We start from the raw sequence: 144,179 nt of genomic DNA on the forward strand, positions 1-144,179 counted from the left end.
TCAGCCCAAATTTAAACTAACAGTCTAAAAATTCATAGACAGAAAATAGCACTTTAACATGAATAGTCCCAAATAAATAGTCCCAAATGAAAATGACACTTATCATTAGTAGTCCCATCGACATATGAAATCTTGCGGAATGATCCCACTAAGGAATACACTGTAGGATTATATGAAGGGACTGCCTACTGTTGCAGGGATTGATGCCCTATGTCAAAACTCTAGTGTATACTTGGACAAGATTTTGAGACCATTTGTCTTGGCCCTTCCGTCATATTTGAGGGATACGATGGATCTCCTAAATAAGCTGGAGAGTGTGTCCTTTGACTCTAATACTATCTTGGCCTCAATTGACGTTGAGGCCCTGTATAGTAGTATCCAACACAAGGTGGGTCTAGCGGCCGTTGAATACTACTTGAGGAGCAGAGGGACTCATTTGGGGCAACACAATAAGTTCCTTTTGGAATTATTAGATTTTTTCCTGTGACAAAAATTGTTTCTGTTCAGCAGGAGGTACTACCACCAACTCAGGGACACAGCGATGGGGAGCCCTTGTGCTCCCACCTATGCTAATTTGCTCCTGGATTGGTGGGAAGGTACCATTGAGTTCAGGAACGAGGATGTCGTCTGGGCCCCACGAATATTTTTCTGGGGTAGATATATCGACGACATCCTCGTCCTGTGGTCAGGGGACTAGTCATCTTTTCGGTCATTTGTGGCATACCTGAATACCAATACTATTGGATTATCCTTTACATGTGAGGTAGGAGTGGAGGAGATCTCGTTCCTTGATGTGAAGATCTCGAGAAATGGAGATGGCTCTTTGAAAAACTCACTGTACCGCAAACCATCTGCAACTAACAGTCTCTTTGAGTGGGGAAGCTTTCATCCTCCCCCTTTGAAGAGAGGTATCCCTAAGGGACAGTTCCTCCGGATACAGAGGAAGTGTTCCTCGTGGAATGATTTCCAGTTTGAATCATACAATCTGGCTAATAGGTTTCGTGTGAGGGGATACCCTGAAGGAGTAATAGATAAGGCCTATCAACAAGCAAGGGCAGTAGATAGATCATCCCTCCTTACCCCAAGGGACAGGCCTGACTCAGAGTCCATCACATGGCTGATAGGTACTTACGATGATCAGTCAAGAAGAGTCATGGAAAACCTTAAAAGACGTTGGGATATCCTAAAGGCATATCCGGATGTGGCGCGTCTGGTTTCAAAGAGGGGGAAGTCTGTGAAGAACACTGTTGTGCAAAGCCATTTCGCTCCCCAGAGGACGGTGGGTACATGGCAGCAGAACAGGTCCAAGGGTACATTCAGGTGTGGCCACTGGTCTTTTTGTAAATTCATCACACCGTCGAAAAGTTTTACGAGTGCAGTGACTAAACGTGTGTATGACATGAGAGATTTTGCCAACTGCAGGACATCGGGGGTGCAGTATCTCTGCACGTGCACGTGTCCAATGGACTATATTGAGAAAACAAAACGCGAATTGCGTGTTCGGATTGGCAAGCACCTTGGAGACGTGAGACATAGCAGAGATACACCACTCGCCAGACATGTAATCTCTAAACATGGGGGTGATGTTGGATGTATTTCATTTAGGGTCCTCGAGGTTGTGGAACAATCCACCAGAATGGGAGATTGGAATAAAAAAATACTCCAAAGGGAAGCCTGTTGGATCTTTTGGATGGAGTCAATGGACCCCGGGGGGCCTTAATGAGCAGTTGAGTTTTTCAAGATTCATCCGATTCCAGAATGTGCTATTAAGGGCCAAATAGAACCAACTTTAATGTGATACTGGCGTTCGGCCATCACTCATATATAATTGTTAGGGTTATCTCTACATTTATATTTCGGGACTATCCTACATATCCCTACTCTAACAACCTTGAATTTTTTGAAGGGCAAATGAGATTAAAAATGTGGACAACACTTACATTTTAATATAGGGAGATATCTGCATCCCTTTTCTTATTTATTATCAATAGTGATATGTTGATTCTTCTATTCCCCCTGATGTATATTACCCTCCTCCTCTGGGGAGAAATGTGAACACACTACTTGAGTTGACTCTGAAATTGTGCCATTTGATGTTTGCCTCTAATACACGGATGTTTAGGACTGCCTATTGTATAGTATTGGCTTCCTGGGTGGCTATTGGCATCTTTTTGTCATCATGGCAGCTAACACTAGATGTCAGCATTGTGTGTCCGTCTGGTTCGCCTGTTATGATGTGCAACATGAACTAGGGAAAGATAGGGGAAAGCTGTCCCTACAGTAAGACTAAGCTGAATCCCTGCGATGTAGCGGGCTGCCTGTTCCTTGTGAACAGACCCGCCTTAGTCCTCGGCTAGTCTGAACGAAGACCTATAGAAATAAGGGAGGGTTCCCTAAATGAACTAAGGACTGGGACAAAAAATGGGACACCTCCTAAACAGAAGTTGTTGCAGAGCACAAAAGACAAACTGACAACAAGTACTAGAGGTCCCAGAGGACCAAGCGAACTTGACAGAGAAAGGCACCGAAGCACCTGGCTAGAGAGACAGTCAAACACTGAAGTCCAGCACAGCCAGAAGGGTGGAGCTGGAATATAGAGGCAGATGGTCACGTGACCGCAAAACACAAGATTGAAAAACAAACAGGAGGGTTCTAACAGTACCCCCTCTTTTATGAGGATCCTCCGTATCCTCCAGGCCCAGGCCTATCCGGAAACCTCCTGTGGAAAGCTTTAACAAGCCTATGAGCAGAGACATCATCCGTCCTTACCCAGGAGTTGTCTTCGGGACCGAAACCCTTCCAGGAGACAAGATACTGTAATCTCCCTCTATGCCATCTAGAATTCAAGATACGAGAAATTTCATATTCGCCGTCTTCCACAACAGGAGGAACTGTGACAGTGGCGTCCCTATCAGATACATCAGCCTTTTTCAACAAGGAAACATGAAACACAGGATTAATCTTCCAGGAAGTAGGGACATCCAACCTGACAGCAGACGGGTTAACAACCTGAAGCACTTTAAATGGACCCACAAACTTAGGACCCAGTTTTTTAGAGGGAATCCTCAACCGCAGGTTCTTCGAAGACAACCAAACCATGTCACCCACAGTAAACAAAACCTCTTTACGTTTCCTGTCAAAATACTTCTTGGACTTCTTGTTAGCCTCTTGAAGGTTACAACGTACATTAGTCCAAACTCTCTCCAAATCACCGGAAAAATTCTCCTCCTCCGGCACCGCCAACCCCAATTTGGAGAATGAACCAAAAGACGGATGTCTCCCAGTACAACAAAAAAAAGGAGAACACCCAGCAGAGGAGGATGTATGGTTGTTAAGAGCAAATTCTGCGAGAGGCAGAAACTCAGACCACACCTCTTGATTGTCCGCCACAAAACAACGCAAAAACTGTTCAACATCCTGGTTCTTTCTTTCAGTCTTTCCATTAGACTCAGGATGATAACCAGACGAAAATGACAAATGGACTCCCAACCTGTCACAAAAAGCACGCCAAAAGCGAGCCACAAACTGAGGTCCTCTATCAGAAACAATATCCGTGGGAACGGCATGGAGCTTGACAATCTCCTTAACAAACGCCTTAGCGAGTGTCTTGGCGCAGGGCAACTTAATGAATGGAACCAAATGACACATCTTACTAAACGGTCCACGACCACCCAGATAACAGTAAAACCCTCGGACACAGGAAGATCAGTAATAAAATCCATTGTGAGATGCGTCCAAGGCGCACTAGGAACCTCCAGAGGGCAAAGCAACCCCGCAGCTGGAGTATGTGAAGCCTTTGACCTAGCGCACACAGTACATTGACGCACCCACTTGATGACTTCTTTCTGCCATCCAGGCCACCAAAAACTGCGACTGATCAGTCTCTTAGTCTCCGAAATTCCTAGATGACCTGCCAACTGAGACTCATGACACTCCACAAACAAATCTCTCCTAAAGGCTCTAGGCACGAACAACCTCCCATGGGGTGTGTTAGATGGAGCATCATCTTGAGCTTTCAGAATCCCATTCTCCAAAACGGAGTCCAAAGCCGCCACCACAACTCCTTTCTGTAAAATGCTCTCCTCCTCCTCGGCACCGACCGTAGGAGAGAAGCTGCTAGATAAAGCATCGGCTTTAACATTCTTAGTACCAGGGATATAGGTAACAGAAAAATGAAACCGAGAAAAAAAAAGTGCCCACCTAGCTTGACGGGCATTCAAGCATTTGGCAGCATCCAGATAGATCAAATTCTTATGATCTGTGAAAACCTGAATAGGAAATCTAGCGCCTTCCAAAAAATGACGCCAATGTTCAAACGCGAGTTTAATAGCCAGCAACTCCCGATTTCCAACATCATAATTCAGTTCGGTTTCCGAAAATGTTTTCGAAAAGAAGACACAAGGATGTACTCCACCCTTGTTCTCCTGAGACAAAACTGCTCCGACCCCCACCGATGAAGCATCGACCTCGACCAAAAAAGGCTTGGTCTCATCAGCCTGCATAAGGATAGGGGCAGAACTGAACTTCTCTTTGAGATACTCAAATGCTTCAATGGCCTCAGTAGTCCACTGGACCGTATTCGCACCTTTCCTGGTGAGATTGGGTAGAGGTTTAACAATTACAGAAAAATTCCTAATGAATTTCCTGTAATAATTGGCATGAGACTCCAGATCTGGTGAATAAATCAAAATGTCATCCAAATACACCACCACATTCTTACCATTCAGAGGTCTCAGGATGTCATTAATAAGGTTCTGAAAAAATGCAGGTGCATTGGTAAAACCAAAAGGCATCACCAGATTCTCAAAATGACCTACCGGAGTGTTAAAAGCAGTTTTCCATTCATCACCCTTCTTCACACGTAACAAATTATATGCCCCCCGGAGATCAATTTTGGAGAACCACTTGGCCCCCACTAACTGGTTAAACAAGTCAGGAATTAACAGTAATGGGTAGGAATTGCGTACGGTAATCTTATTAATGTCACGAAAATCCAGACATGGACGTAAACCGCCGTCCTTTTTTTTAACAAAGAAGAATCCAACTGCCACAGGCGACTTAGAAGGTCTAATGTGACCGGCAGCCAGGCTAGTCTGTATGTATTCCTCCAAGGCCTTTCTTTCAGGCATAGTTAGATTAAACAAGCGACTTTTGGGAAGAGTAGCACCCGGAGCAAACTCAATGGGGCAATCATAATCCCTATGAGGAGGGAAAACTTGCGACTCCTCCTCCGAAAAAACCCTCCAAAAATCTTGAATAGGTACAGGTAATTCCCCTTTATCCACAGCCGCAATGCGACCATTCCAACATTTATCATAGCACTTCGGACTCCAAGACTTAATCACATTAGTAGCCCTGTCCAATAAAGGATTGTGCCGTCTTAACCAAGGCAATCCTAGAACAACTGGAGAGGGCAAATTATCCAAAACAACCAAGTCCAAAATTTCTTGGTGAACTCCATTGATAGTGAGGGGAAATGCAGCAACCTTGTGAGTAATACATTTCAAAGGAGTGTTATCAATTGCAACCACAGAAATAGGTGATGACAAAGGTTTGGATTTCAATTTAAGGTTTTCCAAAAACTCTTTATCAATCACATTAAGTGTTGAACCACAATCCACAAATACCTGAAATTCAATCAAATCTCCCTGCAGAGTAGTACTCCCAGAAAGAAATACTCCTGCAGAGCGTAAACAAGCTATATGGGCGTAACTGACCTTTTTTTTTTCTTTACTTAAACGGCGCTCACAATACTTAATCAAATGGTCAGCTTTACCACAATAAAGACACAATCCCTCGGCGAATCTCCGGTCTTTTTCCTGAGAGCGGAGTGACATCCCCCCAACCTCCATCGGTTCCCCACCTTCAGAGTAGATTTTCTGGGGACTAGGACCTGACATTACAGGAGTCTTTACCTCATTGAGCCTGCACCTCAGTCTCCTGTCTATTCCTGCAGAGTCTCAGGTGCAGGGAATGCAATTACCAAATCCTTAACCCTTTCACCCAGCAAGAAATAAACATCTCAGCGCCGAATCATTCCACTTAACTTCTGAAGCCCATCTCCTGAAGTGTGTGCAATAATTTTCAACATCATCAGACCCCTGATTCAAACGTCTAAGTTCTGATTCAGCAGATGAGATTCGATCAGGATCGTCAAATAATAGCCCCATAGCAGAAAAAATTCTTCAACAGAACTTAAACACGGATCATTAGGTTGGAGAGAAAAGGCCCACCCCTGTGGTTCTTTGCGCAAAAGTGACATAATAAAACCAATGCGCTGTGATTCATTCCCAGAGGATCTTGGTCTCAAACGAAAATATAACAAACAAGCATTTTTAAAGGAAAAAAAATCTTGCTGTTTACCATAAAAAACATTAGGTAGTCCTACCTTGGGTTCGACAAAATGCGCTCCAGGACAGCTACTCACGTGTTGCTGAAGCTCGGCCACCTCCAGAGACAATCCCTGCAGGCGTTGAGCCAACTCCTGGACGGAAACCATACTAATCCCCAAATTTCTTTCCTTTTAGTTTTTTGGGCTGGACTTACTATTATGATCTGCAACATGTACTATGGAAAGATAGGGGAAAGCTGTCCCTACAGTAAGACTAAGCTGAATCCCTACGATGTAGCGGGCTGCCTGTTCCTTGTGAACAGACCCGCCTTAGTCCTCGGCTAGTCTGAACGAAGACCTATAGAAATAAGGGAGGGGTCCCTAAATGAACTAAGGACTAGGACAAAAAATGGGACACCTCCTAACCAGAAGTTGTTGCAGAGCACAAAAGACAAACTGACTAAAAGTACTAGAGGTCCCAGAGGACCAAGCGAACTTGACAGAGAAAGGCACAGAAGCACCTGGCTAGAGAAACAGTAGAACACTGAAATCCAGCACAGCCAGGAGGGGGCGGAGCTGGAATATAAAGGCAGATGGTCACATGACCGCAAACCACAAGATAGAAAAACAAACAGGAGGGTTCTAACATCGACTTCCATCTATGCGCTCCGGTATCTCTAGATGCGTTCCAGTGACCTCACTTCCGGTCTGCGTCATCAGTGAGTCGTCATTTCCATTTGCGTGCGTTCCATATGTGCACTGTGCATTCCACAGACTTGTATCCGGCTGCAAACATGAGACATGTGCGCAATGGGAGTCATAACATGGGTTTGTTGATTAAATATTGGTGGGGGATTCTTCCACTTATATAGATACAGTTAGGTCCATATATATTTGGACAGAGACAACATTTTTCTAATTTTGGTTCAAGACATTACCACAATGAATTTTAAACAAAACAATTCAGATGCAGTTGAAGTTCAGACTTTCAGCTTTCATTTGAGGGTATCCACATTAAAATTGGATGAAGGGTTTAGGAGTTTCAGCTCCTTAACATGTGCCACCATGTTTTTAAAGGGACCAAAAGTAATTGGACAGATTAAATAATTCATTTCTAGTACTTGGTTGAAAACCCTTTGTTGGCAATGACGGCCTGAAGTCTTGAACTCATGGACATCACCAGACGCTGTGTTTCCTCCTTTTTGATGCTCTGCCAGGCCTTCATTGCGGTGGTTTTCAGTTGCTGTTTGTTTGTGGGCCTTTCTGTCTGAAGTTTAGTCTTTAACAAGTGAAATGCATGCTCAATTGGGTTGAGATCAGGTGACTGACTTGGCCATTCAAGAATATTCCACTTCTTTGCTTTAATAAACTCCTGGGTTGCCTTGCTTTATGTTTTGGGTCATTGTCCATCTGTAGTATGTGTAGCGCCGGCGTCCCTGCCCTCTGCTAGGCAGGGACGCTGTTCCCCTCACCTCTCTGCTCCGTGCCCGGCGTCCTCCTCCCGCTCTGCTGGCAGCGCGCGCTCCTTCCCGGCCACTGTGCTTAGGGCGCGCGCGCTCTCCCTCCCTCTTAAAGGGGCCGCGCGCGCCGTCCTAAGGAGTCCCCGGCCAATGGCCGGAGGACTTCACCATATATAAGGCACCTCCTCCAAAATGGAGGTGCCCGAGCAATGTTGTTGCACTGTTCACTACTCTGCTTCAGCCCTCAGGTCCCGTTGCCAGTTACCTGCCAGTTTCCTGCCAGTTACCTGCCAGATTCCTGCCTGATTATCTGCTACCTGCCTGCTAGTCTGAGGTCCGACGGTCTGCCTTACTTCTCCTGTCAGTCTGTCTAAGGACCAGCCTGCCCGCTCACCTGGGAGCGCACATCAGCCACCTGCCTGCTTGCCCGAGGTCCGACGGTCTGCCTTCCAACTCCTGTCAGTCTGTCTATGGACCAGCTTGCCCGCTCACCTGGGAGCAGACACCTGCTACCTGCCTGCTAGTCTACCTGGAGGCTCCGCCGTCACGTGCTGTGACCACCTGCCTGTCCAGTGACTCCTGCTCGCTCACCTGGGAGCGCTCATCAGTTGCCTGTCTACTAGCCTACCTGGAGGCTCTGACGTCACGTGCTGTGACCACCCGCCTGTCCAGAGACTTCTGCCCGCTCACCTGGGAGCGCTCATCTGCCGCCTGTCTGTTGGTCTTCCTGGAGGCTCCGCCGTCACATGCTGTGACCACCCGTTCATCCAGAGACTCTCGCCTGCTCACCTGGGAGTTCACGTCTATCATCAGCCGCCACAGGTCGTACCAACCCTTTACCTAGAGACTGCCCCGGTCACTTGCCGTGACCATCTGCCCGTTCATCCAGAGACTGCCCCGGTCACTTGCCGTGACCTCCAGCCCGTTCACTCAGAGACTGTCCCGGTCACCTGCTGTGACCTCCTGCCCGTCTTCCCTGGTCGCCACCCGCTCCCTTACAAGGACTGCCCCCTTGTATAGTAGCTCAGAGGTTCCGCCTCCCAGACCCGTTACAGTATGAAATGACGACCTATCAGTTTGGCTGCATTTGGCTGGATCTGAGCACACAGTATGGCTCTGAATACATCAGAATTCATTCGGCTGCTTCTGTCCTGTGTCACATCATCAATAAACACTAGTGACCCAGTGCCACTGGCAGCCATGCATGCCCAAGCCATCACACTGCCTCCGCCGTGTTTTACAGATGATGTGGTATGCTTTGGATCATGAGCTGTACCACGACTTCGCCATACTTTTCTCTTTCCATCATTCTGGTAGAGGTTGATCTTGGTTTCATCTGTCCAAAGAATGTTCTTCCAGAACTGTGCTGGCTTTTTTAGATGTTTTTTAGCATAGTCCAGTCTAGGCTTTTTCTTCTTTATTCTTATGAGTGGCTTGCACCATGCAGTGAACCCTCTGTAGTTACTTTCATGCAGTCTTCTCTTTATGGTAGATTTGGATATTGATATGCCTACCTCCTGGAGAGTGTTGTTCACTTGGTTGGCTGTTGTGAAGGGGTTTCTCTTCACCATGGAGATTATTCTGCGATCATGCACCACTGTTGTCTTCCGTGGGCGCCCAGGTCTTTTTGCATTGATGAGTTCACCAGTGCTTTCTTTCTTTCTCAGGATGTACCAAACTGTAGATTTTTCCACTCCTAATATTGTAGCAATTTCTCAGATGTTTTTTTTCTGTTTTTGCAGCTTAAGGATGGCTTGTTTCACCTGCATGGAGAGCTCCTTTGACCGCATGTTTACTTCACACCAAAACCTTCCAAATGCAAACACCACACCTCAAATCAACTCCAGGCCTTTTATCTGCTTAATTGAGAATGACATAACAAAGGGATTGCCCACACCTGTCCATGAAATAGCCTTGGAGTCAATTGTCCTATTACTTTTGGTCCCTTTTAAAACAGGGCGGCACATGTTAAGGAGCTGAAACTCCTAAACCCTTCATCCAATTTTAATGTGGATACCCTCAAATGAAAGCTGAAAGTCTGAACTTCAACTGCATCTGAATTGTTTTGTTTAAAATTCATTGTGGTAATGTCTAGACCCACAATTAGAAAAATGTTGTCTCTGTCCAAATATATATGGACCTAACTGTATATGAGCTGTGGATGTTGTTTCCCATGTACACAGCACTGACTGGCTATCTGGGGAGAGAAATTGATGTCCTCCTCAGGTCCCCTGATGAACCCTGGTGGAAACCAGGGGAAAAAGCTTTGGGACTAGGGACTACTAATGATAAGTGTCATTTTCATTTGGGTCTATTTATTTGGGACTATTGATGTTAAAGTGCTATTTTCTGTATTTTCAGACTGTTAGTTTAAATTTGGGCTGAAAACCTATAGGCATTTGTGTGAAACAGCCCTTTGTATATCATTTTTTTGCTCTGATGAAAAATATTGATCTAACATTATGCTGCATATGTAATACCTATCTGTGTGGAATCCGCACTAGAGATCTATTGGTATATAGCTAAGATAAGCAAGATTAATCAAGATAGTTGTATGCTGGATCATGATACTAGTTACTACAGTACATCTATCTATGAATTGATTTATCTATGTAATGTTGAGACAAATCTTGCTTTCAAGTCTCTAGGAGCTGACATATGCCACATTGAACAGATTTGGTCTTTTTTATAATTATATAAATATTGGCTTCTAAACCTATACGTTCACTCTTTTCTACTCTTTTTCACCATTGTGTCTTTTTAATATTAGGATAAGGGTTAGTGTTGAGCGAGCACTAAAATGCTCGGGTGCTCGAAGCTCGGGCCGAGCTCGCCGTGATACTCGGGTGCTCCACCCGAGCAACGAGCCCAATGTTAGTCTATGGGAGACTCGAGCATTTTTGCGGTGGCACCCCCGGCAGTCTTTTAAAAGCCTAACAAGTGCCCAAAACGATAGTGACAGTGCTCAAATGACATGGGGACAGCATGGGCATCGTCCCAGGAAGCATTTCTGACCCCCAGGTCACTGCTGTCAACAACGTGGTCAGAGGTATTAAGCCGCTTTTACGGGCTCACAATAAAAAGTTCAAAAACGAAAGTGAAACTTTTTTCCTGTGAAATATGTTAAGGAAGTTCCTTTCCAGGGAAAAGACTTGTGTATAAGTTAAAATAAATGACCAAAAACAAAAATACTCCTCCACACCTTCGGCTATGTTCACAAGTAGCATTTTTTATGCGTTTTTGCACTTTTGTATTGCTTTCAACTATGACAAATGCATTCACCGGGAAATGTCATTTTAACATTTTACAACCTTATCTGGCCATGTGCTGTGTGACACATGTATAAAGTGCTGAAAAGACATGGGAACAGCATGGGGAAGACCCCTGGAAGCATCTCTGACTCCTAGGTCACTGTCTAAAAGTGTGCCCATCATAAGTGATCCTTGCCGCATCAGAAGATGCAGACTTGCAACTATCCCCATGCAAGTTCTAGTCCCAGGGCAGTGTTCAATTGTACCTCCCCCATTCCTTGCAATACAAGCGCAAGTATGCAGCCTGCCACCCACCCACCCCCAGGCTGCAATACCATACTGCTTGCTTGCTTGAACTTGAAATTGGGCCTTTTAGGCATGTGGAGGCGGAATCTGGCCACCACGTCATGGCTGTGTACTCAGTCCCCAGCCGCCCGGCGGCCGGGTGTCCATACTCGGTCCCCAGCCGCCCCGCGGCCAGGTGTCCACACACGGTCCCCATCCGCCTGGGGGCAGCCGGGTGTCCATAAACGGTCCCCAGCCGCCCCTATTTCTCCTTGGAACATCCCCACACACACTTTTCTTAGCCCGGCCTGCTTTAGGCAGCATTGGACGAGCCCACCAGAGAACCAGACTCCTCCGGTGGGCCCTGACTTCTCCATCGGTGGAGTTGAGAGTGCCAAGGTGAGGAGCATGATGATGATGACAGAAGTTAGCATCTGCTATGTTTTCTTTTAATGCAAGTGTAAGTGTGCAGCCTGCCACCCACCCACCCCCAGACTGCAATTTCATACTGCTAGCTTGCACTTGAAATGGGGCCTTTTAGTTTGGAGGAGGCCGAAGCTGGCCACTACCTCATGGCTGCTTTGGCAGCGAGGTATCCATACTCAGTCCCCAGCCGCCCCTATTTGTCCTTGTGTGCCTTATGCATAAGATTAAGCGCGTATACCAAAACATTACCTGTGCCCTCCTCAGTGCATTTAATGGGAAGGAGAGCCTATTCCGCTGTAGTGTGTGCATGCCAAACCCCTGTTCATGGTACATGCGAAGATGCCTCCCACCTTGCACCTGTCGTTGCAGACTTGCAACTTTCCCCATTCAAGTCCTTGTCCCAGGGCAGTGTTCAATTGTACCTCTCCCATTCCTTGCAATGCAAGCGCAAGTATGCAGCCTGCCACCCACCCACCCCCAGGCTGCAATACCATACTGCTTGCTTGTTTGCACTTTAAATTGGGCCTTTTAGGCATGTGGAGGCGGAATCTGGCCACCACGCCATGGCTGTGTCGGCGGCCTGGTATCCATACTCAGTCCCCAGCCGCCTGGTGGCCGGGTGTCCCCGCTTGCTCCCCAGCCTCCAGGGGGTGGCCGGGTGTCCATACTCGGTCCCTAGCCACCCCTATTTGTCCCGGTAACCTTTCCCACACTTTTCTTAGCCTGGCCTGCTTTAGGGCAGCATTGGCCGAGCCCACCGGACTATCAGACTCCTCCGGTGGGCCCTGGCTTCTCCATCAGGGGAGCTGAGAGTGCCAAGGTGAGGAGCATGATGAGGATGATAGAAGTTAGCATCTGCTTTGTTTTGTTGTAATGCAAGCGCATGTATGTAGTAGCGGCTAGGCCTGAGGTGGTCAGCGTTTTGGCGCATATCCTACCTCCTCCGAGGATTGCTGGATGTTTTCCTGCTCCTATCCAAGTTCCATGACTCCCGTTAAAACAAAGCTTCAGGTGATAAATGATGGATGAGGTAGTGGCAAAGGAGAAAGAGCAGGAGGAACAGGGACCATTCACATCAATATCAGGCCAGTCAACCAGATATGTCTTGTAGGATATGTTTCTGTAACAAAAGGAGCGGTTCAGCTACACAGTTATAGGGCATACAGTGAGTGCAATGCCTACCAAAAATTTCGAGGCACTCCAATGCCCCTTGGAAATGACATGGAGGTCATAGGGCGTTAACTAAACCTTTTTTTCCATTTATAGCAACTGGGTCTCCTGTGCACTGTTGGCCTAAGCACTGAATGGAAGACTTTCCAAAAATTATGAGGAACTGCAATGCCCCTTACAAGAGCCATGTGTGGCACCCCAGGGGTCTGGTCACCACAGTAATAGAGATATTACATCGGAGAGCAAGTGGGAGGTTTCCTGGTCAGGATCCCTTAAACATGCAACATCCTCCTGCCCCAGTCCTGGGAGGGGAGAATTCTGCCCTTATAAACTGGATCTGGGGCGGGGTTGAGTGAGTCAGAGAACAGAGAACAGTCAGAGTCAGAGTGAGAGCAAGGAAAAGTAACAGCTAGGAGCTCTGTAGGAGCTAGGAGCTAAAGACCAGGGGCTGGAAACTGAGCAGAGCTCGCCCTGGCAGAAGACAACAGGAACCGGACACAGGAGTCCGAGGCTGTGAGGACTTATATATCCAGCAGCAGAAACCAGCCGGCAGGGGATTTCAGGTCCTCTGGCCATAGAAGCCCGGAGGCTCAGTCACAAGCAAGGGACCAGCACCGCCGTCGTGGAGCGGAGGCTAACAGAAGGCCCCAAGTCACCAGCCATACGGGTGAGCACTACACGGTACACTCAGGGACGTGGGCTACTTCTACCCGCTTACAGCAAGGTAGCCTGGAAGAGTGCAGACAGACGGGGAGGCCTACAACTCCACCTGGCCAGGGGAACTCCTGCTTGCTCACAGACTGACCAGGCCTCTTATGCTAGCCAATACTCCCGGGAGGGTCTACCTTACAATCATCAGTAAAGACCCTGAACTGCACTGCAAAGACTCTGAGTCGTTCCTGCTGCGCTCGTACACCATCACCCCCATCATCCACACTCACTGCCCTGAGGCTATACTCCTCCTGTGGGGAGTTATCCCATTCTCTGCTGCGCACACAACACCAGCCTCAGCGGTCTGCCTCGCAGCGGTGGTACTCCCTGACCGCAATCCACGGGTGGCGCAGTCGGACAATTAACCTCAAAACCTAAGAAAGACTGCCACTGGTTTGACCAGCCTGAGCCACGGGACCGGGTCACCGCCACGGAGACTACAGACCCCAGAGACCTGGCACCGGGTATCCCACACACGTGTACACACGGCCCAGGGGGCGCGTCACATGCAGTACAGCATATTACAAACATAAGTCCCATTATTGGGGAGTGGGTGTCCCATAGTATTTGCTTATGCCTTGCAAGCAAAAGCTGCCAAAAATTAGGACGGAGCAACTTGCAATGCCCCTTACAAGAGCCATGCAGTACAGCATATTACAAACATAAGTCCCATTATTGGGGAGTGGGTCTCCCATAGTATTTGCTTATGCCTTGCAAGCAAAAGCTGCCAAAAATTAGGACGGAGCAACTTGCAATGCCCCTTACAAGAGCCATGCAGTACAGCATATTACAAACATAAGTCCCATTATTGGGGAGTGGGTGTCCCATAGTATTTGCTTATGCCTTGCAATCAAAAGCTGCCAAAAATAAGGACGGAGGAACTTGCAATGCTGGCACCCTGGTGGTATAGTGGTGGTGGAGGCTGAGGATAAGGAGAAGAAGATAAAACAGCCGAAACGAGGAAGCGTATACCCATGTGTGGGTGTGAAGCGGTGCATGTGAATACACCTCCCGAAATAACACAGTGGATTTGACTTTATGTTATTCTGCTGTCATTTGGTGGTGATGAGAAGTCTGGCCCAATCCAGCCCTTGTTCATTTTGATAAGGGTCAGCTTGTCAGCATTGCTGACAGGCGAGTGCGCTTATCAGTTATAATTCCCCCAGCGGCACTAAAAACACGCTCCGATAACACGCTAGCGGCAGGGCAGGCCAGGACCTCCAAGGCGTACAGAGCGAGTTCATTCCAAGTGTCCAGCTTGGATACCCAATAATTAAAAGGCAAGAGGAATCACGGAGGACGCTGGTACGGTCGGCAAGGTACTCCCTCACCATCTTTTGAAACTTTCCACTCCTTGTGAGAGTACCCCGAGCCTCAGGGCCTGTAAGCTGGGCGGGTGTCAGAAAACTGTCCCAGAACTTTGACAGTGTTCCCCTGCCTCTGCTGGATTGGAGTTGCATCTCTCTCACCTGTACACCTTGGTTGGGCAACGAACTGGGACCTCTGCCGCTAGCGTGTTCAGATGGGAATTTTTTTAAGAGTTCTGCAGCAAGGGCCTTGTGGTACTGCTCCATTTTTGTAGACCTCTCCACCTCAGGAATAAGAGAGTGAAAGTTCTCCTTGTAGCGGGGGTCTACAAGTGTCACCAACCAGTAATGACTGTCACCCAACATTTTGACAACGCGAGGGTCACGGTTAAGGCAGCGTAACATAAAGTCAGCCATGCGTGCCAGACTGGTAATGGGCAAGATTTCCGTGTCCTCACCAAGATGACGACTGACCATGCTCTCCTCCTCCTCTTCCTCCTCCCCCCTGTCCTCAGGCCACCCACGCTGAACCGACGGTATGACACTTGTACAGGTACTACCGTCTACAACGCATGATAACAGCTCCTGTTCTTCCTCCTCCTCCTCCTCCTCTCCCTCATTGTCCCCCAATGCACGTTGGGATGAGATGAGGCTGGGCTGTGTGTAATCGCCCGCTACGGCTTCTTGATCCATCTCATCATACTCTGGCTGCAATGCCTCCTCTTTAATTCTTTGCAGAGAGCGTTGCAAAAGACAGACAAGTGGGATGCTGAAGCTAATGATGGCGTCATCGCCACTCACCATCTTGGTGGCCTCCTCAAAGTTTGTCAGGATGGTACATATGTCAGACATCCAGGTCCACTTCTGAGATCTTATGTGTGGAGTCTGACCTGAATATCGACGGCCTTGTTGCAGCTGGTACTCCACAACTGCTCTCTTCTGCTCACAAATCCTTTGCAACATGTGGAGGGTAGAGTTCCAACGTGTGGGGACATCACACACCAGTCGGTGTGCCGGAAGCTGAAAACGCTGCTGCAACACAGCAAGGGCGGCGGAAGCTGAAGCCGACTTGCGAAAATGAGCTGACAGGCTTTCACGAGCAGATCTGGCAACTCGGGGTACGATTTAAGAAACCGCTGAACCACGAGGTTAAGCACATGAGCCAGGCATGGTACGTGTGTGATCTCACCTCGCCTCAGAGCCGCCACCAGGTTACGGCCATTGTCACACACGACCATGCCGGGATGTAGGTTCAGCGGTCTCAGCCACAGATCTGCCTGCTCTTTCACAGCTGTCCACAACTCACAAGCAGTGTGAGGTTTATCACCTAAGCTTATGAGCTTCAGCACAGCCTGCTGCCGCTTGGCGGAGGCAGTACTGCAATGCTTCCAGCTTGTAACTGATGTGGTCATATCTGAGATGGAGGCTGAACATGAGGAGGAGGAGGAGGATGCGCAGGAGCTGTACACTGTGGGGGCAACTCTGACTGACATAGGGCCCGCAATCCTCGGTGTGGGGAGGATGTGTTCCGTCCCAAGGTCCGACTGGGTCCCGGCTTCCACTATGTTTACCCAGTGTGCCGTCAGAGAGATGTACCGTCCCTGGTCACAAGCACTTGTCCACGTGTCCGTTGTCAGGTGGACTCTCCCAGTAACTGCGTTGTTGAGGGCACGGCAGATGCTTTGGGACACATGCTTGTGTAGTGCGGGGATGGCACACCGGGCAAAATAGTGTCGGCTGGGGACCGAGTACCGAGGGACGGCCACCGCCATAAGATTGCGGAAGGATTCCGTCTCCAGCAGCCTAAAAGGCAGCATTTCCAACGCAAGCAGTCGTGAAATGTGCGAATTTAGGACTGTGGCCTGTGGGGCGTTAGCTGCGAATTTCCGCTTTCGTTCAAAGGTCTGGGATATGGACAATTGAACGCTGCGGTGGGACGTGGACGTGGACGTTGATGCTGTTTCTTGAGAAACTGCCATAACAAGTGAAGACTGAGAGGAGGGGGCATCTTTACATGCAGTATGGACAGGGGATCGCCTTGCACACACAACAGGGGGTTCTATTGCACGCACAACAGTGGAAGATGCAGTGGTGACACCCGCTGACACTGGTCGTGGACCCTGGGTTTCGCCCCACAAAGTCGGGTGCTTTGCTGACATGTGCCTGATCATGCTGGTGGTGGTCAGGCTGGTAGTTTTGTCACCCCTGCTGATGCTGGCATGGCAGGTGGAACATATGGTCTTTTTGGGGTTATCAGCAGAGTCTTTAAAAAAATTCCAGACTCTGGAAGACCTACCGCTTGTACTGGCAACGTCCCTCGTGTTGGGGTTACGGGGAACGGTTGCCTGCCTTCTGTCTGCGGCCACCACACTGCTTCTTCCTGCCTGTTGGGGTACTCTGCCTCCCTCCCCCTGTGTGCTGCTGGCCTCACTCTGCATGTCCTCCTTCCACGTTGGGTCAGTTACTAGATCATCCACCACCTCCTCCTCTTCCACTTGTGCACCACGATCCTCCTCCTCACTTCCTGGCAATTGTGTCTCGTCATCGTCCACCTCTTGTGACAGATTGCCAACGTCGACTTCCTGTGGCCGTGGCTGTTCAAATATTTGGGCATCGCAACATGGGATCTCCTCTTCCACCACTTCAAGCGTATCAGGCGAGGAGCTCAAATATGGAAATGGACCAGTGAACAGCTCTTCAGAGTGTCCAAGTGTGGGATCACTTGCTGTCTGACGACACTCGGCATGGTGGGAGGAAGGAGCATCAGGGTGAGGAGGAGTATGCGGTCGAGACTCACGGCTACTAAGAGTTGACCGTGTGGAAAACAGACCGGAGGTGGTGGTGCCCAGGTAACTGGAAGTATTATCTGCTATCCAATTAATAATGTTCACACTGATCAGTTCTCAATACTGGTGTTGTTCTGTGCTTCCCTAGTAATTCGGTCAAGAAGTGGGAGCGAGAAGATGTGGCTGTTGGTTGTGGCACATTTTGACCTTGGCCACGGCCCCGTCCTCTGCACGAACCATCACCAGAACGTCCACTTCCACGTCCCTTGCCACGCGCCTTGCCCATTGTAAATGAAGTAAAATAGCTTACACTTGCACTATCAATGGAAAAAGGGTAATAAAGAGTAGATTAGAACCGTGGAAGAGGAAAACCACAGTTATTGTTTACTGGGGTATACCACACTTTTTTAAATAGAGATATTTGCGGCTGAACAGTGAGCGACACACTCAAACTGCTTTTTTTTAGATACCAAAGGCCCAAAACTGGATAGTACAGCGATTTGACCCGTGGAACTGCGAAACCACACTGGGATGTCGGGCCTACACAAGACTATTTTCAACAGATATATTTTTGTGTCACAACAGTCAGGAGACACTACTGTTTTTCTTTACAGAAAAAACTACCAATAGCTGAATAATAGAGATTTTTTTACCGTGGGATGGCAAAACCACAGTTATTGTTTACTGGGGTATACCAGACTTTTTTAAATAGAGATATTTGCGGCTGAACAGTGAGCGACACACTCAAACTGTATTTTTTTTTAGATACAAATGGCCCAAAATGGATAATACAGAGGTTTGAACCGTGGAACTGCAAAACAACACTTCTCTTTCTCTGGCCTACACCAGACTATTTTCAACAGTTATATTTGTGTCTGAAAAATCAGAGACACGCTTTCTTTGGGGGGGGGGGGGACACACACCAAAAGGTTAATAAGACGGGTATTTGTACAGTGTGAAGGAGGGAAAAAAAAGGAGGATTTAGATGAAAAAAAAAGAATTTTTCCTGGCCCCCGAGACCTGGAGCTAAGTCCAGCAATTTCAGCAACAGGAGCACACAGGACTGTAATGCACCGTTTGCTGGTATAACCACTGCGTCTCCTATACAGCCTGCCTGCCTGGTATCTGAGATGGATATTAGTCCTGAGAAGGACTGTTTGTTTGTTCTGGCAGCCTTTACAGACCCTACACTAACTATTTCGCAGTTTATATCTCTCCCTAAATCAGCAGCGCTGTCCCTACACTGTCTAATCCGGAGCGACTGTGTCCAAGATGGCGGTGCCCGGTTTTAAATACTCCAGGTGACGCTGTGCGGCCAGCCAATCACTGTAATGCCCACAAACAACATGGCTGCAGCATTACAGTGACTGGCTGGCAATCCCTGCATGTTCATTGGCTCTGTAAAGAGCGCCAAACATGCAGGGCGGAGACCCGAGCTCCCGCCCGAGTAACCCGGAAATGCTCGGTGCTCGCCGAACATCCCGAGTAGCGTGATGCTCGGGCGAGTACCGAACAGTGTCGAGCAAGCTCGCTCAACACTAATAAGGGTCCTTGTAGGGACATAAGGGACACCGACATGGAGCGGGGGTGCCACGAAGTACAAATGAGGGTGCCAACCTCCGCTGTCAGGAAGGGAGAGGAATCAGGGACAAAATAGGGACAGTATTAGTCTGTATTCCTTCCTGTCTGATGTTCCATTATTATGAGTGTCATTGTTGTTCGTATATGGATTTTTTCAGTCCTTTTTAGATTTAATTCATAAAAGTTATCTTTTAGGGGTCATTTTTTTCTAATATAGGATGTAACTCAGGATCAGTACACAAGTAATGTAATGTGTTTATATTGTGAGTTTAACTCTATATTAATGATATTTCTGATACAGTGTGATATCTTTGCCATATCTATGATTATCAGTTTATAAGTATGTAAAATATAGAAAAACATTATTCTACGAGCTAGATACATCTTGGTCTACTGCCTTTATTTTATGAATGATGTTTTATCCTTTTTTTTTTTTAGGGCGAGAAAGGTAAAGGTGAGTATGTGGGTATACTCTTAATAATAATAATCTTTATTTTTTTTTTTACATAGCGCTAACATATTCTGCAGCGCTTTACATACATTATTGTTGCTGTCCCCATCGGGGCTCACAATCTACATTCCCTATCAGTATGTTTTTAAAGTGTGGGAGGAAACCGGAGAACCCGGAGGAAACCCACACAAACACGGGGAGAACATACAAACTCCTTGCAGATATTGTCCTTGGTGGGATTTGAACCCAGGACCCCAGCACTGCAAGGCTGCAGTGCTAACCACTGAGTCACCATGCCGCTCTTTATTACTTTTTCATGCTCATTCAGGCACAGTTCTATCTTCTAACATTCACGCAACCAAATTGATATTGTATTTGTTTGCTTCTAAATGTTCTTGTATCGTCTACAATTTCTTGTTTGCTGACTCACCTTTATACAATTATGTTATTGTTAAAATTGATCTGAATTTAAAATATGTGGCAGTTTTAAAAATTTTCCAACCTGTTTTATTTTAAAAAATGGTCCTATGGTGGACAGAAAACAATACAAATCACTTATTGAGACCTTGGTGTTCCACTGCTCAAGTTATAACATAGATTTTATTAAGAATTTTTAGAACTATTTACATACAAAAAAAAATCAGGCTTTTATAACATTAATAATAATGAAAACGTTGTTGTACTGATAGCCTGGGAGGGAGAAAGGGAAGATAGAGTAATAAACTTACTTGGGGAGAGGGGAGGGAAAGAACATAGATTGTTCAAGTTATCCAGAGGTAACTCAAGTTATTCCCTATCGGCTAGATAGGGGATAACTTGCTGATTGCTGGTAAATTGCTCTATAGTGCCATGTACTATATGAATGTGTTTGGTTCTTCTGCTTCCAAGCATTATATTTTCCTCTGCTCTGACAATTATAGGAGGGTCCTGAATGGGAGACCCCACCGTATCCTCAGAGTTCCCTCTTAGAGATAACCTCTTTTTGTATTGATATGTGGCTTTTGGGTGGTGCTCCTAATCTGCAATCTACCTGTACAAGTTCCTGTAACATATATTGAAATACTGTAAGTAACAAATCACACAATTATCAAAATAAAAGTCTTTATTTTTTGTAGGTCGCAAGGAAAGGGTAAGTTTGTCATGAATTCTTGCTGAGTGCAATTTATTGTTCCATTTTGTTTACAAATATTGACACATTGTAGCGTCCTTCAAAAGTCTCTGCACCTTCCTCCCATGATCACTAAGCTGCCTGTGCATGTTAGACTGGCAGATATAATGTAATATATGACTGATTAGAGAATGAAATGTTTCCTACTGGAACTTTGAAAAAAGTAATAGAAAAAAATAGAAACAAAGGAAAATAAAAAATTCCCAAAAGGTCATATGTATCCCAAAAATGTTATCAATATAAACCTCAGCTCAGCACGCAGAAAACAAGCCTTCACATAGCTCCATGGACTGAAAAAAATAGAAAGTGTCAGGACTCGGAAAATGGCAATATATATATTTTTTTACAAGATTCTGAATTGTTTTAACTATTAAAATACAGTATGCATAAAAATCTTGCAGGTTTACAATTGTACTAACCTGTCAAATCATATTGCCATGTCTTTTTTACAACATGCAGTAAAAATAAAACCCATAAAACAATGGAAGAAGCACATTTTTTTCCCTAATTTCACCATGCTTGTACTTTTTTTTGTTTACCTTTTTCAGTGCATTACATGATAAAATTGAATGGTGTTATTCGAAACTACAACTTATCACACAAAAAGACAAGCTTTTATGTAGCTACCCTATGTGAATGGAAGAGTAAAAAAGTTATGGTGCTTTAAACAAAGAGAAGAAAAAATGAAAGCACAAAAATAGAAAAATGGTCTAGACCTTAAAGGGGTTTTCCCACGAACGAAGTACATTTTAATTAATAATAATAAGGTCCACATTTGGATGTGAAAAATGTTAGTCTTAAAATTTGACCTCCAATATACTGTGTTATTTTCTGTGTCTGACCATGCAGAGCTGCCTTGGTTTATGGTCGGCACAAACCACGGTTGCTGGCCAGGGGAGAAAGCTCACAGCTGCTGCTTTCTGAGGTAACACATTGACCCTGCCTGTTTTATCACAGGAGTGAGTGTTTCTGTCACGTGCCCAGCCCTCTGAGCTCATCATAAATCAAATCAGTGACATAACAGCTCCGGCGGCCACTGAGTAATTTGCTTTATGATGAGCTCAAACACTCACTCCTGTGATAAGACAGGTAGAGAAATGTGTTACCTCAGAAAGCAGCAGCTGTTGCGAGCCCCTGCTGTGTCATCTGTATACTCACTTATCATAAATGACTTATGTTTCTTCCCCTGCCCAGGAGACGTGGTATGTGCCAATCATGAACTGGAGCAGCTCTGCACGGTCAGACACAGCCATTACACAGTATACAGCAGGGGCTCACGTATAAGATTATTTGAGCAAAGGAGAAGTCGAGTCTCTTGTCAGATGACTGCCAACCTATATTTCATATTTAGTGTATTTCATTCAATTTAATTCCATCAAATGCTTTCATTGTTATTAGTGATTCATTGCTCAGATCGTAAAAAAGAAGTATTAATTTTCTTAACTGTAATCTCTTATTTTTCTCACTTAGCTCAGACTACTAGGTATGTTACCTCTACTGGAATAGATGTACAAATGAAGTCTTATTCTATCGCCATTTTTCTGTTCAAAATCATCTTTTGCTTTCTGCAGCTAAGTATAAAGAAACCTATAGAAAGACAGCGGAAAAAGCACCTAAACAGGTACAAAGATAATTCCCATTTATGCCACGAGTTTGCTTCTAGGCGGTAAAGCACACAATTTATATTCTTTATTCTTTCAGTGCAATTTCTTTGTTTTCTTGCATTAAACAAGCCTGTGTAGCATAAGGAGGCAGTGTATTGTGCAGTAGAGAGCAATCCCGTGCATGCAATGCAATTTACTGAAAAATAAATTTACTGATACACGGGCAGTTTAAAGGGGTTGTCCAGTGAAAGCAAGTTATTATACGATAGTGGATAACTTATTGATCAGTGGGGGTCCTATTGCTGGGACCCGCCAAATCTGCTTTACGGAGCACTTTATTAGAATGCACATGCTCGACCAACGCTCCATTCATTCCTTTAGTGGCTGCTGAGCACTTTGCTTGGCTTTTTCCAGCAGCCCTATAGAGAATGAATGAAGTGGTGGTCGGGCATCTAACCATTCTATAACGAGGAGAAACAAGGGATAAAAATGCCTCCTTCTGCCAATCAATGCGGGTCCTAGCAGTCAGTAAGTGGATAGGTGATCATTTGTGTTCACCGGATAACCCCTTGAAGACGCCAATTCCCAGCAAGATGCAGAGAATCCGTGATATTAGAATAGATGCACATGCTTAAACCCCTAGGGAATCCCACTAATGATGAGCGAGTGTGCTCATTTAACCCTTTCGTCAAGCACGCTCGCTCATCACTAAATCCCACCTTTTCCCACAACCAAAACTTAAAAAAATAATCAAATTATTTTGGGGGATAAACAATGTTACTAATATTATAAGAAGGAGGGATTGCACAATTGCAAAATACTGATGAAAAGTAACACAAAAGCCCAAACAAGCAGACTTCCCATCACAGGCGGTGCAAGGAAAAATGCTCCATGTCGCAGGAGAGCAGGGACATATCCAGCAGTTAAAGACTATTGTTTAGTATCACATACAAAAGGTAAAGTTAAAATCAGCGTACTTTATTTTTAGACATTTCCCACTTATTCTTCTGTAAAATAACCTGAAAAAAGAGTAAGAACAGTAAAAAGTAATGAAGATATTAAACACTTCTTTTCTTTTTCTAGTATGTAAAAACTGCTGGATTGGATGAAGTCAAAGGTAATATACAGTGACGTACATAGAAATCATGGTGCCCCATAGCAGAAGTTCTAATTGGACCCCAAGAAAATGAATATTCAGCGAAGTCAAAGTCAGAGCATATGTCACAACTTTGTAGCCCTTACAAAGTAATTCTCCTACTATTGAAGCCCCTAGATTGCCCTCTCATTAATGGCGATTAGGTATGATGTCAACAAAAGTGCCCCCCAAACACAGTATGATACCCCCATAGTGAATTCCTCCACAATACCCTTCATACGTACAGACCCTACTGTACCCCCCACCTCGGCAAAGTATGGTGACCCAGCACAGTATGATGCCCCAACTGTGACTCCAACACAGCCCTCCGTAGAGTATAATGGCCCCAATAGAAGCCTCCACACAGTATGTCGGCCTCAACACAACCCTCCACACTGTAGGATGGCCTCAACAGAACCCTCCCAACAGTATAATGCCCACCACACAGCCTTCCAAACAGCAAAATAGCCCCACCACAACCATCCAAATAGCATAAAGGCCCCCACACAACCCTCCAAACAGCATAATGGCCCCCACAAAACCCTCCAAACAGCATAATGGCCCCCACAAAACCCTCCAAACAGCATAATAGCCCCACCACAACCATCCAAATAGCATAATGGCCCCCCACAAAACCCTCCAAACAGCATAATGGCCCCCACAAAAGCCTCCAAACTGTATAATAGCCCCACCACAACCATCCAAATAGCATAATGGCTCCCTCCCATACAACCCTCCAAACATCATACTGACTCCCACACAGCCCTCCAAACAGCATAATGGCCCACACAAAATCCTCCAAACAGCATAACGCCCCCCTACAACTCTCCAAACAGCATAATGGCCCCCACAAAACCCTCCAAACAGCATAATGCCCCCCACATAGCCCTCCAAACAGCATAATGGCCCCCTCAAACCCTCCAAACAGTATAATGGCCCCCAAACAACCTTCCAAACAACATAATGGCTCCCACACAGCCATCCACACAGTATAATTGCCCCCATACAACCCTCCAAGCAGCATAATGGCCCCCACACAGTATAATGTCCCCTACACAGCCCTCCAAACAGTATAATGGCTTCCACACGCAGCTGTCCACACAGTATGATAGACCCTACACAAACCTTCACACTGTATAACTGCTCACATACAGTATAATGGCCACACTAGCCCTCTAAACAGTATAATGGCCCCCATCATAGCCCTCCAAATAGTATTGAATAATGCCCCCCCCACAAAGCCCTGCAAGCAGTATAATGGACCCCCACATAACCCTGCAAACAGTATAATAGTATAATGGGCCCTACATAGCACTCCGTATAGTATAATGGCCACCACATAGCCCTCCATAAAATATAAAGGCTTCCACATAGTATAATGGGTCCCACATAGCCCTCCAAATATTATAATTGCCCCACCATTGCCTTCCATATAGTATAATGGCCCCCACATAGCCCTCCATATAGTATAATGGCCCCCACTTTGCCTTCAATACAGTGTAATGGCCCCAGATTGCCCTCCATATAGTATAAAGAGCCCCCACTGCCTTCAATTTAGTATAATGCGCCCCCATTGTCCTCCATATAATATAAAAACAAAGACATACTGATAGGGAATGTAGATTGTGAGCCCCAATGGGAACAGTGCCAATAATGTGTGTAAAGCGCTGTGGAATTAATGGCACTATATGAGTCAGTAAAATAAGTAAAAAAATAAATACTGTGTCCCCCTTGCCCTACATATAGTATCATGGCCCCCACATTGCCCTCCATGTAGTATAATGTGCCCTTATTGCCTTCCATATAGTATAATCCTCCCCCATTGCCCTCCATATAGTATAATTCGCCCCCATTGCCCTTCATGTAGTATAATGCGCCCCCATTGCCCTACATATAGTATCATGGGCCCCACATTGCCCTCCATATAGTATAATCCTCCCCCATTACCCTAAATGTAGTATAATGCACCCGACTGCACTTCATATAGTGTAATGTGCCCCCATATAATATAATGCACCCCCATATAGTATAATACATCCCCATATAGTATAATGCTTCACCATTGCACTTCATATAGTATAATGCGCCTCCATATAGTAAAATGTGTCCCTATTGCACTTCATATAGTATAATGTGCCACGCAATGTATTCATTCATTGGCTGTCATGGTGAAGTCAGCTGCTGGCCTCTGCGCCAACAAGAGAAGATGCCAATCGTAATGGGAGCGGGGAAGGTAAGAATCTTTTTTTTTAAATGTGTTGGAGAATAATGGGGAACATAATTAAAGAAAGAAACCCAGGATGAGGGACATTTTACAAGGATAGGGGACAATATACCATGAATGGGCCTATGATTAAAGACAATATTACTGAAAGGGGCCTAGGATGTCTGACATTATTACAGGATGGGAGACATTATACCAGGAAGGCTCTCAGGATGGGAGACAATAATACTGGAAGGGGGCCAGGATGGGGGACATTCTTACAGGATGGGGATATTATACCAGGAAGCGTCTCAGGATGGGGGACATTATTACTGGAAGGGTCTCAGGACATTATTATTGGAAATGTCTCAGGATGGGGGACATTATTACTGGAAGGGGCCCAGGATGGGGGACATTCTTACAGGATGGGAGACAATATACCAGGAAGGCTCTCAGGATGGGAGACAATAATACTGGAAGGGGCCCAGGATGGGAGACATTCTTACAGGATGGGGATATTATACCAGGAAGGGTCTCAGGCTGGGGAACATTAATACTGGAAGGGGCCCAGGATGGGGACATTAATACAGGATGGGGATATTATAGCAGGAAGGGTCTCAGGATGGGGGACATTATTACTGGAAGGGTCTCAGGGTGGGGGACATTATTACTGGAAGGGGCCCAGGATGGGAGACATTTTTACAGGACGGGAGACATTATACCAGGAAGGGTCTCAGGATGGGGGACATTAATACTGGAAGGGGCCCAGGATGGGGGACATTCTTACGGGATGGAGACATTATACCAGGAAGGATCTCAGGATGGGGGACATTATTACTGGAAGGGTCTCAGGGTGGGGGACATTATTACTGGAAGGGGCCCAGGATGGGAGACATTCTTACAGGACGGGAGACATTATACCAGGAAGGGTCTCAGGATGGGGGACATTAATACTGGAAGGGGCCCAGGATGGGGGACATTCTTACGGGATGGAGACATTATACCAGGAAGGATCTCAGGATGGGGGACATTATTACTGGAAGGGTCTCAGGGTGGGGGACATTATTACTGGAAGGGGCCTAGGATGGGGGACATTCTTACAGGATGGGAGACATTATACCAGGAAGGGTCTCAGGATGTGGGACATTAATACTGAAAGGGGCCCAGGATGGGGGACATTCTTACAGGATGGGGACATTATACCAGAAAGGGTCTCAAGATGGTGGACATTATTACTGGAAGGGGCCTAGGATGGGGGCCATTATTACAGGAAGCGGGACATTTTACCAAGATGCAGCTCAGAATAGGGGACATTATTACAGGATGGATGAAATTAGACCAGGAAAGGGCCCAGGATGGGGGACATTCTTACAGGGTGGGACCAGGATGGGGACATTATTACACGATGGGGCCAGGATTCTCAGAATGGTGCTTTGTAGGTGGATTGTTGCAGGGGGTAAAGAAGGGGTACTAATATTAACGGAGTTTGGGGACGCATTGCAAGGACAGCCAGGTTTTTTTTTTCTCTATGTTTGTGCCTTGGAAAACCCCTTTTCATGCAGGTTTTTTTATGCATGATTAGATTTGTGCTGTAATAGGTTGCTGTTTTTTTTACCAGGAAAATCTTGATGAAAAATCCAGACATCTGTTTCAATGGCTTTATCTTTTTTTTCTAGATAATTATCAATCAAACAATCAAACTGAAAAACTGAAAGTAAGAATATTTTAGTTGTATTGCTATATGGTATCACTTAAATGCAAACACATGACGCTTTTCTAAAATTGTACCTGGAATGTTAGATTTGCTTTTAGGGACGGTCTCACACATCAGAGCTTCAAGGTTCTTGCTCAGACCCCAGTTTCTAAACCGGGGTGTCTTGACCCAAACTCAACAGTCTGATATATCCCTACTATATTATTGAGTTTAGGTCAAACGCAGATGTGTGAATGACTGCCAAAAGCATTTTTAAAGAGAATCTGTCACCAAGTTTTTGCTACCCATCTGACAGCAGCATAAAGTAGAGACCTTGATTCCAGCAATGTATCACTTACTTTACTGTGCTGCATTTTTTTTTTATATATAAAATCACAATTTTCTTTGCTGTAGATCTAGCAGTTCTCTGAATGCTGAGCTCTGTATAACCCCGCCCACACCACTGATTGGAAGCTTTCTATGTACACTGTGCATAGGCAGAAATCTGCCAATCAGCTATGGGAGGACGGGTTATACAGAGCTCAGGAATATGGAGGATTACATGGCAGCAGGTTTACTAGTCCTGTGGTAATAATCTGCAGGGATGTTATAAAAACTACAGTAAATGACACAGCGCTGGAGTCAGGGTCTCTGTCTGTACATAATGCTGCTCTCATATTAGGTGGCAAAAACCTGCTGACAGATTCCCTTTACATGGTAAGATTATAGGCATTTTCCACTAATAAAGAATGGGTAACTATTTTGGTTTAGCTAATACCCATTCTAATAAATAAGAATGTTTTGTTAGAAATCTTATACTTTTATGTTTTTCATTTTAGAAAAGAGTTAAAAAACTCAAGAAAGGTAATTATTTAAAGAGATATACAGATTTATCTCCGAATTCCATTCTTGAAGGGATGAAATTAATTTCCTACAGGATCAATAAAGTATCAACAAACATATGCAATAATTGTATGCAAACAAGGAACGAAAGCAGACGAGCCATTATTTAGAATGTTCAGCAAGTGAACGCCGCCATCATTTAGTTTTTCTAAATCTTTCTCCGCTGGTTATTTTTTAATATCATACTACTGTATAGTCATTATAATGATTTTTTTTCACTAGGGGGAGCTCACTGATTACTTTTTCTATTGTTCAGTTTCATTGCATCCAGTAAGGCCTCGTTAGTGGGCAAAACAATAAAAACTCATGAACTAGAGTACACAAAGGAATCAGAACTTACTAACTCCATGCCAGTGTCGATCAATCAGTACATACACTGCTCAAAAAAATAAAGGGAACACTTAAACAACAGAATATAACTCCAAGTAAATCAAACTTCTGTGAAATCAAACTGTCCACTTAGGAAGCAACACTGATTGACAATCAATTTCACATGCTGTTGTGCAAATGGAATAGACAATAGATGGAAATTATTGGCAATTATCAAGACACCCTCAATAAAAGAGTGATTCTGCAGGTGGGGACCACAGACCACATCTCAGTACCAATGCTTTCTGGCTGATGTTTTGGTCACTTTTGAATGTTGGTTGTGCTTTCACACTCACGGTAGCATGAGACGGACTCTACAACCCACAGAAGTTGCTCAGGTAGTGCAGCTCATCCAGGATGGCACATCAATGCAAGCTGTGGTAAGAAGGTTTGCTGTGTCTGTCAGCGTAGTGTCCTGAGGCTGGAGGCGCTACCAGGAGACAGGCCAGTACACTAGGAGACGTGGAGGGGGCCGTAGGAGGGCAACAACCCAGCAGCAGGACCGCTACCTCCGCCTTTGTGCAAGGAGGAACAGGAGGAGCACTGCCAGAACCCTGCAAAATGACCTCCAGGAGGCCACAAATGTGCATGTGTCTGCACAAACGGTTAGAAACCGACTCCATGCGGGTGGTATGAGGGCCCGACGTCCACAGATGGGGGTTGTGCTCACAGCCCAACACCGTGCAGGACACTTGGCATTTGCCACAGAACACCAGGATTGGCAAAGTCGCCACTGGCGCCCTGTGCTCTTCACAGATGAAAGCAGGTTCACACTGAGCACATGTGAGAGACGTGACAGAGTCTGGAGACGCCGTGGAGAGCGATCTGCTGCCTGCAACATCCTTCAGCATGACCTGTTTGGCAGTGGGTCAGTAATGGTGTGGGGTGGCATTTCTTTGGAGGGCCGCACAGCCCTCCATGTGCTCGCCAGAGGTAGCCTGACTGCCATTAGGTACGGAGATGAGATCCTCAGACCCCTTGTGAGACCATATGCTGGTGCGGTTGGCCCTGGGTTCCTCCTAATGCAGGACAATGCCAGACCTCATGTGGCTGGAGTGTGTCAGCAGTTCCTGCAAGATGAAGGCATTGAAGCTATGGACTGGCCCGCCCGTTCCCCAGACCTGAATCCGATTGAGCACATCTGGGACATCATGTCTCGCTCCATCCACCAACGTCACGTTGCACCACAGACTGTCCAGGAGCTGGCGGATGCTTTAGTCCAGGTCTGGGAGGAGATCCCACAGGAGACCATCCGCAACCTCATCAGGAGCATGCCCAGGCATTGTAGGGAGGTCATACAGGCACGTGGAGGCCACACACAATACTCAGCCTCATCAGGAGCATGCCCAGGCATTGTAGGGAGGTCATACAGGCACGTGGAGGCCACACACAATACTGAGCCTTATCAGGAGCATGTCCAGGCATTGTAGGGAGGTCATACAGGCACGTGGAGGCCACACACAATACTGAGCCTCATCAGGAGCATGCCCAGGCGTTGTAGGGAGGTCATACAGGCACGTGGAGGCCACACACAATACTCAGCCTCATCAGGAGCATGCCCAGGCGTTATAGGGAGGTCATACAGGCATGTGGAGGCCACACACAATACTCAGCCTCATCAGGAGCATGCCCAGGCGTTGTAGGGAGGTCATACAGGCACGTGGAGGCCACACACAATACTCAGCCTCATCAGGAGCATGCCCAGGCGTTGTAGGGAGGTCATACAGGCACGTGGAGGCCACACACAATACTGAGCCTCATTATGGCTTGTTTTAAGGACATTACATCAAAGTTGGATCAGCCTGTAGTGTGCTTTTCCACTGTAATTTTGGGGATGACTCCAAATCCAGGCCTCCACTGGTTAATAAATGTGATTTCCATTGATGATTTTTGTGTGATTTTGTTGTCAGCACATTCAACTTTGTACAGAACAAAGTATTCAATGAGAATATTTCATTCATTCAGATCTAGGATGTGTTATTTGAGTGTTCCCTTTATGTTTTTGAGCAGTGTACTGTATATAAGTTACTATTCCCTATTTCCCTTTGTTGGGATCTTTACCTTCTAAATCAAATCATGTTGGATCCTTTGTCCCTTCTTTCTGTATAAAATTCCGAGTACTTGTAAGGGAACAAAGGATTCAATAATGATCTTTATATTTAAGGGGGTTATTCTCATCTTCACAAACGAGTATTGTTGGATAGTACTTTTCAATTTTTCAAATTACTGCTCATTACATTTTTCAGTTGTTCTTTGGATATTAACATATTTATTTTATTTACAAGTTGTTGCTATAGAGACCGACCACCTCTGCTAGAAGGCAAAACATGCACAGTGCTTACTTGCTTTTCTATCGAGCTTTTAAGCACTGTTTTGCAGCTGTTTAGGATCATTGAAGCGCACTATTACCTCCTATTCTCAGCCAAGTTCAGCGCAAGGCTTATAGGTAAGACAGCAGCGGTGGTCGGTGTCCTATACAGCAAGCTGGAAATAAAAGTGTTAACAAGAAGTAAATTGGAAAATTGCTTTTTTTTTCAAGCTCTTTCCAACAATATCCACCTATAAAATAATCCTTAAATGTATAGCAATGGCTTGGATAATGGTTTTATTTTTTAATTTATTTTTTTTCAGATGGCGGCAGCATCTGGGTAAGTTCATTTACCAAGTATATGTAAATTCAACCAAAAAAGCGTAATTCCGGCATTTTGATTTTTTTTTCATTGCGCCGTTTGCCCATCCGATTAATTTATTTTATATTTTGATAGATCGAAAATTTTATCATTTTCATAAAGTACAATATGTCACGAAAAAACAGTCTCAGAATCAGCAGGATCCGTTGAAGAGTTCCAGAGTTATTACCTCATAAAGTGACACTGTCCAGAATTGTAAAAATTGGCCTGGACATTAACGTGCAGCCTTTGGGGGTAAAGGGGTTAGACTTGAAGCTTCCATGATCCGATCGCTTGTCCTATATATAACAATGCATCCGCGCTGCTTTGTATAGCAGAAATTACAACCTCTTCTGAACGCCAGCCACAAGCCGGCATTCACAGGAGGATTGTAATGACAAGCATGGAGGTCATCAGCAGACCCCTGGCTGTCATGACAACCCATCAGCGCCTTGCGATCACTTGACAGGGGCGCCGATTTGTGGGATTCATGGCGAGCTTCTGGCCGGTGCGTGTTAAATCCTACTCTCAGTGATTGACAGCGGGATTTAACAGATTAACAGCCGCAGGCCTTTAGATTACTTTATCACAGCATATTGAATATTTTGGAAGGGGCCAAGTTTATATTTACTGATGAATTCTTCACTTGTTACCCATGTAGGGTCAGAATCATGAAACAAGTTGCTCATAACCATCCCCTTAGTTTTTTATTCCCTGAACAGACTGTTTTCTTGATTTTGGGGGAATTCTGGCCCTGCCCATAATCCCAAATGTTTTGATCTGCGAAAAGATAAATTGTATTTCTTACATCTTGCTCTCCAGGCAATAATGGTGTCCCTACATACTAGTGATCTCTTATAGTGTGGATTATAGATCCCAAAGTCAAAGGGGGCCACAAACATTCTTGATTCCTTATGTAAGTTTATTTTGGACACCAAACATAAGATACACCTAATGTTACAGACTAAGTTTTAACTTCTTATATTTTGCCGGTTTATCCCATCATACTCCATAGCTGCCATTAGTATTTGGAATTGAATACGTGGCCTTTAAGATTTAAGAAACTCATCCTTTTTATTAGATGTTTCCTTGTAGAGAAGATCGAATTGATCCTCTGCAAATTGACTTCAAGTCAAATTTCATAAAATTTGCAAATTTTGGTGAATTCAAACAATTTTTTGCAATTTAGTTCAAGCAAATCAATAAAATAATGCCTGGCACCATTTCATACATTGCCAAATATTGCATCAGCCGGAGATCGGGCTCACATGACGTCAGGTATGGCCGCAGAGACTTCCCCATAATGCCTTGCGGCTCTCAAATCACATAGTACCCCCCCGATTGGCTGCACTAGACTATCACAGGGACTATAAGGCTATGTGCCCACAATGCGGATTTAATGCATTTCCATGGCGGTATTTCCACTGCGGAAACGCATTAAAAACGCTTGTTAAGATGTCTGCAATGTTTCTCAATGATAATCCAGGAAAAACGCATGTACAATCCTCATGTGTTTTTTCTGCCAGGGAGATGCAGAAACACTCAGAAAAAATCCGGAGCATTTCTGCATCGTGGGCACATAGCCAAAAAGATAAGGGCAGAGAAAATAGCATATCTTTTAGGGTTTTCCAGCAGGTCAGGGCACACAGCTCATCATCACAGATAGAAACAGACAGCACTAAATCTGATTGTGGTGCACTACTGCAGTGTTGCAGCATATTGAGAATTGGAGGGGTAATAAGGGGTTAAATAGCTCAGGATCAGCATTGTCTCCGATCCCAGGGATAGAGCGGGTATTGATTGTGTAACACCCTCTCTGAGCAAAATGGGGTTACTCGGTGCCGGGTCAATGTATGGTGCTGGGATGTCGTCGTGGCCGTGACCGGTCCGTGCCCAGGGCTGTCACATGAAAAAAATGATGGGCTTTTGGATGAGTGGTTGTTCGACTACGCCACCTGTGGTTTCTGGTGAGGGCCACCAGCGCTGCAACAGTCCTCTGAGGCTGATGTTCTGGCAGCTTGATTGGTACTACTCCCCACAGGCGGAGTAGGCCTCAGGGCAGTGGTTGATGAACTGTGTGGAGGAATGGTGAGTGCAGTGCCGCGCAGGAATAAACAAGCGGAGGCGGTATATGAAGTCATCCGGGTCTTTAATCACGTTAGATGCACTTTCAGCCGCAAAGCTTCTCTCTGCTACACACGGCGTACTGCGGCCACCAGGAAGGGGGTTCAGCACTTCCCAGGTAGATCAGGAGCACCTGTCGAGACTCCGTTGGTGTGTTCCTCTCCTTTTCCTATCTCCTCCCGCTTGTGTTCCTCCCTGGGATCTACTAAGCCGCCGGGCTTTTCCAAGAGTGACGTGAAGTACACAGTCAGATATCGGGGGCCGGTCACCCCTCTTGCGGCAGGAATCCCTCTGGCTAGGCCAGAGTGGAGAATACAGGTGGCGACTCCGCTCCGTCCGTATCCGCCTCGGATCCTTTTGCCTGTGGAGCCTATCTCCTCTGCTCCCCTCCAAGGCCTTCTTAGAACAGGACCCTGACCGGGCAGAGACACTGGTTAACTCTGACCCGCTCCTCGTCTCAAGGCCAGAGAACGAGGACCGTGAATCCTCAGCCAGCTACAGACTGTTGCTGGACCCCGACAGAAGACCCACATTCGAAGGACCTTGAACCAAAGATGGCCAAATAGTATATACAGTAGATTCTAGTGCTTCCTGTAAGTGTTTCCTCCACCCTCACCCACTACTTGGTTCCCCCTATCTTTGGTTCCCCCCATCTCCTTTATTCCGGACCGGAGCAGCACCCTGGTGCATTTAGGCCCCCTACAGGACAGGATTGGTATAGTGTTGAGTGTGAAGTGAGGTCTCGTGTGATGCTCCATCCTTACCCGGAAGAGGAGATACCACACCGCTATCTGAGGTGCAGTACCCCTGTGGCGACTGAACCCTCAGGGGCGCCACATTTGCATAATACACTGACACCCACAAGTAATAGCGCTCTGCATAGCTCTTGCGCCTGCACTACTCCCAGGAACTGCCTGGCTCCTGTGGCTCAATATTACAGAGCAGGATATAAGGGGTTAATGATTCCCTAATACACAGAATCGCTAATGAAGGAAACTGTGCACATTTTATGCTGTAAATGCCGTTTTGTTATTAAAAAAATACAATGAAGAAATGTTTTCTAATTTAAGATATTCTTTTTCCTTAAAGGATTCATATTTGGAAAGTCAAGGTCACGAACCTTCAGGTATTAGTTTCCAATAGTTCTTTGCCCTCCACCTTTCTATAAAATCTTCCACTACCATAAATCAGATCCCAAATCTATGGAAACTGCCTGACTGTGTGCTTGAGTTTATGCGCCTGTTGGCAATGGATGTGGCTGAAAGTCCTAAACCTAATTATTAGAAGGGGAAGGTCCCCATCATTTTGGTAGCATAGTGTATATAGTAGCAAAGGAGTCTTCCGCTGTGCAAGTTTGCGAAGAAGCAGCTATCTGGAATAAAGCCCAGTCATATTTAATAAATCTCTGCCTAATACTGGATTTTCCTTGACTTTGCCCTTTTATAGATATCAGGATTTGAAGGGGGGAATCTGTCAGCAGGAGCTCAAATCTCAAACTATTTCTATGTGCATGTAGTTCTTTCAAAGACAAGTCCCATAATACCTTTATATGGCCGGTCCGTTCTGCCATTACTGAGAAATCAGCATTTCAACTGATATGTAAATGAAAGTGTAGAAGTGAAACCTCTGTCACTCCAGCTCTATTCCCCGCCATGTGCTGCCTCCTCCTGCTCGACTAGCAGCCTCTGTGCTGTGTGACTTCAGGCAAAGGAGCTGTTAGTTACGCAGTAATGGAGGAACGGACTGGCCATGTAAAACTATTATTGAAATTGTCTTTGAAGAGCTACATGCACATATAAATAGCTGGGAGGTGGAATCCTGCTGACAGATTACCTTTAAGACTCTTATAAGTGAACACGATGTGTGGAAGATTGGCAGCTCTTAGAAGGGATTCCATGGACAAGTTTTGCATAAGCAACTCCCTCTATCAGGTCCCAGGGGAACCCTGGCCTTTATCCCATAATCTCTATGCAGAGATCTAGACTTACGCAGGGCAACCTAGGTTGGGTCCATGGAGTGGCTGCTGGCCAGTGGTGCAAACTTGCAGAGGATTGTCAGAAAGTCGGGTCAGTACCAAGAGGTCAAGATCAGGAACAAAATCGTAAGGCAGTAGGGTTGTCTAAATACAAGCCGAAGGTCAAGGGACAGAAACAGAAAACTAAGTCAGAGCAGTGCAAGAAGTGAACCAGTATCAGCTACGTCTATAACTGGCAACTGGAAGCAGAGAGCTAGAGGTTTAAATAGTGTGTATCCCCTCCAAAGGCTCAGGGCAGAGATGTAATGAGACAAAAATGTTGAGGAATTAATCCCGATGCCCCCTGCCTGGACAATACCACAAGCTCCAAAATGTTAAACAGGACTGTACCAGTGGACTGGATTTCACATATTTGGATTTGTGTAAGGCCTATTACAGATGTGCTGAAAAGGGAACTGTCATAGAATCCTAGAATCCTAGAATGTCCCCCTGCTCAATGCAGGATTCACTAAACCATGTTTTAATTCATATACCAATGAGGCTTAAGTGTTCTAAACATGTAAAAGCACTTCCAAGCCTCTGCCGTCCCGTATCTATTTCCACCAAGTTCTATGACCCACCCAGAGCACTTAAATCTCATTTGCATATACATTAAAATAGTAATTTTTCAACCAAAAGTGTAACTCTGTCACTTCCAGCACTCATTTGCCTAACCTACATCACTTTCACAAATCTTTATCATTTATTTGGTGGAGTAAAAACTCTCACTTTTGCATATACTGTGAAATTTGCAGTGAACTTTATTGAACAGATTTCTCGGGGTTCATCCCCTTTGGACTAATACCTCTGTGTGCAAATTTTCTATACTTTACTATACAGTTTTTATTATGTGACTTTTGCAGAAATTACTGATCCAAAATCAGTTAAAAAGAACTTCTGAATATGTTTCCTATAGATTCTAATGAGAAATGTGCCTAGAGCTCTTTTTTTTCAAAATGTTTTTTTTGGAAAAAGAAGCAACGTGTTATTTATTGAGGCATTTCTGCTGGACAAAATGCTCAATATTTGACTTCAAAATCAACAGAAACAAGCAATAAAATGCTGCGTGAACAAACGCGTCAAAACATTCAAAAATGCATCCAAATGCAGTTTTCCAAGTTTTTTTATGTCCATTTTTCAGCTAGAAAATGCTTGTAAATAAAATCAAAGAGTCGTTCTAAATTGTATATTCATTAAATGGGATAAAGTCAACAGTTGGGACTCCAAGGATCTGTACCAGGAGCAATTGGGACCACAAGGATCTGTACTGAGAGCAGTGGGGACCACAAGGATCTGTACCAGGAGCAATGGGGACCACAAGAATCTGTACCAGGAGCAATGGGGACCACAAGGACCTGTACCGGCAGCAATGGGGACCACAAGGTTCTGTACTGAGAGCAATGGAGACCACAAGGATCTGTACTGAGAGCAATGGAGACCACAAGGATCTGTACCAGGAGCAATGGGGACCACAAGGATCTGTACCAGGAGCAATGGGGACCACAAGGATCTGTACCAGGAGCAATGGGGACCACAAGGATCTGTACCAGGAGCAATGGGGACCACAAGGATCTGTACTGAGAGCAGTGGGGACCACAAGGATCTGTACCAGGAGCAATGGGGACCACAAGGATCTGTACCAGCAGCAATGGGGACCACAAGGATTCGTACTGAGAGCAATGGAGACCACAAGGATCTGTACCAGGAGCAGTGGGGACTATACGGATCTGCGCCAGGAGCTATGGGGATCACAAGGATCTCTACCAGGAGCAATGGGGACCACAAGGATCTGTACTGAGAGCAGTGGGGGCCACAAGGATCTGTACCAGGAGCAATGGGGACCACAAGGATCTGTACTGAAAGCAGTGGGAACCACAAGGATCTGTACTGAGAGCAGTGGGGGCCACAAGGATCCGTACCAGGAGCAATGGGGATCACAAGGATCTGTACTGAGAGCAATGGAGACCACAAGGATCTGTACCAGGAGCAATGGGGACCACAAGGATCTGTACCAGGAGCAATGGGGACCACAAGGATCTGTACCAGGAGCAATGGGGACCACAAGGATCTGTACTGAGAGCAGTGGGGACCACAAGGATCTGTACCAGGAGCAATGGGGACCACAAGGATCTGTACCAGCAGCAATGGGGACCACAAGGATTCGTACTGAGAGCAATGGAGACCACAAGGATCTGTACCAGGAGCAGTGGGGACTATACGGATCTGCGCCAGGAGCTATGGGGATCACAAGGATCTCTACCAGGAGCAATGGGGACCACAAGGATCTGTACTGAGAGCAGTGGGGGCCACAAGGATCTGTACCAGGAGCAATGGGGACCACAAGGATCTGTACTGAAAGCAGTGGGAACCACAAGGATCTGTACTGAGAGCAGTGGGGGCCACAAGGATCCGTACCAGGAGCAATGGGGATCACAAGGATCTCTACCAGGAGCAATGGTGACCACAAGGATATGTACTGAGAGCAGTGGGGACCACAAGGATCTGTACCAAGAGCAATGGGGACCACAAGGATCTGTACCAGGAGCAATGGGGACCACAAGGATCTGTACTGAAAGCAGTGGGGATCACAAGGATCTGTACTGAGAGCAGTGGGGACCACAAGGATCTGTACCAGTAGCAATGGGGACCACAAGGATCTGTACTGAGAGCAGTGGGGACCACAAGGATCTGTACCAGGAGCAATGGCGACCACAAGAATCTGTACCAGGAGCAATGGGGACCAAAAGGATCTATACCGGGAGCAATGGGGACCACAAGGATCTGTACTGAGAGCAGTGGGGACCACAAGGATCTGTACTGAGATCTGTACTGAAAGAAATTGATCCGAAGTATTTTAAGCATTTTCAAGTTCTATTCCTCTTCTTTTCTGAAGAGACAAATTGCATATTTAATTTCCCATAGGAATATGCATGGCTTTTAAGGCTTCTCACTCTGACATGCCAGGCTTGACATGTCACTCTCCAAAAGGAGAAACGTTGCCCTTTAGACCCCAGTTCAGAGCCTCTCACCTAATCAAATTTGATCTCATACTTTGCACTGATGAGGGGTAATCACCCCGAAACACCGTGTCTGCAAATTGAGATTCTGGTTTGGTTTTATCCTAAGTCATATTGCAAGGCTCGTTGAAGAGTCAATATTGATTTTTAGGATTGCTGCTTCCAATAGGTGGCGCTAGAAGACACTTCTAAAACTCCTTATGCATATAACCTTACGTTAAGTGCGCAGTCAGACGGGTGTATAAAACGGACGACAATCGTATCGCAGTGCACGGACTGCCCAGCGGCTCTCCTGATCCAAGCGTGACAGCTGTATTGAAATACATCCTTTCAGGTGAGCCGCCGGCCAGTACGTGCATTGTGATGGGATCGTCGTCCATGTTATACGGCTGTCTAACTAAAGTAGCTCCCTGCCCAGTGAGAGTAAAATACTCCACATGTTGTTCCCACAAGGAGTTGTTGATGTGTAACATGTAATTTCTCTGTTTACAAACTTCAAACTTCAATTCTTACAATTTCTATAATGTGTCCTTATATTTACTGTGAAGAATTGAAATAATGAACATATTATATCACGTCTTTTCACAGGTGGAGAAGATGGTTATGTTGTAAGTACATTCTCACCCAACTGGAATCTGTAGAGCTCGGCTTTTAATATATATAATTTTTTTTAGTTCTGTTTTTTTTTTAATTCTTGATTCAATTTTATCCAATGTAAAATACATCTTGCATTTCTACAAAATTATTCTAATGGAGTTGAATAATACTTCTATCAAAAAGAACAAACAAGCCTGAATAAAAAAAAAACCTCTATACAAATTTTTAAAAAAGTAAATCTAATAATATTAGGTTTAAAAACTGCTTTTTACTGTAATGATTTGCCAGTATAGAAGATTGTATATAGCTTTGATTGTAATTTGGTACAAAATATTCAGACAAACTTTAAGGCAATTTTTTTCTTTTAGGATTCAAGTAACAATGAAGGATATGGTCAAAATGAAGGATATGAAGGATATGGTCAAATAGAAGGATATGAAGGATATGGTCAAATAGAAGGATATGAGGGATATGATCAAAACGAAGGATATGATCAAAAAGAAGGATATGAAGGATATGATCAAAAAGAAGGATATGATCAAAAAGAAGGATATGAAGGATATGATCAAAAAGAAGGATATGATCAAAAAGAAGGATATGAAGGATATGGTCAAATAGAAGGATATGAAGGATATGATCAAAACGAAGGATATGATCAAAAAGAAGGATATGAAGGATATGATCAAAAAGAAGGATATGATCAAAAAGAAGGATATGAAGGATATGATCAAAAAGAAGGATATGATCAAAAAGAAGGATATGAAGGATATGATCAAAAAGAAGGATATGATCAAAAAGTAGGAGTTGAGGGATATGATCAAAAAGAAGGATATGATCAAAAAGAAGGATATGATCAAAAACAAGGATATGAAGGATCTGATCAGAAAGAAGGATATGATCAAAAAGAAGGATATGATCAAAAAGAAGGATATGAAGGATATGATCAAAAAGAAGGATATGATCAAAAAGTAGGAGATGAAGGATATGATCAAAAAGAAGGATATGAAGGATCAGATCAAAAAGAAGGATATGATCAAAAAGAAGGATATGATCAAAAAGTAGGATATGAAGGATCAGATCAAAAAGAAGGATATGATCAAAAAGAAGGATATGAAGGATCTGATCAAAAAGAAGGATATGATCAAAAAGAAGGATATGAAGGATCTGATCAAAAAGAAGGATATGATCAAAAAGAAGGATATGATCAAAAAGAAGGATATGAAGGATCAGATCAAAAAGAAGGATATGATCAAAAAGTAGGATATGAAGGATATGATCAAAAAGAAGGATATGATCAAAAAGAAGGATATGAAGGATATGATCACAAAGAAGGATATGAAGGATCTGATCAAAAAGAAGGATATGATCAAAAACAAGGGTATGATCAAAAAGAAGGCTATGAAGGATCTGATCAAAAAGAAGGATATGATCAAAAAGTAGGATATGAAGGATATGATCAAAAAGAAGGATATGAAGGATCAGATCAAAAAGAAGGATATGACCAAACAGAAGGATATGATCAAAAAGAAGGGTATGATCAAAAAGAAGGATATGAAGGATCTGATCAAAAAGAAGGATATGATCAAAAAGAAGGATATGAAGGATCTGATCAAAAACAAGGATATGATCAAAAAGTAGGAGATGAAGGATATGATCAAAAAGAAGAATATGATCAAAAAGAAGGATATGAAGCATATCATCAAAAAGAAGGATATGATCAAAAAGAAGGATATGAAGGATCAGATCAAAAAGAAGGATATGATCAAAAAGAAGGATATGAAGGATATGATCAAAAAGAAGGATATGATCAAAAAGTAGGATATGAAGGATATGATCAAAAAGAAGGATATGATCAAAAAGAAGGATATGAAGGATCTGATCAAAAAGAAGGATATGATCAAAAAGAAGGATATGAAGGATATGATCAAAAAGAAGGATATGATCAAAAAGTAGGATATGAAGGATATGATCAAAAAGAAGGATATGATCAAAAAGAAGGATATGAAGGATATGATCACAAAGAAGGATATGAAGGATCTGATCAAAAAGAAGGATATGATCAAAAACAAGGGTATGATCAAAAAGAAGGATATGAAGGATCTGATCAAAAAGAAGGATATGATCAAAAAGTAGGATATGAAGGATATGATCAAAAAGAAGGATATGATCAAAAAGAAGGATATGAAGGATCAGATCAAAAAGAAGGATATGACCAAACAGAAGGATATGATCAAAAAGAAGGGTATGATCAAAAAGAAGGATATGAAGGATCTGATCAAAAAGAAGGATATGATCAAAAAGAAGGATATGAAGGATCTGATCAAAAAGAAGGATATGATCAAAAAGTAGGAGATGAAGGATATGATCGAAAAGAAGAATATGATCAAAAAGAAGGATATGAAGCATATCATCAAAAAGAAGGATATGATCAAAAAGAAGGATATGAAGGATCAGATCAAAAAGAAGGATATGATCAAAAAGAAGGATATGAAGGATATGATCAAAAAGAAGGATATGATCAAAAAGTAGGATATGAAGGATATGATCAAAAAGAAGGATATGATCAAAAAGAAGGATATGAAGGATCTGATCAAAAAGAAGGATATGATCAAAAAGAAGGATATGAAGGATATGATCAAAAAGAAGGATATGATCAAAAAGTAGGATATGAAGGATATGATCAAAAAGAAGGATATGATCAAAAAGAAGGATATGATCAAAAAGAAGGATATGAAGGATATGATCACAAAGAAGGATATGATCAAAAAGTAGGATATGAAGGATATGATCAAAAAGAAGAATATGATCAAAAAGAGGGATATGAAGGATCAGATCAAAAAGAAGGATATGATCAAAAAGAAGGATATGATCAAAAAGAAGGGTATGATCAAAAAGAAGGATATGAAGCATCTGATCAAAAAGAAGGATATGATCAAAAAGAAGGATATGAAGGATATGATCAAAAAGAAGGATATGATCAAAAAGTAGGAGATGAAGGATATGATCAAAAAGAAGAATATGATCAAAAAGAAGAATATGAAGCATATCATCAAAAAGAAGGTTATGATCAAAAAGAAGGATATCAAAAAGAAGGATATGAAGGATATGATCAAAAAGAAGGATATGATCAAAAAGAAGGATATGAAGGATCTGATCAAAAAGAAGGATATGATCAAAAAGAAGGATATGAAGCATATCATCAAAAAGAAGGATATGATCAAAAAGAAGGATATGATCAAAAAGAAGGATATGAAGGATCTGATCAAAAAGAAGGATATGATCAAAAAGTAGGATATGAAGGATATGATCAAAAAGAAGAATATGATCAAAAAGAGGGATATGAAGGATCAGATCAAAAAGAAGGATATGATCAAAAAGAAGGATATGATCAAAAAGAAGGGTATGATCAAAAAGAAGGATATGAAGGATCTGATCAAAAAGAAGGATATGATCAAAAAGTAGGAGATGAAGGATATGATCAAAAAGAAGAATATGATCAAAAAGAAGGATATGAAGAATATCATCTAAAAGAAGGATATGATCAAAAAGAAGGATATGATCAAAAAGAAGGATATGAAGGATCTGATCAAAAAGAAGGATATGATCAAAAAGAAGGATATGAAGCATATCATCAAACAGAAGGATATGATCAAAAAGAAGGATATGATCAAAAAGAAGGATATGATCAAAAAGAAGGATATGAAGGATCTGATCAAAAAGAAGGATATGATCAAAAAGAAGGATATGAAGGATATGATCAAAAAGAAGGATATGGTCAAAAAGAAGGATATGATCAAAAAGAAGGATATGAAGGATATGGTCAAAAAGAAGGATATGATCAAAAAGTAGGAGATGAAGGATATGATCAAAAAGAAGGATATGATCAAAAAGAAGGATATGACGAATATGAAGGATATGACGAATATGAAGGATATGACGAATATGCAGGATATGATGAATATGAAGGATATGATGAATATGAAGGATATGACGAATATGAAGGATATGAAGAAAATGGAGGATATGAAGAAAATGAAGGATATGATCAAAAAGGTATTTTATCAACTTTACATTTTTTTCTCGTCAATGCAATCTTCAACCACAATAAGACAAATGCTTTATATACAGTTATATATGTTTTTATAAGGGACCTGTCTGCAATTTTTAAATGTACCCTCCCCCAGTTCCCTAAACAAATACTTTCTGAGGTTTGGTGTAAAAATCTGTAATAGAAAATCCAATTGACATGGCCAACCTGAGCAAGCTACAAATACATGCAATACAGCAAAGAAAATTAATGGCTAATGGTAATATGCATCTCAAAGACATTGTATATAAAATCATAGTCAAGGTAATTACAAAAATACTGCTACTATTTGCACGACTATAACTGCTATAATACTGCCACATATATAAAAGAATACAATTACTATAATACTGCTCCTATATACAAGATTATAACTACTATAATACTGCCCCCTGTGTACAAGAATATAACTACTATAATACTGCTCCTATGTACAAGAATATAACTACTTTAATACTGCCCCCTATGTGCAAGAATATAACTACTATAATACTGCTCCTATGTAAAAGAATATAACTACTATAATACTGCCCCCTATGTACAAGAATATAACAACTATAATACTGCCCCTATGTACAAGAATATAACTACTATAATACTGCCTCCAATGTACAAGAATATAACTACTATAATACTGCCTCCTATGTAAAAGAGTATAACTACTATAATATAGCTCCTATGTACAAGAATATAACTACTATAATACTGCCCCTATGTGCAAGAATATAACTACAATAATACTGCCCCCTATGTACAAGAATATAACTACTATAATACTGCCCCTATGTACAAGAATATAACTACTATAATACTGCTCCTTTGTACAAGAATATAACCACTATAATACTACCCCCTATGTACAAGAATATACCTACTATAATACTGCCCCCTATGTACAAGAATATAACTACTATAATACTGCTCCTATGTACAAGAATATAACTACTATAATACTGCCCCCAATGTACAAGAATACACCTACTATAATACTGCCCCCTATGTACAAGAATATAACTACTATAATACTGCTCCTATGTACAAGAATATAACTACTATAATACTACCCCCTATGTACAAGAATATAACTACTATAATACTGCTCCTATGTACAAGAATATAACTACTATAATACTGGTCCTATGTACAAGAATATAACTACTATAATACTGCTCCTATGTACAAGAATATAACTACTATAATACTGCCCCCTATGTACAAGAATATAACTACTATAATACTGCCCCTATGTACAAGAATATAACTACTATAATACTGCTCCTATGTACAAGAATATAACTACTATAATACTGCTCCTATATAAAAGAATATAACTACTATAATACCGCCCCTATGTACAAGAATATAACTAATATAATACTGCCCCCTATGTACAAGAATATAACTACTATAATACTGCCCCTATGTACAAGAATATAACTACTATAATACTGCTCCTATGTACAAGAATATAACTACTATAATACTGCCCCCTATGTACAAGAATATAACTACTATAATACTGCCCCTATGTACAAGAATATAACTACTATAATACTGCTCCTATGTACAAGAATATAACTACTATAATACTGCTCCTATATAAAAGAATATAACTACTATAATACCGCCCCCTATGTACAAAAATATAACTACTATAATACTGCCCCTTATGTACAAAAATATAACTACTATAATACTGCCCCCTATGTACACGAATATAACTACTATAATACTGCTCCTATGTACAAGAATATAACTACTATAATACTGATCTTATGTACTAGAATATAACTACTATAATACTGCCCCTATGTACAAGAATATAACTACTATAATACTGCTCCTATGTACAAGAATATAACTACTATAATACTGCCCCTATGTACAGGAATATAACTACTATAATACTGCCCCTTTGTACAAGAATATAACTACTATAATACTGCTCCTATGTACAAGAATATAACTACTATAATACTGCCCCTATGTACAAGAATATAGCTACTATAATACTGCTCCCGATGTACAAGAATATAACTACTATAATACTGCCCATATGTACAAGAATATAACTACTATAATACTGCTCCTATATACAGGAATATAACTACTATAATACTGCTCCTATGTACAAGAATATAACTACTATAATACTTCCCCCTATGTACAAGAATATAACTACTATAATACTGCCCCCTATGTATAAAAATATAACTACTATAATACCGGTTATGCACACGCCCGGGCTGACTGGCATGTGCGTAATTTAGTGATCCCACTGGACCATGAACCGGAGAGTGCCTGGAGGGGCGTAACTAAGTATCTACCCGATCCGACCAAGGTTGCACGACGGCTAACGACGCCAGTGCACCAGGGAGGAACCGAGCAGAGGGACCAGGTGCTACTCCAGGACAGACCCTGGACACGGCTGTTGACCCACACCGGAGAATACAGGAACAGGCAGGTTAGGCTGGCACACTGACTGGTGGGTATAGGCAGGCACGGCAGGTATGCAGGCAGGGAGTACAGGCAAGCACGGCTGGAGTGTCGACAGGGAGGCACTAGCAGGTTGGAGCACAGACTGGATAAGGTCCAGTACAGACTGGGACTCAGGAACAGAACCGCAGATGCGGTAGACAAGCAGAGCAGAGCGAGACCGCCTGGAGCGGTGAACGAGAGCAGAGCAGGGCGAGGCCGCCGGAGCGGTGAGCAAGAGCAGAGCAGGGCGGGATCGCCTGGAGCGGTAAGCAAAGGCAGGACAGAGTGAGACAGCTTCGAGCGGTGAGCAAAGGCAGAGCAGAGCGAGACCGCCTGGAGCGGTGAGCAAAGGCAGGGCAGAGCAAAACCGCAGGTGCGGTGGACAGAGCTGAGCAGAGCGAAACCGCAGATGCGGTAGACAAGGCTGAGCAGAGCGAAACCGCAGGCGCAGTGGACAAGGCTGAGCAGAGCGAAACTGCAAGTGCGGTGGACAAAGCTGAGCAGAGCGAAACCGCAGATGCGGTGGACAGGGCAGAGCAGAGCGAAACCGCAGATGCGGTGGACAAGGCAGAGCAAAGAGAATTCGCAGGTGCGGTGGACAAGGCTGAGCAGAGCGAAACCGCAGGTGCGGTGGACAAGGCTAAGCAAGTGAAACCGCAGGTGCGGTGGACAAGGCTGAGCAGAGCAAAACCGCAGGCACGGTGGACAAGGCTGAGCAGAGCAAAACTGCAAGTGCGGTGGACAAAGCAGAGCAGAGCAGGCAGAAACCGCCAGAGCAGTAAGTAAGGCAGAACAGAGATAAACCGCCAAAGCGGTGAGCAAAGACAGAGCAGAGGCGACAGGGTTCTGTTCACACGGAACAGACTGGAAAGGAAAGGCAGAACCAGATACACACAAGGTACTTGAAAAGAAGTAGCGAGTGGACTCCAAACTCACAAACGGAAGTACAGCGACAACGAGTAGGAGTTAGGTGCAGGTACAGACTCTGCAGAAAAAGAGAGGAAACGGACACAGAGACAAAACAGGCAACAGGCTAGAAGACAGCTCAGACAAGAACTGTACTGCAATGAAATACAGGAACGAGCCTAGGTAAAGCCAAGTACTGGTTCAGACACTGCAGCAAAAGGGAGGAAACGGACATAGAGACAAAACATGTAACAGGTTAGGAGACAGTTCAGACAGGAACTGTTACTACAACAAAATACAGGAACGAGCCTAGGTAAAGCCAAGTGCTGGTTCAGACCATGCTGCAAAAGGGAGGAAATGGACATAGAGACAAAACAAGTAACAGGTTAGGAGACAGTTCAGACAGGAACTGTTACTACAGCAAAATACAGGAACGAGCCTAGGTAAAGCCAAGTGCTGGTTCAGACACTGCAGAAAAAAGGAGGAAACGCACATAGAGACAAAACAGGTAAGAGGTTATGAGACAGTTCAGATAGGAACTGTTACTGCAGCGAAATACAGGAACGAGCCTGGGTATACGGCCCCCAGAGGCAGAAACGAACAGGCTAGGAGCATGTTCAGACAGGCCTGGAAATACAGCCTCCAGGAAGGCGGATAGGCAGGAGAAACTGATCAGGACCTGGCAATTCAGAGTCAAGGAGCACACAGAATGATAGAGTTGCTCAGGCATCAGTTTCCAGGTGGAGCTGGTTTAAATATCCAGTGACAGACAGCAATAGGCTGAGGACCCATTAGGGGTGTGCCCACATCAGCTACAAGAAACAGGAAGTAACCGGGCCGCCGCCCTAAGCAGTCAGAACAGAGACAAACAGACAGCATGGAAGGAAGCCAGGCTAGCAGACTGGACTGATGATCAAGTTTGCGATCTTGCATAGTGAGAGATGGTGCACCATGCAAGCCCGCCACCAGGTATGTTACAATACCATCCTCTATGTACAAGAATATAAGTACTATAATACTGCTCCCTATGTACAAGAATATATCTACTATAATACTGCCCCTTATGTACAAAAATATAACCACTATAATACTGCCCCTATGTACAAGAATATAACTAATATAATAGTGCTCCTATGTACAAGAATATAACTACTATAATACTGCTCCTATGTACAAGAATATAACTACTATAATACTGCCTCTATGCACAAGAATATAACTACTATAATACTGCCCCTATGTACAAGAATATAACTACTATAATAGTGCTCCTATATACAAGAATATAACTACTATAATATTGCCCCGTATGTACAAGAATAAAACTACTATAATACTGCCCCATGTACAAGAATATAACTACTATAATACTGCCCCTATGTACAAGAATATAACTACTATAATACTGTCCCCTATGTACAAGAATATAACTACTATAATACTGCTCCCTATGTACAAGAATATAACTACTATAATACTGCCCCCTATGTACAAGAATATAACTACTATAATACTGCCCCTATGTACAAGAACATAACTACTATAATACTGCTCCTATGTACAAGAATATAACTACTATAATACTGCTCCTATATACAAGAATATAACTGCTATAACACCGCCCCCTTTGTACAAGAATATAACTACTATAATACTGCCCCCTATGTATAAAAATACAACTACTATAATAATGCCCCCTATGTAGAAAAATATAACTACTATAATACTGCCCCTATGTACAAGAATATAATTACTATAATACTGCTATGTACAAGAATATAACTACTATAATACTGCCCCTATGTACAAGAATATAACTACTATAATACTGCTCCTATGTACAAGAATATAACTACTATAATACTGCTCCTATGTACAAGAATTTAACTACTATAATACTGCCCCTATGTACAAGAATATAACTACGATAATACTGCTCCTGTGTACAAGAACATAACTACTATAATACTGCCCCTATGTACAAGAATATAGCTACTATATTACTGCTCCTATGTACAAGAATATAACTACTATAATACTGCTCCTGTGTACAAGAATATAACTACTATAATACTGCTGCTGTGTACAAGAATATAACTACTATAATATTGCTCCTATGTACAAGAATATAACTACTATAATAATTCCCCCTATGTACAAGAATATAAATACTATAATACTGCCCCTATGTACAAGAATATAACTACTATAATACTGCTCCTATGTACAGGAATATAACTACTATAATACTGCTCCTGTGTACAAGAATATAACTACTGTAATACAGCCCCCTATGTACAAGAATATAACTACTATAATACTGCTCCTATGTACAAGAATATAACTACTATAATACTGCTCCTATGTACAAGAATATAACTACTATAATACTGCTCCTGTGTACAAGAATATAACTACTATAATACTGCTCCTATGTACAAGAATATAACTACTATAATACTGCTCCTGTGTACAAGAATATAACTACTATAATACTGCCCCCTATGTACAAGAATATAACTACTATAATACTGCCACCTATGTACAAGAATATAACTACTATAATACTGCTCCTATGTACAAGAATATAACTACTATAATACTGTTCCTATGTACAAGAACATAACTACTATAATACTGACCCCTATGTACAAGAATATAACTAATATAATAGTGCTCCTATGTACAAGAATATAACTACTATAATACTGCTCCTATGTACAAGAATATAACTACTATAATACTGCCTCTATGTACAAGAATATAACTACTATAATACTGCCCCCTATGTACAAGAATTTAACTACTATAATAGTGCTCCTATATACAAGAATATAACTACTATAATATTGCCCCGTATGTACAAGAATATAACTACTATAATACTGCCCCCATGTACAAGAATATAGCTACTATAATACTGCCCCTATGTACAAGAATATAACTACTATAATACTGTCCCCTATGTACAAGAATATAACTACTATAATACTGCTCCCTATGTACAAGAATATAACTACTATAATACTGCCCCCTATGTACAAGAATATAACTACTATAATACTGCCCCTATGTACAAGAATATAATTACTATAATACTGCTCCTATGTACAAGAATATAACCACTATAATACTGCTCCTATATACAAGAATATAACTGCTATAATACCGCCCCCTATGTACAAGAATATAACTACTATAATACTGCCCCCTATGTATAAAAATATAACTACTATAATACTGCCCCCTATGTAGAAAAATATAACTACTATAATACTGCCCCTTATGTACAAGAATATAATTACTATAATACTGCTCCTATGTACAAGAATATAACTACTATAATACTGCCCCTATGTACAAGAATATAACTACTATAATACTGCCCCCTATGTACAAGAATATAACTACTATAATACTGCCCCTATGTACAAGAATATAACTACTATAATACTGCCCCCTATGTACAAGAGTATAACTACTATAATACTGCCCCCTATGTACAAGAATATAACTACTATAATACTGTTCCTATGTACAAGAATATAACTACTATAATACTGTCCCCTATGTACAAGAATATAACTACTATAATGCTGCTCCTGTGTACAAGAACATAGCTACTATAATACTGCCCCTATGTACAAGAATATAACTACTATAGTACTGCTCCTATGTACAAGAATATAACTACTATAATACTGCTCCTGTGTACAAGAATATAACTACTATAATACTGCCCCCTATGCACAAGAATATAACTACTATAATACTGCTCCTATGTACAAGAATATAACTACTATAATACTGTTCCTATGTACAAGAATATAACTACTATAATACTTCCCCCTATGTACAAGAATATAACTACTATAATACTGCCCCCTATGTACAAAATATAACTACTATAATACCGCGCCCTATGTACAAAATATAACTACTATAATACTGCTCCTATGTACAAGAATATAACTACTATAATACTGCCCCCTATGTACAAGAATATAAATACTATAATACTGCCCCTATGTACAAGAATATAACTACTATAATATTGCCCCCTATGTACAAGAATATAACTACTATAATACTGCCCCTATGTACAAGAATATAACTACTATAATACTGCTCCTATGAACAAGAATATAACTACTATAATACTGCTCCTATATACAAGAATATATCTGCTATAATACCACCCCCTATGTACAAGAATATAACTACTGTAATACTGCCCCTATGTATAAAAATATAACTACTATAATACTGCCACCTATGTAGAAAAATATAACTACTATAATACTGCCCCCTATGTACAAGAATATAATTACTATAATACTGCTCCTATGTACAAGAATATAACTACTATAATACTGCCCCTATGTACAAGAATATAACTACTATAATACTGCTCCTGTGTACAAGAACATAACTACTATAATACTGCCCCTATGTACAAGAATATAACTACTATAATACTGCTCCTATGTACAAGAATATACTATAATACTGCCCCCTATGTACAAGAATATAACTACTATAATACTGCTCCCTATGTACAAGAATATAACTACTATAATACTGCCTCCTATGTACAAGAATATAACTACTATAATACTGCTCCTGTGTACAAGAATATAACTACTATAATACTGCTCCTGTGTACAAGATTATAACTGCTATAATACTGCCCACTATGTACAGGAATATATTTACTATAATACTGCTCCTGTGTACAAGAATATAACTACTATAATACTGCCCCCTATGTACAAGAATATAACTACTATAATACTGCCCTTATGTACAAGAATATAACTACTATAATACTGCTCCTACGTACAAGAATATAACTACTATAATACTGCCCCTATGTACAAGAATATAACTACTATAATACTGCTCCTATATACAAGAATATAACTACTATAATACTGACCCTATGTACAAGAATATAACTACTGTAATACTGCTCCCTATGTACAAGAATATAACTACTATAATACTGACCCTATGTACAAGAATATAACTACTATAATACTGCCCCTATGTACAAGAGTATAGCTACTATAATACTGCTCCTATGTACAAGAATATAACTACTATAATACTGTTCCTTTATACAAGAATATAACTACTATAATACTGCCCCTATGTACAAGAATATAACTACTATAATACTGCTCCTTTGTACAAGAATATAACTACTATAATACTGCCCCTATGTACAAGAATTTAACTACTATAATACTGCCCCCTATGTACAAGAATATAACTACTATAATACTGCTCCTATGTACAAGAATATAACTACTATAATACTGCCCCTATGTACAAGAATATAACTACTATAATACTGCCCCTATGTACAAGAATATAACTACTATAATACTGCTCCTTTGTACAAGAATATAACTACTATAATACTGCCCCTATGTACAAGAATTTAACTACTATAATACTGCCCCCTATGTACAAGAATATAACTACTATAATACTGCTCCTATGTACAAGAATATAACTACTATAATACTGCCCCTATGTACAAGAATATAACTACTATAATACTGCCCCTATGTACAAGAATATAACTACTATAATACTGCCCCTATGTACAAGAATATAACTACTATAATACTGCCCCTATGTACAAGAATATAACTACTATAATACTGCCCCTATGTACAAGAATATAACTACTATAATACTGCCCCTATGTACAAGAATATAACTACTATAATACTGCTCCTATGTACAAGAATATAACTACTATAATACTGCTCCTATGTACAAGAATATAACTACTATAATACTGCCCCTATGTACAAGAATATAACTACTATAATACTGCTCCTATGTACAAGAATATAACTACTATAATACTGCCCCTATGTACAAGAATATAACTACTATAATACTGCCCCTATGTACAAGAATATAACTACTATAATACTGCCCCTATGTACAAGAATATAACTACTATAATACTGCCCCTATGTACAAGAATATAACTACTATAATACTGCCCCTATGTACAAGAATATAACTACTATAATATTGCCCTTATGTATCAGAATATAAGCAATATATAACTGCTTTCTGTGACATAACCTATGAATTTGGACCCAACTTCTGGCAGACTGTTGGGTCCTTTAGAAAAAGTTACTTATTTAATTTTTTATATTTGTAATTTTTAGCTTGATTGTGCTGAGCTTCATGAGAGAGTGTGTGGAAATGTTTCTTTGTGTTTCTTATGAGTGATACAAATATAAAAAATATATATATTTTGTCTTCCAACAGAACACAATGATGAGGTAAGTACATTCCTCACCAATGCTGGGTAATGTCTAACATATTGGTATAGTATCTGTATCACATACAGTTGGGTCCAGAGGTATTTGGACAGTGACATCATTTAGTCTTTGTTCCCAAGTATATTGGATTTGAAGTGTAGAATTTCAGCTATGGGGTTTTACAAATATATTGCAATAGCCAGAGCCTCCCGAGAAAGTAGAGTCTCCAAATCAACAGTTTGATACATAATTAAAAAGATGGAATTCGCCGGCAGACTCCGCATCTACAAAATGCTTAGAGGAGCTCGGAAGACGACTAAAGTAAATGATCGCAACATCTAACCCCTTTATAACATCTAATCTATAGTCTACAATTCAGAGCTGCGTTCATGGGTGTAAATCCAGAGCTTTCATCTCAAGTAAAATAAAAATCACAGTTTAAGAAATGAAAGTTACTTTAAAAATTCACAAAATAATTCAATTATAAACATAGCAAAAAGACAATGGTATTTACCAGCCAAGGTCACAAAGGCAAATGTACAAACAGGATGCAGCAAACCCCCTTACTAAAAGCGGGTGGATAACACAGGTGCAAAAAGTACTGATGGACCGCTCTCTCTGTCTACCAATCCATGGAAGGGGTGATTGCCTCTTATTAGTATTGCACACAGATGGAGCTTGAAATAGGGCGCAAGTCACACACATGTATAGCTCAGTGCCCAGCCAACAGCCTATCATAAACCCCTGCTATTCGATTAAATATATATATTTTTTTGTCACACATTTTTACAGGGTGCAGCCAGGTCCATCAATAGTGACCTTGTAAACTAGGAGATTGCATCTCTGTGATGCACTGGTAGAGTGCCGGGCTGTCCGCCTAATTGAATAGTAGGGGTGTGTAACAGGCTGTTGGCTGGGCACTGTGCTATACATGAGTGTGACTTGTGGCCTATTTCAAGTGCTATCTAAAACTCGGCAATCACCCCTCCATTGCTTGGTAGGCTGAGAGTTGTTGTTTCATCAGTATTTTGCACCAGGGGCGGACACTGACTGCTTGGGGCCCCTGTTCAAGAAATGTGTCTGGGCCCCCCACCTTTTATGGTGACAAAGCTACAGATGTATATATAGCCACACACACATATATACCTCTTACATAGTCTCCTTTATTATGAACAGTATATTGCCGTCCCTTATTACACAGTGCCCTCTCTTGTTATGTACAGCACCGTCCCTTACATATCGGATTATCTATAGCGCCCTGTTCTTTATTACATAGCGTCCTCTCTTGTTAGATATATAATGCAATGATGGCTGATGGAGCAGTGAAAGCTTCTTTTCTGATGGAGGAGCTGATGGACTGGTCTTCTGGTCACCGGCTGCTCCATCAGCAGACATTATATATCTAACAAGAGACGACTATGTAATAAAGAGAGGGCGCTGTGACTGACAAAAATAACAAGAATACGCTATGTAAGGGACAGCACTGTACATAACAGCAGAGGAAGCTATATAATAAGAGAACGCACCATATATAACTAGAGAGGATGGTACGTAATAAAGGAGGGTGTTATACATAATACAAGAGGAAACTATGTAACTAAGGACAGCACTATACATAATAAGTGAGTACACTATGTACTAAGGGACAGTGCTAAACATAATAAGTGAGTACACTATGTACTAAGGGACTGTGCTATACATAATAAGGCTACATTCCTGCATCTGTGTGCAGTGTCGGTGTGCTGCCTTGTTTTACTGACGCATTGAGCATGTCCTATTCTAATCCTCAAAATCGGATCAGAACAGGACATTCTCTGACTCTCACAGATCTCATTCTCAGATTTTTACGGATGTGTGAATGGATCGATAACACTCTACAAGTCCGTGGACCATCCAATAAAAAAATCTGGCAGCTCATGGATATTTCACACGAATGTGAGAATGCAACCTAAGAGATTTTACAGATAACATTATCACTAGTGATGAGCGAGCATACTCGCAAGTACTCGGTACTCGCCCAGGCATCTCAGTACTCGAGATGCTCGGAGCTTGCCGAGTACTTGCAAGATGCTCGGGCAGATGCTCGGGTCCCCTCCCTGCATGTTTGGTGCTCTTTACAGAGCAAATGAACATGCAGGGATTGCCTGCCACTCACTGTAATTCCGCAGCTATGTTGGTTGTGGCATTACATTGATTGGCTGGCCACACAGCGTCATCAGGTCTATATCAGACCTAGCGCCGGCATGTTTGTCACAGTCACTCCGGAATCAGGCAGTGTAGGGAGAGGTGATGCTGAGCTAGGGAGAGATTTGCTTGTTTATTAGGTAGTGTAGGTATAACAGAAGTATATTACACATATCCATCTCAACAAACAGTCCTCCTGAGGACTAATCCATCTGCAGAGAGATTAGGCAGGCAGTGTATATAGGCTGGCAGGCAGTGTATATAGCAGACTGCAGTGCATATAGCACATGAGGCTCCATTCCAGTTCTGTCTGCTGCTGCACGTCCTCCCGACACCAAAGATTGCGGGCCCTAGGTCATTCAGGGTTGCCCCCACAGTCTACAGCTCCTGCACCTCATCCTCCTCAGCCTCCTCCTCCTCTTCAGCCTCCATCTCCGAAATGACCACATCAGTCACAAGCTGGAAGCACTGCAGCACTGCCTCGGCCAAGCGGTAACAGGCTGTGCTGAAGCTAATATGCTTAGGTGACAAACCACACAATGCTGAAGAGTTGTGGACAGCTCTGAAAGAGCAGGCAGATCTGTGGCTCACACCGCTGAACCTACAGCCAGACATAGTCGTGTGTGACAATGGCTGGAACCTGGTGGCTGGCCCATCTGCTTAACCTCATGGTTCAGCAGTTTTTCAAATCCTACCCGGAGCTGCCGAATCTTCTTGTTAATGTACGCCGCCTGTGTGCCCAGTTTAGAAAGTCACCTACAGCTTCTGCCGCCCTTGCCGTGTTTGAGCAGCGTTTGCAGCTTCCGGCTCACAGACTGCTGTGTGATGTCCCCATGCGTTGGAACTCTACACTGCAGATGTTGGGAAGGATTTGGAAGCAGAAGAGGGCAGTTGTTGAGTACCAGCATCAACAAGGCCATCGGTATTCAGTTCAGACTCCACACATAAGACCTCAGGAGTGGACATGGATGTCAGACATGTGTACCATCCTCCAAAACTTTGAGGACTCCACCAAGATGGTGAGCGGCGGTGACGCCATAATTAGCGTCAGAATCTCGCTTCTCTGTCTTCTGAAACGCTCTCTGCTCACAATCAAAGAGTATGCATTGCAGGCGGAGCACGATGAGATGAAGCAAGGAACCATACAGGGTGATTACACATAGCCAAGCCTCATCTCATCCCAACATGGATTGGGTGACAATGAAGAAGAGGAGGAGGAGAAGAACAGGAGCGAGTTTCATGCGCTATAGACGGTACTACCAGCACAACTGTCAAACAGTCTGTTCAGCATGGATGGCCTGAGGACACAGAGGAGGAGGAGAGCATGGTCAGTCATCCTCTTGGTGAGGACACGGAAGTCTTGCCTGTTAGCAGTCTGGCACGCATGGCTGAGTTTATGTTACGCTGCCTTTCCCATGACCCTCGCGTTCTTCAAATTTTCGGTGACAGTCATTACTGGTTGGTGACACGTACAGGCGAGAGAGACATAACTCCAGTCCAGAAGAGGCAGGGGAACACTGTCAAAGTTCTGGGAGAATTTTCTCAGCCCCTCCCATTACACAGGCCCTGAGGCGCGGGGTACTTTCACAAGGAGTGCAAAGTTTGGGAAGATGCTGAGGGAGTACCTTGCCGACTGAACCAACGTCCTCCGTGATTCCTCTGTGCCTTATAATTAGTAGGTATCCAAGCTGGATACGTGGAATGAACTGGCTCTCTACGCCTTGGAGGTCCTGGCCTGCCCTGCCGCCAGCGTTTTATCAGAGCGGGTTTTTAGTGCCGCTGGTGGTATTATAACTGATAAGCGCATCCGCCTGTCAACTGAAAATACAGACAGGCTGACTCATAAAAATAAACAAGGGCTGGATTGGGCCAGACTTCTCAACACCACCGAATGATAGCAGCATAACATAAACTCAAATCCAGTGTCTTTTCTTGGGAGGTGTATTCCCATGCACCTCTTCACACCCACACATGGGTATACGCTTCCTGATTTTGGCTATTTGCTCTTGTCCTCCTCCTTCTCCTCATTCTCATCTTCCACCACCATATCACCAGGGTGACCGTGGTCCATGATGCAACACCCACATAATTTTTTTAAAGGGTGTTTATGATGCCTGTAAAAATTTTTTTTTAATACAGTATGTTCATGTATACCCCCCAGGGTAAATGTTTGTCAGCCCATATACTTAGTGCATGGGCAATACAAGTATAGGAGGCCTGCTCCTTTCTAATGGGAACATTTTATTATGAGGCTCTCCTCCATGTCTTTTCCAAAGGGCATTGAAGTGCCTCTCAATTTTTGGCAGCCCTTGCATTCACTGCATAGGCAAACACAATGGGAGACCCACTTCCTAATAATGGGAACATTGTTTTCAGGAGGCTCTCTGACCTCCACGTCTATTCCAAGGGGCATTGGAGTGCCTCCACATTTTTTCATGAGGCCCTCTACGTCTCTTCCAAGGGGCATTGGAATGCCTCCCAATTTTTGGCAACCTTTGCATTCACTGCATAGGCAAACACAATGGGAGATCCACTTCCTAATAATGGGAACACTGTTTTCAGGAGGCCCTCCGACCTCCAAGTTTCTTCCAAGGGGCATTGGAGTGCCTCCAAATTTTTGGCAACCCTTGCATTCACTGCATAGGCAAACACAATGGGAGACCCACTTCCTAATAATCAGTACATTGTTTTCAGGAGGCCCTCTGACCTCCACGTCTCTTCCAAAGGGCATTGGAGTGCCTCCAAATTTTTGGCAACCCTTGCATTCACTGCATAGGCAAACACAATGGGAGACCCACTTCCTAATAATGGGAACATTGTTTTCAGGAGGCCCTCTGACCTCCACGTCTATTACAAGGGGCAATGGAGTGCCTCCAAATTTTTGGCAACCCTTGCATTCACTGCATAGGCAAACACAATGGAAGACCCACTTCCTAATAATGGTAACATTTTTTTTTCAGGAGGCCCTCCTCTATGTCTCTTCCAAGGGGCATTGGAGTAGGTTCAAATTTTTGGCAGCCCTTGCATTCAATGCATAGGCAAACAGTATGGGAGACCCACTTCCTAATAATGAGAACATTGTTTTCAGGAGGCCCTCCTCTAAGTCTCTCCAAAGGGGTATTGGGGTGCGTACAAATTTTCGAAGGGGTATTGGGGTGAGTCCAAATTTTGCCACTCACTGCATACGTAATAACATTATAGGAGACCCACTCTTTAGTAATGGGAACAACAAAGCATAGCCGGCTGATGGCTCTCTAAGAATAGTGAGGGCCGAATGCTGACCCTTTAAGAATAATAAAGGCCACCTGATGGCCCTATAAAAATAAGCTTTGTGACTTTCAGAGTCCCTCCTTCATAAATGAAACAGAATGTGTCTGATAATGTGTCACACACCACATGGCCAGATAAGGTTGTAAAATGTTAAAATTACATTTCCCGGTGAATGCATTTGTCACAGTTGAAAGCAATGCAAAAGTGCAAAAACGCATCAAAAACGCAACGTGTGAACATAGCCTATGGTGTGGAAGAGTATTTTTATTTTTGGTTACTTATTTTACCTTATATACAAGTCATTACCCTGGAAAGGATGTTCTTTAACATATTTCCCAGGAAAATCCATTTTGGTTTAGTTTTTGTATGTTTTATTGTGAGTCCGTAAAAGGGGCGTAATACCTCTGACAACATTGTTGACAGCAGTGACCTGAGAGTCAGAAATGCTTCCAGGGGTCTTCCCCATGCTGTTCTGCTGTTCCTATGCCATTTGAGCACTGTTCCCATCGATTTGGGCAATTTTCAGGCCCTCTGCAGACCGCCGGGGGGAGCCGCCTGAAAAATGCTTGAGTTTCCCCTAGGCTTACATTGGGCTCGTTGCTCGTATAGAGCACTCGAGTATTCCAATGTGCTCGATCCGAGCAACGAGCACCCTCGCATTTTAGTGCTCACCCATCAATAATTATCACTCCAAGTCACACAGTGCAGATACAGAATAATATTAACATCCCATGAACCTACCGCTGACGTCTCATCTGATCAGAGTCGGTTTCTACTGTTTCTTCTCCATCTGGTCAGACCTTCATGTCGACATCTCCCAGCCACAATTCGTCTTGTCACGATGATCTTCAGCCTAGAAAATAACAAGGTCACATATATTGTATACATACATGTGTCTCCCCCACATTGCATCCCTGAGTACAGATATGTATCCCTCCCATTAATATACTATTAGCCACTTAGTAATCAAAATATAAAGTGATAAGCAGCACGGTTCCCCCATTAACTATAATCTCCACCAGCCAATAATATAAATTATTCAGTCTCTGTGACTCTCCCCAATTAACTGTAAGGCTATGTGCTCAAGGAAAATATACAAGGCTTTACAGTACAAGCAAAATGAAACCCCCATCATTGCTCTCTCCCAGCACCCCATCATTGCTCTGTCCCAGCACCCCCATCATTGTTCTGTCCCAGCACCATCATCATTGCTCTCACCCAGCCCCCCCTTCATTGCTCTCTCCTCGCAACCCCTGTCATTGCTCTCTCCCAGCACCCCATCATTGCTCTCTCCCAGCACCCCCATCATTGCTCTCCCAGCACCCCATCATTGCTCTCACCCAGCACCCCCGTCATTGCTCTCTTCCAGCAACCTATCATTGCTCTCTCAGCACCCCATCATCTCTCCCAGCACCCCCATCATTGCTCTCTCCCAGCACCTCCATCATTGCTCTCTCCCTGCACCCTGTCATTGTTCTCTCCGAGCACCCCATCATTGCTCTGTCCCAGCACCCCATCATTGCTCTGTCCCAGCAACCCCATCATTGCTCTCCCCAGCCTCATCATTGCTCTCCCCATCCCCACCATCCTCATCATTGCTCTCCCTATCTCCACCATCCCCATCATTGCTCTCCCCATCGCCACCAGCCTCATTATTGCTCTCCCCATCGCCACCAGCACCATCATTGCTTTCTCCATCACCACCATCCCCATCATTGCTCTCCCTATTGCCAGCAACCCCATCATTGCTCTCCCCATCTCCACAATCCCCATCATTGCTCTCCCCATCACCACCATGCCCACCATTGCTCTCCCCATCGCCACCAACCCCATCATTGCTCTCGCCATCCCCACCATCTCCATCATTGCTCTCCCCATCACCACAATCCCCATCATTGCTCTCCCCATCACCACCATCCTCATCATTGCTCTCCCCATCGCCACTATCCCCATCATTGCTCTCCCCATCACCACCATCCTCATCATTGATCTCCCCATCATTGCTCTCCCCATCGCCACCAGCCCCATCATTGCTCTCCCCGTCGTCACCATCCCCATCATTTCTCTCCCCATCGCCACCATCCCCATCATTGCTCTCCCCATCGCCACCATCCCCATCATTGCTCTCCCCATCGCCACCATCCCCATCATTGCTCTCCCCATCACCACCATCCTCATCATTGCTCTCCCCATCGGCACCATCCTCATCATTGCTCTCCCCATAACCACCAGCCCCATCATTGCTCTCCCCATCCGCATCATTGCTCTCCCCCACCTCCCCTCATTCTCCTGTCTCCCCAGCGTTTCAGTACAAAAAAAGTAAAAAATCAAATAAAAACACAACTTACCTCTACGCACGCTCCCCCGCAGCATCCTCCTCTGGTGCTGGCAACTTTCGCTCTGACACAGGCTCGCGCTGCATGATGACATCATCAAGCAGTGCGGTCCTGTGTCAGGGAGGAAGTGCTGGGCAGGAAGCAGATGACTGATCCCTCTGCTCCGCTGCCATTTGCCTCCTGATGGCAGCAGAGCTGGAGGGATCGCTTCCTGCCCGCCGCACAAGAGAGGGCAATCTGGCTGTGGGCCCCCCGGAGCCTGGGGCTCCGAGAAGCAGGCCAGATTGCCCTCAATATTACCTGACCAACAAGGTCCCCCCTGTACCAACAGGCCCCGGTTCAGTTGCACCGGCTGCACTGACGGTAGGTCCGCCCCTGTTTTGCAACTGTTTCACCAAAGCCCTAAAACAAATTCTCATCAGAGGTTGTCAGAATTAGATATATTCTCATTTTGCTGTAGAGAGCTGATGTACAGCATTTATGTTAGTTTTATCTAGAAAATTTATTCTAGCCATTTGATTGGATTTGACCTCTTTACATACATTTAATAATAATTTTATGATGCCTTCAAAGAAAAAGAAGATATGAACTCTATTGCCATCTATACAGAGGAGTGATCCTAAAAGTCAATATTAGGATCACCTATAATCCTATAAAAGGCCTTATCACATGACCTATGTAAGGTGGCTAATGGTTTGATTTTCTATTTGGCTTCTGGGTTTATGAAGCAATAAACCCACATGAACTTTTAAAGGAACATGCCTCCTGTTTTCCTCCCATCTCATCCATGTGAGTGAAACCCCTACAATTGGTGGAGAATGCGGGCAGCATTCCCAGAAGAGACATGTGACAACTACAGGAAGGACTGCATGTCCTGGGTGAAGTCTGTCGCAAGCCAGACAAAATGGAGGACCTGCTGAAACACCTGGTCCAGTCGCAGCAGCAGCAGGAGACCAACCGGTTGTTGTTACAGCAGATTCAGCAGCAGCAGGAACAACAGCAGCACATGCAGCTTCTGGCAACCGCCATCCAGGACAAGACGAGCGCCCCAACCCCAAGTCCGGCTGATGACACCCATGTCTGGAAGGCGGTAAGATGGACTTTGGAGAAAATGACCCCGGGGGATGACGTTGAGGCCTTCCTGACGATGTTTGAAAGGGTCGCAGAGAGGGAGAAACTTCCACCAGAGCAGTGGGCAGAGATACTGGTGCCGTATTTGACGGGATAGCCCCAGAAGGTGTACTATGATTTAGCTTTGCAGGATGCCAAAGAGTATGGCAAGTTAAAAACTGAGATTATCGCGCGCTTGGGGGTAACAGTGACTATCAGGGCGCATGGGTTCACCACTGGGCATATCACCGGGACAAACCACCTCGCTCCCAAATGTTTTACCTGTTGCACCTGGTCCAGAAGTGGCTGCAGCCGGAGTCCTCTACGCCTGCGCAGATGGTAGAGCGGGTGGTGATGGACCGGTTTGTGCACATCCTGCCGAGGCCCATACAGACTTGGGTTGCCCAGGGTGATCCCCGGAATGTGGTTGAACTGGTCGGACTGATAGAGAGATACCGGGGACTGAAGGTTCCTTGGGAAGGAAGCCCACTCCATACTGGGGGTCCCAACAGGGGGGGTATGCCGAAAAGGGTGTGGGGTGTCCAAGGTTCAAAGGGGCGAGGGAGGTGGTGCCCAACTTCACTATGGGTGATGTTGTTTGCTGGAGGTGCCACGGGCCAGGCAATATAGCCGCCCGTTGTCCCCTGACCCCTGAGCCTATGGACTGCAGCACAGGATGCCGTTGTTCATATTATGCTTATCCAGCCTGTAGTGTGAATTGTCCACCCAGCGAGGGGCCTCAAGCTTGTCCCACTAAGGTGAACGGAAGAAAGGTAACAGCACTGCTAGACTCCGGGAGTCTGGTGACCCTTGTGAGGGCCACTCTTCCTCTCCAAATTATCCCAGGGAAAACCCGCATTCAGTACAATCATGGTGATGCTAAGGACTATCCTATGGCCAGAGGGGACATTGAAATGGCCCACGGTACTGAGTCCCACAAGGTTGGCGTCGTTCAGGCCTTGTTGCACCCTAGTATTATAGGCTGGGGCTTTTGTTTGTTTTGGGATCTGTGGGGGAAGGGTTCCGGGTTCCCTGGCTCAGATAAGAAACCAGTTAACCCTGATGAGGTATCACCGCACCCAGAGTCAGACAGGTTTCCCTTTTGTGTCTTTGTGGGGGAGGAGGAGGAAGTGCCCCCTGAGTCTGACATTCGGGAGTTAGGGGTGACCAGCGAGAATTTTGGGTCTGCCCAACATGGGGACCTAACTCTGAAGGAAGCCTTTAATAATGTCACCGTCATAAATGGGGTTGCACAGAAGCCGGGGGCTGACACAAGGTTTTCCCATTTTATGATGAGTGGGGAGTTGTACCGGGTCACGAAAGTGAGGGAGGAGCGTGTGGAGAAGTTAATAGTGCCAGACCCCTATAGACGGAAAGTGTTGGACATGGCCCATTCACATGTCTTTGGGGGACATCTGGGAGTGGAAAAAACGAGGAACGGATCGTGCAGAGGTTCTATTGGCTCGGATGTCACCAGGAAATATTGAAGCATTGCAGGTCTTGCCCTACGTGCCAGTTAACCACCTCCACCTCTTACTTTCAAAGTCCCCTTGTGCCATTGCCCATTATTGAAGTGCCGTTTGAGAGAATTGCTATGGACTTGGTTGGTCCCCTGGTTAAATCTGCTCGTGGGCAACAATATATATTGGTTATCCCGGACTATGCCACATGCTATCCTGAAGCGATTCCACTGAAAAACTCCTCCGCAAAGAGTATAGCCTGTGAGTTGGTCCACATTTTTTCCCGAACAAGCTTACCAAAGGAGATCCTGACCGACCAGGGAACTCTCTTTATGAGCAAGGTGATGAGGGAGTCATGCAAAGTCCTGCAAATCTCCCAACTGAGGACTTCAGTATACCATCCTCAGACAGATGATATTGTCGAAAGATTTAACAAGACTCTGAAGAGTATGCTGAGGAAGGCAATAGAAAGGGACGGCAGAGACTGGGACTGTCTCCTACCATATCTGTTTTTCTCTATCAGAGTCGTTCGACAGGCCTCTACAGGGTTCTCGTCATTCGAACTCCTGTTTGGCTGACATCCACGGGGTCTCCTGGATGTCGCAAAGGAAACCTGGGAAGCCGAGGTCACGCCCCACAGGAGCGTCATCGAGCACATCGCTCTGATGCAGGAGAGGATTGCGAAGGTGATGCCCATCGTAAAACAATATCTCCTCAAGGCACAAGAAGCTCAAGCCAGGGTCTACCACTGGTCAGCCAGAGTGAGGCAATTCAATCCGGGAAATCGATTCCTCATGCTAATTTCTACGATGGAGAGTAAGTTTTTGACCAAGTTGCAAGGGCCGTATGAGGTGATGGAAAAAGTGGGTGAAGTGAACTACAAGGTTCATCATTCGGGACGATGTAAGCCGTACCAGATATACCACATCAACCTCATCAAGCCGTGGAAAGACGGAGAGGCAGTGGAAGGTCCATGCTTGCTGGGCAAGCCAGAAGGTGACGTTGGACGAGTCGCAATAGCGGGAATGCTAACGAAGGCCCAGAAACAGCAGTGTAGGGAGTTGCTGCAGAAGAACTGGGATCTGTTCTTGTAATTCCCAGGCTGCACAAGGATCATAGCACACGAGGTTCTGACGGAGCCACATGTGCTGGTGAACTTGAAGCCCTATGGTATACCTGAGGCCCGAAGAGAGTTGATCTCCAAAGAGGTGGCTCGTTTACTGAAGCTCAGTGTCATTGAAGAATCCAAGAGCGGTTGGTCGAGCCTGATCGCCTTGGTCCCAAAGTCCAATGGTGAGTGGAGATTCTGCAACGACTATCGGAAGTTGAATGAGGTCTCCAAATTCGATGCATATCCCATGCCACACGTCGATGAGCTGATCGAGAGTCTTGGGCCAGCAAGGTACATAACCACCTTAAATCTGACGAAGGGATATTGGCAGATCCCCATGGGCCAGGAAGCCAAAGAGAAGACTACATTTTCTACGCCAGACGGATGCTTCCAGTATGTCCGGAAGCCGTTTTTACTGCAGGGGGGCCCCTGCAACCTTCCAGAGAGCCATGGATCGCATCTTTGCATCCCATAAGAAATATGCCGCAGCATATATGAACGATATTATCTTATGTTATCTTCAGCCCAGACTGGGAGAGTCATCTGGAAAAGGTCCAGGCGGTGTTTGATGCTCTGAGGAAGGTGGGGTTTTCAATAAACCCGAAGAAATGTGCCATGGGGAAAGAAAAAGCCAAGTACTTTGGATATATAGTGCATAGATAAAACCCCAAATTACTAAAGTGGAAGCAATCCAAAATTGTCCAAGACCGCTATAGAAAAAGCAAGTCAGAGCCTTTCTGGGAATCGTGAGAAACTACAGGAGGTTCATTCAAAACTTTGCCATGATGGCCGCACCCCTGACTGACCTCCTTAAAGGGACAAAATCAGCCATGGCCAAGTGGACTGCAGAGGCGGAGACGGCCTTTCAAGAGATGAAAGTGGCTCTGTGTAGGCAACCGGTCCTTGTTGCCCCGGACTTCAAGAAAGAGTTTATACTCCAGACAGATGCCTCAGATTTTGGTTTGGGAGCAGTCCTTTCCCAGGAGATACACGGGGAGGAGCACCCTGCCCTCTACCTGAGTAGGAAGCTGTCCTCCTGGGAGAAAAATTATTTGGTCATAGAGAAGGAGTGATTGGCCATAAAGTGGGCGGTGGACACCTTACGGTATTATCTTTTAGGTCAAAAATTTAGATTAGTATCCGACCATGTCCCACTAAGATGGATGAGGGAAACAAAGGGTAAAAATGCCAGGGTCACCCTCTGGTTTTTAGCCCTACAGAACTTCCACTTCCATGTAGAACATAGAGCAGGGAAGTTACATGGTAATGCCAATGCCCTCTCGAGAATGCCCTGTCTGGTAGTAGAAGGTGCCAAGCCCTATGGCTTTAGGCAGAGGGGCAACGTATGTAAGGTGGCATAATGGTCACGTAGTCGATGGGAGGTATGTGTCACAGAGATGGCAGCCTATAAAATGGAGGCCGTTTTTTGGCACATGGTCTGCTTTTTTGGAGGGAGACGGCCTCCTGTGTATATTTGTCTTCAGACCAAGCCAGGATACTGGGCGCTACCCCAGCCTGTGTGCCACATAGGCCTGAGTGAGCAGAGTCCTGCTAAGGACATTTACTTTGCTTTTCTGCTTGACTTCTGGGTTTATGAAGCAATAAAACCACAAGAACTTTTAAAGGAACATGCCTCCTGTTTTCCTCCCGTTGCACTCAAGTGAGTAAAACCCCTACACCTAGGAGAAGAAGCCAATTGCCGACATGTGTTTAGAGGTGTTTGCCTTTCATCAGTGCAAAGCAGGAGAACTGGTGTGGCTGGATGAGAGACCTCTGACAGACTGTCTGGAAATGGAGTTTCTGGATTGTCTTCTTATCCTAGGTCATGTGGCAAGGCCCTTTAAAGGGTCAATATTGACTGTTAGGATTGCTACTTCCAATAGTTTACAGTAGAGACCCTGTCCTCTTCCTCTCTGAAAAGGGTATTTGCATATTTTAATTCCTCAGGGAGCATGGCAAATTCAAAAATGTTTGCAATTTAGTTCATGCAAATTGATAAAATAATGCCTGGCACCATTTCGTCCATTGCCAAACATAGCATCAGCCAGAGATCGGGCTCACATCACGTCAGGCACGGCTGCGCAGACTTCTCCTAAAGCCTTGAGACTATCACATCACATAGTTTAGTGCAGCCAATTGGGGGTGGGGGGCGACTATCGCAGAGACTGTAAAAGTTGAGGGCAGAGTAAATAGCATATATTTTAGGGTTTTCCAGCCTACGGATAGCAGGTCAGGACATACAGCTCATCATCACAGATAGAAACAGACAGCACTAAATCTGATTGTGGTGCACTACTGCAGTGTTGCAGCATATTGAGAATTGGAGGGGTAATAAGGGGTTAAATAGCTCAGGATCAGCATTGTCTCCGATCCCAGGGATAGAGCGGGTGTTGATTGCATAATACAATGACACCCACAAGTAACAAGTAATAACGCTCTGCACAGCTCCTGCGCCTGCACTACTCCCGGGAACTGCCCGGCTCCTACGGCTCAATATAACAGAGCAGGGTTAAACATTCCCTAAGGCCAAAACCCCACTATCAGTATTTGGTCAGTATTTTTTCTCAGGAGTGGGAGCCAAAACCAGGTGAGGAACAATCAGAGAAAAGGTATAATAGAAACAAGTCACTAATTCTGCATTTATCACTCACTCCTGAGAAAAAATACTGACCGAATACTGATCATATACTGATAGTGGGGCCGTGGCCTAAGACACAGAATCTCTAATTAAGGAAACTGTGCACATTTTATGCTGTAAATGCAGTTTTGTTATTAAAAAATACAATGAAGAAATGTTTTCTAATTTAAGATATTCTTTTTCCTTAAAGGATTCATATTTGGAAAGTCAAGGTCACGAACATTCAGGTATTAGTTTCCAATAGTTCTTTGCCCTCCACCTTTCTATAAAATCTTCCACTACCATAAATCAGATCCCAAAATTTGTCTATGGAAACTGCCTGACTGTGTGCTTGAGTTTATGCGCCTGTTGGCAATGGATGTGGCTGAAAGTCCTAAACCTAATTATTAGAAGGGGAAGGTCCCCATAGTTTTGGCAGTATAGTGTATATAGTAGCAAAGGACTGGATGTGTGTGTATGGGCTGGTAGTGTTTCTATGGGCACCTTCAACCAGGCTGGTCCCGTTCCACTCCTCACCAGGTCCACGAGACTTCAAGACAAGGACACCAGTCACTTTCATAAAAACAAGGCAATCTTTACTTGGCAACACACATAGATAACAAGGCAGCAGGCAGTACACTTTACAACTTCTTCTGTATCATAGAGAGGTACGTGCTTATCGGTTTCGGGTGACAGGACTTTACATGTGGATGGTAAACAGAGCAAATAAGATAAACCTCCATCTTCCTGGTGCAGGGAAACACGGGTCAATATGTTACGCTATGAACCCTGCACCAAAACAGCAGTCTGTGACTCGTTTACAAGGGCCTCTGTTAGAGCCGTGTCCCTCTGCAGTTTCCTCAACTAGGCAAGACCCTTCTCTACAGGACCTCCCATGAGTGGCCAACACTGGACTCACTTTTTCTTTACTTCTCCCACTGATGGGTTTCACCCACTTGCCTGCTGAACTGGATATCGGTCACCTCTAAAGTTCCTTCAGGATTCTTGCTGCTTGGTGCCTTTCAGCTCACTCCACATTAGCTCTTTTCCTCTACAGATATCTCCACACTCACTTTCCTCATCTCCTCTTACTTCACTATCTTCCTCAATCTCTCACTACCCAGTGATTCCCAATCCTTCATCCCACTATGGGTCGGCCTTACAGTTAACTCGCACACTGTCCCTGCTGTCTGTTGCTGGGCAAACTTAACCTATCACCCAGTTCTGTACAGAAGCAAAAAGGAAGACAGTGACATTTTGTTACTATCTGTTAGTACTGCAACCCACAAGATTATTAAGACTTATTACCACAAGAAAATATATTTCAGACATTTACATTAAATTCATTGATGCCTTCAGGAGGGGAACATGACTGTTGGTCCACCTCTTCACATCCATCTTCTCTTTAATGATGGTCATCCTCGACCATCTGGATATCTGAAAGACATCAATGCGTAATATAACACATAAAAAAAAACATTAATTCTTTGCTTCTCCGAAAGGCAGATGGTTTCTTTACTGTTTCTTTGAGTCAGCATGACCCCGGTCCTACTAGATCTCAGAAACCAAGTGTCTATGTCCATATTTAACAGAGGCCGGCAGGTCAACACAGCAGCAGCCCTTCTTGTCCAAGGGCAGAGTCCTTAAGGTTCCTCACCCGGCCGGAACATCGGGTTATCCGTGCACCCTCTCTCCAACAACAGTCCTTAGGACCGGGGACACAGTCCCTTAACTGCAGAGCCCTCCAACGTGGCAAGCACCCAGTTCCTTGGGGGAAAATTCCTTTTCTGGAATTGGGCACAGTCCTCAGCGAAGGTTGTGCAACCCTCTTGCAACTGCAACTCCTCCAATCCAGTAAAGGGGGTAAAACAAACAACGTCTGGTGTCTGCGGCTAACAACAAGGGAGTCCCGAATGTGCTTGGGTCTTATACCCACTGAAACATGGCCTACCAGAAACTTCAAAACTGTTCCAGTCAAGGGTACAACAAGCACACGGAGGCCTTCTCAGTATTTGACTCCATGGTCCTCACAGATCCTCTTCCTTCTCTAAGGAATGTGGAGATGACTTCTCTCTGTCCTTCGCACCTTCTACATCTTCTTCTGCTAAGGGTCCTCTCTCTTGGCTGGTCTGTGAGATGCCTGGACTCTGGTGGCAATACTAGTTTGCCTTGCCCACCGATGAAGGCCACAGCCCCTGCGCCACCTAAACCACACCAGACTCCCAAGCAACTGAAAGTGCCTCCTGGACTGTCTCCTGTGCAACAGCCTCACATCCATCTGAATTTCAATTGCAGCATCCCCGCCAATGTCCATCCGCCACACAGACTGCTCTCTGGCCTCTCAGTCTCCATGAGCGATCACTACACTATCTCTCTTTCCCAGCTATTACACAGCAGGGAAATTGGTGTTATCTGATGACTCGCCGTGTGTTTCCTGCACGCTCAGCTCCACCTCTTCCGGGGCCAGTCTCCTGACATGTCTTCAGTCATTCTCACCGACTCTGCCTTTGGGCACGCCTACTTCACACAGCGTTTCTCACCCGAAGGGCCGCACTTTTCTCCGCCTCTTCCTGGGCCGGACTTCTGACGCGACTGTTGAGTCACACTTCACTCCAAGTGACTCCACTTTGGACCACGACTCCTGCTGGTAGCTGATCTCCACCCGATGGGCCCACCTCACACTGCACACCGCTTTCCGGGTTCATTCCTGACTGCAGGGTACATTCTACTTTGGGCCACTGTGGGCTGGACACATTTTTACACTCTCAGGCGCCATCCACGCCCACAATAGACGGTCTTCTTCTCTTCACCAGACCCGGCTTCATCTTGGAGTTCATGCTACTGGCTTCTATCTTGGGCCGCATGTATTCTGGAGCTCTCTCTTCTGCGTCATAGATCTTCTCATCTGAGTCTGACACCCTGGCAGATTACAGAAAAAAATAGAGTTCTGGATGTGTATGTGTGGGCTGGTAGTGTTGCTATGGGTGCCTTCACCTTCAGACTGGTCCCGTTCCACTCCCCACCAGGTCCATTAGACTTTATGACAAGGACACCAGGCGTGTTCATAAAAACAAGGCACTCTTTACTTGGCAACACACATACAGTAGGTACACAAGGCTGCAGGTATTACACTTTACAACTTCTTCTGTATCATAGAGAGGTACGCTCTTATCGGTTTCGGGGCGATAGCAGACCAAACACAAAAAGTACTGCTGCGTAGAAATGCATTCTGTCAGGTGAGCGGCTGGCCAGTACGTGCACTGCGATGGGATCGTCATCCATGTTATGCAGCCGTCTGACTGCACCCTAAAAGTAGCTCCCTGCCCAGCCAAAGTAAAATACTACACATGTTGTTCCCTCAAGGAGTTGTTGACATGTAGTGTAACATGTAATTTCTCTGTTTACAAACTTTAAGCTTCAATTCTTACATTTCCTATAGTAATGTGTCCTTCCTTATCTTTACTGTGAAGAATTGAAATATTGAACTTATCATATTATGTGTTTTCACAGGTGGAGAAGATGGTTATGTTGTAAGTACATTCTCACCCAACTGGAAGCTATATAGCTCGGCTTTCAATATATATGTTTTTTAGTTCTGTTCTTTTTTAGTAATGGGCGAGCACTAAAATGCTCGGGTGCTCGATGCTACTGTGCATATCAAGGAATCTTAATTCATCCAACCACCTATATAATTCGGAATAAACTCATAAACCAACTATAATCGTAACATATCTGCTCTTTCCTAAATTAGTAGCTATGGAATAATAATTAGTGATGAGTGAGCACTAAAATGCTCGGGTGCTCGTTGCTCGGATCGAGCACATTGGAATACTCGGGTGCTCAACCCGAGCAACGAGCCCAATGTAAGTCTATGGGAAATTCGAGCATTTTTCAGGCGACTCCCCTCGGCGGTCTGCATAGGGCCTCAAAATTTCCCAAATCGATGGGAACAGTGCTCAAGTGGCATGGGGACAGCATGGGGAAGACCCCTGGAAGCATTTCTGACTCCCAGGTCACTGCTGTCAACAACGTTGTGAGAGTATTACACCACTTTTACGGACAATAAAACATACAAAAACAAAACCAAAATGGATATTCTTGGGAAATATGTTAAGGAACATCCTTTCTAGGGTAATGACTTGTATATAAGGCAAAATGAATAACCAAAACCAAATATGCTCCTCCACACCTTGGGCTATGTTCACACGTAGCGTTTTTGATGCATTTTTGCACTTTTGTATTGCTTTCAACCAAGACAAATGCATTCACCGGGAAATGTCATTTTAACATTTTACAACCATATCTGGCAATGTGGTGTGTGAGATATTATCAGACACATCCTGTTTCATTTATGAAGGCGGGACTCTGAAAATCACAAAGCCCATTTTTATAGGGCCATCAGGCGGCCTTCCCATTATTAGGAAGTGGGTCTCCCATACTGTTTGCCTATACAGTGAATGCAAGGGCTGCCAAAAATTTGGACCTACTCCAATGCCCCTTGGAAGAGACGTAGAGGAGGGCCTCCTGAAAACAATGTTCCCATTATTAGGAAGCGGGTCTCCCATTGTGTATGCAGTGAATGCAAAGGTTGCCAAAAATTTGGGGACACTCCAATGCCCCTTGGAAGAGACGTAGAGAGCCTCATGAAATAATGTTCCCATTATTAGGAAGTGAGTCTCCCATAGTGTTGATCTATGCAGTGAATGCAAGGGTTGCCAAAAATTGAGAGGCACTCCAATGCCCCTTGGAAGAGACGTGGAGGAGGGCCTCATAAAAAAATGCTCCCATTAGAAAGGAGCGGGTCTCCTATACTTGTAATGCTCATGCACAAGTGTATGGGCTGAAAAACATTTACTCCTGGGAGGTATACATGAACATACTGTATAAATTTTTTTTTACAGGCATCATAAACACCCTTTAAAAAAATTAAGTGGGTGTTGCATCACAAACCACGGTCACCCTGGTGATATGGTGGTGGAGGATGAGGATGAGGAGAAGGGGGAGGAGGAAGACAAGAGCAAATCAGGAAGCGTATACCCATGTGTGGGTGTGAAAAGGTGCATGGGAATACACCTCCCAAAAAAAGACACTGCCTTTGAGTTTATGTTACGCTGCTATCATTCGGTGGTGTTGAGAAGTTTGGCCCAATCCAGCCCTTGTTCATTTTTATAAGAGTCAGCGTGTCAGCATTTTCGGTTGACAGGCGAGTGCGCTTATCAGTTATAATTTCACCAGCGAAGGCACTGAGGAATCACGGAGGACGTTGGTACGGTCGGCAAGGTACTCCCTCAGCATCTTCCCAAACTTTGCACTCCTCGTGAGAGTACCCTGCGCCTCAGAACCTGTGCGATGGGAGGGGCTGAGAAAATTTTCCCAGAACTTTGACAGTATTCCCCTGCCTCTTCTGGATTGGAGTTGTGTCTCTCTCGCCTGTACGCCTTGGTTGTCCAACGAACTGTGAGCTCTGCCGCCAGCGATTTCAGATGGGAATTTTTTTAATAGTTTCGCAACAAGGGCCTTCTGGTACTGCCCCATTTTTGTAGACCTGTCCGCCTCAGGAATAACAGATATAAAGTTCTCCTTGTACCGTGGGTCTAGAAGTGTCACCAACCAGTAATGACTGTTATCCAAAATTTTGAGAACGTGAGGGTCATGGAAAAGGCAGCGTAACATAAACTCAGCCATGCGCGCCAGACTGCTAACAAGCAAGAATTCCGTGTCCTCACCAAGAGGATGACTGACAATGCTCTCCTCCTCCTCCTCCTCTCTGTCCTCAAGCCATCCATGCTGAACAGACAATATGCTAGTTGTGCAGGTAGTACCGTCTATAGTGCATGAAACTAGCTCCTGTTCTTCCTCCTCCTCCTCTTTGTCACCCAATCCACGTTGGGATGAGATGAGGCTGGGCTGTGTGTAATCACCCTGTATGATTCCTTGCTCCTTCTCATCGTGCTCCGCCTGTAATGCATACTCTTTGATTGTGAACAGAGAGCGTTTCAAAAGACAGAGAAGCGGGATGGTGACGCTAATTATGTTGTCATCGGCGCTCACCATCTTGGTGGAGTCCTCAAAGTTTTGGAAGATGGTACATATATTTGACATCCATGTCAACTCCTGAGGTCTTATGTATGGAGTCTGAACTGAATATCGACTGCCTTGTTGATTCTGGTACTCAACAACTGCCCTCTTCTGCTCACAAATCCTTCCCAACATCTGCAGTGTAGAGTTTCAACGCGTGCTGACATCACACACCAGTCTGTGAGACGGAAGCTGCAAACGCTGCTGAAACAAGGCAAGGGCGGCGAAAGCTGTAGGAGACTTTCTACAATGGGAACACAGGCGGCGTACTTTAATAAGCAGATCCAGCAGCTCCGGGTAGGATTTGAGAAACCGCTGAATCACGAGGTTAAGCACATGGGCCAGGCATGGTACGTGTGTGAGCTCGCCTCGCCTCAGAGCCGCCACCAGGTTCCAGCCATTGTCACACACGACCATGCCTGTAGGTTCAGCGGTGTGAGCCACAGATCTGCCTGCTCTTTCAGAGCTGTCCACAACTTTTCAGCATTGTGTGGTTTGTCACCAAAGCATATTAGCTACAGCACAGCCTGTTGCCGCTTGGCTGAGGCAGTGCTGCAGGGCTTCCAGCTTGTGACTGATGTGGTTATTTCGGAGATGGAGGCTGAAGAGAAGGAGGAGGCTGAGGAGGATGAGGTGCAGGAGCTGTAGACCGTGGGGGCAACTCTGATTGACCTAGGACCCGCAATCCTTGGCGTCGGGAGGACGTGTTCCATCCCAAGGTCCGACTGGGTCCCGGCTTCCACTATGTTAACCCAGTATGCCGTCAGCGAGATGTACCATCCCTGCCCACAAGCACTTGTTCATGTGTCCGTGGTTAGGTGGACTTTCCCGGTAACTGCGTAGTTGAGGGCATGGCTAATGTTTTGGGACACGTGCTTGTATAATGCGGGGATGGCACACCGGGAGAAATAGTGGCTTCTGGGGACCGAGTACTGAGGGATGGCTGCCGCCATCAGATGGCGGTATGCTTCTGTCTGCACGAGCCTAAAAGGCAACATTTCGAGCGCAAGCAGTCGCGAAATGTGGGAATTTAGTAGTGTGACCTGTGGGGCGTTGGCTGCATATTTGCGCTTCCGTTCCAAGGACTGGGGTATGGACAACTGAACGCTGCATTGGGACAAGGATGTGGACGTGCTTCCTGATGCTGAGACTTGAGAGTGTGCAATGACAAGTGCAGAGCAGGAGGCATCTTCGCATGCACCATGGACAGTGGATTGGCTTGCATGCACAACAGCGGAAGAAGCAGTGGTGCCACCTACAGACACTGTTCCTAGACCCTTGGGTTCTCGCCCACAAAGTAGGGTGCTTTGCTGCCATGTGCCTGATCATGCTGGTGGTGGTCAGGCTGGTAGTTTTGCGACCCCTGCTGATGCTGGCCTGGCAGGTGGTGCAAATGGCCTTTTTGGGATTATCGGCAGAGTCTTTAAAAAACAGCCAGGCTCGGGAAGACCTAACAGTTGTACTGGCAACTTCCTTCATGTTGGTGTTACGGGGAACGGTTGCCTGCCTTCTGTCTGCGGCCACCACACTGCTTCTTCCTGCCTGTTGTGGTGCTCTACCTCCCTCCCCCTGTGTGCTGCTGTCCTCGCTCTGCATGTTCTCCTGTCAGGTTGGGTCAGTTACTATATCATCCACCACCTTGTCTTCCACTTCTGCACCCTGGTCCTCCTCCTGACTTTCTGGCAATTGTGTCTCATCATCGTCCACCTCTTATGACACTTTTCCACCATCGCCTTCGTGTGACCGTGGCTGCTCAAATATTTGGGCATTGCTACATGCAATCTCCTCTTGCCCCGCTTCAAGTGGAACGGGCGAGAGGCTCGAATCTATAAATGGAAAAGTGAACAGCTCTTCAGAGTGTCCAAGTGTGGGATCAGTTGTTTCTGGCCACTCAGCCTGGTGGGAGGAAGGAGGTTCAGGGTGAGGAATATGCGGTCCAGACTCATGGCTACTGAAACTTGACTATGTGGAAGACAGGGTGGTGGTGGTGGTGGCTAAGTGACTGTGTTACGGATCCGGTTGGTGGAACCTCTGTGCTGGGGTGCAAGGAGGGACCAGAGGGGCGTAACTAAGTGCCTACTCGGATCGACCCTGGTCGCACGGCGGCTTAGTCGACTCCGTGAACCAAGGAGGGACCGGGCAGGTGGACCAGGTGCCACTCTGGGACAGACCTTTTGTGAGAGCAGTCGACTCCCACGGGTCAGATGGCTGAGGCTGACAGGTACAGCAGGAGAGCACGGCAGGTAGTCTGACAAGTGATCCGGGTTGGCAAGCAGGCGGGCACGGCAGGTAGCCAGACGGGTGATCCGGGTAGGCAAGCAAGTGGACACGGCAGGTGGCCTGACAGGTGTTCCGGGTGAACAGGCTGGCGGGCACGGCTGACATGCAGGCTGGCGGGCACGGCTGACAGGCAGGCTGGCGGGCACAGCTGACAGGCAGGCTGGCGGGCACTGGAACCTGAGGGCTGAGAAGAGTGTTAGCACACAAAACAACAACCGTGCACAGGCACCTCCATCTTGGATGAGGTGCTTTATATAGGAGTGGCTATATAGGAGCCATTGGCCAGAGACTCTTTAGGACGGCGTGAGCGGCACAGTACCCGGGAAGCTGCGCGCGTTGCGCGCAACAGTAGCATCAGGAGCAGGGGAGCTGGAGGACGCCGGACCGGGACCGCGGCGGTGAGGGAAATACTCGGCGAGCGCCGAGCATCTCGAGCAGTGAGATGCTTGAGTGAGCACCGAGCAGTAGCGAGCATGCTCGCTCATTACTATTATTTTCACCTTGATTCAACATTATGGTGATGGTCGAGCACTAAAATGCTTGAGTGCTCGGTACTTAAATCAAGCAGGTCGGACACTCGACAGGCTTGACTCGAGTACTGAGTATAAGAGAAATCAATGGGAAACTTTACCATTTTTCCAGAAGACCCTAACAGGAGGCCTGGGAGGGGGGGAGTAAAATCACTGAAATGGATGGAAACAGCGCTCAAATGGAATGGGAGCACCATGGGAAAGATGCCTGGACGCATCTCTGATTCCCAGGTCTCTGATGGGAACAATGAGTATTAGGCTATGTGCCAACGATCAGGATTTGAAGCAGAAATTTCCTGAGCATTTCTGCATCTCCTTGGCAGGAAAAATGCAGCGGAAATTCAGCGTGGTTTTTACGCATTTTTGACACGTTTGTTACGCTTTTTAATGCATTTTTTAAGCATTTTTGTACATTAATGGATGCTTTTGGATCTAAATAAAGTTATTTGGTGGGACATTGCTTAAACCCTTGGATTACCAACTGGGGTGGTATAATGGTTAATTTAAATGATTAAACAATGTGTCTGTTGTATTTCAAATACAGTGTTTGCTCTGTGTCTGTGTGTTTATTTAACTCTTTACTTTACTTTAATTAGGTTTCGTCATGAAAAGATCTGATTGACACCTTGTCATCACCAGACAAATGAGCTGGGTGTCAGCTAATCCCATTCACCCAATCTTCATTAGCATTTCTATTCACATAATTTACATGGCAGCTGTGAGCTGCTATTTTTAGCCTGGGAAGGTGCCATTTGCAAACATGGTCCCTGGCTATAATTAACAGCTCACAGCTGGTTCATTATCCCCTACGTCCCCACAAACAGCAACAAGCAGCGCTATGGACGCAGCATATTTTTGTTCTAATGCCGCACTTTTGTTGTCGGTATATGTAAATTTCCCCACATATAATGACACTTCAGTCGGTCAAAATCTGCAGCGGAGACTAGCGTGTCCGCTACAGAAATTGACACACTTCGGGTGAGTTTCGGTACGTGGCCACAGTCAGGAGCCGCTGCAGGTTTGATGCTGCGTGTTTATACAGCGTCAAACCCGCAGCGTCCACATGTTACAGCATAGTGGATGGGATCTCTAGAAATCCCATGTCCACTATGCATGCATTAGAGGCTGCGGATCACCTGTGGACACTGACATGCGGTGCGTCTTTCAGGAACGCAGTATGTCAAATTCTCTTGTGGAGTCGCTGGTCTCCACAACAGAAATTTGACCATTAGAATGTATTGAATGTGGTAAATACACATGGTTCAGTGAACACATGTGGATTTACCTTCGTTCAATAGAACGCAGCGTTTTAGACGCAGCAAAAATAGCGTCCAAAGCGCTGCGAATCCTTGGCACACAGCTTAAAATTAAAACAAAAATGCCGTGGGCTCCACGTCAGTTTCATAACCAGCAGAGTGAAAGCCGACCGCTGGGGGCTGATGTCAGTAGCCGGGGAAGAGGCCATTAGCCAACAATGTTCCCTGGCTACTAATACCAGCCCACAGCTGTTTGTTTAGCCTTTACTGGCTAGATTACAGTGGTACCCCAGAAGAAAATTGACATGGGGTCCTCCTATAAAATCTAACGATAAAAGGCTAAACTAGACAGCGGCGGGCTGATATTATTAGCCAGGGAAGGGGACATGAATACTAGCCCCCTCCACGGCTATTAATATCACCCCTCAGCAGTCCCATAAAGGGCTCATCCATAAGATGCGCCAAATCTGGCGCTTAGCCTCCGCTCTTCCCACTGCCCTGTAGCGGTGGTGAGTGGAGTAATGGGGTTGGGGTTTACGTCAGCCTTGTATTGGCGGCTGACGTGAAGCCCAGGTTAGTAATGGAGAGCGTCTCCCTGAACTACTTCCAGACGAGAGTGTGCCGAGTATCGCGTCAGCCAAGTTTTATATAAAACCCGATGATGTGGTGGAGCCGGCTAATCACAGTAATGCCAGTAGCCAACATGGCTATGTCATTACCGTGTATGGCAGGCAATCCTCGCATGTTTATTGGCAGTCTAACAGCTGCGAAACATGCGGGCAGAGACTCAAACATGGCACTCAAACACCCGTGATAATTGATCAAGTAATAAGTGTACCTGAGCACCCAAAGTATCGAGCAGTGGCGAGCACTCTAATTCGTTCATCACTAATACATCTTGTATTTCTACTAAATTATTATAATGAAGTTCAATAATATTTCTACCAATAAGAACAAAAAAAGCCTGAATAAAAAAAAATCCTCAGTACAAAGTAAATCTAATAATATCAGGTTTAAAAACTCCTACTTAATGATTTTCTAATATGGAAGATCTCTAACAACAGAAGCCGGGCTCAATTTAAGCTTTAATTGTGATTAGGTAAAAAATGTGCAGACAAACTTTAAGGCAATTTTTTCTTTTAGGATTCAGGTAACCATGAAGGATATGACCAAGAAGGTATTTAATACACTTATATTTTGCTTGTTGCCAATACAATCTTCAACCATAAGAAGACAAATGCTTTACATTCTGTCTTATAAAGGACCTGTCAGCAACTTTGTAAAGTTCCCACTTACAGCCCCATAAACAAATCCCATCTGAGATCTGATGTAAAAATCGGTAACAAAAGATGCGATTGACTTGGCCAACCTGAGCAGACTACCAAGAGATGCAATACAGCACATACAGAAGTCATAAAGTTTTCATAGGTTAGCAATAATCCTGCGCATATTTAGAAGAAAAAAAATATTATAATACTGCTCCTATGTTCAAGAATATAACTACTAGAATACTGCTCCTATGTTCAAGAATATAACTACTAGAATACTGCTCCTATGTACAAGAATATAACTACTATAATACCTCCCCCTATGTACAAGAATATAACTACTATAATACTGCTCCCTATGTACAAGAATATAACTACTAGAATACTGCTCCTATGTACAAGAATATAGCTACTAGAATACTGCTCCTATGTACAAGAATATATCTACTAGAATACTGCTCCTATGTACAAGAATATAGCTACTAGAATACTGCTCCTATGTACAAGAAAATAACTACTGTAATACTACCCCCTATGTACAAGAATATAACTACTATAATACTGCCCCTATGTACAAGAATATAACTACTATAATACTGCTCCCTATGTACAAGAATATAACTACTATAATACTGCTCCTATGTACAAGAATATAACTACTATAATACTGCCCCCTATGTACAAGAATATAACTACTATAATACTGTTCCTATATACAAGAATATAACTACTATAATACTGCTCCTATGTACAAGAATATAGCTACTATAATACTGCTCCTATGTACAAGAATATAACTACTATAATACTGCTCCTATGTACAAGAATATAACTGCTATAATACTGCCCCTATGTACAGGAATATAACTACTATAATACTGCCCCTATGTACAACAATATAACTACTATAATACTGCCCCATATGTACAAGAATATAACTATTATAATACTGCCCCCATGCACAAGAATATAACTGCTATAATACTGCCCCTATGTACAAGAATATAACTACTATAATATTGCTCCTATGTACAAGAATATAACTACTATAATACTGCCTCCTATGTACACGAATATAAGTGCTATAATACTGCCCCTATGTACAAGAATATAACTACTATAATACTGCCCTAATGTGAAAGATTATAACTGCTATAGACCCTTGAACACTTTCTATTTCTCAGCCATTTGTAAGTCCTACTTGCAATCATAGGATGAGACAGGAAGGCCACAAAATCTTAAAGTCCTATTAAAAATAGTAACGCAATTTTTTGCCAAAGTTCAGTCTCTTACTCTACAATTCTATAAAACACTTGCTTATGATACAAAGTTCTCTCCAAATTTTGTAATTTAAAAGGGTTGTCCACATTATTTTAAAGTATATGTCGGAGATATACAGGAGATATACAGCTGCTTCTCACAAAATTAGAAAATTCACAAAAAGTTAATTTATTTAAGTTCTCCAATACAAAAAGTAAAACTCCTATATTATATAGAGCCATTACAGAGTGATTTGTTTCAAGTGTTTATTTCTGTTAATGTTGATGATTATGGCTTACAGCCAATGAAAACACAAAAGTCATTATCTCAGTAAATTTGAATAATTAACAAAAAACACCTACAAAGGCTTCCTAAGCATTTAAAAAGGTCCCTTAGTTTGTTTCAGTAGGCTCCACAATCACAGGGAAGACTGCTGACTTGACAGATGTCCAGAAGGCAGTCATTGACACACTCCACAAGGAGAGTAAGCCACAAAAGGTCATTGCTAAAGAAGCTGGCTGTTCACAGAGTGCTGTATCCAAGCGAACAGTGGGTACGGAAAGTATTCAGACCCCTTTAAATTTTTCACTCTTTGTTTCATTGCAGCCATTTGGTAAATTCTAAAAAGTTCATTTTTTTTTCTCATTAAAGTACACTCTGCACCCCATCTTGACTGAAAAAAAAACAAATGTAGAAATTTTTCAAAATTTATTAAAAAAGAAAAACTGAAATATCACATGGTCATAAGTATTCAGACCCTTTGCTCAGACACTCATATTTAAGTCACATGCTGTCCATTTCCTTGTGATCCTCCTTGAGATGGTTTTACTCCTTCATTGGAGTCCAGCTGTGTTTAATTAAACTGATAGGACTTGATTTGGAAAGGCACACACCTGTCTATATAAGACCTCACAGCTCACAGTGCATGTCAGACCAAATGAGAATCATGAGCTCAAAGGAACTGCCCAAGGAGCTCAGAGACAGAATTGTGGCGAGGCACAGATCTGGCCAAGGTTACAAAAGAATTTCTGCAGTACTCAAGGTTCCTAAGAGCACAGTGGCCTCCATAATCCTTAAATGGAAGAAGTTTGGGGCTACCAGAAGTCTTCCTAGACCTGGCCGTCCAGCCAAACTGAGCAATTGTGTGAGAAAAACCTTGGTGAGAAAGGTAAAGAAGAACCCCAAGACCACTATGGCTGAGCTCCAGAGATGCTGTAGGGAGATGGGAGAAAGTTCCACAAAGTCAACTACACCTCCATCTTTATGGCAGAGTGGCCCGACGGAATCCTCTCCTCAGTGCAAGACATGTGAAAGCCCGCACAGAGTTTGCTCAAAAACACATGAAGGACTCCCAGACTATGAGAAATAAGATTCTCTGGTCTGATGAGATGAAGATAGAACTTTTTGGTGATAATTCTAAGCGGTATGTGTGGAGAAAACCAGGCACTGCTCATCACCTGCCAAATATAATCCCAACAGTGAAACATGTTGGTGGCAGCATCATGCTATGGAGGTGTTTTTTTAGCTGCAGGGACAGGACGACTGGTTGCAATTGAAGGAAACATGAATGCGGCCAAGTACAGAGACATCCTGGATGAAAACCTCTTCAACAGTGCTCTGGACCTCAGACTTGGCCGAAGGTTCATCTTCCAACAAGACAATGACCCTAAGCACACAGCTAAAATAACAAAGGATTGGCTTCAGAACAACTCTGTGACCATTCTTGACTGGCCCAGCCAGAGCCCTGACCTAAACCCAATTGAGCATCTCTGGAGAGACCTGAAAATGGCTGTCCACCAACATTCACCATCGAATCTGACAGAACTGGAGAGGATCTGCAAGGAGGAATGGCAGAGGATCCCCAAATCCAGGTGTGAAAAACTTGTTGCATCATTCCCAAGAAGACTCATGGCATGACCTTGTGATATTTCAGTTTTTCTTTTTTAATAAATTTGCAAAAATTCTACATTTGTTTTTTTCAGTCAAGATGGGGTGCAGAGTGTACTTTAATGAGAAAAAAATGAACTTTTTAGAATTTACCAAATGGCTGCAATGAAACAAAGAGTGAAAAATTTAAAGGGGTCTGAATACTTCCCGTACCCACTGTATTAATGGAAGTTGAGTGGAAGGAAAAAGTGTGGTAGAAAAAGGAGCACAAGCAACCAGGATAACCGCAGCCTTGAAAGGATTGTTAAGAAAAGGCCATTCAAAAATTTGGGGGAGATTCACAAGGAGTGGACTGCTGCTGTAGTCATTGCTTCAAGAGCCACCACACACAGACATATCCAGGACATGGGCTACAAGTGTCACATTCCTTGTGTCAAGCCACTCATGACCAATAGACAACGCCAGAAGCGTCTTACCTGGGCCAAGGAGAAAAAGACCTGGACTGTTGCTCAGTGGTCCAAGGTGTTGTTTTCAGATGAGAGTAAATTTTGCATTTCATTTGGAAATCAAGGTCCCAGAGTCTGGAGGAAGAGTGGAGAGGCCACAATCCAAGCTGCTGGAGGTCTAGTGTGAAGTTTCCACAATCAGTGATGGTTTGGGGAGCCATGTCATCTGCTGGTGTAGGTCCATTGTGTGTTATCAAGACCAAAGTCAGTGCAACTGTCTGCCAGGAAATTTTAGATCACTTCATGCTTCCCTCTGCCCAGGGCCGCCATCAGGGCATTACTGCCCTTACTGCTGTATGGGGCCCTGTGAGCAGAAGTACAGAGGGTCACGGGGTCCCATGCTGTAACAATGCGCTGAGTGCCTCAGCGCTGAGTGCCTCACTGGAGCTTCGCAGCTACGAAGCTCCAGAAGCTCCCTCATACTTCTCCAGACTTCTGGTCAGGTGACATCACGTACGTGCCTTCGCCTGACCAGAAGTCAGGACCCGGTGGCCTATCTCTCCTCGGCGCAGGGACCCTAGGAGCGCTCACAGCCTTCAAGAGTGAACGGCTGTACAGCAGCTCCAAGAGAGTCCCTCCTCCCCTTCCGTGATGCGCTGGTGAAGGCGTGTATGTGATGACTCATCGCGTATGCGCCTGCATGCCAGTACAGCTGCAGGGATCGTATGAGAGGTAAGTATGACAACTTTATTTTTTTTAAATAGAATTAATTAAATGGTCTTTAACATGATGCATTGGGAGTGGGGGGTGGGGAGAGCACATGGAGATTTGGGAGTGAAGGGTGGGGAGATCACATGGAGAATTGGGAGTGGAGGGTGGGAAGAGCAAATGGTGAATTGGGGGTGGGGAGAGCACATGGTGAATTGGGAGTGGAGGGTGGGGTGAGCCCATGGTGAATTGGGAGTGGAGGGTGGGCTGAGCACATGGAGGATTGGGAGTGGAGGGTGGGAGAAGCACATGGAAGATTGGGAGTGGAGAGTGAGGTGCACCATGAGCACATGGAGGATTGGGAGTGGAGGGCACATGGAGGATTGGGAGTGGAGGGTGGGATGCACCGTGAGCACATGGAGGATTTGGATTGGAGGGTGGGGTGAGCACATGGAGTCTTGGGAGTGGAGGGTGGGAAGAGCTCATGGAGAATTGGAAGTGGAGGGTGGGAAGAGCAAATGGTGAATTGGGAGTGGGGGGTGGGTAGAGCAAATGGTGAACTGGGAGATGGGAGTGGGTAGAGAAAATGGTGAATTGGAAGTGGGGGGTGATTACAGCAAATGATGAATTGGGAGTGGGGGGTGGGGAGAGCAAATGATGAATTGAGAGTTGGGGGGGAGAGCAAATGATGAATTGGGAGTGGGGGAGAGTAAATGATGATGAATAGAGGGTGGGAGTGGGGAGATAACAGACATGACATAATGAATTGGGGCAGAGGGTGCATGTAAATATAATGAATTAGGGGAGCAGGAGGTACAGAGTAGGGGGCGTTGAGGATGCAGGAGTGTGACTGGTAATAAATTGGGGGAAAGAGTACAGGTTCTAATTAATTTATATATTTATTAGATGGGGAAGTGGCTATTTACAGTTAGTGGGGGCATAGTAGTGGATTACAATTTATATTTGGAATGGTGGGTTGCATAATGACTAATTATATATTGATGGTGGGTGCACGTCTGTATTCATCTGTGTAATGTAGAAGCTAGGGAATGTGCTCTAGATAACTGTGTTATTTTATGAAGAGAAAAGTCCTGGCTGAAAGAAGTGATGGCGATCTGTGCTGGATGAAGGAGAAAAGTGAAGATGAAGGACTTCACCTAGAGACGTCACCAGTGAGTCAGTGTGTTATCTGTACACTGACACTATACACTATATACTATGTACAGGGCTCCTGTGTATAATGTCACTGGTGATCACTGTATTACCTGTACACTGACACTATATACAGAGTTCCTGTGTATAATGTCACTGGTGATCACTATATTACCTGTAGACTTACATTATACACTGTATACCATGTAAAGAGCTCCTGTGTATAATGGCATTTATGATAATATTAGTATTGTGTTTTTTTGTTAATGGTCAGTATTGTAGTATTCGGTCACTATGTGGTGGCAATATGTGGTCCAGTCATGGTGTGGCGGTATTTGTCCCTTGTATGTGGTATTATTCATTGACAATGTGATGGTAATATGTGGTCTGGTCATGGTGTGGCAGTTTTTGTCCCTAGTATGTGGTATTATTCGGTGACTATGTGGTAGTAATATGTGGTCTGGTCATGGTATGGTGGTATTTGATCCTTGTGGTATTATTGGTCATTTTAAAAAATGTATATGACACATTCCCTTAAAGAAAAATAAATAAAAATATACCTAAAAAGAGTATTTGATATTTTAAGAAATACTCTTAGGTCAAAGTAAGGCCCGGCCAGAAAAGTCTACCTTATCGTGGTGGCGGCTTTAAAAACTTTTGGCCAAAACAAAAGCTGATGGCTATGTATGTGATCTGGTGTTCACGTGGAACTGGTAATGTGTGATTGGTGAGAACATGGTGCAGAAGTGGAGTTTTTCCAAGAGTGGGCGGTGGGACTGTGGAAGGTTTGAGGGATGGAGGCGGAGCGTGGGCAGAATCTCAAGGGGGCCCGAAAATTTTGCCATTATGGGACCCTGAAATTCCTTGTGGCAGCCCTGCCTCTGTCGACAAGCTTTTTGGAGATGGAAATGTCATTCTCCAGCAGGACTTGGCCCCTGTCCACACTGCCAAAAGTACCAATACCTGGTTTACACACAACAGTATCACTGTGCTTGATTGGCAGCAAACTTGCCTGACCTTAAAGGGAATCTGTCACCCCCTGGGACCTATCAGACCGCTAATATGGGCATACAGGTGATAGAAATGTGAATCTATACTTACCTGTATGGCCCATAGTAGCGGTCTGGCTTCTGTGTAATAGCTTTTTTATGAAATCATTTCTGCTAAGCTCAGTGTCTCGGGGACGCCAAGAGATCTCTGCCTACTCGCCCTATTTCCATACTCACTTCTCCTCCCCTGCACGTCACAGGGCCCTGTAACGTGCAGCTCCCGGCCAGATCCCGCGCCTGCGCTGTTTCCTCTATACGGATGGCGCTCTTCTCCCTGCCATCCGTAAGGCCTTGTGGAGCAGGCAGCTTGTGCGCAGGCGCCGGTGAGTCACTCTGCCTTCCCAGTAGGCCAACATTATGGATTTTAAAAACATTTTTCAAGCTGTTGTCATAAAGTATTCTAATTTACTGAGATAATGACTTTTGTGTTTTCATTGGCTGTAAGCCATAATCATCAACATTAACCGAAATAAACACGTGAAATAGATCCCTCTGTGTGTAATGACTCTATATAATAGATCCCTCTGTGTGTAATGACTCTATATAATAGATCCCTCTGTGTGTAATGATTCTATATAATAGATCCCTGTGTGTAATGACTCTATATAATAGATCCCTCTGTGTGTAATGATTCTATATAATAGATCCCTCTGTGTGTAATGACTCTATATAATAGATCCCTCTGTGTGTAATGACTCTATATAATAGATCCCTCTGTGTGTAATGACTCTATATAATAGATCCCTCTGTGTGTAATGACTCTAATAGATCCCTCTGTGTGTAATGACTCTATATAATAGATCCCTCTGTGTGTAATGATTCTATATAATAGATCCCTCTGTGTGTAATGACTCTATATAATAGATCCCTCTGTGTGTAATGATTCTATATAATAGATCCCTCTGTGTGTAATGACTCTATATAATAGATCCCTCTGTGTGTAATGACTCTATATAATAGATCCCTCTGTGTGTAATGACTCTATATAATAGATCCCTCTGTGTGTAATGGCTCTATATAATAGATCACTGTGTGTAATGACTCTATATAATAGATCCCTCTGTGTGTAATGACCCTATATAATAGATCCCTCTGTGTGTAATGACTCTATATAATAGATCCCTCTGTGTGTAATGACTCTATATAATAGATCCCTCTGTGTGTAATGACTCTATATAATAGATCCCTCTGTGTGTAATGACTCTATATCAGACCTGGGCAAACTGTGGCCCGCGGGCCACATCCGGCCCTTTGACCGCTTCTGTGTGGCCCGCTGACACAGTCAGCCAGACGCAGGAGAAAGCCTGAGCTATTATCTTACTCAGACTCAGCATTCTGATTGTAGCTCCGCCCCCCTGTGGATGCCATCTTCTCATTGGTGGATGTGGGGATGCTCAGTTCCTTGCTTGCAGAGCAGAGCTACTGTAATGTCTTCAGGTCAGGAGTGTTCAAGAAGAGGGAAACTTGGACTACTACACCCATCTGCTGCACATAGTGGGCAAGTGACATCTAAGTTGAGCCCCATGGTGTAAAATAACAGCTAGGAGCTGACATTGTGTCTACTGTGCTGATCAGTTCACAGCACAGCACTGCCTCCTTTCTCAGACCGCAGTTTACACTCAGTGAGAGCAGCTAATTATCTGCAGCTTACTGAGTCTTCCCCTGGCAGCTCAGACTGATCGGAGAGAACATTTGCATTCCTAGTGAATGACTCCAACAGTGAAGTGCCCCTCCTCACCTGGGATATTCTATGTGCTCCCCAAACTGCACCCCACATACTCTGCTGCCTCTCCACCTTTGAGTGAGGGTTAACCCTTACCTCACCCTTTACACTGAGCTTTTGAGTTATTGTGCTGTGTTCTATGTCCTGTGCAGGTGAGGTAAGTGTTAAGCTCCTCACAATGCTCCCTGCTGTGATCTGTGACTTATCACAGCCATAGACTTTAATAAAGATCCCCCCCACCTGCCTGTTACCTCCTGCCCCACATGTGATGTGGATCTATGCATGTGGAACAGGGGTGGGCAAACAACTTTTTTTTTCCACATGCTCCCAATTTATGTATTGATTGATCAATTGCCAATGCTTGCTATGATAAACTTTATTGTAGCAAGTATCAGGGTGTGTTCACACAACTGTATTTTCGGTCCTAGTGCTTTTCGTGAAAAAAATAAAATAAACCTGACTTCACACGGACAGGACTAGTAGCAATGCTTTGCAATTGAGCTATTCAGATTACAGTTTAAGGCCACGGCCCCACTATCAGTATTCGGTCAGTATTCGGTCAGTATTTTTTCTCAGGAGTGGGAGCCAAAACCAGATGAGGAACAATCAGAGAATAATAGAAGATATAATAGAAACAAGTCACCAGTTCTGCATTTATCACCCACTCCTGAGAAAAAATACTGACTGAATACTGATAGTGGGGCCGTGGCCTAACACAGACCAAATATCCGTGTGAAAAAGATCACAGCACACACCAGTTTCTTCTGTGTATCGGGTAACACTCACTTATTGAAGTCAGAGTTTGCAAAAAAAAAAATTGAATCACATATTAATCATCTGTATGGCATCTGATTTTTACAGATACATTTCGATTACAATCATACGAAGCTGTATTTGTTTTTGTACATTTTATTCACTTCTGATTTATAAAAATGGATCACAATACAGATGATAAAAATAGTCTGCCTTTCTGGATGACAATCATGACATCGCTCGTGTAAACGTAATCATATAATCACCTTCTTTTTATAAAGCGATAAAATTAATATTGAGCAGAATTAAAGGGGCGGCCTAAAACAGAAGGTAAATTTCATACTAAATGTCTATTTAATTCAATCCAATCACTTATCTAGTACAGTTCAATTAAAAATTCCCTACCGTTTCCTCTCTACTCTAACTTCTTGTTTGTTTTTTCTCATCCAATGATGTTTTGTTGAGAATTCCAGTGCATTTTGGGATACTCACATGGGACGTCATCAAGGGGAAAAGGATGCGATCACTGACGCTGCTTTCCTCACATTTAAACGAAGCACCATCAGTGACCTCTGTTTCGGAGTCTGGGTTAGTCCCTGCTTGCTGCGTGGTGTCCTTACAATTTCCACTGACAGCGCACTCTCTTGCTGGCTCATCACTTCTCTTTAGAGCCAGCAAGGGAGTGCACTGTCATTGTTCATTCAAAGGAATATAGTGCCGGGAGCTCATACTGTCCATAGGTCATAATTTATAACCGATGCATTATCAGTAGAGCAGGGACTAGCCCAACCTCTGAAACAGACATAATTGATGCCACTTCATTTCATGGAGGGGGCAGAAGCTGCGGAAGTGACCACAGCTTCTACCACCTTATGACGTCCTGTGTGAGTATTCCAAACAAAATGCCATTGGAGGTTAAAAAAAAAAGACTGGAAGTCAGACTGGAGAGGGTATATTAGGGAATTTTCAATTGAAGTGACGCGCCCCCTGGGACATATTCCTTTTTGAGGGGAATACCCGGCACCGGATCAGATGGGGGGTTGTAGTCTCCGAGCGGCTGTGACCCGGTCCCGTGCCCAGGGCGTCAAGCTAAGTGTTATGTGGCAGCTTTACAGATGTTACTAAAGTTCTTTTGTGTCGACTACGCCACCCGTTGTGATGCGGTCACTGTGGCCGCCGCTGCTGCAGGGTCCGCTGAGGCTGATGGTGGGTGCGCAGCTTGGTGAGATAACCCCAAACGGGAGGGGTATAGCCTCAGAGGGGACAGGCGCAGAGGATGGGGGTTGTGGTGGTGTAGTGCAGACGGCAGTGAAGACAGACTCGGGTTGTGCAGTTAAGGGTGTTTACTTACTGCAGATGTTGTACTGGTCACTCCAGCTACTAGTGACCACCCGAGCCGTGCTGCGTCCACCAGGTCCTGGATCCAGCCAACCCCCAAACAAGTCCGGAGCGTGGCCCTGAGCTCTCCCTCTGTCCTTTCTTCAGCCGTCCCCACCAGTGATTCACCTAGGTCCAGCTCCCTCGGGCCTTCTTTTGGGACACCCTTGGCCCTGGGTTCCCTGACCCTTCATGTGGTGTGCCTTCGGGGTGAATGTGGTGGGTGACCGTGACAGACACTGCCCACGGTCTCCGGTCTCTGGCTGGGGAATGTCTTTGCCCCCACCAGCTTGGGTTCCGGTACCCTCTTGCTGACTCCTCACCCGGTGTTCTAATTTGGGTTCTTGGGTCCCTTCAGTCTTCCCCCTCTGGGTCTTTCTCTGCTCCACTCTCTCTCTCTCTCCAGGGCTGCTGTTTCCTTCTCTCTCCTCTCCAACTGACTTGTTCTCAGCGTCTGACCCTGATCTAAGTTGGTGCCCTCCTTATATATCCCTCTATGTGTGAGCTCAGGTGACCAGCACCCAATGAGCTCCTATCACTACCCAGACTGCTCCCCCTATCTGCCCCTACACTACATGGGATGTACCACCCCCCTCCCACTCCAGCCAGGAACAGACTCGGTCGTACCTGCACATTTCTAAGTGGGAGTACCGTCGGCCTGCTCCCCTGGAATGGGATGTATGTAGTGCATGCAGTCTATCTGAGCTCAGTTCCACACTCCTTCCTTACCCGGGAGTGGAATATCACACCTCTGGGTTGAGGTGCAATACCCCTGTAGCAGCCGAATCCTCAGGGTGCTACATTCCCCCCTGGTAAATCACAGCACGTCCTCGGGCTGTAAAGACATAAAACACCAAAACATACAAAATTTTTATATGAACATATAAAACATATAAACATTATATATATATAAAACTTTTTTATATAAACATTCTCGTAGACTTCTCTTGTCTCTGGTTCTCCCTCCGGACACTGTGCAACGTGTGTCCGGGAAAAGTGCGACAGTCTCTTAGAAAAACTGGTTTTCTATAAAACCGGTAGGGGGCGCTTTAGGAAGCGCAACTATATACAGGGAGAAGTTGGAAGTTGGCCGCTCTCAGTCCTCGGCCAGGTAGAGGGAAGGGAATGGCTGCTCACAGTCCTCAGCCTGTAGGATTAAGGGGTTAACGGGTAAAACAGTTCACTGGTCCCAACGGGGACTATTTTAGCAGCAGCAACAGTTTCAGTTTCTATATACCCCGATTGGGTAACTATTTACAGCTCCTGCTCTGCCGCACTCAACGGCGTCTTCCTCCTGTTCTTTCTTGATATGATGTTTCTTCAGACCCGTCCGGCCATGTGAGCTGGCTGAACAAGTCCTCCCCCAGGTGTGGCACCCTTGGTTTTACGGGCGCGGGCGCGGTGGTGGTGGCGCCCGGGTTGCCCAGGCCTTGCGGCCAGGCCTGGGGCACCTGGAAGGTGAAGGGCACCGTTAGGACGGCGGCGCCCTGGGCTACCTGGCCTTGCGGCCAGGCCTGGGGCACCTGGAAGGTGAAGGGCACCGTTAGGACGGCGGCGCCCTGGGCTACCTGGCCTTGCGGCCAGGCCGGAGGCTCCGCGGAGGTAGGGGGCGCTGTTGGTGGTGCGGCGCCCGGGGGTACTAGGCCTTGCGACCAGGCTGGTGGTACTTCCTGCTTTGTCACGCTCCGGGTCGGGGCGCGTGACGTCACAGGGGTCGCTGCGGCGGCTTCCGGTCGGGGCCTAGTCCATGGCGGTGACCTGGCGGCTACGGGCACAGCAGGGGGACTTTCGGGCTCTGCGACGGGGAGCTGGGGCAGGTGAGCGGTGTCACGGCTTGGGGTATAGGCGTCCCCTTTACCTGCCTCCATGCGTTCGGCTCCCTCCTCGGCGCCGTCTCCGGCCTTGGGTCCTCCCGCGCCATCCTCAGAGGCGGTCTGCTTCCTCTTCCAGGGTAGCGTGCTCCGCTGACTGGTCTCTGCGTGCTGAGCCATCTCCCGGCTCCACTCCGCCAGTATCTCACGCTGTACCCGGGCCATCCTCCTTGCGAGGCCCTCCAGGGCAGTTTGTGCACACTCCCGGTCTCGGGGGAGCTGCGCTAAGATCTCTGCTAGACCTAGCGGGGTTGTGGACTCTAGCAGGCTCCTGACCATCGGGTCGGTGCTGCTCTGCTCTGCTTCCGGCAGGCTCCTGGCCAGCGGGCCGGTGCTGCTCTGCCCTCCTTCCTCGGTCTCTAGCAGACTCCTGGCCAGCGGGCCGGTGCTGTTCTGCTTTCTCTCCATCTCCGGGTGAGCTTCTTTGCTACCCCTCTCCAGACCTCTTGCCTCCGGGTGCGCTCGCTCCAGACTGCTCCAAGCGACACCCATCTTTGTTCTTCTCTTTCGTCTCCTCCCACTTCGAGGGCGGTCCCGGGGCAACTCGGTGACTGTCAGCTCCAGGGGGAGTTCTTTCACGCTGACAGACACCTCCAGCATCACAGTCTCTGTTGGTGGGGGCGGTTTCCACTTTTGGCGCCATTTTCTGTCCCGGCCCACGATGGGATGTGGCCTCTTGCCCTCCTTTGGCACGCCCATAATGGCGTCCGCTGCTCTTCCAAGGCGGGAAATCTGCGGTTTTGGCGGGAAGCGTCGCCCAGTGGCGGGAAACTCTGCAGATGGCGGGAACAAGCTGGAAATGGCGGACAATCGGCGGGAAATGACTGGTGATGGAGTCCGATGGCGTGGACCCTCCGGAACCGGCAGGAGTCTTCTTTCTGAGGTAAACTTGCACTTTTCTTCAGGCACGCAGTACCCGGGTGTTGCGGGCACGTAATCCTGCCGACTACGCCAAAGTTGACGCGCCCCCTGGGACATATTCCTTTTTGAGGGGAATACCCGGCACCGGATCAGATGGGGGGTTGTAGTCTCCGAGCGGCTGTGACCCGGTCCCGTGCCCAGGGCGTCAAGCTAAGTGTTATGTGGCAGCTTTACAGATGTTACTAAAGTTCTTTTGTGTCGACTACGCCACCCGTTGTGATGCGGTCACTGTGGCCGCCGCTGCTGCAGGGTCCGCTGAGGCTGATGGTGGGTGCGCAGCTTGGTGAGATAACCCCCAACGGGAGGGGTATAGCCTCAGAGGGGACAGGCGCAGAGGATGGGGGTTGTGGTGGTGTAGTGCAGACGGCAGTGAAGACAGACTCGGGTTGTGCAGTTAAGGGTGTTTACTTACTGCAGATGTTGTACTGGTCACTCCAGCTACTAGTGACCACCCGAGCCGTGCTGCGTCCACCAGGTCCTGGATCCAGCCAACCCCCAAACAAGTCCGGAGCGTGGCCCTGAGCTCTCCCTCTGTCCTTTCTTCAGCCGTCCCCACCAGTGATTCACCTAGGTCCAGCTCCCTCGGGCCTTCTTTTGGGACACCCTTGGCCCTGGGTTCCCTGACCCTTCATGTGGTGTGCCTTCGGGGTGAATGTGGTGGGTGACCGTGACAGACACTGCCCACGGTCTCCGGTCTCTGGCTGGGGAATGTCTTTGCCCCCACCAGCTTGGGTTCCGGTACCCTCTTGCTGACTCCTCACCCGGTGTTCTAATTTGGGTTCTTGGGTCCCTTCAGTCTTCCCCCTCTGGGTCTTTCTCTGCTCCACTCTCTCTCTCTCTCCAGGGCTGCTGTTTCCTTCTCTCTCCTCTCCAACTGACTTGTTCTCAGCGTCTGACCCTGATCTAAGTTGGTGCCCTCCTTATATATCCCTCTATGTGTGAGCTCAGGTGACCAGCACCCAATGAGCTCCTATCACTACCCAGACTGCTCCCCCTATCTGCCCCTACACTACATGGGATGTACCACCCCCCTCCCACTCCAGCCAGGAACAGACTCGGTCGTACCTGCACATTTCTAAGTGGGAGTACCGTCGGCCTGCTCCCCTGGAATGGGATGTATGTAGTGCATGCAGTCTATCTGAGCTCAGTTCCACACTCCTTCCTTACCCGGGAGTGGAATATCACACCTCTGGGTTGAGGTGCAATACCCCTGTAGCAGCCGAATCCTCAGGGTGCTACAGAAGTATATAAAAAAAGGAGATTAGAAAATTACATTATTTAGATAAATGTTTAGTATGAAATTCACCTTTGGTTTCGGACCACCCCTTTAAGTTCAGCCGACTGGTTCGGCCCTCAAAAGCAGTGCCAGTTTCTCATGTGGCCCCTTGGGAAAATTAATTGCCCACCCCTGCTCTATATAATAGATCCCTCTGTGTGTAATGACTCTATATAATAGATCCCTCTGTGTGTAATGACTCTATATAATAGATCCCTCTGTGTGTAATGACTCTATATAATATATGAGTTTCACTTTTTGTATTGAAGAACTGAAATAAATTAACTTTTTGTGGATATTCTAATTTAGTGAGAAGCAGCTGTCGTTTTGTGGTGCGGGTTTCTCCTTCACTTGTTGATGCCACCTTCCACCCAGTCTGCGCCGCTCTCCTGTGCTCAGAAGGGCAGTTAATAGAGCAGCATGTAACCAGATCTGCCCATCAGCCGCCGCCAGTAGAAAAACAGCTTTCCTATGTGCAGAAATTATTAATTGGAGGAGGCTGATGGACAAGTTGGTCACATGCTTCTCCTTCAATGGGCATTTTAGAGTCTGCAAGGAAGGGTGTACTATTAGATGCAGGAGGAGAACCTGTAATACTCATATATTAGCGTTACAAAATCATGTTTCTAACACCAGAGGTGTCTCTAGGTATTCTGGCACCCGGGGCAAGAATTCAGTTTGGCGCCCCCCCATCCCACACAAACAAGCACATATGTGATTTGCACACTTACAGTCACGTGCCGATGAGCTGCTCTCTCTAATTCTCTCAATATTCAGTGTAAAACCGAGAAGCAGGAAGAAAAGCTCGTTGTCAGGTGACCGTCAGTATGAAAATCGCATATGAGTGACGTAGCTACATCCTGACAGTGAGGATATTACCCCCTGTTAGGATTGGCTACAAGGCTTCATTTTACAACTAAAGGGCTTGTCCGGGTTTGAGATGTATGTGACTGCAGGCGTCTGAATTCTCACAACGCATGCACTGCACACTTTTAGGATTGTCCCTTGCACAAGTTTGTGATTTGTATACTTCTGGCCACATTCCGACTAGAAGTGTCTGGCTTCGCTCAATTAATTTTCATTGAGTGAGTCCACACATGTCTAGTCAGCATGTGACCACATGTATATAAATCGCCAGCATGAGAGAATCCTGATAGTGTGCAGTGCGCACTGTGAGACTTCAGAAGTCTGCAGTCACATAGAATGACTGGAGACTCATCGCAAACTTGGAGAACCCCTTTAATGCTCCTAACATAAATACAAATATGAGCATTAGTCAGTATCACAAATAACATTTCTATCCCGGTACCTGATAGACATTGTCTCTGGAGTCGTTCTCTTTCTTTTCTTCATATTATCCAGGCACCATGATGACTTTTCTCATCCACAGCTCGTCTCTGCAGACTTCCATCTTCTCCGGTCTTCTGCAGCTCATCCCCACACGATGCCCTGAAAGATAACAGCGTCATTTTAATGCTCCGGAATAAAAATATCTGCACTACGCTGAGCCCCTGAATAAATAACTGCCCCTCACTATATTCCCTGCACAAAATATGACCCCACACTGTCCCTCTTATGGTACATGCCCTCCACACTGCCCTCTCCTTACCATACTGGGTGCCCTCTTCACACTGTCCTCTCACACTGTGTCCCCCACTTTAGGGCCCAGTCTCTATACTGTCCCCCCCATCACATTTCACCTCCTTGGCATAATATCCCTCCTGGCTGTGCCCTTACACTGTCCGCCCCCCCATACTACTCAGTCGCTATTCTGTGCCCACTCGCACTTTTCTCCCCATACCGTTTCCTCTAACTATTCCCCTCAATAGTCTCCTCACACGTTTCCTTCTCCCTCCTAATACATTTACCCTCTCACTTTCCATACTGCCTCCTCACACATCCTCATACTGTGACTTTTTCTCCCCAAACTTGTGTCCTTAAATCTTCTCCCCGTTACACTAAATCTCCCCCATACAGTAAATCTCCCCCAGCCCTATTACATCAAATGCCCCCCTGCCCCGTTACACTAAATCTCTCCCAGCCTCACCTCACACAGTAAATACCCCCTCACACACAGAGTATATACACCCCCACAGTAAATACTCCCCACAGTATACCCCACCTACACACAGAGAGTATGTATGCCCCTCAGTATATACACCCTCACAGTAAGTACCCACCACAAAGAGCATATATACCCCCACCATAAATATCCCCCCACACGGGTGCTCTTCTCTCTGGGCGCCGGCGAGTGAAGTCAGCAGCATGATCACATGACCTGATCACATGACCTGATCACGATTCTGGCGTCGCTCTGACCCAAGGTGGTCAGAGCTGGGAGCCGGCGCGTTGCAGCTTCTGTGGACTGGGTGTCAGCTTGACACCCAGCTCAGAGAAATGCCGAATCCCAGTATGGGGCGACAGAATGCAGCCGCCAGGGGAGACACTTCGGACCGCCGCATTAGGCGGCTCGACTGCGCCCCCCTGCTGGCTGCACCCGTGCACCCTATATATGCCTTTGCATACATGTCTGCACCCACCCAGCCTCTCCTTATCCCCATACATGTCTGCACCCATCCAGCCCCCTCCTTCTCCCCATACATGTCTGTAACCATCCAGCCCCCTCCTTCTCCCCATACATGTCTGCACCCACCCAGCCCCCTCCTTCTCCCCATACATGTCTGTAACCATCCAGCCCCCTCCTTCTCCCCATACATGTCTGTACCAATCCAGCCCCCTCCTTCTCCCCATACATGTCTGCACCCATCCAGCCCCCTCCTTCTCCCCATACATGTCTGTAACCATCCAGCCCCCTCCTTCTCCCCATACATGTCTGCACCCACCCAGCCCCCTCCTTCTCCCCATACATGTCTGTAACCATCCAGCCCCCTCCTTCTCCCCATACATGTCTGCACCCACCCAGCCCCCTCCTTCTCCCCATACATGTCTGTAACCATCCAGCCCCCTCCTTCTCCCCATACATGTCTGTAACCATCCAGCCCCCTCCTTCTCCCCATACATGTCTGCACCCACCCAGCCCCCTCCTTCTCCCTATACATGTCTGCACCCACCCAGCCCCCTCCCCCTTCTCCCCATACATGTCTGCACCCACCCAGCCCCCTCCCCCTTCTCCCCATACATGTCTGCACCCATCCAGCCTCCTTTCTCCTCCCTTACTGTGAAATTTCGCCCCCACTGCTCCCCATACATGTGTCTGATCCCATCCCCCACTACAATTTTCTGTCACATACTTCATTTCTCCTTTGCTCCTCATTTTTGTGAACGCAAATTTCATACCCTTAGTATGGTTAACCATGCAATTCACTGCTTCATTAAAGGTTTAAAGGGTGACAGAGACAACAGAGTTCTGTGCTTGGCTTTTTTGAGGGACCCCATAGGCAGTGAATGGAATGAAGGAGCACATGCTCGACCTTTCAAATTTGGGTTCATATAAACTGACTGTGCTTCCCTTGTATGAGAGACGTACAGGTGGTTTACCTCTGTTTTCTATTCTTGAAATCCTTGATTCAGTTCTGTCTGCTCACTTGTAGTGTTTGGGCTGGCGCTTACTTCAGCCATTTGTTCAGAAGTAGGCTGATTGCTGTCAGCTCTTCCTTCCTAAATCCAGTAAAGTCATTACATTATTTTTAACATTCCCAGCGAAAGTAACACTGCTGCTCATAGTAACTCCCACTGTTTTGTGTTTTAGGATTTTGAGCCCTTTGCAATTGTCACAGTATCTGACACAGTTTCCTTCTTCTGTCTTATTGTTTTAGTTTGTTTGCCGACTGGTGCTACCAGGAAGGAGTTTTCTAGTAGTGGAAAACCCCTTTAAACGTTTTTTTTAATTGTTGTTGCCATGTTATTTGTGCCCTCCCTTGTGCATGCAATGATGTCAATATTCATTATGACACAACTAAAATATGTGTATTTTGTCTCTCACACATGATGAAGATGAATACGTGGTAAGCTCTTCATATTTTATTGATATATTTATTTCATGTGACATTCAGCCCCGCACCTTCCTCCTTTGTATTTTTGGATAAATACAGCACATTATTAGTAATGGTCCAACATATTTTAAAGGGGTTGTACATTACTGAGACGACCCCTTCTCATTTACTGTATTCCCTCATGTAAACTAAAATCAGCCTGTACCCATCTTCGGTGCCAGCGCCATTCCAACAATGTTGGCGCCGCTTCTTCTGAAGCTTGCGTGATGTTGTTACTTCACGTAAACCCTGCAGAAAATCCATGGCTGCTAATGTCAAGCTGTGGGAAAGACTAAGTGCAACACAAAGGGAAGAGGGGGAGGAAGCCCAAACACTAGGAAAAGGGGGAGTGGAGACCGCTAGGCAGATCTAAAAACACTCTGCCTACCCTACCATCCCTATATAGGTTCCACACCAATCGCCGACCCTAAACCCTGTATATCCCTAGAGCTTGGCTCTAGATAGGGAGTAGGTTGGGTGAGCACTGGTCAGGCCCCACTACAAACTAAAGACGACAAGGTAGACAAATAACGTGGATTAACTAGGCTTGAGTAGACACCCGAGGAGTAACGCCAACTGTCCTCCAAGCGCACCAGATAAGAAGCCAGCCAACATCTAGTGCTCCAAGCCTGCACAAAAGTACATAGAAGTATCACCGGAAATTGCCTGGAGCAAACTGAGAGTTTTTTACTCCCATGCAAGGGTGTGTCAATCAGCAGCAGGAGGGAGGTTGCTGCTGGGTCTTAAAGGAAGAAGGATTAAGAAGGTGTCTGCAATGCCAAGCGCAGTGACCTTCTACAGCCAGATCCAGAGTGACTGTCTATTACACCTGGCACACCCATGACGGCTATTGAGCTGCTTCATTCACATGTGCTGCCAATCCACAATGTCACTACTTTCTTTATACTTCACTACTGCAATTCGCATTACTGATGAAGGGTCATGTGTTAACCGAAACATCTGCATTTATAGTTTGGATTGCTTACACTTAATAAATTGCATCAATACAGAATTTCGAGTGCCACGTTTTATCTACGACCACTATGGGGGTCTGACGGAGAGTTTGTAATTCTTTTATCTGTCTTTTTCTGAGCTCCCCTCCGCTGATTTATGACCACAGACCACATGAAAGTTGAATGAACAGGGAAACAAGGAGCCTGTAAAAAACAAAATTTTTTTATGAAATTAAATTGCAAAACTATTTATTTTAAAATTCGTGCATTTAAGTTAAAATAAAGCTCCAAAATCGTTTATCGGGAATCTTCTCTGTCCCCGGCCGCCTTTCTTATGTCTTTGCATCCATTGTTGAGTCCATGTAGTCCATTTAGACCAGTCTTGTCTCTATGAATAAAACATCACTGTATCGGGCAGAGTTTGGGCATGGAGGTAACGTGATGTATCGTTAATATGAGAGACCATAAGAAACGTAGCATCAGGAGCAAGGAGCGGTGGGGGTGCAGAGGAACCGCCGGCGAGAGAGGAGAATATTGGGAGGATATTGGAAGCTTTATATTTAGCAATTTGTGGCCCTTTAACCTGTTGAAAGTTCACATCGATTGTAAATAATGTTGTTTGGGTCATAAAACTGCCTGGTTTCTGGGGGGTTTTGCCAATTGTGACAAATCACAATCACAAGAAAAGCTAATACCAACCAGACTTTCACTTTTTAGAATAAATCGACTTGGTCGGTCAACCCATCTCCATGTAAAACAAAGGCCAAAACTTTATGGGCTTTACCAGGACCAGACTTGTCGTGTTACGTTGTTGCCCGTTCATTCAGTGAATCCTCAGCAGATAATAAAGGTGCAGAACAGCTTATCGTCAGCAGGGCTTAGATGTCTTGCTAGAATAACCCATAGCAGATATTTTTTATAATCTATTTTGATAATGATTGAGATGTTTTCAATAACTTTTTTTTTCAGATTCCGAGTGATCATGGAGGATATTATCAAGGTAACAAAGCAATTGCTTAAAAAATATTGCAGTCCTTATTTAATATATGTTTCTATAAATACCATAAACCGCTCCATGATCATATTAGGATGAGTCTCTTAGAGACACTGCCAATTTATCTTCATGTCTGACTGTGGGAGGCTCGGCTGGCCGGTGAGGCGGTGCGGCTCCTGAGGCAACCAAGACACTGATTGTCCAAATTGTCTTTTATGCACATCACTTACAATTTTGTGCATACAGCTCCAATGCACATTATGTGGTTTCATGGCAACAAACTGCAATCAAAACCTTTGTTGTTACATCCTGACGTCGTGTGCTACTTCCATCCATCTCAATCCTCTTCTGGTGATTATAGATTAGCAAAAAGTGAAGAGGCAGTAGAGTAATGTAGCACCCTGAGGATTCGGCTGCTACAGGGGTATTACACCTCAAGCCAGAGGTGTGATATTCCACTCCCGGGTAAGGATGGAGTGTGGAACTGAGCTCAGTTAGCTGCATGCACTACACACATCCCATTTCCGAGGAACAGACCGACGGTACTCCCACTAGAGAAATGTGCAGGTACGACAGTGTCTGTTCCTGGCTGGAGTGGGAGGGGGGTGGAACATCCCAGTAGTGTAGGGGCAGATAGGGGGAGCAGCCTGGGTAAAGCTAGGAGCTCATTGGGTGCTGGTCACCTGAGCTCACACATAGAGGGAGTATATAAGGTGGGAACCATCTTAGATCAGGGTCAGTCTGTGAGACGTCAGTCTTTTGTAGAGGTTTGGTCAGTCTGAAAGAGCCTGAGAAGCAGAGAGAGAGGAGAAAGAAGGACCCAGAAGGGGGAGAAGAGGGAACTCCAAGAACCCAAAATTAGATCAGAGGGTGAAGAGTTGGCAACAGGGTACCGGATCCCAAGCTGGTGGAGGCTACAGCACACCTTAGCCAGAGACCGGAGGTCGTGGGCAGGATCTGCCACGACCACCCACTAAATCCACCCGGAAGGCAAACCAAGAATAGGGTCAGGGAACCCAGAGACAAGGGTTTACCAACAAGAGGCCCGAGGGAGCCGGACTTAGGTGGATCCCTGGTGGGGAAGGCCAGAGAGAAGGACAAGTCAGAAAGGGAGCTCAGGACCACGCTCCAGAATCACCTGGGGGTTGGCCGAGTCCAAGACCTGGTGGACGCAGCACGGCTCGGGCGGTCACTTAAGGCCAGAGTGACCACAAGAACAGCAGTAAGTAAAAACCCTGAACTGCACAGCCCGGCTCGGAGTCTTCTTAACATCCACACTGCACCACCACTACCACCATCCTCTACACCTGACCCCCTGAGGCTATACCCCTCCCGTTGGGGGTTATACTACCAGAGCTGCACAAGCACCACCAGCCTCAGCGGACCCTGCTGCAGCGGCGGCCGTATTGACCGCAAATCAACGGGTGGCGTAGTCGACATAAAAGAACATCTAGTAACATCTATAAGGACTGCCACACACTGAGCTTGACACCCTGGGCACGGACCGGGTCACCGCCACTCGGAGACTACAACCCCCATCTGATCCGGCTCCGGGTATCCCCCAAACAACACTGGCCCAGGGGGCGCGTCATAACACATGACTACATTTATGGAAGCATGAACTGTGCAAACGAGGAGGTTTGCCTTTATAATCATAAATTGCATAAGTGCATTTAAAGGGAACCTGTAAGGTCCAATATCACTATTGACTTGCAGATATGGGATTAATCTGCAGGTTAATAATGTGACGTAAGAGCCAGACTGCAGAACTGAAAACAAGGCACCCGGGAGATAATAAACTTTATTCTTCCTGGGAGATGCCGGCTTTCAGTTTATTGCAGTCACCGTTCACAGCACTGAGAGCAGCGGCTGTCAGTCAGTGCCGGGCGTGCTTACAACGGCTGCTCACTGTGTACTGAGCGATGTCTGTAGCCGCGGTGCATTCCTATTTGACTGAAAGCCGCTGGCTCCCGGGAGAAATAAAAATAAAGTCTAAACAAAAGTTTACTTATTAATGTTTCACTTTTCAACTTTTGTAAGTTTTAACTTTCAGTGTGAGTCTTAAAAAAGCGAACAATTATTTACTGTATTTTTCAGAATGTAAGATGCACTTTTTTCCTCCAAATTTGGGGGGAAAATGGGGGTGCGCCTTATAATCCGAATGTAGCTTAAATGGGGCAGTTGGTGGGGTAGGGTCACAAGAGGCAGGGTAGCTGCTGCAGGAAGCTGGTGTCTGCAACGGTAGTTAGTGGGGCGATGCTACGAAAAATTGCGGCGCATGCACCAATTGAGATTTCGGCACCGAGATCTTGGGAGATGAGATCTTGGTGCCGAGATCTCTGGGGAGCCAGCGACATTTTGTGAAAGCCTGGGGCCCGCTACATCCTCACACCGAGGGACACCCCCTCCTCCCAGACTGGGGCCCGTAGCATCGCCCCACTCCTGCCGCCACCACCACCAGCTTCCTACTGCAGTGACACTGCCTCATGGGACCTCACTCCACTGCCGCTGCCCCTCAGGCAAGCTACCGTAAAAGCGGACTCTAAGACGCACCGCCATTTTATTTAAATGGTGGGTCTTATAATACGCAAAATGCGGTAAGTTAATATATAATTCTGAACAGGTAATGTAAGGATGAAATCTAGTGATTGTTATTTGTTCCACAATTCTCATTCAATTTTTCTGAATAATTTTCTTTGCAGAATCGAATTCCAAGGTAAGACACATGAACCTTTCTGCTTATAAGTAAATTAAAGGGAAATTGTCATGTCCAGAAAAGCTATTAATTTGCGGATAGTAGAGTTAAAATCCCGCCTGGCTGGTTTACTGAAGCTACAGCTACAGGGAAAAAATGAACTTGTATCCTCCCTGTGGCTGCTTGCTTCCAGTCACTAGGGCGGTGCAGGGAGCAGTTCCAGTCATTACTCAATACACAGTGAGAGAGGCTGTAATCACTCCTCTGCAAATTGATTGACAGCCTCCTGTATGTACAAGCTGCAAAGCAGGTTGTCAATCAAAGTGCTGGGGAAGTCATTACAGCCGCGGTCACTGCAGAGTGAGTAATGACTAGAGATGAGCGTTGTTCGACTAGAACTGTTCGCCAATCTCAAATTCGAGCTGTTTTGGGCGGTGTTCGAGTCGTTCCACGAACGCGAACGATTTGCAAAAAATTCGGCTGTTCGAGGTTATGTTCGATAACTGTTCGTGCACCAAAATCATAACTGGATTTTTTCACATCATGCAGGGATTGTCTGCCACTCACTGTAATGCCACAGCCATGGTGGTTGTGATATTACAGTGGTTGCCCAAATCGATGGGAACAGGGCTCACAGTGAAACATGAAAAGCCGGCAATTCAGCAGCGGCATACACCGGTACCCGACAATTTAGAACAGAAAGAATAGAGCATCACACATAGATTACATAGATAGAAACAGGTCAGTCACATATATATGAAGTACAGTGACAGTGTTGGTTACTGTACTTGTCATTTAATGTTAAAATAAAGGATTTATTAAAAAAAAAATTGGCGTGGGGTTCCCCGTAATTTTAGTCTCTAGCAGTGTCTCAGAAGGATGACAAGCTAGATGGCAGCGCTCAGCTGCGATCCAGCCTGTCATCTCAATGCCATCCCAGCATGGGAGAATTCTCCTGCTGAAGCGCTGAGCACTGAAAATTTTCCCACGCTGTCAGTGACGTGCATGAGGTGAGCTGAGTTCATTGGACATGACCTCGGCTCATCTGGATGCCGTCACAGCCAGACACTGCAGAGCGCAAGCATGCCTGCGCTTCTCAGTGTCTGCGGGATGACAGGCTGGATGGCAGCGTTCTGCTGCGGTCCAGCCTGTCATATCAATGTAGCAGAGCTGAAGCTGTCCTGGGAACCATGCAAAGGTAAGGATGATGTTGCTTTATTATTTTACTTTTATTGCAGGAGATCGTTGGCTTCAGCTGGAATGGGCGTGATGGTAAGTATGGTTTAATTTAGAACAATAAAGAATTGTGTCTTTATTTCAATTAGAGGACTTTATTCTGGGTGTTTGTGTTTTTTTTTAACTTTGACTATGGGGTTAGTAATGGGGGTGTCCTATAGACGCCTCTCCATTACTAACCTGGGCTTGATGTCAGCTGGCATTTTAAGCTGACATCAACCCCAGCCCTATTACCCCACTGCCACCGCTACAGGGCAGTGGGAAGAGCGAGGCTAAGTGCCAGAATTGGCACATCCTATGGATGCGCCATTTCTGGGGCGGCTGACGGCTGGTGTTTCTAGCCTGGGAGGGGGCCAATATTCATGGCACCCTTCCTGGGCTATTAATATCAGCCCCCAGCTGTCTGCCTAGCCTTTGCTAGCTATTAAAATAGGGGGGACCCCACGTCATTTTTTTGGGGGCCCCCCATTTTAATAGCTAGTAAAGGCTAGGTATTCAGCTGGGGGCTGATATTAGTAGCCTGGGAAGCTCCGTGGGTATTACCCCCTTCCCAGGCTTCAAACATCTGCCCCAGCCGTCTGCTTAACCTCCGCTAGAGACTAAAATTACGGGGAACCCCACGCCAATTTTTTTTTTAATAAATCCTTTATTTTAACACTAAATGACAAGTACAGTAACCAACACTGTCACTGTACTTCTTATATATGTGACTGACATGTTTCTATCTATCTAATCTATGTGTGATGTTCTATTTTTTCTGTTATAAATTGTCCGGTACAGATGCTGAATTGCCGGCCGGCTTTTTTAAAGAGACAGTGCACGAAAACACTGTTATTTTTTTTTAATAAATCCTTTAACACTAAATGACAAGTACAGTAAGCAACACTGTCACTGTACTTCTTATATATGTGATTAGCATGTTTCTATCTATCTAATCTATGTGTGATGCTCTATTCCTTCTTGTCTAAATTGTCGGGTACCGGTGTATGCCGCTGCTGAATTGCCAGCTGGCTTTTCTAAAGAGAGTGTCTTCTGAGCAGTTTGTCAGCTTTTGGACACCTTTGAATGTGTTTTCTATGTGTTTCTATGTGTTTTTGTTTGCCTGCCATTGGTTTTAACGGTGTTCGAAGGTGTTCGACGAACAGTTCGACGAACATACGGGTGTTCGACGAACCGAACTCGAACACTACGGGGGTGGCTCAACACTAGTAATGACAGTAGCCGCTCCCTGCACCGCCCCAATGACTGGAAGCGAGCAGCTGCAAGGAGACTATAAGTTAATTTTTTCCCTCCGATAAGGCAGCCAGGCAGGATTTTAGATTAAAGATTATTTCTGCAGGTAAATAGCATTTCTGGACAAGGTTCACTTTAAAATGTATTCCAAGTGTGAGTTTGTCTTATACTTAACACATACAGTACAGACCAAAAGTTTGGACACACCTTCTCATTTAAAGATTTTTCTGTATTTTCATGACTTTGAAAATTGTACATTCACACTGAAGGCATCAAAACTATGAATTAACACATGTGGAATTATATACTTAACAAAAACGTGTGAAACAACTGAAAATATGTCTTATATTCTAGGTTCTTCAAAGTAGCCACCTTTTGCTTTGATGACTGCTTTGCACACTCTTGGCATTCTCTTGATGAACTTCAAGAGGTAGTCACCAGAAATGGTTTTCACTTCACAGGTGTGCCCTGTCAGGTTTAATAAGTGAGATTTCTTGCCTTATAAATGGGGTTGGGACCATCAGTTGTGTTGTGCAGAAGTCAGGTGGATACACAGCTGATAGTCCTACTGAATAGACTGTTAGAATTTGTTTTATGGCAAGAAAAAAGCAGCTAAGTAAAGAAAAACGAGTGGCCATCATTACTTTAAGAAATGAAGGTCAGTCAGTCCAAAAAATTGGGCAAACTTTGAAAGTGTCCCCAAGTGCAGTTGCAAAAACCATTAAGTGCTACAAAGAAACTGGCTCACATGAGGACCTCCCCAGGAAAGGAAGACCAAGAGTCACCTCTGCTTCTGAGGATATGTTTATCCGAGTCACCAGCCTCAGAAATCGCAGGTTAACAGCAGCTCAGATTAGAGACCAGGTCAATGCCACACAGAGTTCTAGCAGCAGACACATCTCTACAACAACTGTTAAGAGGAGACTTTGTGCAGAAGGCCTTCATGGTAAAATAGCTGCTAGGAAACCACTGCTAAGGACAGACAACAAGCAGAAGAGACTTGTTTGGGCTAAAGAACACAAGGAATGGACATTAGACCAGTGGAAATCTGTGCTTTGGTCTGATGAGTCCAAATTTGAGATTTTTGGTTCCAACCACCGTGTCTTTGTGCGATACAGTAAAGGTGAACGGATGGACTCTACATGCCTGGTTCCCTCCGTGAAGCATGGAGGAGGAGGTGTGATGGTGTGGGGGTGCTTTGCTGGTGACACTGTTCGGGATTTATTCAAAATTTAAGGCATACTGAACCAGCATGGCTACCACAGCATCTTGCAGCGGCATGCTATTCCATCCGGTTTGCGTTTAGTTGGACCATCATTTATTTTTCAACAGGACAATGACCCCAAACACACCTCCAGGCTGTGTAAGGGCTATTTGACCAAGAAGGAGAGTGATGGGGTGCTACGCCAGATGACCTGGCCTCCACAGTCACCAGACCTGAACCCAATCGAGATGGTTTGGGGTGAGCTGGACCGAAGAGTGAAGGCAAAAGGGCCAACAAGTGCTAAGCATCTCTGGGAACTCCTTCAAGATTGTTGGAAGACCATTTCCGGTGACTACCTCTTGAAGCTCATCAAGAGAATGCCAAGAGTGTGCAAAGCAGTCATCAAAGCAAAAGGTGGCTACTTTGAAGAACCTAGAATATATGACATATTTTCAGTTGTTTCACACTTTTTTGTTAAGTATATAATTCCACATGTGGTAATTCACAGTTTTGATGCCTTCAGTGTGAATGTACAATTTTCATAGTCATGAAAATACAGAAAAATCTTTAAATGAGAAGGTGTGTCCAAACTTTTGCTCTGTACTGTATCTGTAGAACAGATATTGAGATCTGCCACCTTTTCCTGTTGATTACGGTTGGGATTTTAATTTTAGCAAACTACATAAAAATGGTTCATTATTGAGTTCAGCTAAATTCTGTTTTGATATATGAATGCTGAACGTAGTGGAAACGTGTCCTTTCTGGTCCTTTCTGGTCTCAACGATTGTCAGAATTGAAATCAAAAGAAGATCCATCGATGCCGGGTGGCAGGACGTGGTTCTCAGGGCTCCCGTCTGATCACTGATGTGGTCGATTGACTGGATTCTAGAAGTTTATTTGCACCAACTCTAATACGCCATCAGAAATCTGATTAGTAGTTAGGAAATTGTCCAAGAAGTTACAGTTGTGCAACCTATAAAATTACATTATAGGAGCTCAGATAAGCAGTAGGGTTTTGTCACCTGGTTCCAGAAAGTATCCGAATTAAGAGCGCAACTGTGAACATTAAAAGCCGGTATCAGCAGATTTGTAGACAGCAACGTTCACCAATAAATGTTGTGTGTCCGAGTTTGTGAAGCCATTATTTGTATTTTTTAATGGAAATGTCACTGCCTGATAATAATGCTTTATGTCTTTGTTTTATTTATTTCTCTATGAACAGTGTGAAGGTAAGACATCGCTACTGAATCGGAGGAAGTTAGATCCATTGACTGTTGTCAGGTTCCACCGACAATGTAATGACTATTTTTGATAGTTGACCCCAACAGCCATCCAATGAGGTTGTTCTGAGTGATAATTGGAAGTGCTCATTACTAGCTCCTTTTTGGCCAATGTTAGGCTCACCAGTTGAGGTGGATCCTCCAAGCTGAAGGTCCCGGTGGGCATACGGGCCATGGGCGTCATCGGTACAGCAAAAGGGTGAGGTCCCCAGGACACGGGTAGCTGGGATACTGTAAACCGCAGGCAGACTGGAGACATCCAGAAGACTACGGACAGGAAGCTAGGATGGTGGAAACCGCAGGCAGGCGGGAGATGTCCAAGAGACTGCAAGTGGGAAGCTGGAAACCACAGGCTGGCAGAAGATGTCCAGGAGACTGCAAGCAGGCAGCTGGGAAGCTGGAAACCGCAGGCAGGCTGGAGGCATCCAAGAGACTGCAAGCAGGCAGCTGGGAAGCTGGAAACCACAGGCAGGCAGAAGACGTCCAAGTGACTGCAAGCAGGCAGCTGGGAAGCTGGAAACAACAAGCAGGCAGAAGATGTCCAGGAGACGGCAAGCAGGCAGCTGGGAATCTGGAAACCGCAGGCGAGCTGGAGACGTCCAAGAGACTGCAAGCAGGCAGCTGGGAAGCTGGAAACCACAGGCAGGCAGAAGATGTCCAAGAGACTGCAAACTGGCATCAGAGAAGGTCAAGATGCTTAGAGCAACTCAGAGTTATTAGGAGCACTGAAGTCTTAATACCGTATATAGGCTCAGGCAGGTACTCACATAGCATCACGCTAGGCCATCTGCAAAGTCCGACTTGAAGCACAGCAGAGTATTGTGGCTGGAGGTGAGGGAACAAAGCACGGATACAATACAGGTGAGTAACAGCCAAATTATTGTCCTGGGCGTTGGATTTGCCTTTGACCTAGCGTTTGCCTAGCCCTTTTGTCGTGATCCGCTACTTTTTCGGAATTCTGACCCCGAACTGTGACCTGACTACGTATTTGTCTCACCCCTCTGTCTAATGACGTTCCCTCCTGGCTTTTGACCTCTTGACTAACCAGCCTCGCAGCTTGTCCGTCAGTAGTGACTAGCGTCACACTTCTGTGCAGCAGCCTGATCCAATGCAACACCTGTGTATAATATTAGTATTGGCTTGTGTCATGTTCTACTTGTTTTCTATTTCACAAGAAGTCACTGTTATTTCGATTTCTTTGATTCACAGAAGGAATACCTCTATCTCCTTTACACCTCTATCTAAAACGATCAGGTATGTTGGTCAATGTTCATTCGACTTACTGTAATCCCAATTTGCATTACATTTTTGCTCTGTCTGAGCTGAATAATTATTAACACTGCATTTCTAATTTGTAATCTGTTTTTTCTCGACGATTGTTAATAAGCCTAACTTTTTGCTGTTCACAGACTTTTGTGGTATCTGTAAGAAGCATTGGTGAGTGATTCCAACAAGCTAAAATTCATGATAGTCACAGAAAAGTAGATCAGTTGTGGCTCACGATTTAGATGATTGTAAATAAAAATAAAATGTTCTGATCCTCATAACGATCAGGGCACAGCTTCGTCATTATTGAGTTTACCATTTAGACCAGGGCTACACAGCCATAGGTTACATGGAAAAACCTTAAGCCAGTGATTTTTCTCATGTGTTATCAATACCATGGTTGGCAAGAAGAACAAACAAATACATTTTGGAACAAATCAAGCCAGACATGTCACTGGGAGCAAGGACCACCAAGCTACGGCTTGCCTACTTTGGACACCTCATACGAAGAGAGCAATCAGTGGAGAAGGACATCGTAGATTGTAAGCTTGCGTGCAGGGCACTCTCCTCCTGGTATCTGTTGATATATGTGATTATTGTTATCCTGTAATGTCTTTTATTGTCTGTACAAGTCCCCCCTAAAATGTAAAGTGCTGCGGAATATGTTGGCGCTATAGAAATAAAAATTATTATTATTATTTTTATCATGATCGGAAGAATAGAAGGAACAAGGCAAAGAGGAAGACCAACAACCCGACGGCTTGATACTATCAAGATAACGGCGCAGAAGACCCTGTTGGACCTATCTAGGCTTCTACAAGATCGATCTTCCTACAGAGCGTTCATCCATCAAGTCGTCATGGTTTGAGATCGAGCCAAAGGCCGTTAAATAAATTAAGAAAATAATGACCGATTTTCATCAGTGATTTGGATCCAAGTTTAATAAAAATTTTTCCAGCAGTTTTTCAAAAAAAAATTCTCATATGCAAAAAAAATGATAGTGGTTTCTAATAGGAATGAGTGGACTCATGGAAGGTGGGATTCTGGTACCCAACCCGAACTTTATTCCAAAGTTCGGTCCAGGTACCAGAACTGTACCCGAACTTGAACCAGAACCCAAACCTTATTGAAAATAATGAGGCTCCGAACATTTGTGCTGGAAAATTCTCTCTCTTTCTCTGCAACAGGCTTCCCCCGAACTTTGCAACGGACACAATCTGTACGACTTGTCCTCAACTTGCTGTAATGCAACTATGCAACTAACTAGAGCTCCAACTTGGCAATAAAAAAATGCCAAATATCAGACAGGTTGCATGCATTCTGCACATGACTTTTCTTGAAGTCTGTGCTGGCAAAATTGCATTCAGAAAATCCAGAGGGGTTGGATTTTTTGTGGCGATCCTATCGCAGGTAGGGCAGGGCTAAAAAGTGAACCCCCCTCCCTGACAAGCATTAAATAATAATTTTGTTTATAATGAATAATGATGCTTTTTTTTTACTTGTGTTTATCCCATTGATTTGAAGAAGTGAAAAACAGTGCAAAAACTCAATTAGAAAAAAATACCACTGCAATTGGAATTACCAAAGGAAAATAAAACGCAGCGTGTGTCTGAGATTTTAGAGATCTCCTTTGGTTTTACTGATACTGGAAAACACTTCATTTTTCCTTGGGGGAGGGGGGAAACATAACAAAAACGCAACAAATTCCAACAAAATTGCTGCAACTGGGCAATAAACATCATGGGCCCATGGGTGACAGTCATAAGGATTTTTTTTCAATATTATTTTTTCCAAATTGTGATCTATGGTTCTTTAATTTGTGCCAAGAAATATTTTTAAATGTAAATAAATATTTTTTTAGTTATTTGTGTTTCACATTCTTCCATTTGAATATTATAAAGTTGTGCTAAAATAATAGTTTAATGCTGATTCCTATTTTTTATTACAGCAATTTTAAAAATTGAGAAAGGTGTCTAAGAGTGGAGCCGCTGCAGCAGTTTGGGTACGCATACATTGATTTGTTTTCCTTTTTTCTATAATCTTTAGCTGATTACTTATTAGTTTTGGTTTTCAGAGAAATTCTGAGTCTATAGAAACATCGCAGCGCAGATCTGGGAGTGCGGAGACCATTAACCACCACACACATATATCAGCTTATTTCCTACATCAGTACAACAATTCCAAGCAAAAGTCCATAGTGGGCACGATGTAGTGACATCATCATGCCCGCTGCGCTGAGACATCAGCCGATGGGTCCCTGTTCCATAACTGTATTAGACAGTTTCTACATCTTAGGGAATGACCAGCGTAAGGGGGAGTGCATCCGGCACCAGACCCCACCAGCCCCCCAAACCCCAGCTCACTGCCACTATGGGTTGGTATACCTATGGCTATAGGATAAAAACAAGTAAACTGTGTATTCAGCATCCTGGAGATAAACACAGAAGGAACTCAGTCGCTTTGGTGAGGGCCTCAGTTTTATTGTGTGATAGGGCACAACACTTCTTATTCCTTACTTCCTTAGCGCAACACATCTTCAGCCCTACCCTTCTTTCCTCCTGGACTATCCCTATGCCTTCTGGCTCTGTTGGTCCCAGGGATTTCCTGTCCAGTTCCGCTGTGCACCGAGGATCTGCTACCTTCCCTTTGCATGGTTCTGTGTCCATCTTCCCCTGTGTGCCAGAGGACACAATGCACCCTTTAGTCCCTATGCAGGGCATTGACCTCCTGATGTTACCCAGGATTCTGGTACAGCCTCCAATTGCCTTGAACGATAGGTACACGCTGGCCCTAGCAGCCTACTGCATTTGAACTTGACCTTGTGACTGTAGCTCCCTATCTGAGTCACTACCGGAAAGTCCCCACCTACCCCCTCCGGCTGTGGGCTAGTCCCAAACATTAACTGCATCTTATCCTACACCTTTAGCTAACTACAGTTACTATCCTATAAAAGTATATATTAAGCCTATTGTCCTTATCTTATGTCCTATCCTTATACTGTACACTATCACATGTCCTATGCCACTGCCACATACTATGCATATTCTACTTCACATTACTATATTAGTACTTATACTACCCCATATCACAGTACATAGTTCACATTTCACAGGACACTATATATATATTTTATGAGATTGTTGTCTTCAGGGGCAGGAAAGGGGCAATACAGTCCACACCCATATATAACCACTCATGTATAGATATAAATATTTTATTTATTAAATAGTCAATTAGATATGGAATAATAAAATACATAAAATCCGTGGGGAGCTAGACACAGTATAACAATAACATCAGAAATGAGGCGGGTGAAAAGCATATGCTCTCATGGTAAATACAGTATATTTTAAGAAAACAATATATCTGGGCAAAATATATGTTCAAAATATCAATATAATGTAAATTATATATAATGAAGAAATGTCAATAGATAGATTATATAACACCAGCATTTATAAGGGAAACACTGTATCATACAACACCCCAAAAAGAATAGAACATAGTGAAAATTATGTAAGTATAACATAAGCATAGCTGGACCTGCACCTACAGTGGGGAAGATAAGTATTTGATACACTGCTGATTTTGCAAGTTTTCCCTCCTACAAAGGATGGAGAGGTCTGTAATTTTTATCCCGTGAGAGACAGAATCTAAAAATAAAAAACATAAAATCACATTGAATGAGTTTTACATAATTAATTTGCATTTTATTACATGAAATAAGTATTTGATCACCTACCAACCAGCAAGAATTCTGGCTCTCACAGACCTGTTAGTTTTTCTTTAAGAAGCCCTCCTGCTCTGCACTCATTACCTGTATTAATTGTAGCTGTTTGAACTCGTTACCTGTATAAAAGACACCTGTCCACACACTCAATCACACTCCAACCTCTCCACCATGGCCAAGACCAAAGAGCTGTCTAAGGAAACCAGGGACAAAATTGTAGACCTGCAAAAGGCTAGGATGGGCTACAGGACAATAGGCAAGCAGCTTGGTGAGAAGCCAACTGTTGGCACAATTATTCGAAAATGGAAGAAACACAAGATGACTGTCAATCTTCCTCGGTCTGGGGCTCCATGCAAGATCTCACCTCATGGGGTAAGAACGATTCTGAGAAAAGGTCAGGAATCAGCCCAGAACTACATGGGAGGACCTGGTCAATGACCTGAAGAGAGCTGAAACCACAGTCTCAAACATTACCGTTAGTAACACACTACGCTGTGATGGATTAAAATCCTGCAGGGCACGCAAGGTCCCCCTGCTCACACCAGCACATGTCCAGGCCCGTTTGAAGTTTGTCATTGACCATCTGGATGATCTAGTGAAGGCGTGGGAGAAGGTCATGTGGTCAGATGAGACCAAAATATAACTTTTTGGTATCAACTCCACTCGCCGTGTTTGGAGGAAGAAGGAAGAGTACAACCCCAACAACACCATCCTATCCGTGAAGCATGGTGGGAGAAACATCATACTTTGGGGGTGCTTTTCTACAAAGGGAGCAGGATGACGGCACCGTATTGAACGGAGGATGAATGGGGTCATGTATCGGGAGATTTTGGCCATCAACCTCCTTCCCTCAGTTGGAGCATTTAAGATGGGTCGTAGCTAGGTCTTCCAGCATGACAATGACCAGAAACAAACAGCCAGGGCAACTAAGTAGTGGCTCTGTAAGAAGCATTTCAAGGTTCTGCAGTGGCCTAGCCAGTCTCCAGACCTTGACCCAATGGAAAATCTTTGGAGGGAGCAAAAACTCAATGTTGCCCAGTGACAGCCCCGAAACCTGAAAGATCTGGAGAAGATCAGTATGGAGGAGGGGGCCAAAATCCCTGCGGCAGTGTGTACAAACCTGGTCAAGAAATACAGGAAACGTCTGACCTCTGTAACTGCAAACAAAGGTTTCTGGACCAAATATTAAGTTCTGTTTTTCTATTGTATCAAATACATATTTCATGCAATAAAATGTAAATTAATTATGTAGAAATCATACAATGTTATTTTCTGGATTTTATTTTTAGATTCTGTCTCTGACAGCTGAAATGACCTACGATAAAAATTACAGACCTCTCCATTCGGTGTAGGTGGGCAAACTTGCAAAATCGACAGTGTATCAAATAATTATTTTCCCCACTGTATATAGGTTATATATCTTTTTGGGTTGTTTAATCTCTGTTTCCGTCGGCACAGACATTAATTTCCTTGTTTAATTGTTTCATGTCTTTTACAGAATCGGTGACGGCGTCGCTCCAAAATGCTCCAGCTCCACCTGCAGCCACTCGTAAAATCAGCATCGCTGGATCCAAACAGCTAGTCATGAATAGTCACAGCTGAATGATTTCCCGTGTAACACACTACTATCTTCACCTACATTCAGCAGAGCTCATTTTGCTGTTTAACAAATGTTGTAGCCTACAGTAGTAGTAATAGAAGTTATCACAGTGCCCAAACCATGCAGTTAAAGGGGTATTACAGTTTAAAGGGGTTGTCCTCCTTTCACCTATTTTTAGCCTGTATACTCAGTGATGTGTAAAATAATAATGTGTTCTTTACTTACTCTCCCCTGGTTCAGTGCTGCCTCTCCGCCTCTTCTCCGGTCTTTATTGATCAGCTGCAGCAGTGACATCATGCCATCAGCGCTGCAGTCAATCACTGGCTTGTGCCATCTACGTCATCTGAGTAACTGAACTCAGTGATTGGCTGAAGTGCCGTCGCTGCTGCAGCCGATCAATGAAGACCAGAGCAGTGGTGGAGATGGAGAGGCAGCACTGGACCTGAGGAGGGTGAATACAAATCAGATTGTTATTTTATACATCACTGAGCCACAGAGATAAAAATAATTGAAAGGGGAAAACCTCTTTAAACAAACCGGTGGATCGGTGACAACTTAAATTGATGTGGGTCTGACTGCCGGGACTCCCACCATTGCTAGAACAGGGGTCCCATTCCTTCTCCATCCACCTGATCACAGCAGCGCTCGGCTATCTTGGTCAGTGTCATATCAATGGAAAGCAGCCAGAGCTCCAGTCATCTTCTGCTATTGGTTTTGCTTATTACACCAGCTGGATGGGTGATAATTTGTTTAAACCAAAATACCCCTTTAAATGACAACCTGAGCTCTGCTTATTTTTAGTAGTTGGCTGCAGAGTTCTCCTTTATTTGACACTTATTTCATAGACCAGATGCCTATTAGGGTACCGTCTTCTATATGCCACCTGTTTGCAGGACTACAAATCCCAGCATAATGAATTGCGGCCAATCACAGCTGAAATGAAGAGCCCGTTTGCTTCCTCTGATGATCTATGTTCAGGCTGCTACAATGATTTCAGAGCTACCCGCTGCTCCATATAACATATTGTCTGAGCTGTGAAGAGGACCCAAGCCCGACCCTGCATAATCCTCCATCATAACATCATAAGAATCGCATCATTCATAACCCCCATCATCTACTGACACAAAGCTTTGCACATAAGATTGATCCACAAAGTGCACATTGTAACCAATCTTGTGTAAGACGTCTCAATAATAAAGAATTGCAGAACTTGAGGTGTGTTTTCTGTTATCTGCCGAGTCAACCATCAGGACTAAAGGGGAAAAAAGGATTTGATTAGAAAAAAATTATTTTACAGCTCGGTCTTCTGTGGATTATTATGAATGACACATGATTAAGTGGAGCTTTACAGAGAAGTCGTCCAGTGACTCCCGGGAATTGATCTTTTTTTTTACCTAAACTGTTTGGGCAATAACTTTACAAATGTAACAACTTGATACATAGAAACCTTTGTATTATAGTAGGGGTCGATTTACCCTCGGCTTTATACTCTCTAAAGGGATGAACTACAGGGCCCAGGAAGGATCCATGTTCTGAGAGTATGACTGGGGCTATATTGAAACTTTTTGTGGTGCAATTTTAAAGAGGTTGTGCAGCACTTGGCTATGGATGACATATATATAAAGAGGTTGTCCAGGACTTGGCTATAGATGACATATATATAAAGAGGTTGTCCAGGACTTGGCTATAGATGACATATATATAAAGAGGTTGTGTAGGACTTGGCTATGGATGACATATATATAAAGAGGTTGTCCAGGACTTGGCTCTGGATGACATATATATAAAGAGGTTGTCCAGGACTTGGCTATGGATGACATATATATAAAGAGGTTATCCAGGACTTGGCTATAGATGACATATATATAAAGAGGTTGTCCGGGACTTGGTTATGGATGACATATATATAAAGAGATTGTCCAGGACTTGGCTATGGATGACATATATATAAAGAGGTTGTCCGGGACTTGGCTATGGATGACATATATATAAAGAGGTTGTGCAGCACTTGGCTATGGATGACATATATATAAAGAGGTTGTCCGGGACTTGGCTATGGATGACATATATCTAAAGAGGTTGTCCGGGAATTGGCTATGGATGACATATATATAAAGAGGTTGTCCGGGACCTGGCTATAGATGACATATATATAAAGAGGTTGTCCAGGACTTGGCTTTGGATGACATATATATAAAGAGGTTGTCCGGGACCTGGCTATAGATGACATATATATAAAGAGGTTGTCCGGGACTTGGCTATGGATGACATATATCTAAAGAGGTTGTCCGGGACTTGGCTATGGATGACATATATATAAAGAGGTTGTCCGGGACCTGGCTATAGATGACATATATATAAAGAGGTTGTCCAGGACTTGGCTTTGGATGACATATATATAAAGAGGTTGTCCAGGACTTGGCTATAGATGACATATATATAAAGAGGTTGTCCGGGACTTGGCTATGGATGACATATATCTAAAGAGGTTGTCCGGGACTTGGCTATGGATGACATATATATAAAGAGGTTGTCCGGGACCTGGCTATAGATGACATATATATAAAGAGGTTGTCCAGGACTTGGCTTTGGATGACATATATATAAAGAGGTTGTCCAGGACTTGGCTATAGATGACATATATATAAAGAGGTTGTCCAGGACTTGGTTATAGATGACATATATATAAAGAGGTTGTCCAGGACATGGCTATGGATGACATATATATAAAGAGGTTGACCAGGACTTGGCTATAGATGACATATATATAAAGAGGTTGTCCGGGACTTGGCTATAGATGACATATATATAAAGAGGTTGTCCAGGACTTGGCTATAGATGACATATATATAAAGAGGTTGTCCGGGACTTGGCTATAGATGACATATATATGAAGAAGTTGTCCAGGACTTGGCTATAGAAGACATATATATAAAGAGGTTGACCAGGACTTGGCTATAGATGACATATATATAAAGAGGTTGTCCAGGACTTGGCTATGGATGACATATATCTAAAGAGGTTGTCCAGGACTTGGCTATAGATGACATATATATAAACAGGTTGTCCAGGACTTGGCTATGGATGACATATATATAAAGAGGTTGTCCAGGACTTGGCTATAGATGACATATATATAAAGAGGTTGTCCAGGACTTGGCTATGGATGACATATATATAAAGAGGTTGTCCGGGACTTGGCTATAGATGACATATTTATAAAGAGGTTGTCCAGGACTTGGTTATAGATGACATACATATAAAGAGGTTTTCCAGGACTTGGCTATGGATGACATATATATAAAGAGGTTGTCCAGGACTTGGCTATAGATGACATATATATAAAGAGGTTGTCCGGGACTTGGCTATGGATGACATATATCTAAAGAGGTTGTCCGGGACTTGGCTATGGATGACATATATATAAAGAGGTTGTCCGGAACCTGGCTATAGATGACATATATATAAAGAGGTTGTCCAGGACTTGGCTTTGGATGACATATATATAAAGAGGTTGTCCAGGACTTGGCTATAGATGACATATATATAAAGAGGTTGTCCAGGACTTGGTTATAGAAGACATATATATAAAGAGGTTGTCCAGGACTTGGCTATGGATGACATATATATAAAGAGGTTGTCCAGGACTTGGCTATAGATGACATATATATAAAGAGGTTGTCCGGGACTTGGCTATGGATGACATATATCTAAAGAGGTTGTCCGGGACTTGGCTATGGATGACATATATATAAAGAGGTTGTCCGGAACCTGGCTATAGATGACATATATATAAAGAGGTTGTCCAGGACTTGGCTTTGGATGACATATATATAAAGAGGTTGTCCAGGACTTGGTTATAGATGACATATATATAAACAAGTTGTCCAGGACTTGGCTATGGATGACATATATATAAAGAGGTTGTCCAGGACTTGGTTATAGATGACATATATATAAAGAGGTTGTCCAGGACTTGGCTATGGATGACATATATATAAAGAGGTTGTCCGGGACTTGGCTATGGATGACATATATCTAAAGAGGTTGTCCGGGACTTGGCTATGGATGACATATATATAAAGAGGTTGTCCAGGACTTGGCTTTGGATGACATATATATAAAGAGGTTGTCCAGGACTTGGCTATAGATGACATATATATAAAGAGGTTGTCCAGGACTTGGTTATAGATAACATATATATAAAGAGGTTGTCCAGGACTTGGCTATGGATGACATATATATAAAGAGGTTGACCAGGACTTGGCTATAGATGACATATATATAAAGAGGTTGTCCGGGACTTGGCTATAGATGACATATATATAAAGAGGTTGTCCAGGACTTGGCTATAGATGACATATATATAAAGAGGTTGTCCGGGACTTGGCTATAGATGACATATATATGAAGAAGTTGTCCAGGACTTGGCTATAGATGACATATATATAAAGAGGTTGACCAGGACTTGGCTATAGATGACATATATATAAAGAGGTTGTCCAGGACTTGGCTATGGATGACATATATCTAAAGAGGTTGTCCAGGACTTGGCTATAGATGACATATATATAAACAGGTTGTCCAGGACTTGGCTATGGATGACATATATATAAAGAGGTTGTCCAGGACTTGGCTATAGATGACATATATATAAAGAGGTTGTCCAGGACTTGGCTATGGATGACATATATATAAAGAGGTTGTCCGGGACTTGGCTATAGATGACATATATATAAAGAGGTTGTCCAGGACTTGGTTATAGATGACATACATACAAAGAGGTTGTCCAGGACTTGGCTATGGATGACATATATATAAAGAGGTTGTCCAGGACTTGGCTATAGATGACATATATATAAAGAGGTTGTCCCGGACTTGGCTATGGATGACATATATCTAAATAGGTTGTCCGGGACTTGGCTATGGATAACATATATATAAAGAGGTTGTCCGGGACCTGGCTATAGATGACATATATATAAAGAGGTTGTCCAGGACTTCGCTTTGGATGACATATATATGAAGAGGTTGTCCAGGACTTGGCTATAGATGACATATATATAAAGAGGTTGTCCAGGACTTGGTTATAGATGACATATATATAAAGAGGTTGTCCAGGACTTGGCTATGGATGACATATATATATAAAGAGGTTGTCCAGGACTTGGCTATAGATGACATATATATAAAGAGGTTGTCCAGGACTTGGCTATGGATGACATATATATATAAAGAGGTTGTCCAGGACTTGGCTATAGATGACATATATATAAAGAGGTTGTCCGGGACTTGGCTATGGATGACATATATCTAAAGAGGTTGTCCGGGACTTGGCTATGGATGACATATATATAAAGAGGTTGTCCGGGACCTGGCTATAGATGACATATATATAAAGAGGTTGTCCAGGACTTGGCTTTGGATGACATATATATAAAGAGGTTGTCCAGGACTTGGTTATAGATGACATATATATAAAGAGGTTGTCCAGGACTTGGCTATGGATGACATATATATAAAGAGGTTGACCAGGACTTGGCTATAGATGACATATATATAAAGAGGTTGTCCAGGACTTGGCTATGGATGACATATATCTAAAGAGGTTGTCCAGGACTTGGTTATAGATGACATATATATAAAGAGGTTGTCCAGGACTTGGCTATGGATGACATATATATAAAGAGGTTGTCCGGGACTTGGCTATAGATGACATATATATAAAGAGGTTGTCCAGGACCTGGTTATAGATGACATATATATAAAGAGGTTGTCCAGGACTTGGCTATGGATGACATATATATAAAGAGGTTGACCAGAACTTGGCTATAGATGACATATATATGAAGAGGTTGTCCGGGACTTGGCTATAGATGACATATATATAAAGAGGTTGTCCAGGACTTGGCTATAGATGACATATATATAAAGAGGTTGTCCGGGACTTGGCTATAGATGACATATATATGAAGAAGTTGTCCAGGACTTGGCTATAGATGACATATATATAAAGAGGTTGACCAGGACTTGGCTATAGATGACATATATATAAAGAGGTTGTCCAGGACTTGGCTATGGATGACATATATATAAAGAGGTTGTCCGGGACTTGGATATAGATGACATATATATAAAGAGATTGTCCAGGACTTGGCTATAGATGACATATATATAAAGAGGTTGTCCGGGACTTGGATATAGATGACATATATATAAAGAGGTTGTCCAGGACTTGGCTATGGATGACATATATATAAAGAGGTTGTCCGGGACTTGGCTATAGATGACATATATATAAAGAGGTTGTCCAGGACTTGGCTATAGATGACATATATATAAAGAGGTTGTCCAGGACTTGGCTATAGATGACATATATATAAAGAGGTTGTCCGGGACTTGCTATAGATGACATATATATGAAGAGGTTGTCCAGGACTTGGCTATAGATGACATATATATAAAGAGGTTTTCCAAGACTTGGCTATGGATGACATATATATAAAGAGGTTATCCAGGACTTGGCTATAGATGACATATATATAAAAAGGTTGTCCGGGACTTGGCTATGGATGACATATATATAAAGAGGTTGTCCAGGACTTGGCTATAGATGACATATATATAAAGAGGTTGTCCAGAACTTGGCTATAGATGACATATATATAAAGAGGTTGTCCAGGACTTGGCTATAGATGACATGTACATAAAGAGGTTGTCTAGGACTTGGCTACGGATGACATATATATAAAGAGGTTGTCCAGGACTTGGCTACGGATGACATATATATAAAGAGGTTGTCCAGGACTTGGCTACGGATGACATATATATAAAGAGGTTGTCCAGGACTTGGCTACGGATGACATATATATAAAGAGGTTGTCCAGGACTTGGCTACGGATGACATATATATAAAGAGGTTGTCCGGGACTTGGCAACGGATGACATATATATAAAGAGGTTGTCCAGGACTTGGCTACGGATGACATATATATAAAGAGGTTGTCCAGGACTTGGCTACGGATGACATATATATAAAGAGGTTGTCCAGGACTTGGCTACGGATGACATATATATAAAGAGGTTGTCCAGGACTTGGCTACGGATGACATATATATAAAGAGGTTGTCCAGGACTTGGCTATAGATGACATATATATAAAGAGGTTGTCCAGAACTTGGCTATAGATGACATATATATAAAGAGGTTGTCCAGGACTTGGCTATAGATGACATATATATAAAGAGGTTGTCCAGGACTTGGCTATAGATGACATATATATAAAGAGGTTGTGCAGCACTTGGCTATAGATGACATATATATAAAGAGGTTGTCTAGGACTTGGCTATGGATGACATATATATAAAGAGGTTGTCCAGGACTTGGCTATGGATGACATATATATAAAGAGGTTGTCAAGTACTTGGCTATAGATGACATATATATATATATAAAGAGGTTGTCCAGGACTTGGCTATGGATGACATATATATAAAGAGGTTGTCCAGTACTTGCCTATAGATGACATATATATATATATATAAAGAGGTTGTCCAGGACTTGGCTATGGATGACATATATATAAAGAGGTTGTCCGGGTCTTGGCTATGGATGACATATATATAAAGAGGTTGTCCAGGACTTGGCTATAGATGACATATATATAAAGAGGTTGTCCAGGACTTGGCTATGGATGACATATATATAAAGAGGTTGTCCAGGACTTGGCTATAGATGATATATATATAAAGAGGTTGTCCAAGACTTGGCTATAGATTACATATATATAAAGAGGTTGTCCAGGACTTGGCTATGGATGACATATATATAAAGAGGTTGTCCAGGACTTGGCTATAGATGACATATATATAAAGAGGTTGTCCAGGACTTGGCTATAGATGACATATATATAAAGAGGTTGTCCGGGACTTGGCTATAGATGACATATATATAAAGAGGTTGTCCAGGACTTGGCTACAGATAACATATATATAAAGAGGTTGTCCAGGACTTGGCTATAGATGACATATATATAAAGAGGTTGTCCGGGACTTGCTATAGATGACATATATATGAAGAGGTTGTCCAGGACTTGGCTATAGATGACATATATATAAAGAGGTTTTCCAAGACTTGGCTATGGATGACATATATATAAAGAGGTTATCCAGGACTTGACTATAGATGACATATATATAAAAAGGTTGTCCGGGACTTGACTATGGATGACATATATATAAAGAGGTTGTCCAGGACTTGGCTATAGATGACATATATATAAAGAGGTTGTCCAGAACTTGGCTATAGATGACATATATATAAAGAGGTTGTCCAGGACTTGGCTATAGATGACATGTACATAAAGAGGTTGTCTAGGACTTGGCTACGGATGACATATATATAAAGAGGTTGTCCAGGACTTGGCTACGGATGACATATATATAAAGAGGTTGTCCAGGACTTGGCTACGGATGACATATATATAAAGAGGTTGTCCAGGACTTGGCTACGGATGACATATATATAAAGAGGTTGTCCAGGACTTGGCTACGGATGACATATATATAAAGAGGTTGTCCGGGACTTGGCAACGGATGACATATATATAAAGAGGTTGTCCAGGACTTGGCTACGGATGACATATATATAAAGAGGTTGTCCAGGACTTGGCTACGGATGACATATATATAAAGAGGTTGTCCAGGACTTGGCTACAGATGACATATATATAAAGAGGTTGTCCAGGACTTGGCTACGGATGACATATATATAAAGAGATTGTCCAGGACTTGGCTATAGATGACATATATATAAAGAGGTTGTCCAGAACTTGGCTATAGGTGACATATATATAAAGAGGTTGTCCAGGACTTGGCTATAGATGACATATATATAAAGAGGTTGTCCAGGACTTGGCTATAGATGACATATATATAAAGAGGTTGTGCAGCACTTGGCTATAGATGACATATATATAAAGAGGTTGTCTAGGACTTGGCTATGGATGACATATATATAAAGAGGTTGTCCAGGACTTGGCTATGGATGACATATATATAAAGAGGTTGTCAAGTACTTGGCTATAGATGACATATATATATATATAAAGAGGTTGTCCAGGACTTGGCTATGGATGACATATATATAAAGAGGTTGTCCAGTACTTGCCTATAGATGACATATATATATATATAAAGAGGTTGTCCAGGACTTGGCTATGGATGACATATATATAAAGAGGTTGTCCGGGACTTGGCTATGGATGACATATATATAAAGAGGTTGTCCAGGACTTGGCTATAGATGACATATATATAAAGAGGTTGTCCAGGACTTGGCTATGGATGACATATATATAAAGAGGTTGTCCAGGACTTGGCTATAGATGATATATATATGAAGAGGTTGTCCAGGACTTGGCTATAGATTACATATATATAAAGAGGTTGTCCAGGACTTGGCTATGGATGACATATATATAAAGAGGTTGTCCAGGACTTGGCTATAGATGACATATATATAAAGAGGTTGTCCAGGACTTGGCTATAGATGACATATATATAAAGAGGTTGTCCGGGACTTGGCTATAGATGACATATATATAAAGAGGTTGTCCGGGACTTGGCTATAGATGACATATATATATAAAGAGGTTGTCCAGGACTTGGTTATAGATGACATATATATAAAGAGGTTGTCCGGGACTTGGCTATAGATGACATATATATAAAGAGGTTGTCCAAGACTCGGCTATGGATGACATATATATAAAGAGGTTGTCCAGGACTTGGCTATAGATGACATATATATAAAGAGGTTGTCCAGTACTTGGCTATAGGTGACATATATATATATAAAGAGGTTGTCCAGGACTTGGTTATAGATGACATATATATAAAGAGGTTTTCCGGGACTTGGCTATAGATGACATATATATAAAGAGGTTGTCCAGGACTTGGCTATAGATGACATATATATAAAGAGGTTGTCCAGGACTTGGCTATAGATGACATATATATAAAGAGGTTGTCCGGGACTTGGCTATAGATGACATATATATAAAGAGGTTGTCCATGACTTGGTTATAGATGACATATATATAAAGAGGTTGTCCAGGACTTGGCTATAGATGACATATATATAAAAAGGTTGTCCGGGACTTGGCTATGGATGACATATATATAAAGAGGTTGTCCAGGACTTGGCTATAGATGACATATATATAAAGAGGTTGTCCAGAACTTGGCTATAGATGACATATATATAAAGAGGTTGTCCAGGACTTGGCTATAGATGACATGTACATAAAGAGGTTGTCTAGGACTTGGCTACGGATGACATATATATAAAGAGGTTGTCCAGGACTTGGCTACGGATGACATATATATAAAGAGGTTGTCCAGGACTTGGCTACGGATGACATATATATAAAGAGGTTGTCCAGGACTTGGCTACGGATGACATATATATAAAGAGGTTGTCCAGGACTTGGCTACGGATGACATATATATAAACAGGTTGTCCGGGACTTGGCAACGGATGACATATATATAAAGAGGTTGTCCAGGACTTGGCTACGGATGACATATATATAAAGAGGTTGTCCAGGACTTGGCTACGGATGACATATATATAAAGAGGTTGTCCAGGACTTGGCTACGGATGACATATATATAAAGAGGTTGTCCAGGACTTGGCTACGGATGACATATATATAAAGAGGTTGTCCAGGACTTGGCTATAGATGACATATATATAAAGAGGTTGTCCAGAACTTGGCTATAGATGACATATATATAAAGAGGTTGTCCAGGACTTGGCTATAGATGACATATATATAAAGAGGTTGTCCAGGACTTGGCTATAGATGACATATATATAAAGAGGTTGTGCAGCACTTGGCTATAGATGACATATATATAAAGAGGTTTTCTAGGACTTGGCTATGGATGACATATATATAAAGAGGTTGTCCAGGACTTGGCTATGGATGACATATATATAAAGAGGTTGTCAAGTACTTGGCTATAGATGACATATATATTTATATAAAGAGGTTGTCCAGGACTTGGCTATGGATGACATATATATAAAGAGGTTGTCCAGTACTTGCCTATAGATGACATATATATATATATATAAAGAGGTTGTCCAGGACTTGGCTATGGATGACATATATATAAAGAGGTTGTCCGGGACTTGGCTATGGATGACATATATATAAAGAGGTTGTCCAGGACTTGGCTATAGATGACATATATATAAAGAGGTTGTCCAGGACTTGGCTATGGATGACATATATATAAAGAGGTTGTCCAGGACTTGGCTATAGATGATATATATATAAGGAGGTTGTCCAGGACTTGGCTATAGATTACATATATATAAAGAGGTTGTCCAGGACTTGGCTATAGATGACATATATATAAAGAGGTTGTCCAGGACTTGGCTATAGATGACATATATATAAAGAGGTTGTCCAGGACTTGGCTATAGATGACATATATATAAAGAGGTTGTCCGGGACTTGGCTATAGATGACATATATATAAAGAGGTTGTCCGGGACTTGGCTATAGATGACATATATATAAAGAGGTTGTCCGGGACTTGGCTATAGATGACATATATATATAAAGAGGTTGTCCAGGACTTGGGTATAGATGACATATATATAAAGAGGTTGTCCAGGACTTGGTTATAGATGACATATATATAAAGAGGTTGTCCGGGACTTGGCTATAGATGACATATATATAAAGAGGTTGTCCAAGACTCGGCTATGGATGACATATATATAAAGAGGTTGTCCAGGACTTGGCTATAGATGACATATATATAAAGAGGTTGTCCAGTACTTGGCTATAGGTGACATATATATATATAAAGAGGTTGTCCAGGACTTGGTTATAGATGACATATATATAAAGAGGTTGTCCGGGACTTGGCTATAGATGACATATATATAAAGAGGTTGTCCAGGACTTGGCTATAGATGACATATATATAAAGAGGTTGTCCAGGACTTGGCTATAGATGACATATATATAAAGAGGTTGTCCGGGACTTGGCTATAGATGACATATATATAAAGAGGTTGTCCGGGACTTGGCTATAGATGACATATATACAAAGAGGTTGTCCAGGACTTGGTTATAGATGACATATATATAAAGAGGTTGTCCAGGACTTGGCTATAGATGACATATATATAAAGAGGTTGTCCGGGACTTGGCTATAGATCACATATATATAAAGAGGTTGTCCAGGACTTGGCTATAGATGACATATATACAAAGTGGTTGTCCAGGACTTGGCTATAGATGACATATATATAAAGAGGTTGTCCAGGACTTGGCTATGGATGACATATATATAAAGAGGTTGTCCGGGACTTGGCTATAGATGACATATATATAAAGAGGTTGTCGAGGTCTTGGCTATGGATGACATATATATAAAGAGGTTGTCCAGGACTTGGCTATGGATGACATATATATAAAGAGGTTGCCCAGGACTTGGCTATAGATGACATATAGATAAAGAGATTGTCCAGGACTTGGCTATAGATGACATATATATAAAGAGGTTGTCCGGGACTTGGCTATAGATGACATATATATAAAGAGATTGTCCAGGACTTGGCTATAGATGACATATATATAAAGAGGTTGTCCGGGACATGGATATAGATGACATATATATAAAGAGGTTGTCCGGGACTTGGCTATAGATGACATATATATAAAGAGGTTGTCCAGGACTTGGCTATGGATGACATATATATAAAGAGGTTGTCCAGGACTTGGCTATAGATGACATATATATAAAGAGATTGTCCAGGACTTGGCTATAGATGACATATATATAAAGAGGTTGTCCAGGACTTGGCTATAGATGACATATATATAAAGAGGATGTCCGGGACTTGGCTATAGATGACATATATATGAAGAGGTTGTCCAGGACTTGGCTATAGATGACATATATATAAAGAGGTTGTCCAGGACTTGGCTATGGATGACATATATATAAAGAGGTTGTCCAGGACTTGGCTATAGATGACATATATATAAAAAGGTTGTCCGGGACTTGGCTATGGATGACATATATATAAAGAGGTTGTCCAGGACTTGGCTATAGATGACATATATATAAAGAGGTTGTCCAGGACTTGGCTATAGATGACATATATATAAAGAGGTTGTCCAGGACTTGGCTATAGATGACATGTACATAAAAAGGTTGTCCGGGACTTGGCTACGGATGACATATATATAATGAGGTTGTCCAGGACTTGGCTACGGATGACATACAGTACAGACCAAAAGTTTGGACACACCGTCTCATTTAAAGATTTTTCTGTATTTTCATGACTATAAAAATTATACATTCACACTGAAGGCATCAAAACTATGAATTAACACACGTGGAATTATATACTTAACAAAAAAGTGTGAAACAACTGAAAATATGTCTTATATTCTAGGTTCTTCAAAGTAGCCACCTTTTGCTTTGATGACTGCTTTGCACACTCTTGGCATTTTCTTGATGAGCTTCAAGAGGTAGTCACCGGAAATGGTCTTCCAACAATCTTGAAGGAGTTCCCTGAGATGCTTAGCACTTGTTGGCCCTTTTGCCTTCACTCTGCGGTCCAGCTCACCCCAAACAATCTCGATTGGGTTCAGGTTTGGTGACTGTGGAGGCCAGGTCATCTGGTGTAGCACCCCTTCACTCTCCTTCTTGGTCAAATAGCCCTTACACAGCCTGGAGGTGTGTTTGGGGTCATTGTCCAGTTGAAAAATAAATGATGGTCCAACTAAACGCAAACCGGATGGAATAGCATGCCGCTGCAAGATGCTGTGGTAGCCATGCTGGTTCAGTATGCCTTCAATTTTTAATAAGTCCCCTACAGTGTCACCAGAAAAGCACCCCCACACCATCACACCTCCTCCTCCATGCTTCACGGTGGGAACCAGGCATGTAGAGTCCATCCGTTCGCCTTTTCTGCGTTGCACAAAGACACGGTGGTTGGAACCAAAGATCTCAAATTTGGACTCATCAGACCAAAGCACAGATTTCCACTGGTCTAATGTCCATTCCTTGTGTTCTTTAGCCCAAACAAGTCTCTTCTGCTTGTTTCCTTTCCTTAGCAGTGGTTTCCTAGCAGCTCTTTTACCATGAAGGCCTGCTGCACAAAGTCTCCTCTTAAAAGTTGTTGTAGAGATGTGTCTGCTGCTAGAACTCTGTGAGGCATTGACCTGGTCTCTAATCTGAGCTGCTGTTAACCTGCGATTTCTGAGGCTGGTGACTTGGATAAACTTATCCTCAGAAACAGAGGTGACACTTGGTCTTCCTTTCCTGGGGCGGTCCTCATATGAGTCAGTTTCTTTGTAGCGCTTAATGGTTTTTGCAACTGCACTTGGGGACACTTTCAAAGTTTTCACAATTTTTCGCACTGACTGACCTCCATTTCTTAAAGTAATGATGGCCACTCGTTTTTCTTTACTTAGCTGCTTTTTTCTTGCCATAATACAAATTCTAACAGTCTATTCAGTAGGACTATCAGCTGTGTATCCACTAGACTTCTGCACAACACAACTGATGGTCCCAACCCCATTTATAAGGCAAGAAATCCCACTTATTAAACCTGACAGGGCACACCTGTGAAGTGAAAACCATTTCCGGTGACTACCTCTTGAAGCTGATCAAGAGAATGCCCAGAGTGTGCAAAGCAGTCATCAAAGCAAAAGGTGGCTACTTTGAAGAACCTAGAATATAAGACATATTTTCAGTTGTTTCACACTTTTTTGTTAAGTATATAATTCCACATGTGTTAATTCATAGTTTTGATGCCTTCAGTGTGAATGTATAATTTTTATAGTCATGAAAATACAGAAAAATCTTTAAATGAGAAGGTGTGTCCAAACTTTTGGTCTGTACTGTATATATAAAGAGGTTGTCCAGGACTTGGCTACGGATGACATATATATAAAGAGGTTGTCCGGGACTTGGATATAGATGACATATATATAAAGAGGTTGTCCAGGACTTGGCTATGGATGACATATATATAAAGAGGTTGTCCAGGACTTGGCTACGGATGACATATATATAAAGAGGTTGCCCGGGACTTGGATATAGATGACATATATATAAAGAGGTTGTCCAGGACTTGGCTATAGATGACATATATATAAAGAGGTTGTCCAGGACTTGGCTATAGATGACATATATATGAAGAGGTTGTCCAGGACTTGGCTATAGATGACATATATATAAAGAGGTTGTGCAGCACTTGGCTATGGATGACATATATATAAAGAGGTTGTCCAGAACTTGGCTATAGATGACATATATATAAAGAGGTTGTCCGGGACTTGGATATAGATGACATATATATAAAGAGGTTGTCCAGGACTTGGCTATAGATGTCATATATATAAAGAGGTTGTCCAGGACTTGGCTATAGATGACATATATATAAAGAGGTTGTCCAGGACTTGGCTATGGATGACATATATAAAAAGAGGTTGTCCGGGACTTGGCTATAGATGACATATATATAAAGAGGTTGTCGAGGTCTTGGCTATGGATGACATATATATAAAGAGGTTGTCCAGGACTTGGCTATAGATGACATATATATGAAGAGGTTGTCCAGGACTTGGCTATAGATGACATATATATAAAGAGGTTGTCCAGGACTCGGCTATGGATGACATATATATAAAGAGGTTGTCCAGGACTTGGCTATAGATGACATATATATAAAGAGGTTGCCAGGACTTGGCTATAGATGACATATATATAAAGAGGTTGTCCAGGACTTGGCTATGGATCACATATATATAAAGAGGTTGTCCAGGACTTGGCTATCGATGACATATATATAAAGAGGTTGTCCAGGACTTGGCTATAGATGACATATAAATAAAGAGGTTGTCTAGGACTTGGCTATCGATGACATATATATATAAAGAGGTTGTCCAGGACTTGGCTATGGATGACATATATATAAAGAGGTTGTCCAGGACTTGGCTATGGATGACATATATATAAAGAGGTTGTCCGGGACTTGGCTATGGATGACATATATATAAAGAGGTTGTCTGGGACTTGGCTATAGATGACATATATATAAAGAGGTTGTCCAGGACTTGGCTATGGATGACATATATATAAAGAGGTTGTCCGGGACTTGGCTCTAGATGACATATATATAAAGAGGTTGTCCGGGACTTGGCTATGGATGACATATATATAAAGAGGTTGTCCGGGACTTGGCTATAGATGACATATATATAAAGAGGTTGTCCAGGACTTGGCTATGGATGACATATATATAAAGAGGTTGTCCAGGACTTGGCTATGGATGACATATATATAAAGAGGTTGTGCAGCACTTGGCTATAGATGACATATATATAAAGAGGTTGTCCAGGACTTGGCTATAGATGACATATATATAAAGAGGTTGTCCAGGACTTGTCTATGGATGACATATATATAAAGAGGTTGTCCAGGACTTGGCTATGGATGACATATATATAAAGAGGTTGTCCAGGACTTGGCTATGGATGACATATATATAAAGAGGTTGTGCAGCACTTGGCTATAGATGACATATATATAAAGAGGTTGTCCAGGACTTGGCTATAGATGACATATATATAAAGAGGTTGTCCAGGACTTGGCTATGGATGACATATATATAAAGAGGTTGTCCAGGACTTGGCTATAGATGACATATATATAAAGAGGTTGTCCAGGACTTGGCTATAGATGACATATATATAAAGAGGTTGTGCAGCACTTGGCTATAGATGACATATATATAAAGAGGTTGTCCAGGACTTGGCTATAGATGACATATATATAAAGAGGTTGTCCAGGACTTGGCTATGGATGACATATATATAAAGAGGTTGTCCGGGACTTGGCTATAGATGACATATATATAAAGAGGTTCTCCAGGACTTGGCTATAGATGACATATATATAAAGAGGTTGTCCAGGACTTGGCTATGGATGACATATATATAAAGAGGTTGTCCGGGACTTGGCTATAGATGACATATATATAAAGAGGTTCTCCAGGACATGGCTATGGATGACATATATATAAAGAGGTTGTCCAGGACTTGGTTATAGATGACATATATATAAAGAGGTTGTCCAGGACTTGGCTATGGATGACATAGATATAAAGAGGTTGTCCAGGACTTGGCTATGGATGACATATATATAAAGAGGTTGTCCAGGACTTGGCTATAGATGATATATATATAAAGAGGTTGTCCGGGACTTGGCTATGGATGACATATATATAAAGAGGTTGTCCAGGACTTGGCTATGGATGACATATATATAAAGAGGTTGTCCAGGACTTGGCTATAGATGACATATATATAAAGAGGTTGTCCAGGACTTGGCTATAGATGACATATATATAAAGAGGTTGTCCGGGACTTGGCTATAGATGACATATATATAAAGAGGTTGTCCAGTACTTGGCTATAGATGACATATATATATAAAGAGGTTGTCCAGGACTTGGTTATAGATGACATATATATAAAGAGGTTGTCCGGGACTTGGCTATAGATGACATATATATAAAGAGGTTGTCCAAGACTCGGCTATGGATGACATATATATAAAGAGGTTGTCCAGGACTTGGCTATAGATGACATATATATAAAGAGGTTGTCCAGGACTTGGCTATAGATGACATATATATAAAGAGGTTGTCCAGGACTTGGCTATGGATGACATATATATAAAGAGGTTGTCCGGGACTTGGCTATAGATGACATATATATAAAGAGGTTGTCCAGGACTTGGCTATAGATTACATATATATAAAGAGGTTGTCCAGGACTTGGCTATAGATGACATATATATAAAGAGGTTGTCCAGTACTTGGCTGTAGATGACATATATATAAAGAGGTTGTCCAGGACTTGGCTATGGATGACATATATATAAAGAGGTTGTTCAGGACTTGGCTATGGATGACATATATATAAAGAGGTTGTCCAGGACTTGGCTATGGATGACATATATATAAAGAGGTTGTTCAGGACTTGGCTATAGATGACATATATATATAAAGAGGTTGTCCAGGACTTGGCTATAGATTACATATATATAAAGAGGTTGTCCAGGACTTGGCTATGGATGACATATATATAAAGAGGTTGTCCAGTACTTGGCTATAGATGACATATATATATAAAGAGGTTGTCCAGGACTTGGCTATGGATGACATATATATAAAGAGGTTGTCCAGGACTTGGCTATGGATGACATATATATAAAGAGGTTGTCCAGGACTTGGCTATGGATGACATATATATAAAGAGGTTGTCCAGGACTTGGCTATGGATGACATATATATAAAGAGGTTGTCCAGGACTTGGCTATAGATGACATATATATAAACAGGTTGTCCGGGACTTGGCTATAGATGATATATATATAAAGAGGTTGTCCGGGACTTGGCTATACATGACATATATATAAAGAGGTTGTCCAGGACTTGGCTATGGATGACATATATGTAAAAAGGTTGTCCAGGACTTGGCTATAGATGACATATATATAAAGAGGTTGCCCAGGACTTGGCTATGGATGACATATATATAAAGAGGTTGTCCAGGACTTGGCTATGGATGACATATATATAAAGAGGTTGTCCAGGACTTGGCTATGGATGACATATATATAAAGAGGTTGTCCAGGACTTGGCTATGGATGACATATATATAAAGAGGTTGTCCAGGACTTGGCTATGGATGACATATATATAAAGAGGTTGTCCAGGACTTGGCTATAGATGACATATATATAAACAGGTTGTCCAGGAATTGGCTATAGATGACATATATATAAAGAGGTTGTCCAGGACTTGGCTATAGATGACATATATATAAAGAGGTTGTCCAGGACTTGGCTATAGATGACAAATATATAAAGAGGTTGTCCAGGACTTGGCTATAGATGACATATATATAAAGAGGTTGTGCGGGACTTGGCTATAGATGACATATATATAAAGAGGTTGTCCAGGACTTGGCTATAGATGACATATATATAAAGAGGTTGTCCGGGACTTGGCTATAGATGACATATATATAAAGAGGTTGTCCGGGACTTGGCTATAGATGACATATATATAAAGAGGTTGTCCAGGACTTGGCTATAGATGACATATATATAAAGAGGTTGTCCAGGACTTGGCTATAGATGACATATATATAAAGAGGTTGTCCAGGACTTGGCTATGGATGACATATATATAAAGAGGTTGTCCAGGACTTGGCTATAGATGACATATATATAAAGAGGTTGTCCGGGACTTGGCTATAGATGACATATATATAAAGAGGTTGTCCGGGACTTGGGTATAGATGACATATATATAAAGAGGTTGTCCAGGACTTGGTTATAGATGACATATATATAAAGAGGTTGTCCGGGACTTGGCTATACATGACATATATATAACGAGGTTGTCCAGGACTTGGTTATAGATGACATATATATAAAGAGGTTGTCTGGGACTTGGCTATAGATGACATATATATAAAGAGGTTGTCCGGGACTTGGCTATAGATGACATATATATAAAGAGGTTGTCCGGGACTTGGCTATAGATGACATATATATAAAGAGGTTGTCCAGGACTTGGCAATAGATGACATATATATAAAGAGGTTGTCTGGGACTTGGATATAGATGACATATATATAAAGAGGTTGTCTGGTACTTGGATATAGATGACATATATATAAAGAGGTTGTCCAGGACTTGGCTATAGATGACATATATATAAAGAGGTTGTCCGGGACTTGGCTATGGATGACATATATATAAAGAGGTTGTCCTGGACTTGGCTATAGATGACATATATATAAAGAGGTTGTCTAGGACTTGGCTATAGATGACATATATATAAAGATCTTGTCTTGGACTTGGCTATAGATGACACATATATAAAAAGGTTGTCCAGGACTTGGCTATAGATGACATATATATAAAGAGGTTGTCCAGGACTTGGCTATAGATGACATATATATAAAGGGGTTGTCCAGGACTTGGCTATAGATGACATATATATAAAGAGGTTGTGTAGGACTTGGCTATAGATGACATATATATAAAGAGGTTGTCCAGGGCTTGGCTATGGATGACATATATATAAAGAGGTTGTCCAGGACTCGGCTATAGATGACATATATATAAAGAGGTTGTCCAGGACTTGGCTATAAATGATATATATGTAAAGAGGTTGTCCAGGACTTGGCTATGGATGACATATATATAAAGAGGTTGTCCGGGACTTGGCTATAGATGACATATATATAAAGAGGTTGTCCGGGACTTGGCTATAAATGACATATATGTAAAGAGGTTGTCCAGGACTTGGCTATCGATGACATATATATAAAGAGGTTGTCCGGGACTTGGCTATAGATGACATATATGTAAAGAGGTTGTCCAGGACTTGGCTATAGATGACATATATATAAAGAGGTTGTGCAGCACTTGGCTATAGATGACATATATATAAAGAGGTTGTCCAGGACTTGGCTATAGATGACATATATATAAAGAGGTTGTCCAGGACTTGGCTATGGATGACATATATATAAAGAGGTTGTCCGGGACTTGGCTATAGATGACATATATATAAAGAGGTTCTCCAGGACTTGGCTATAGATGACATATATATAAAGAGGTTGTCCAGGACTTGGCTATGGATGACATATATATAAAGAGGTTGTCCGGGACTTGGCTATAGATGACATATATATAAAGAGGTTCTCCAGGACATGGCTATGGATGACATATATATAAAGAGGTTGTCCAGGACTTGGTTATAGATGACATATATATAAAGAGGTTGTCCAGGACTTGGCTATGGATGACATAGATATAAAGAGGTTGTCCAGGACTTGGCTATGGATGACATATATATAAAGAGGTTGTCCAGGACTTGGCTATAGATGATATATATATAAAGAGGTTGTCCGGGACTTGGCTATGGATGACATATATATAAAGAGGTTGTCCAGGACTTGGCTATGGATGACATATATATAAAGAGGTTGTCCAGGACTTGGCTATAGATGACATATATATAAAGAGGTTGTCCAGGACTTGGCTATAGATGACATATATATAAAGAGGTTGTCCGGGACTTGGCTATAGATGACATATATATAAAGAGGTTGTCCAGTACTTGGCTATAGATGACATATATATATAAAGAGGTTGTCCAGGACTTGGTTATAGATGACATATATATAAAGAGGTTGTCCGGGACTTGGCTATAGATGACATATATATAAAGAGGTTGTCCAAGACTCGGCTATGGATGACATATATATAAAGAGGTTGTCCAGGACTTGGCTATAGATGACATATATATAAAGAGGTTGTCCAGGACTTGGCTATAGATGACATATATATAAAGAGGTTGTCCAGGACTTGGCTATGGATGACATATATATAAAGAGGTTGTCCGGGACTTGGCTATAGATGACATATATATAAAGAGGTTGTCCAGGACTTGGCTATAGATTACATATATATAAAGAGGTTGTCCAGGACTTGGCTATAGATGACATATATATAAAGAGGTTGTCCAGTACTTGGCTGTAGATGACATATATATAAAGAGGTTGTCCAGGACTTGGCTATGGATGACATATATATAAAGAGGTTGTTCAGGACTTGGCTATGGATGACATATATATAAAGAGGTTGTCCAGGACTTGGCTATGGATGACATATATATAAAGAGGTTGTTCAGGACTTGGCTATAGATGACATATATATATAAAGAGGTTGTCCAGGACTTGGCTATAGATTACATATATATAAAGAGGTTGTCCAGGACTTGGCTATGGATGACATATATATAAAGAGGTTGTCCAGTACTTGGCTATAGATGACATATATATATAAAGAGGTTGTCCAGGACTTGGCTATGGATGACATATATATAAAGAGGTTGTCCAGGACTTGGCTATGGATGACATATATATAAAGAGGTTGTCCAGGACTTGGCTATGGATGACATATATATAAAGAGGTTGTCCAGGACTTGGCTATGGATGACATATATATAAAGAGGTTGTCCAGGACTTGGCTATAGATGACATATATATAAACAGGTTGTCCGGGACTTGGCTATAGATGATATATATATAAAGAGGTTGTCCGGGACTTGGCTATACATGACATATATATAAAGAGGTTGTCCAGGACTTGGCTATGGATGACATATATGTAAAAAGGTTGTCCAGGACTTGGCTATAGATGACATATATATAAAGAGGTTGCCCAGGACTTGGCTATGGATGACATATATATAAAGAGGTTGTCCAGGACTTGGCTATGGATGACATATATATAAAGAGGTTGTCCAGGACTTGGCTATGGATGACATATATATAAAGAGGTTGTCCAGGACTTGGCTATGGATGACATATATATAAAGAGGTTGTCCAGGACTTGGCTATGGATGACATATATATAAAGAGGTTGTCCAGGACTTGGCTATAGATGACATATATATAAACAGGTTGTCCAGGAATTGGCTATAGATGACATATATATAAAGAGGTTGTCCAGGACTTGGCTATAGATGACATATATATAAAGAGGTTGTCCAGGACTTGGCTATAGATGACAAATATATAAAGAGGTTGTCCAGGACTTGGCTATAGATGACATATATATAAAGAGGTTGTGCGGGACTTGGCTATAGATGACATATATATAAAGAGGTTGTCCAGGACTTGGCTATAGATGACATATATATAAAGAGGTTGTCCGGGACTTGGCTATAGATGACATATATATAAAGAGGTTGTCCGGGACTTGGCTATAGATGACATATATATAAAGAGGTTGTCCAGGACTTGGCTATAGATGACATATATATAAAGAGGTTGTCCAGGACTTGGCTATAGATGACATATATATAAAGAGGTTGTCCAGGACTTGGCTATGGATGACATATATATAAAGAGGTTGTCCAGGACTTGGCTATAGATGACATATATATAAAGAGGTTGTCCGGGACTTGGCTATAGATGACATATATATAAAGAGGTTGTCCGGGACTTGGGTATAGATGACATATATATAAAGAGGTTGTCCAGGACTTGGTTATAGATGACATATATATAAAGAGGTTGTCCGGGACTTGGCTATACATGACATATATATAACGAGGTTGTCCAGGACTTGGTTATAGATGACATATATATAAAGAGGTTGTCTGGGACTTGGCTATAGATGACATATATATAAAGAGGTTGTCCGGGACTTGGCTATAGATGACATATATATAAAGAGGTTGTCCGGGACTTGGCTATAGATGACATATATATAAAGAGGTTGTCCAGGACTTGGCAATAGATGACATATATATAAAGAGGTTGTCTGGGACTTGGATATAGATGACATATATATAAAGAGGTTGTCTGGTACTTGGATATAGATGACATATATATAAAGAGGTTGTCCAGGACTTGGCTATAGATGACATATATATAAAGAGGTTGTCCGGGACTTGGCTATGGATGACATATATATAAAGAGGTTGTCCTGGACTTGGCTATAGATGACATATATATAAAGAGGTTGTCTAGGACTTGGCTATAGATGACATATATATAAAGATCTTGTCTTGGACTTGGCTATAGATGACACATATATAAAAAGGTTGTCCAGGACTTGGCTATAGATGACATATATATAAAGAGGTTGTCCAGGACTTGGCTATAGATGACATATATATAAAGGGGTTGTCCAGGACTTGGCTATAGATGACATATATATAAAGAGGTTGTGTAGGACTTGGCTATAGATGACATATATATAAAGAGGTTGTCCAGGGCTTGGCTATGGATGACATATATATAAAGAGGTTGTCCAGGACTCGGCTATAGATGACATATATATAAAGAGGTTGTCCAGGACTTGGCTATAAATGATATATATGTAAAGAGGTTGTCCAGGACTTGGCTATGGATGACATATATATAAAGAGGTTGTCCGGGACTTGGCTATAGATGACATATATATAAAGAGGTTGTCCGGGACTTGGCTATAAATGACATATATGTAAAGAGGTTGTCCAGGACTTGGCTATCGATGACATATATATAAAGAGGTTGTCCGGGACTTGGCTATAGATGACATATATGTAAAGAGGTTGTCCAGGACCTGGCTATAGATGACATATATATAAAGAGGTTGTCCAAGACTTGGCTATGGATGACATATATATAAAGAGGATGTCCAGGACTTGGCTATAGATGACATATATATAAAGAGGTTGTCCGGGACTTGGCTATAGATTACATATATATAAAGAGGTTGTCCAGGACTTGGCTATGGATGACATATATATAAAGAGGTTGTCCAGGACTTGGCTATGGATGACATATATATAAAGTGGTTGTCCAGGACTTGGCTATAGATGACATATATATAAAGAGGTTGCCCACGACTTGGCTATAGATGACATATATATAAAGAGGTTGCCCACGACTTGGCTATAGATGACATATATATAAAGAGGTTGTCCAGGACTTGGCTATAGATGACATATATATAAAGAAGTTGTCCAGGACTTGGCTATGGATGACATATATATAAAGAGGTTGTCCAGGACTTGGCTATAGATTACATATATATAAAGAGGTTGTCCAGGACTTGGCTATAGATGACATATATATAAAGAGGTTGTCCAGGACTTGGCTATAGATGACATATATATAAAGAGGTTGTCCAGGACTTGGCTATAGATGACATATATATAAAGAGGTTGTCCAGGACTTGGCTATAGATGACAAATATATAAAGAGGTTGTCCAGGACTTGGCTATAGATGACATATATATAAAGAGGTTGTGCGGGATTTGGCTATAGATGACATATATATAAAGAGGTTGTCCAGGACTTGGCTATAGATGACATATATATAAAGAGGTTGTCCGGGACTTGGCTATAGATGACATATATATAAAGAGGTTGTCCGGGACTTGGCTATAGATGACATATATATAAAGAGGTTGTCCAGGACTTGGCTATAGATGACATATATATAAAGAGGTTGTCCAGGACTTGGCTATAGATGACATATATATAAAGAGGTTGTCCAGGACTTGGCTATGGATGACATATATATAAAGAGGTTGTCCAGGACTTGGCTATAGATGACATATATATAAAGAGGTTGTCCGGGACTTGGCTGTAGATGACATATATATAAAGAGGTTGTCCGGGACTTGGGTATAGATGACATATATATAAAGAGGTTGTCCAGGACTTGGTTATAGATGACATATATATAAAGAGGTTGTCCGGGACTTGGCTATAGATGACATATATATAACGAGGTTGTCCAGGACTTGGTTATAGATGACATATATATAAAGAGGTTGTCTGGGACTTGGCTATAGATGACATATATATAAAGAGGTTGTCCGGGACTTGGCTATAGATGACATATATATAAAGAGGTTGTCCAGGACTTGGCTATAGATGACATATATATAAAGAGGTTGTCCAGGACTTGGCTATAGATGACATATATATAAAGAGGTTGTCTGGGACTTGGATATAGATGACATATATATAAAGAGGTTGTCTGGTACTTGGATATAGATGACATATATATAAAGAGGTTGTCCAGGACTTGGCTATAGATGACATATATATAAAGAGGTTGTCCGGGACTTGGCTATGGATGACATATATATAAAGAGGTTGTCCTGGACTTGGCTATAGATGACATATATATAAAGAGGTTGTCCAGGACTTGGCTATAGATGACATATATATAAAGATGTTGTCTTGGACTTGGCTATAGATGACACATATATAAAGAGGTTGTCCAGGACTTGGCTATAGATGACATATATATAAAGAGGTTGTCCAGGACTTGGCTATAGATGACATATATATAAAGAGGTTGTCCGGGACTTGGCTATAAATGACATATATATAAAGAGGTTGTGTAGGACTTGGCTATAGATGACATATATATAAAGAGGTTGTCCAGGACTTGGCTATGGATGACATATATATAAAGAGGTTGTCCAGGACTTGGCTATAGATGACATATATATAAAGAGGTTGTCCAGGACTTGGCTATAAATGATATATATGTAAAGAGGTTGTCCAGGACTTGGCTATGGATGACATATATATAAAGAGGTTGTCCGGGACTTGGCTATAGATGACATATAGATAAAGAGGTTGTCCGGGACTTGGCTATAAATGACATATATGTAAAGAGGTTGTCCGGGACTTGGCTATCGATGACATATATATATAAAGAGGTTGTCCGGGACTTGGCTATAGATGACATATATATAAAGAGGTTGTCCAGGACCTGGCTATAGATGACATATATATAAAGAGGTTGTCCAGGACTTGGCTATGGATGACATATATATAAAGAGGATGTCCAGGACTTGGCTATAGATGACATATATATAAAGAGGTTGTCCGGGACTTGGCTATAGATTACATATATATAAAGAGGTTGTCCAGGACTTGGCTATGGATGACATATATATAAAGAGGTTGTCCAGGACTTGGCTATGGATGACATATATATAAAGTGGTTGTCCAGGACTTGGCTATAGATGACATATATATAAAGAGGTTGCCCACGACTTGGCTATAGATGACATATATATAAAGAGGTTGCCCACGACTTGGCTATAGATGACATATATATAAAGAGGTTGTCCAGGACTTGGCTATAGATGACATATATATAAAGAAGTTGTCCAGGACTTGGCTATGGATGACATATATATAAAGAGGTTGTCCAGGACTTTGCTATAGATTACATATATATAAAGAGGTTGTCCAGGACTTGGCTATAGATGACATATATATAAAGAGGTTGTCCAGGACTTGGCTATAGATGACATATATATAAAGAGGTTGTCCAGGACTTGGCTATAGATGACATATATATAAAGAGGTTGTCCAGGACTTGGCTATAGATGACAAATATATAAAGAGGTTGTCCAGGACTTGGCTATAGATGACATATATATAAAGAGGTTGTGCGGGACTTGGCTATAGATGACATATATATAAAGAGGTTGTCCAGGACTTGGCTATAGATGACATATATATAAAGAGGTTGTCCGGGACTTGGCTATAGATGACATATATATAAAGAGGTTGTCCGGGACTTGGCTATAGATGACATATATATAAAGAGGTTGTCCAGGACTTGGCTATAGATGACATATATATAAAGAGGTTGTCCAGGACTTGGCTATAGATGACATATATATAAAGAGGTTGTCCAGGACTTGGCTATGGATGACATATATATAAAGAGGTTGTCCAGGACTTGGCTATAGATGACATATATATAAAGAGGTTGTCCGGGACTTGGCTGTAGATGACATATATATAAAGAGGTTGTCCGGGACTTGGGTATAGATGACATATATATAAAGAGGTTGTCCAGGACTTGGTTATAGATGACATATATATAAAGAGGTTGTCCGGGACTTGGCTATAGATGACATATATATAAAGAGGTTGTGTAGGACTTGGCTATAGATGACATATATATAAAGAGGTTGTCCAGGACTTGGCTATGGATGACATATATATAAAGAGGTTGTCCAGGACTTGGCTATAGATGACATATATATAAAGAGGTTGTCCAGGACTTGGCTATAAATGATATATATGTAAAGAGGTTGTCCAGGACTTGGCTATGGATGACATATATATAAAGAGGTTGTCCGGGACTTGGCTATAGATGACATATAGATAAAGAGGTTGTCCGGGACTTGGCTATAAATGACATATATGTAAAGAGGTTGTCCAGGACTTGGCTATCGATGACATATATATATAAAGAGGTTGTCCGGGACTTGGCTATAGATGACATATATATAAAGAGGTTGTCCAGGACCTGGCTATAGATGACATATATATAAAGAGGTTGTCCAGGACTTGGCTATGGATGACATATATATAAAGAGGATGTCCAGGACTTGGCTATAGATGACATATATATAAAGAGGTTGTCCGGGACTTGGCTATAGATTACATATATATAAAGAGGTTGTCCAGGACTTGGCTATAGATTACATATATATAAAGAGGTTGTCCAGGACTTGGCTATAGATGACATATATATATAAAGAGGTTGTCCAGGACTTGGCTATAGATGACATATATATAAAGAGGTTGTCCAGGACTTGGCTATAGATGACATATATATAAAGAGGTTGTCCAGGACTTGGCTATAGATGACATATATATAAAGAGGTTGTCCAGGACTTGGCTATAGATGACATATATATAAAGAGGTTGTCCAGGACTTGGCTATGGATGACATATATATAAAAAGGTTGTCCAGGACTTGGCTATGGATGACATATATATAAAGAGGTTGTCCAGGACTTGGCTATGGATGACATATATATAAAGAGGTTGTCTAGGACTTGGCTATGGATGACATATATATAAAGAGGTTGTGCGTGCAGCACTTGGCTATGGATGACATATATATAAAGAAGTTGTCCGGGACTTGGCTATAGATGACATATATATAAAGAGGTTGTCCAGGACTTGGCTATAGATGACATATATATAAAGATGTTGTCCGGGACTTGGCTATAGATGACATATACATAAAGAGGCTGTCCAGGACTTGGCTATAGATGACATATATATAAAGAGATTGTCCAGGACTTGGCTATAGATGACATATATATAAAGAGGTTGTCCAGGACTTGGCTATAGATGACATATATATAAAGAGGTTGTCCGGGACTTGGCTATAGATGACATATATATAAAGAGGTTGTCCAGGACTTGGCTATAGATGACATATATATAAAGAGGTTGTCCAGGACTTGTCTATAGATGACATATATATAAAGAGGTTGTCCAGGACTTGGCTGTAGATGACATATATATAAAGAGGTTGTCCAGGACTTGGCTATGGATTACATATATATAAAGAGGCTGTCCGGGACTTGGCTATAGATGACATATATATAAAGAGGTTGTCCGGGACTTGGCTATAGATGACATATATATAAAGAGGTTGTCCAGGACTTGGCTATAGATGACATATATATAAAGAGGTTGCCCAGGACTTGGTTATAGATGACATATATATAAAGAGGTTGTCTAGGACTTGGCTATGGATGACATATATATAAAGAGGTTGTCCAGGACTTGGCTATAGATGACATACATATAAAGAGGTTATCCAGGACTTGGCTATAGATGACATATATATAAAGTGGTTGTCCAGGACTTGGCTATAGATGACAGATATATAAAGAGGTTGTCCAGGACTTGGCTATAGATGACATATATATAAAGTGGTTGTCCAGGACTTGGCTATGGATGACATATATATAAAGAGGTTGTCCAGGACTTGGCTATGGATGACATATATATAAAGAGGTTGTCCAGGACTTGGCTATGGATGACATATATATAAAGAGGATGCCCGGGACTTGGCTATGGATGACATATATATAAAGAGGTTGTCGGGGACTTGGCTATAGATGACATATATATAAAGAGGTTGTCCAGGACTTGGCTATGGATGACATATATATAAATAGGTTGTCCAGGACTTGGCTATGGATGACATATATATAAAGAGGTTGTCCGGGACTTGGCTATGGATGACATATATATAAAGAGGTTGTCTAGGACTTGGCTATAGATGACATATATATAAAGAGGTTGTCTAGGACTTGGCTACAGATGACATATATATAAAGAGGGTGTCCGGGACTTGGCTATGGATGACATATATATAAAGAGGTTGTCCGGGACTTGGCTATAGATGACATATATATAAAGAGGTTGTCTAGGACTTGGCTATGGATGACATATATATAAAGAGGTTGTACAGGACTTGGCTATTGATGACATATATATAAAGATGTTGTCCGGGACTTGGTTATGGATGACATATATATAAAGAGGTTGTCCAGTACTTGGCTATAGACTACATATATATAAAGAGGTTGTCCGGGACTTGGCTGTAGATGACATATATATAAAGAGGTTGTCCAGGACTTGGCTATGGATGACATATATATAAAGAGGTTGTCCAGGACTTGGCTATGGATGACATATATATAAAAAGGTTGTCCAGGACTTGGCTATGGATGACATATATATAAAGAGGTTGTCTGGGACTTGGCTATGGATGACATATATATAAAGAGGTTGTCCAGGACTTGGCTATGGATGACATATATATAAAGAGGTTGTCCGGGACTTGGCTATGGATGACATATATATAAAGAGGTTGTCCAGGACTTGGCTATAGATGACATATATGTGACACACCAGGGGTCTGGTTGCCACAGTGATAGAGATATTACGTCTGAGAGCAGGTGGGAGGTCTCTTGGTCAGGAATCCTATGCATGCCACACCTCCTGCCCAGTCCTGGGAGGGGAAGAACTTCCCCTATATAAAACTGGGGCTGAGGCAGGGTTAGAGAGTTAAGAAGGAGAGTTAAGAAGAGGAGCAGCTATAGGAAAGAGAGATCAGGAGCTCAGTGGGAGCAGTGCTACAAGGAATCAGGGGCTGGCAGCTGAAGAGCTCGCCCTGATTGAAAAGTTTCCACCGGACCCGGAGTCCGAGGCTGTGGGGACTAATCCTTACCCAGCAGCAGAAACCGACCGGCAGGGGATTTCAGGTCCTCTGGCCAAGAAACCCGAAGGCACGGTCACACGCGTGGGACCAGCACCGCCGTCGTGGAGCGGAAGCCACTAGAAGGCCCCGAGTCACCGGCCATACGGGTGAGCACCGCACGGTACACTCAGGGACGTGGGCTACTTTTACCCGCCTCTAGCAAGGTAGCCAGAAGAGTACAATTAGTTGGGGAGGCCTACAACTCCGCCTGGCCAGGGGAAATCCCATCTGCTCAAAGACTGACCAGGCCCCGATCGCTAGCCAGTACTCCGGGAGGGTCTATCTTTATCATCAGTAAAGACCCTGAA

The 144,179-nt window shown here is 43.4% G+C and overlaps 1 protein-coding gene across 1 annotated transcript; it reads left to right on the forward strand.

Annotated features, from left to right (window-relative positions):
• Window positions 1–289: 289 nt before the first annotated feature.
• LOC141173595 (uncharacterized) lies at window positions 290–67,372 on the forward strand. Its single transcript, XM_073657894.1, has 15 exons — window positions 290–388; window positions 764–1,525; window positions 19,747–19,762; window positions 20,875–20,888; window positions 22,398–22,410; window positions 22,499–22,548; window positions 23,615–23,648; window positions 27,546–27,583; window positions 28,402–28,426; window positions 31,466–31,482; window positions 34,717–34,753; window positions 39,247–39,266; window positions 39,624–43,308; window positions 43,488–43,606; window positions 67,319–67,372. The coding sequence occupies exons 1-15, from the start codon at window positions 290–292 to the stop codon at window positions 67,370–67,372; spliced, it is 4,983 nt and encodes a 1,660-aa protein (XP_073513995.1).
• Window positions 67,373–144,179: the final 76,807 nt, after the last annotated feature.

Source organism: Phyllobates terribilis, unplaced genomic scaffold (assembly GCF_046119375.1).
Source record: "Phyllobates terribilis strain yellow unplaced genomic scaffold, ASM4611937v1 Scaffold_13__5_contigs__length_258822181, whole genome shotgun sequence".
In the NCBI taxonomy this organism is placed as follows: domain Eukaryota; kingdom Metazoa; phylum Chordata; class Amphibia; order Anura; family Dendrobatidae; genus Phyllobates; species Phyllobates terribilis.

Bases quoted from the DNA above. Each gene is read 5' to 3' on its own strand.
- LOC141173595 (XM_073657894.1), top strand. From the start codon at position 290: ATGGATCTCCTAAATAAGCTGGAGAGTGTGTCCTTTGACTCTAATACT. The intron at 23,649-27,545 runs GTAATATACAGT...TTTTTTTTCTAG, and splicing joins TGGATTGGATGAAGTCAAAG to ATAATTATCAATCAAACAAT. The intron at 43,607-67,318 runs GTAATTACAAAA...TTTTCCTTAAAG, and splicing joins TATATAAAATCATAGTCAAG to GATTCATATTTGGAAAGTCA.